Source organism: Scomber japonicus, chromosome 18, assembly GCF_027409825.1.
Source record: "Scomber japonicus isolate fScoJap1 chromosome 18, fScoJap1.pri, whole genome shotgun sequence".
NCBI classification, from domain to species: Eukaryota; Metazoa; Chordata; class Actinopteri; order Scombriformes; family Scombridae; genus Scomber; species Scomber japonicus.
In genome coordinates this window covers 12591518-12694055 of record NC_070595.1, presented here as the reverse complement: position 1 = coordinate 12694055, position 102538 = coordinate 12591518, and the positions used below count along the sequence as shown (strand labels likewise).

The 102538-nt window shown below is 39.4% G+C and overlaps 5 protein-coding genes and 2 non-coding genes across 8 annotated transcripts; 4 read left to right on the top strand and 3 right to left on the bottom strand.

Moving 5' to 3' along the window:
- The first annotated feature begins 30159 nt into the window (after window positions 1-30159).
- On the top strand, window positions 30160-30836 carry rasd4 (rasd family member 4). Its single transcript, XM_053338811.1, has one exon. It carries the CDS (start codon window positions 30210-30212, stop codon window positions 30834-30836), a length of 627 nt encoding a protein of 208 aa, XP_053194786.1. The 5' UTR covers window positions 30160-30209.
- Window positions 30837-36487: 5651 nt separating this feature from the next.
- Window positions 36488-44482, bottom strand: LOC128379168 (phosphoribosyl pyrophosphate synthase-associated protein 1). 2 transcript variants are annotated; one of them, XM_053338808.1, is made up of 11 exons: window positions 44079-44482; window positions 43610-43662; window positions 43160-43226; window positions 42887-43059; window positions 42630-42745; window positions 42477-42532; window positions 42200-42345; window positions 41245-41286; window positions 39169-39239; window positions 38451-38597; window positions 36488-37246 (listed from the first exon to the last, which is right to left on the bottom strand). In XM_053338808.1, exons 1-11 carry the CDS (start codon window positions 44159-44161, stop codon window positions 37088-37090), a joined length of 1113 nt encoding a protein of 370 aa, XP_053194783.1. In that variant the 5' UTR covers window positions 44162-44482; the 3' UTR covers window positions 36488-37087. The 2 variants fall into 2 exon arrangements, with proteins under 2 accessions (XP_053194783.1, XP_053194784.1); XM_053338809.1 differs by lacking the exon at window positions 41245-41286.
- A 2031-nt stretch (window positions 44483-46513) lies between these two features.
- Window positions 46514-50753, top strand: LOC128379172 (cytoglobin-1-like). Its single transcript, XM_053338812.1, has 3 exons — window positions 46514-46771; window positions 49791-50022; window positions 50217-50753. The coding sequence occupies exons 1-3, from the start codon at window positions 46635-46637 to the stop codon at window positions 50379-50381; spliced, it is 534 nt and encodes a 177-aa protein (XP_053194787.1). The 5' UTR covers window positions 46514-46634; the 3' UTR covers window positions 50382-50753.
- Window positions 50754-57147: 6394 nt separating this feature from the next.
- LOC128379222 (fas-binding factor 1 homolog) lies at window positions 57148-66881 on the top strand. The gene is made up of 30 exons (XM_053338866.1): window positions 57148-57285; window positions 57905-57935; window positions 58403-58450; window positions 58543-58588; window positions 58660-58729; window positions 58837-58887; window positions 58994-59135; window positions 59261-59341; window positions 59823-59957; window positions 60064-60190; window positions 60282-60436; window positions 60540-60633; window positions 60732-61193; window positions 61296-61361; window positions 61452-61522; window positions 62193-62245; window positions 62327-62374; window positions 62470-62601; window positions 62741-62841; window positions 63048-63254; window positions 63396-63503; window positions 63665-63804; window positions 63964-64082; window positions 64185-64307; window positions 64408-64584; window positions 64753-64929; window positions 65029-65166; window positions 65258-65366; window positions 65450-65574; window positions 66382-66881. Exons 1-30 carry the CDS (start codon window positions 57148-57150, stop codon window positions 66463-66465), a joined length of 3558 nt encoding a protein of 1185 aa, XP_053194841.1. The 3' UTR covers window positions 66466-66881.
- LOC128379677 (small nucleolar RNA R38) lies at window positions 66751-66821 on the bottom strand. The gene has a single exon (XR_008323447.1). It is a non-coding gene; the product is annotated as a small nucleolar RNA R38 (small nucleolar RNA).
- A 107-nt stretch (window positions 66882-66988) lies between the features above and the next one.
- Window positions 66989-67062, bottom strand: LOC128379678 (small nucleolar RNA SNORD49). Its single transcript, XR_008323448.1, has one exon. It is a non-coding gene; the product is annotated as a small nucleolar RNA SNORD49 (small nucleolar RNA).
- A 2567-nt stretch (window positions 67063-69629) lies between these two features.
- Window positions 69630-83082, top strand: LOC128379165 (sphingosine kinase 1). The gene is made up of 5 exons (XM_053338803.1): window positions 69630-70056; window positions 77527-77676; window positions 79977-80071; window positions 80472-80587; window positions 82173-83082. The coding sequence occupies exons 1-5, from the start codon at window positions 69630-69632 to the stop codon at window positions 83080-83082; spliced, it is 1698 nt and encodes a 565-aa protein (XP_053194778.1).
- Window positions 83083-102538: the final 19456 nt, after the last annotated feature.

The following is a 102538-nucleotide window of genomic DNA, read 5'->3' as shown; positions in this document are numbered from 1 at the left end:
GGATAGGAGACCACCAGAACATAAAAAAAATACACACGTAGATTGTTGTCCTCGTTGTTCTGTACAATTGTGGTTTAAAATGTCCAAACAGTCCGATCTCGAGCAACTTGATAACTGACATGTTCCCTATGAGGTATATGCATATACATTATGTATTGAGCTTTCCCAAGTGTGTTTAATTCTGAGAGTGATTATCTCTTATGTCTGAAATGTTGGTATCCCTGTCCCCTGACATTGCAATCATTGTGATGCCACATGAGAAGTTCTTTTTGTTATTGAGACAGGGTTGATATGCTGTATTTGCTTCCCAACCCTTTCTGCCTGTTGTACCCCCATAGCAATACCTGATACCTGGACATTCAACCATGTGTCCATTACTTTTAGCTAAATATTTTAACCAAGTATCCATTACTTTGGAGTTGAACAAAGTAACTCCACAATCTTTCCACTTACCCCCTGACAGAATCACCAAAGGGGTAACTGTTTGGGGATCACTGGTGTAGTTGTTATCCCATGCATGCCTGTTTATATGGTAATCTCAGCAAAATGAGAGAAATCAATCTAATCACAGTGGGTAGATTTCAGTAAGGTTCGTTTTGTTCAAGTGGTTACTACTGTATTGATTGGATATCTAGGCAGTTAAGATTTGGCATCCTGCTGCCTTTAGCTTTGCCAAGAGCATGTTTCCATTTAGACTAAGAGGAGGATATATATCTGTGTGCACAAAGTTGAATTAATGAAATGCATTTTATATTCACTGTCCATTTTATCACACATTAACACGTTCCACTGTTTTCACATGACAGATAGAGAATTCAGATTAATATATATCATAGGAAATAGCTCAGTTTTTGTTACTGAAAGATATAACATTAACATCATATATGTACAACACATTATGAATACAGTGCCTTATTTGTTTGTTTTCCTTTTTCTTGCTTTTCTAAGTGGTATCAGGTATGGGCTACATCAAACAACTACATTAATTGACAAGATGATTAAATTACATTTCAGAAGTTGTTCCATTGAACAGAGATCACCTTTTTAAATGTTTAGCACACATCCAAAGTATTTAGTGCACAACCAAAGACTAACTGAAAACACTTGAACAAAGTCTATCTCTTATCTACACATAGGAGCCCATGCAGCTCTGCTTTGACTGCGGCTTTCATTCCTCACAGCAGCCATCAAACCACAGTGATTCAAAAAGAGAGACCAACCTGTGCCAGTCTTTTATAAACTGCAATTAACTGGAAGCACCACACTGATTTTTGACTCTAACTGACTTCAATTAAGCACTTTAAAAACAAGATGTTATTTGAATTCAAATGCTTTTCTCCAGCCTACCATGCTCACCAGCTACATTTCATGAGTAATTTCTCAGAGAGGAGTTTTCTGAATCATCATATGTTCGTAATGCACTTTAATGTAAGTGAAAGTAATGACACAGCCTTAGTACTGCTGTAATATTGGTGCTGAAACTGCAATAATAGCCTTAATGTTCATTTATAGATTTCCATCAAGATTCAGATGATCCATTTAAGTCTAAAAGACTGTGCATATCATAGAAACTAAAAGATGTCTGTAACTGACAGTCTGCACACCGCAGGGTCCAGCAGACAGGAGCTATAAAGATGACAAGCTGACTTCTCTCTGCAGAGGTTCAGTGGTGAACCACATGTATTCATGGCAGCTACATTTCACAGAAATACATAATGATTTAATGAAATGTGCACTGGTAGGCTGATCTTGATTAATATTTATAATGTATTCTGCAACACAGTTATACAGAAAGGGTACATCGTGCACTGTGTGTACATCCTGTTCAAGTGACTGCATCTTCAGAGTAGCACCTTATTTTTATTATTTTCAGAGTCTCACACCTCACAGTCACACTGCATGAAAAGTCTGACACAATGTGCAGCTTGTAACTACAGGCATAAGCTCACTGTTCTTCGTGAATGTAAACAGATCAAGTTTTTGTGAAAGGCTATCTTTCCAGAAAAGCTAGCATTATTTGCTTTTTCAGAAGACTGCAGAAAGTCCCAGTTCAGGTTTCATTCCTGTGGGGATCCCTGTGTTACTGATCCCCACTTGCACATTGTAGAGTATTTGTGAAACATTAAAGTTTAAGATCAATTTAATGGAGAAAGAAGCCTTTTAAACACTTTATAGGATAAGTTGAGAAATTCTGAGTTGAGGATTTTTCAAGCACTACAGTGCATCCCTGCACTGTTTGTAGGTAATTGTCACCAGAAGCAATGTGGCAAATGATGACAAGCTGAAGTTTTACTGTATATCCAATTAAAATGGAAGGTTTGCCCTCAAGGTATGCAGCAGCTTTCCTGAAGTGTGTATGAGAAAGGCGCCCTGAGAAAGAGTCAAACTCAGTGCACACCACAGGCCTGAACTCTTTAAACTGTGTTTACCTGCTGTTATTTATTATTTCTAAGATAAGATGAGGAAATGTTAAAACAACATTACATACCTTTGTCCTACAAATAGATCTAGACAATATACTGTATCGGTTGTGTGGGTGTAAAACTGTAGGAAACCCTATGAATGTTAACTACTATTCTCAGGTTTCATTTTTGTGAGGTAAAAACTATCCAAAGAACCCCCAAAAAATTGAAAAGGAGAGAGATAAAAGGTTTGCAAGATGGCACCTGTGTTTATTAATCAGAATCAGAATCATGTATTCTCCAAATGTATCATAAAAGACACAGGAATTTGTCTCAACAGATCAGCAATACTTAATCCAACACCACAACAGATGTAAGAGTTAAACAGAAACATACATACACACATACAAGGCCAAATACTGGGTTGTGTATGCAATTGGCCAAAAAGTCATTTCTGCTACAAAGTGCACAAAGTACATCTTCTGCACCATGCATTATTAGGTTAAAGGTCTAAAAGTCCACAGCAGTACTGACAGTCCAAGCAATAGATAAAACCAGGTGCAACAATCAGAACAATAGTGGCTGATCAGAGTCAAGAATGAAACATTAAAAACAAAGCCATAATGAAAAGTGTCTGATTTGAGATAGAATAAAAATAAGTGCCAAGTGGGGTAAGGGTAGGGATGGAGTGTCTGTCCCACTGATGTTATGATGCTTTTTAAGGACTTATTGAGGAGGGAAATTGCCCTTGAGCAAAAAACTAAACAAAACAGAAAAACCTGACACAACAGAACCGCCTTCCTGAGGGGAGTGTTTTGAACAGGGGATTTTCTGAGTGAAGGGGTCTCTTCCGTGCTCGCTTCCTGACCCTTATTTCAAACAACTCTTGAATTGACACAGCTGATGTTGACTCATCAGTGTCTCTGCTGTGCGCACAGCAGGCTGCCCTACCAGGTGGAGACAGAGCCAAACTACACAGTGATGAATGCAATGTCTGCAAGAAACTTGGACGAGGTGGGAGACATTGAGTTTCTGTGTGAGCTCTTTCAGTGACAGAGAAGGTTTCGCCCCCCAGTTGAGGTCGTTGGTGGTCCCTAAGAATTTGAATGCCTTACAGCCATATTATTGATAGTAAGATAAGTGTGGGGGAGAGGATTTCCGGCAGTCTAAAGACCCTCACAACTGTCCTCCTCTTCAATGTTGAGGGTGGACTGCAAACTTTTCTCAGCCAGTTCCAGCATGAGGGGGAAGGAGGGGGTGTGTTGATAGGGGCTGCATGATGAGGAGGCAGTGTGCTGATAGCAGGGGGCTGCAGTGTGTTAGTAGACGCCAGGGGAGGGGACAGTCATTGAGATAAGAAGTCGGGAGCTTTGCAAAACGGGTTTAGAAGTTGTTAAGGTCATTAGCCAGTTTTATAGATGGAAGGACCAGCTGTGCTTTCCCTTTATAGTGAGTCAAATTCTTAAGAGATAGCCAAGTCACTGATGAGTTGTGGGCCTCAAACTGTTTTTCAATTTTATTTCTATAATCAGCTTTTGCCACCCTGATGGCTTTATTGAGCTTTTGTCTGGCAAGCCTGTACTCATCCATGTTCCCTTCCCTATGAGTGTACTTTAGCCTTCCTGAGCAGCCTGAACATTTTAGTAAACAAAAGTTTACTGTTGTTATATTTCACCATTTTCAGGATATGAGTCACATGGGATATGCATGGCTTCACAGTAAGTGGTGTTTAGATTATCCTGCCCCTGTCGTCCATCTTTTGGTTAAATTGTTATGCTGTACTGTGCAGTGTAAATAAAAAAAGTTTAAATTTTTTTCTGAATGGTGCTATTTTTGGTACACATAAACCTATTTTTTCACTCTTGTTCCTCTGATACAGATTGCTGTCCTTAAAACAGTGTCCCTTATGTTAGATCACATAAGGGACCATCTTGAACTGTGTTGTGTCTTGAGGACAAAAAAAACTTCATACCTCCTCCCATCATGGCTCTGACTGTTTTGTCCTCACTTGTTGTGCCATTCAGATTTTCTTGCCACTGTGCCTTCTCTTACCCATCCACCAGGCACCCTTCGTGTTCTCACCTGCCTTGCACACCTGAAACTCCTGACTAATCCTCCCTGACCTGCTGCCTAGTTTCTCAGCTGCCTCTCTGTCTGTGTGAATGGACTTGGGAGTACTTAATGAGTGTAGTTTGCCTAATATTTGACAGTATGTGTCAATCTGTGATGCCTGCTTCAACCTGTTACCTGTTAACCTGCCCATTCTTGCTAATTCTTCTTTGTCTGTGCATGGTATGGTTTCTACTTTTGGAAGTAAAAAAGCAGACTGTGTGCTTGCCTGAAACTACACATTCCTAGTTGTGAATCTGTAAACTGTACATTGTTAAATTACAGAGGTTCTTAAGTCACCTCTATAGTAATTTTTAGTCATGCTTGTAGCCTGGTTCGAGGTATGGACGTGTCAATCAGTCCACCACCTTGGTCCAGACTGACATATTACAGCTATTGAAATGATTGCAATTAACTGACAAGTGGTATTCATGTGTCCATTCAACTGTAGCACCATCATCAGGTCATTTGTCCAATTACTTTGGTGTATCGCCAATTACCTGCAAAACTGTATGCATGTTGCCTGCATGCAGGAAAGAGTAATTCATTATTTCATCTATCTTGACACTCAGTGGTATTTGGAGATATCAGAATCAGATTTTATTATAAGTTTACACATAAAATTAGTTTTTCTTGTTGTCATGGTGTATGACAAAAAGTAGAATTTAAAAGAAAAAAACATGTATCTATACAAAGTAAGAAAAATACAACTGCTACAAAACACAGATGGTATACAGTATCTGGACAGATATATTTTCTGTGTCACCGGTTTCTAGCAGATCCATTTTAATTTGTTCATTATGAGTGTTCGCCTTTCAAAACATGATATGACTCTTTTTTACTGTTTATGGTGAAACTGGAGAATGTGGGTGGAAAGTATTGTGAAATCCAATATAACCAATATATCCTTTGTGCAAATGTTGCTGTGATTTACAAAGAGAGAGAGAAAAAACTATTTGCTGTCTGCAGGACCTGAGGGATCGCTAATGTGCCAGGCACACAGAAAAACGTGTACCCCCTGTAGCAACATGATGCTGGAAATCAGCCTAGTATTCAGGTCTGATATAAATTTAATTACAACCTACGCTGTTTGTTCTTTTGGTGGAGATACATTCTAGATCAAGCTGTGACAGCTCAACAAATTTCAGCCACATTAAAAGAAAATCTTTTAGGTAAAACAGATGTATTTTTCTTATCCTTGAAGAAAAACCCAGCAAAAGTCCTCCAAGCAATAACTTGAGATAATGAAAAGTATTCATCTAAAAAACTCAAATGTCACAATAGTTCATCCCAACACTACCCTGAAGTGAGGTCACACCTTTTTGGCATGTCATTGCAGAGAGTAGTTGTTAGAGTGAGTCAGAGTGAGAGGGCAGATTATGCAACAGAATACCCTCCAAACCATAAACAGTTTAAAACATCTTAATTGACTTAAGTAAACTTATAAAGAATCAAAATAATCTTACATAGGAAAAAATGTGGATAAGTTGATGATTATCACGTAATCACGTAAAAACCCAATTACGTTCTGAAGAAAATACAACACTCTAATTTCCACCAGCCTGTAAACAGCAAATAGAACTTCTAGTTTCTGCGGCTGATTGTTAGTGGCAATGGTCAATAGAAAATGTAGAAAGAAACAGCAACATTGACTGAGAAAACTTTAGAAATATATTTATGTAGCCTTAGGATTTTATACATACAGGGACAGAAATGTTGAATGTTTGTAATCTTACATAATTAATAAATATTGAAGGGGTTTGAAATTAGAAAATATGCTCAAACACAATTTGAGCTAAAATGTGTACTTTCATAAATACAGCAGGAAAAGATAAGACTGTTTCCCTTTGTGCTACTGAGTGTATTGAAATAATAGTCCTCAGGTTATTTTCTTGTTATGGGGGTGAAGGAGCCAGGAAACTTTCGCTTTTGCTTGTGTGTCATAACAGTCAGTTCATTCCAGAGCTTGTCTAGTCATGCCAAACTGGAAACTTGACACCCTGCCTGAAGTTTCTCTTAAAATCTTGAGTCACTGAATGTTCTTTCATACATCACTTTGAGCACCAGCACATTCAATGACAGTGGACCTACATTTTATCACCACAGGAAATCCTACTCCGGATGATATTATTTGCAGTGTGATCGGAAGAATACAATGGTGAGTATAGACAAACCTGTCTTACTTCATGCAGCTCTGAGTTTGATCCATCTAATGTGTTAAAATATTGGTTTTAATACAGATGAAAGCAAGCAGTATCTCCCCTGGTGCAAGGACACAGCATGTGTTTGGCTTGGTTGCCATCATCTGGTTCAATTCAGCAGTCAGTGCCGGTGAGGCTTTATTTTTTTACATGAAAAGACATGTATATCAGAACATTTTTGTTAACATATTTAAAAAGGTTATGAGAGAAAATACGAACAGCAGATAGCACTGTACTTATAAAGTTGAAGATTTTTCTGTCTTTTTCACTGGTAAATCTCCCATCATGAACCCCATTTTTGGACTTGATGAAATACAAGTTTGCATATTTTCTCTCTTGACAACAGTCGGATAAAAAGATTGATGCTGCTCTCTGCTGAGAGTAATAACAGATTCCTCTGCTTTACTTGGCAAAACACGCCCTGCTCTGCCTGTTACTGGTCAGGGTTAGGGTAAGAATATCAGAGTAAGCTAATCACAGGCAGAGTAGAGTATTCAGTAGGGCAGAACAATTATTTTAAAGTTTTGACTGATATTGCAATTGCAGTATTATTTGCAATATCAGAGGGAATGATTTTTGTGGGAATCTGTACCAAACAAAAATATGATGTGTAGGCCGGGACATCTCTGCAGCACAAGCACAATTTTTAATTACCATGATATTTTGACACACATTTCTTCCTAAACAAATATTGTGCCTTGTTGTAGTTAAAATTTGTAGTGAGTCTTGATTAATTGTTCACCCCTGGTATTCAGAAGCAGAGAAGGGTGTGTTTTGCCAAGAAAAGCGATGGGATTCCTAGGTAGATGGGATCTACCAAAGCAAAGAACACATAGCTCAAATAAGAATGCACACATAGGAAGTATGACTTCATTCACTGCTCAGGTCACCATTACTCTTACATTTGCCTTACATGGCAAATAGTTGTTTGTTGACAGCCAGTTAGGCTGAGTGTCATTTATTGCACCTTTAAGATAAATCTAAACCAGTTTCACATGAACATGAATCGAAATCAGCTGTAAGCTAGATACTGAATATCTACAGACTATATTGTATTATCAACTCAAACTCTGAATTCTCTTTAATCAGTTCCAAATTGGGTTCTGACATTGAAATATTAGTGGTTTATTTCATTTGCAGGAATTAAAAATCAGATGTTATTAAATTGTTTAATCTAATCTTCCCTCTCTTTGATAATGAAGCTTTGGACCTACAGACCATCCCTGAGGTGGTGGCACAGTGTGGAAACAATGTGACACTGACATGTGACGCCAGCTCATCACTCCTGTCAGATATCAGATCATTTTACTGGGTGGGAAGAAATAAAAGTTTGTGCAAACATAACGGTGAACATGACCCTGAAGTTCTGTGTGAAAGCACAGAAGAGACGACCCACCAAAAGCTCACTCTGACTCTCATTAATGTGATGCCAGTCCACCAAGGAAATTACCTCTGCAAACTGAGGTCCAAAATAGGAGTAGACCATAACTCAAGTTTTGTTAAAGTACAAGGTGAGTTAGTTTGTTCATTTACTTTTTTGTTTTTATCTGTGTTGTTTCATCTTTCTAAAAGTGCTTGATCTTTGCAGACTGCTTTGGACGTTCTGAATCCTTCAGAAATGAGTCTCATGCAGTGTGCCGGTTTAATGGAGTTTACCCCAGTGGCACAGTCCACTGGTTCCAAGGAAATGCAAACTCAACAGAATCTGCCAGCACGCAAGAAGATGTGGACCAATATGGACAGTTCAATATCATAAGTACACTAAATGTAAAAAAAAGACCTGCCTTATAACTGCTCATTGTGGATACCTAGTGCCAGTAAGTACCTTGTCAGTATACAGCCATCTGTGGTGAAGGTGGTCGAAAACAAGGTATCATCAGGGAGCACACAGATCATACTGCAGTGGATCTGTATAATGATGGAAATAATGATGATGAAATTTATTATGTAAAGGAGATGCTACAAACAGGCAAGTTTCAGATGTTTCTCAAGAAGCTGAAATGTGGGGGGAAAAATTGAGAGAAATGAAAACGAACCAATGAATGATGCAAGATTTTGTGTAATAGACTTTTCTGTATTAATTAGCTAACCTAATACATGCTGTTTGTAACTGCTGTACAATGCTGCTATTGAGTGGGTATGTTGTGTTTTTGACACGCTGTACAATTCCTTGCATTTGACAGTTAACTCTCCAGAACTGTTTATTCTGTAGAGGTGGTTTATAGATGCAATAGATGAAATGAATCAAATTTCATAATCAGTCTCGTTTTTACTGGGAGTTTTAAGCTCAGTGTCAATTCTTTGTGTAGTTAATTTTCATTTCCTTCTAATGGCCAGAAGGGGGCACTCTTCACATGCAAGAATATCACAGTTTGTTATTGCTGTAAAGAAATACTCACTCTTTTGATGCAAATGCATTAACAATGAAGGATATTAAATTTGCTCACTAGTACTATGACATCATTTAGTGGTTAAATTGAATACACCAGAGACACGAGTCAAAACATGCTATAAACATGTTTAGATGCTTTTTATTAAAATTAAACCTGAAACGGTCATTGATGATGCTAATCTTGTCTAGACAAAATGCAGGAGATACTGAATATTGACTACTATTTTTAAATCACTTTTGTAACATGCTTCATACACAAAGTGTAAAATCTAATAAATGCAATCTATGTAAACTTCCTGCTGTTTTCTGGCTCGTTCAAACCTTCCATCCTCTTCGTACAGGATTTGTACATTGTACTTTTCTATGATGCATTCATCTGTGGAAAGGTTGTTTGTTTTTACACTCCTCACTGCACTTCACTGCAAACATGGTTGCTTTAGAGATGTTCAGGTATGTATTCTTTCAAGGGAAAGTGTTGCCTCAGCATGTGGCACCAGGTTTGACAAATACAGGAATGCTACATTTTGTGCAAATATTCAGGTTCTTTTCAGAGTTTCCAAGAATGAGAATTAGGTTCTATTTTGGTTTGGTGATGTTTGTTGACCTTATAAAGGTTTTAAGGTGAAACATGGGCTTAAATACCTGTTGGTTGTGGTTCTGTTCCCTGGTTTCACCTTCAGTGTTTGCCAATCCTTTCTGTGCTTGATGAGGCGAGTTTCAAATTACACCCAGGGCTTTCTCAGGTGAATGGGAGGAGCAAAGGGTAAGGACAAGTCTGTTGTGTTTTCTGGATATTTCAGCCAGTTTATTTTTATGAATACATTTTTATGCATTTCTGGTTTTGTGAAACTGATATTAAAATCCATATTCAGAAAGCACCTGGTGCAAGTAAACCTGATGAAGTGTCTTGCATGAATGTCAAAACATTCTCAATTCAGCAGCAGCCGAGTGGATAGTTTCAACTTCATCTGCAAGACAGACAGGTGTTAACAGCCAAGCCAGCAAGCAAGAACATGTACAGGTCTTATGTTACAGTTATGTTCTGGAGTGGTTTTCAATCGTATCGGAGATGGCTAGACAAACAGCAGCAAAAGCCATGAAGAGAATCATCTTACTGAAATCATGACTCCAAGTGAGGGGAATAAAAATTGATCATGATCATGTTTGTATGAGGATATACTCTGCTTATCCAACCTGACAAACGATGTCAGTCCTCAGGACCTTGGCACTGGCACAAAAACCTGCTGGAGCAGGACAGGCAGTTAAGAGGCATGATAACATGACCTGAGGAAACCCTGCTGAGAGCAGATACACATTACAGATTAGTTACTTAGGACAGAGCACATGGGGTAGAGCTTATTTGCTCCAGAGGAGCAGCAACAAATTTAGACACATTGGAGATCAATGAGAGAGGCAAGAAGGCAGAAATTTGTTTCAATTAATGTGACTGTGTCTGTTTACTAGATAGAAGGCATGTTTGTGGTTAAATGCAGCATATTTGAGTCAGTTTCCTCACACTTAGGGATCTATAACTTTTACTTAATATATCAATGAGACACTCTGTACATATGGCATAAAGGAAGTGGTCCAGCCTGATGAGCTTGGCCCAAGATTTAAGAGTGCTCCACCTTTAGCCCCGCCTTTTGGTCCACCAGGAAGAGGCATCTCACAACCATGGTAACTGAAAACAAAGAAAGACATTATTAATACAACAGAAAATTATACAGAACCCTACATTGCCTAAATGTATGCATTCTGTCAATGCAAGGTTCAAAGTAAATGAACACCTTCTAAATCAAACAAACTGTGTGGTATGAAACTATGTAATGTTAATTATTCGGTGTGGCTGGCTGCTAATTCAATTAACCTGTGTAGAAAATCAAACTAAAGTGGAGAGTGACTGGCTTAGATTGTGGCTGTGGCCATCACAGTAGTTTAGAAAAATGCTTCCATAACATGTGGTCCAAATACCATTTAATAACAACAAAATAATTGTTGAAACATGAATAGCAATCCCTGCTTATTATTTCAATATCACGATTTACATTAGTAATGTCACTTAACTTATACATGTCTATTAATGCATTCTGCCATGTTCCTCTTGATGTGCACTCCCCAAGATGTTGCTGTTTCTCAACATTTGAGCCTGCAAAAGCAACATGAGTGAGTTCATGTGCTCCCACTTGATAAAACACTGTTGCCATGGTGAACTGAAGCTGCCGAGGCCTCATGTAAAGACAGTATATTGAATTTTCTCTAATTTCTTGGGTTTTCTTTTTCTTTTGGTGCAGACCATTGAATGATCTGACTATCTCAGAAAGCAGCAATTATGTTTGGCTTTGAAAGGCAATCATATGATTCTTCATCAATCTGAGGTTGGACACTGTATTGTTGAGAATCAGTAGCATTTGCTTTTATTTGCAGGTGCATGTAGTTCAAATGGTCAGGCTGCTCAGAAATACTTGGAATTATGGTTTCATACAGAGCACTTCATAAAACTGCATTACTCAGAAAGGCAATTATATAAACACTTTAAAGTGCCTCTATGAAAATGTATTGTTATTTCCTGACATTTCATCTAAAGAGTAGACAAAATACCTACCGACTATTAACCCTCACAGCAGAGCAAAATAGAGGCGCAATTCAAACTTTGTACAAAAACACCAGTTTCAATGTGAAAAACTGATTAGAAGCAAACACAATGACATAAAACCTGGATGTTATTATTTATTATTTTAAATCATGTGGCACGCCATCTCCTGAACAAGTGAAGAGAAAAATAAGGAAAAGATAGCTTTAGAATTGTACTCACACATTATGTTGATTTCAGTTATTCCACAATGCAAATGTTCAGAGAACCCATGATGACAAACCTCTTGAATCCCTCACCTCCTTTTGGTGCTAGACCACAAGTGATTCACAATCAGCTAGTATTATTTCCCACATCACCTGTTATCCAGATCCTCTTATAACTTAATATATTTAAATGCACAGTACATGCAACTCAGGGCTGCACGTGTCCCCTAAATGGCAAGACTTGATAGCATATGGACACAGGGCTAGATGAACCCACATTTGAGTTCACAGCTCCTCCTTACCCTTTTTCTCACGTGAGTGGAAAGTGGATTCTCAGAATAACACACTTCTCTCCACCATTTGATGAGCCTTTGGCATATATATACTGCATGGTATAGATACAAGTTCTTGGAAACTTATTCTTAAGTGAACTGTCACCGGCACACAAACGTCACTGTTTTTTTTTCCTTTCTTGACAACTTGACGACCTTTAAGAGACCAATTACAATATGAAACCAAGAGAACAGGGTAGACATCATCTTTACACAGTATACATAGAAGATGAATAGTGACAGCTATTGTTAGAGGTCTGCATCTATCCTGCAGCTTTCTTCAAACCTCCTCAGAACATTCAGAGCAAAAGCGTATGATTGTGACATTTTTCTAATGAATAGTTCTGACTGCCTTGGCCCTGACAAATAAAGTGTGATTTATAAAATGCCAACCAACATCTTAATTATGTCTTTTGAGAAAGATTTGATTGATCCTCTGTCTTCAGCAGGTAAAAGTGACAAAAAGGAGTTTTTATGTAATGATTTCAGCTGTCCAGTCCTGTATGCAGAAAGCTTTTTTCATACATTTTGCACAGCTGTAAAGCTGAAATCCACCAAGCTGCTTCAGTTTCACGGTCCTGATATATATATATATGTCACACTGTCATGACTTATTGGAACATTTTACTTGAACAAAGCCTTCTTTTTTTACCAGTAACAGTGACAATTTTGACATGTAAGTGGGAAGATAACGTCGATATGTAACCTTTAATCAGTAATTGTTTTAATTGATAGTAAAAAGTCGAGCTCTGCCACAGGAGAGCCATAAAAAGAAGTCCAACATCAAACATCGAACAGTTATATAATCTTCCAATTATTTTATGTAACTGTGGTTGTTCTGGCTCCTCCTCCTCTCTCTGAACCCCCAGCATTCTTCCATTCTTCACCACTTACTGCATATACAACTACCCTGTATGCAGTGAGGTGGTGATATGCACATAGGTAAATGTTATCAAGTACTTACAGCTATATTTAAAAAAGCAGAACATACTTCTTTTCATCATTCATGCAGTGACTATGATGAATAAAACGATGTCACCATTCTTTGCCGAACAACATACATAATGATGATTATTTCATGATACATGTGTTATATTAAATGTTATTAAATGTAAATTAAATGTATTGTGTTTCTAATTGTGTTAACTGTAAATATTCAGTAATTATAAATGACTGTATATTTTTAGTTTGGATCCGAGGAGGATTGGGTGTTGCCGAGGTAACACCTGATGAGAATATTAAAAAAAACTACCAGTACAATGGATGTCTACTGTATGTAAACTACAAATAAAAAAATGTAAAAAAAAAACATGTCAGGGATCAAATCATTGTGATTTTATTTGAGCTTTTTATTCAAGCACCCTTTAATGAAACAGCTTCATGGGCAGGTAATACGTGCAGTGGATTAATGCTTTTAAGAAGACAGATTTCATGGGGTATTTAGTCATTTAAGTATTCAGAGCTACTACCTTATCGTGGTGGAGGGGTTTGCGTGTCCCAGTGACCCCAGGAGCTCAGTTGTCGGGGGCTTTTATGCCCCTGGTAGGGTCCCATGGCAAACAGGTCCAGGGGGAGGGGCCAGACAAAGGGTAGCTCATAAGACCCTTATGATGAATAAAATAAATGGTGTACAGTTTCCCTCGCCCAGACGTGGGTCACCGGGACCCCCCCTGGAGCCAAGCCTGGGCATGGGGCTCGGTGGCGAGCGCCTGGTGGCCGGGCCTTCGCCCATGGGGCCCAGCCAGGCACAGCCCGAAGAGGGGACATGGGACCCTCCTCCCACAGACTCACCACCAGTGGGAGGGACCAAAGGGGTCGGGTGCACTGTGAGCTGGGCGGCAGCCAAAGGCGGGGACCTTGGTGGTCCGACCCTCGGCTGCAGAAGCTAGTTCTAGGGACGTGGAACGTCACCTCTCTGGTGGGGAAGGAGCGAGGTTGAGAAGTTCCGGCTAGATATAGTCGGCCTCACCTCGACGCACAGCAAATAAAATAATAAAATATAATAAATAAATATGTAACTGAAGCCTGGAAAAAGCGTCTGGACAATCTATATGTTTAGTTGCTATAATGCCTGTTATCTCGTTATCTGGTTTTCATTTGTTATTATTTGTGCTTTTCTTCTTTTGTTTCAGTGTCTTGTAAGCACATTTGGGCTGGGCACTTCTGGTGCAAGACACGTAAATAAAAAAAATCAATCAATCAATCACAGCAAGGGCTCTGGAACCAGTCTGGTCGATAGGGGTTGGACTGTCTTCCACTCTGGAGTGAGAGGCGCCGAACAGGGGTGGCAATACTTATTGCCCAGTTAGCCCTGCACATCATCTTTGAAGAATTTTAACCCTTTCCTCCTTAGAGAACAGATGTTGAGCATCTTGGCAGGAACTCCCGGCCTCATGTCCTTCCATAGTATTTCTGTACACTTAAGGTCAAGACTTTGACTCAGCTATTACAAAACATTAACTTTCTTTTGCTCTAACCATCCTTTGGTAGAACTTGTATGATTGTTGTAGTTGTCTTTTGTCATGACGCACTCTCTGTTGAGCTTCAGGGCATGGATGGATATCTTGACATTTTCCTGTAGAATTTGCTGGTACAACTCAGAACTCATAGCTCCATCAATGTTTGCAGGCTTTCCTGGTCCAGATGCAGCAAAGGAGGCCCGAACCATGATACTACCACCACCATGTTTCACAGATGGGATGAGGTTCTTATGTTGCGTCTCATTCAAGCCGAAAAGTTTGATTTTGGTCTCATCCGTCCACAGAACATTTTTCCAGTCACCTTCTGGCTTATCCACATTGGTCTTGATCAAACTGCAGACGGCAGTAATGTTCCTTTTTGGAAAGTTGTGACTTTCTCCTTGCAACCCTATTACACATACCTTTGACATTCAATGTTCTCCTGATGGTGGTCTCATGAACATTGACTGTAGCCACTCCAATAAAGGCCTTTAGTTTCCTAGATGTTAGCCTGGGGGTCCCTGGTGACATTTCAGACCATTACATGCATTGCTCTTTGTGTGATTTTTGTTGTCCAACCACTCCTTGGAAGGGTAACACTGGTGTTGGATGTCTTCAATTTCCACACAATCTGCCTGATAGTCCACTGGTGGAGTCCAAACTCTTTTGAAGTGGTTTTGTATCAGCAACTCTTCTACTAAGGTCTTCAGAAATCTCCTTTGATCAAGCCATGACACACTTCCACCAATCTGTGTAATGAAGCTCAGACTTTGACAGTGAAGAACCAGATTTCTCTTCTTTAAATAAATTGAGACCTTCCAGACTCACACTTGAATGTCATCCCATTGATTTACCGACTGTAATTTCTGATATTTCGAGGGGTTCACATAATTTTGTCTCACACAAATATGTACCATTGGATAATTTTCCTCATTAAATAAACAAACAAGTGTAATATTTTTGACTAATTTGTTTAACTGATGTCTGTGATTATCTAGTATGAGGACTTGGATGGAAATTTGATCACATTTAAGGTCATATTTATGCAGAAATAGAGCACATTCTAAAGGGTTCTATGTTTTCTATGCCTCTGGTGCACATGCATCTCAATAGAAAGGTTGCTTGGAAGCTCATCTATTTCAAAAATTAATCCAGTTTTCTGTCTGCTGCTTGGAGTCAGTTGAATGGCTGTGGTCATAGTTTGTGGGCCCCAGCTCAGGCATTTTCAGATGGTCACAACCAAGTCTTCTCTTGAAAATTTCAATGGCCTGCAATGAAGGTCATTTAATGGATTTACCTCTCACTCTGAGCCACAGTCAGTCACAGAGTTTCAGCAGTGATAAGAACACTGAGGTAACGTGATAGTAACACAGAATGATAAATTACCTATTTTAAAGAATGACCCTAAAACAAAGCACTAAATGAAAACATCAGAAACGAAGACTACTGCTTCACCCTGAGTGACACTATCAGATCAAAAAAAAAAAAAAACATGGTTGGCAGTCAATCAATAGACATCACTGGTCACATTACTATCCATTATCTCGCTGCATTAAACAGTCAAACAAACCTTCAGGTCATGTGCCGCGGAACCCAAACACAAAACCCACCACTATGCCCCCTCGATGATGCTCATGACACTCAAGAGTTTTCACACTTCTGCCTCGGAGACAGAGTGCATGTGTGTGCAGTTAGATGTGCATTGTGTGTGCTTTCCTGTGCAACCCACTAACATTAAGACCCACACTGGGAATCAGGTGAGAGTTCACCACAGCTGAACTCACTGACTGGTGAAGAGGAACGCATCATCGCTGATTTGACACAATCAGGGCTGTAGTGGAGACCGCTGCTTGATCATTTGACAGTGAAAGTTGGTGTGACGTCACTGAGTTGTGCTTGTGATGGTGGGTAAACTGGTATGAGTCAATGGCACTTGTTGTCAGTTATATGACACTGAAAAGCCTTATTGTTGAAATATTACATTTAATATTTGAGTTATTTGTTTACCATCTGTAATTTGGTTTGATTGCAATTACATGCTTGTGTATTATAGATTTTCTTATTCAAAATAAAATCAGTAAAAATGACAAGATTGATTAAAACAAATGTCAGTATTGTCAGAAGGAAGAAAGCTATCCCCCATTTCAGTCACGCTGATGCAAATTTCACAGAGGTTATAAAATGCCTCAAGTAAATTACAGCATGAAGGATCAGTTCACCTTGAAGAAGATTAATGCAAACCCAGGGCCTTGAAAACAATAGATGAGAGGATACTTTTATTTTGCACAGGGCAAAATGTGCTTACAGATAGAAAACAGACTTTCAGACATCTATGTAGTGATTCTTGAAAGGGTCCTTTGGGATTTATTACTGAACATTTCACAGTTTGTTGCATAAGTTGTCGATGCATGAGCGTGAACCATTGACCTCACTTAAAATTTGCAATCCCTATGAGCAGTTAAACACCCGTAAGCCAGATTTTATAGCATATTTAGGAGGGGAGAGTGAGAGTAAATGTCTGACTAAATAAGTTGCATCACATAAGTGCTATCATTAGTCTCCATGGTAATGATCAACACCATGATATAACAGTTTTTTTGCAGATAGGGGTCACCATTTTTCATTGCATGCAATCCTAACTGTTCACAAAAAGTATATACAACTATCTCCTTGGACTATCTGGATGTCAATGTCACTACTCCCTGCGTGGCCACAAAAGATTTGTACAAAAAAATGGTGGTTTGAATAAAATTAATTAGCCTGCATTGAACTGGTGCTTCCTCTGTTGCAACATGATGTATGAAAGAAAATAGGACATACACAGATTCTGCTTCACAAGCACACCTGACAGGTTTAAACTACAGTAAACAGATCTGCAGAAGAAAAAACATTCAGGTCATGCAATACTGACATCTTTCGCTCATCATAAAAGGAAGATTATGTGTTAAGCCTTTAAAGGATGCAGAGTAGTGCAAATGGAAAATGTACAGGAAATACAGCAACTTGTGTGTGACCTTGAAGTAGCTAGTCTTGGCCACATGATGCATTACGTAAAGAACTTTAAATATCTTCAAGTACAACACCCTCAGATCTTATCATGTTCATACTGTTGATGGCTGAATCTTAGAAAGTGTCTGTTGGATGCATGGCTCGCAGCACACATATTACTTACACCTGTGTGAAAGGTAAAAAATGAATAGATAAGACTGAGTTTTGATGTCACCTTAAAAAGAATTTCTAGCTAGAAGTCAGGGAGCAGGTGTACAGCACTCAAGTAGCCTAAATCACCATGGATCTCGACTGGAACAATACAATTACCATATGAGTAAAAAAACTTGAAACCTTTTATCTGTCAAACATTTCTGGAAGACTGACTTCCGTCGACATGACAGCTAAGCACAACCTGCACCGCCAACAATAGCCTGGCTCTGTTCATCTCTCTATTTTTCTTGTTCATTGTTTTGTAGCTGTCAGATGAAGGAGCTCAAGGATAAGGACAGGTACAGTGTTGCCATTCGAAGTACTGCTTTCAGTAAGATGTAGAAAAGAAAAGCCCAAGAAGGGACTGTGTCTTCATAGTGATGAGCCACTAGTTCACTATCTTTATAATGCCTGTACAAATAACACAAAAACCATACAAGACGTTGTTTGACAGTAACAGCAAATCCCTCCCTTGAAATGACAAATGATCTAAATGGCTTTAATAAATGTCTTCACAGTCAGAACTATGACAATCACAAAAAATAGCCTAAACACACTCACACAGACACACTAATAGATCAGCAACATTAGAGAGCACTATGAAAAACAAGAATTGAATAAGTTGTGTGGAAATGTTGGTGTGGAAAAAGTTTGAAATGTAAAATTGGGTCAAGTAAAAAAAGCAACAAAAAAAGTAGCAACAACTCTGACTTCATGCTCCAAGGAATTTATCCAGAGAAAAAAAAGTTATGCCAATGAATTTTGCACATTTTTCACCCTGGATTTACTCAGATATATTCTGAGAAAAATAACACAGTTTTGAGAAATTCAGTTATATTTGCTGCCCCTGGTTTGCTTCCCACACTTGAGGTGTGAGCAAGCAGCTGGGAACAATGGGCAGCCTTTGTCTCATATCATAAATTTAATACAGCAACTCCTCGTTACATAACACCTGTCTGTATAAGGTGTTATGTGTATCAGCCAAAGGCTTTCATGCATTAAACTGAAAACAAAACAGTGAATCATTGAGCCTCAAGAAAGAAACCAGCCAAACCACAGCCCAAATTAAAACAATGCTTGCTGCAGACTGCTCCCTGATGCTTTGGACAACATCTGAGAGCAGGCACGGTAACCCTTAATACTGCAGTAATGAGTGGAGGAGCATTTAATGTCTGAAATGGTCTTTGACGATGTGGCTCTAATCTCATTTTTATATAGGGTTACTACAGGTTTACTCATATTATTGGAGAGATACTGAGGTCAGTTGCTGGTGGGTGATGGCTGGTCAGTTTGCATTGTTCAGATAGAAGAACCAATTATGTCATACAAAAAAAAAACACTTAAAGGGGCAGATTTGGTGTTCATAATGACATCTGATAATGGCTTTAAGTACTTTACTGGAGAACATATTACACATATTAATTTATAGGGACACAGGGACATAAAAACCAAGCCAAGATGGTTATAAAAGAGCTGGATACATTCTAACTAATGGCTTTAAAATGGTTCATGAATCATTTCCTCGTGTGTTACAGATCAATCATATGCCATTAGTCAGAAGCTTTTGGGCTGATTGTGAGAAATCCCTTAGGCTGACGTTAGCAAGTCAAATACAATTAAAACGAGCAATACGTCATTAATACAGTATTGTGGAATAACCCATCAGGTCTGCTGATTTAAATGCTAACTTGGGGGAAACTTCCTGATGAATAAAGAGCTTAAAAAACAAATCAAGTGTCATAATATTTTTCACAAACTTACAGCCCAAATGTCTTTGGGTTTGAGGATGAGGCCAATGAAGATATACCTTAAAATACAATACTAATGATGAACACTAGATGCTGGCTCCAAAAATATCCTGGCTCCAACTGACTCTCATCCAAAAGGAGCAGGCTTCATCCTAAAAATACAAAGTCAACATTTTGTTTTTCCAATAAGTTATTATGGTTTCTATCACTAAATTCAGGCCCTCTAATAAGTGTGCTGGTGGTCACAGTGGGCTTTTTCCACAGTGTAAAAGGCAACGCCCTGCACTCCTTATTTAGAAAGTCCCAGCTCCAAACAGAAAAGAGGGCACAAACCATAAGCAGCCATTGCGAACCAGAGTGATGTCACACCTCGCTACATCCTTCCCATTCTCTTTATATACAATCTTACAGCAGACTAATAGCTAACACAATAAAAATAAGACATTCAGCTCCAGGTGAAGCTCCGTTCAGTAAAACTAGCATAGAAAAATACATGAATATCAAGTAACAGTGATTTGAAATTAACAAATTCATTCAGTGCCACAGGTTGCATAACCTTGTCCTCATACTCCCAAAATGTTTTCAGTTCTAAATGTGTTGAGAACAAGCTAACATACATATTACACAACTTCCACATTTATGTTTGTCTGTGTGTCTCCAACCTCGCTAGGCTTCTCTAATGACCCAGTCAGCTCTGCAGGCTTCTGAAGCATACAAAGCCTCCTCTTCAATCATTGCTAACCTTGACACAGAAAAGAAGCCATGCACCAGTGTTTCCTGTAACATATTTGTTGACCCTGAAAAAGAAACATAAAAGCAGCAGCAAGGGACTATTGACTATTCAAATCTCCATTTAAAATAAACTGGACACATGCACTCACACAGGCTGATCCTTTTAGCTCATATTAACAAATGCTTACACAAACAGACAGAACGCCTTTTTACTGCCGTGAAGTGTAATGAGACAAGTCACCAGTGCCTAGCTGCTGTTGTTCCTGCCACCACCACAGCCACACCTCTCATTATCCAGGACATGATGTTCCAGCACCAAAGGACAATGTCAGAGGACCTGTGGCCAAACTTAGGAGGGAGGAGGTTTTGAAAACACATTCATGAGAACAACCTGCATGTGCATTCGCATTCAGTCTAAAGTCACAAAGCCACTGGATGAAAGGATGGATTAACAGAAAGAATAAGAAATCAGTGGACTGGTGTTAGTGGGCTTCTGTGAGCTTTCTGCACTGGCCTTCTTGTTGACGGATAAGTGCAATTTACAGGTAAAGGTGTGATTGATTAAGAATATGCAAGATCAGAAATAAGACAAATTACACATTAAGTAAAGTTCTGGGTTTGTTCTCACCAAAAAAACATTTTTCATGAGCCTACATAAGCCCACATCTACCTTTTTTGCATTCACCTCTTAATGGACAGATACTGACAAAAGCAGATAAAGCAATATCAAGCTGCCTTCTTTTTCACATGTGTGCTTTGGGGCTATGGCTTAAGGCTAAAATCCTGTAATAATACAAACCCAATTTGTATCTAAGCTTTACTAAAAAACCCACCAAAGGGAATCGCCTAGTAGCCTTAAGCAATGGCTGGAAGTTCTGGTCTTTCATTTTTAAATCATTCCTACGACTCAAAGTCTCCACGGGGAAGAATCCATCCAAAAATGTGCTGTCAGATCGCTCCATCGCCCAGCCCATTATGTATGTGTCACGCTGTTTCTGGTGCGAGAGAGATGATGGAGCAGTCTGCAGAAATAGATCTAAGTGTTATATGTATGTCAGGCGATGTAAGGCAACTTTAACTGTGACTGTTCATTCCCCGAAATAATGAGATAGTCGAATTTTACCCTGAAACCTTTCTTTAGTTTTTAGAAGAAGCAGATCTTGCTTCTAAAGTGTAGAGTCGAGCTTTATGAAGACATGCGGTGTTGTTCTACTGCTTCTTGTGTAAATAAAGATGATAAGTTCTGAACAAAATGTACAATCGTCTCACGGTACAGTTTCATGGGATTAAGAGTTGTGTGACAGGTTACCCCCGCCTTTATTGTACGTGCAAACAACGCGTGCAGATCCTGTGTCTGTACAGACTTCATCATACCATCCAATGCAGTGCAGACTCCTTACATTGCCCATAGCTCAGCCTTAAAGATCAAATGAGGTCACAATAGAAACCTAGACCTAGAAACTGTGTAGTTTCTAGGTCAGCCAGAGATTACAGTACATCTGTGTTTATATATGTCAAACAAGAAAGGAGAGAAGTTTACATTCACATGGGACTCACAGTATACTCTAGAACAGGCAATTATTAGAAACTGTTTGTTTAGCACTTAGTATTCCTTCTTGCAATACAAACTTCACTTTCCATTTGTAGACATTTGGCCTTTTCACCTCAGTTCACGTTGGCGACACTCAACCAACCAAGTGTGACAGTGACAAATTTTCTCCTCCACACCCCGTCACACATTATGAACTATGACTAGAATGATCGGCCGGGCTGCTGCTCATATCAACACACCCTGCTAAGTAAACACACAGTAACAAACTATACGTATATGACCTTATTATCCAGCTACTGCGTTTTATTATGAGCACCACAGATACTATTAATACTAATATAGGCCTATCAGACATTTTTCCTGAGAACTGCATCCTTCCTTTTTCCTGGGAAGAGATATACTGAACAAATCAGCATGGGTGGAGAGTTAACATCCCTCTCCTCTTTCATAACTCTTCCTTCCTAAGACACTGGTGAGCTGTGCACAAAAGTCAAAATTGATCAACAGAGCACCAGGTCCTGAGAGTGTTTCCCTCCTCTGTGAGCAAATAAAGGACTGTGTGCTCTCAGAACAGCTTGTTCCTCCAGTACCAGAGCCAATCATCAGCACAGGCTAACACATCGGAGCTCAATACTGTTACACAGGCCAGACACAGTAAAGCCTGCTGTTGTACTGGTCTGCTGTTTGTTCTCACACCTCTAAACTACAAAGAACCTAAAACAGAAATTCAAAACAGCTTAATATGACTGAAAATCTCTCTTATATTGTTAGCATATGTCAGGAGCAACAAGAATTAAGCATACCGTGTCATGAGGGAAATTTGAAAGTGTATAAAAACTCTAAACAAATCATTACGTAAATTACCACAGATTATCATCACCACACTACAGTTTTCCTGAGGTGTCTTTTTTGCTCTTTTTTGGGGGGGGGCTCACAGCCTGCACCTTCACTGTTTTGCTTTGGTATCATTGCTCTCAGCAACCTTGTTTTTCTTGTTTTTAGCAAGAAAATCTCAGAGTGAATATTTGACTTAAATTCTCAACTTCAGGTAGCCTGAACTCCATGGTAACTCCAACTCCATGCTCCATGTGTTAACAGGCAACTGTTTCAACATGTTCATCTAAATAAAATATATCCCCTGGAGGCCCACAGTGTGAAATTGCAACACCTACTATTGCAATTTATAGACAAACATTACATGTCGCAGCACACCAGGCTCTGGACTGTATCATAGCAACATGTTCGGTAGGAAAATATGAATACTTTTAGACGTTTAGAAGTTATTACAAGTTCAAACAATATGTGTGTCTCCCACTGACCCCCCAGTTCTCTCTTCTGGATCAATTTCAAAAATTCCCCAAGTATACTTGTAGTATGTTAGAAAATGTTTAATAATTTAAAAAAGTGTAATCCATATTAATTGGAGGGATTTGTTCCATTGTTGCAAAAACACAACACTGGGCTTATTCACACAAAGTCACATCAGTGAATAATGAAATCCAACAATTGTGTCACCTATGGCAATAAAGAATGTATATGCAGTTTCTCCACTATTGCTGGTCCCGACCCAGCTGAGAAGGTATTCTGTGTCAACCACATACACCCCTCACATAGGACAGTTTATTTCCTTCAAATATTTGATTGTATCCGCCAGTTAAACCCCCACTGTCAATGCTCCAAGTGACGAAAATCCCTCACGATTAAACCAAGTTCCTCAAACTAAGCAAACACACAATAAAGCTCCAAACTAACTTTCAGGGGGGAAACTGACAACAAATACGGAAAAACACAGCAAATGTTCATCTGGGAGCAGGTTAAACAACAGATAGGACCCACTTTGGAGTAATATCACAGAAAGCAAGGAGGCTACACTGTGCAAGCTGACCCACAGTGGTGTCTCTTCATGTCTGTGACATATTCTACACATACAGACATTGAAATGTGTAATATAGTGGGTATTTTTTCAATGTGACTATCAACAACTCATTTTCACCATCATTCTATTTTTATTGAAACACACACGCATCATGCAAAAAATAGGCGAGACCCCAAATCTCTAGTTGACCCACATTAAGTTCCATAATAAGTCCACATGCTTGTATTTGTACATTTTTTGGTACACCATCATGTTTGGAGTGATCAACGTTTGGCTGTAATTCAAGCATGACTGTAGAAACCTGCAGATTCCTGAAAAGGAAGTCATGAGCCGAAGGCACGTTCAGGCACAGCTGATAAATAATGCATTATTTGTGCACTACTGGATCGATTACAATAACAATTTTAACTTGTCGAATGTATTTGCTTCTTATTGTGCAGTTTCTTGTCAATATATTTTTTTTAAATAAAATGAAGACCCATTTTGATATTACTTAATCATGGATGCTTGATAAACTGTGAATTTGATTAAAACGGAACTGGTGATATTTGTAAGCTGTTGCAATTTTGCATTGTTTTCACAAAATCCTCCAAAAACCAAAACATTTAAATAACTAAATTTTCTTGATCAGAGGCTTGCTAAAATCACTTTTTAAAAGGAGAAAAAAATTCTACATCAATAAAATGAATGCTTGGCCTACATCAGTGTTATGTTTGATTTTTCCACTAAGGATATTATTTTTTACAAGCTGTTTTCACATTATTCATGAAATTTTAGCAACAAGATTGAAGGGTTGAGAGAAAAATGAACGATATACAGCAGGTTCACGTGCTGGTACCGTCTTGCTTGTGTTTAATGAAGTGGAGAACCTGAGAGATGGAGCTGAATTGCTCGGGGGCCTTGAGCTTTAGTTTCACAGCAGTTTCCTCCCTGGAGAGGAGAGGATTCAGGCTGCATCGACACAGAGGTCAGAAAGTCCAGAGTTTTAAGAAAACAAGTTCATATTCATTGAGAAACAACAATGCTAATGTGTTAACTTAGGAAGCGTTCAGAAATCAATATTTGGTGGAATAACCCTGATTTTTAATCACAGCTTTCATGTGTCTTAGCATGCTCTCCACCAGTCTTTCACACTGGTTTTGGGTAACCTTACGCCACTCCTGGCGCAAAAATTCAAGCAGTTCAGCTTTGTTTGATTGCTTGTGACCATCCATCTTCCTCTTGATTACATTAAAGAGGTTTTCAATGGGTTTCAGGTCTGGAGATTGGGCTGGCCATGACAGGGTCTTGGTCTGGTGGTCCTCCATCCACATCTTGACTGACCGAGCTATGTGGCATGGAGCATTGTCCTGCTGGAAAAACCAGTCCTCAGCGTTGGGGAACAGAAGGAAACAAGTTTTCTTCCAGGATAACCTTGTAGGTGGCTTGAGTCATGCGTCCTTCGCAAAGACAAATCTGCCCGATTCCAGCCTTGCTGAAGCATCCCCAGATCATCACCGATCCGCCACCAAATTTCACAGTGGGTGCAAGACACTGTGGCTTGTACGCCTCTCCAGGTCTCCGTCTAACCATTAGACGACCAGATATTGGGCAAAGCTGAAAATTGGACTCATCAGAGAAGATTACCTTACTCCAGTCCTCTATGGTCCAATCCTTATGGTCTTTTGCAAACTTCAGCCTGGCTCTTCTTTGATTCTCATTGATGAAGGGTTTTTTTCTAGCTTTACATGATTTGAGCCCGGTTGCTGACTGACATTCGAATAAAACAGTAACATCTGGAGATAGAGTTATAAGTGATGCAGCAGCCATTCATTACCAAAGAGAAACAGTCTCTGCTGCATTACAAGGTTTTCTCAGCAGAGAATAAGGTTTACACAGATCTATAAGAGAAGCTCAAACATGACACACAGGTATGTAGAGAAAAGATAAGATAGAACATATACTGCAAAGCGTCCGAGAAGCTTCAACAAAAATCAACATATTCAGTAGTTCATCCTTCAAATGATGCACCCGAGCATGAAACAACTTTTGAGATAGCTACCATAAAGTGTAGCCATCATTCTAAATCACATACACAGGTCGTTAGGATAATGAAGTATGGTGGCATGAAACGTGCGTTTAATTTGCCTAATTAGCCAATACATCCCATTAGTGGTCGTTGTCATTCTCAAACACTTAAAGTCAGTAATGAATGATGGCACTAAGAAGCTGCACGTTACTACTCATATCCCTTTCAGTTCTGTTAATGGATTCACTGGTATCATAGCAACAAGTGACAAAGACACAAGCAAAGATATTATATTATATTCTGTATGATTTACTTTTGTCTGAATTTAATACAGATCATGCAGCTTCCTACACAGCTGACATTTGCATCAAAGCACTGCTGTGAAAACATATTATACTGAACACACTTTTTTTTAAGAGACAACACAAAAGGAAGGTATGTTTAAATATGTGTGTGTTATATTATAATGAAAACAACTGCGTCATTGAGTTGAGAAAAACTGCGACATGCTTGTGAAGAGGGCAGGGACAGAACATCTCTGCCAGCATCCTCAGTCTCTGACATGTGAGCAGAGTTTCAGGATGACAATCCCTGTGAATTACATATAGTCTCCTCTTTGTGAACATGTGTCACAAGTGCAAATTAAATCAGCGCTTGAGAAATGTTCATTGAGACTAAAGCTACTTCAAAACAAGAACAAAAATCAGCCGGCAATAAACAACAATGTATCAAATAAGAAGGACTGTCACATGTAGCTAATAAATAAGATGAATAAATAAATACGATATGATTCATTTAATTTTCAACAACAGCAGACTTATTATAATTTTCCCTGTTTTAGCAGCGCACTGTGGGGTGCTTATGTGGTTAAGGTGTGCTTAGGTTTCGGCATGAAAACCACCTTATAAGGGACAGGGAACATTTTCTTACATATCTGTAGCAATATTTTAGTGACGTTTTGTATTGATCTCACAGAAATTGATGAATGAAAAATGTATTACATTAGATTATTTAAATATACTTATTTTTAAAATAAAGTGTATTTAGTGCATATTTTCCTTAGTGCTTCTTTTATTCCTTTAGTGTTTCTTTTTCACTTGTTTCACTTGTTTCTCTTGTTTGTCTATTGCTTCACGACCTGTGTAAGCTAAGTGAGTGTGTCATGGTTATTTCTTATCTGGGAATCCAGAAATCCATTGAGTTGAATTCACTGAGCAAAAGCTGATGCAGCTGGCAACACGGCTTCACAAGTCCCTCAGAAAGTTCTCACTGGGTCTGGATCGCCATCAGGTTTAGAAGAATGAACACACAGCTTAGATCAAGGATCATTAAACAAAAAATCTACACATGCTGAAGAGAGCAATCAATTTTAAGTGCTCTCTGTATAAAAAAGATCTCATCATTCTTCATTAATTATTTTTTTAACCTTAATATAAATAGAAACAATTTGCATTTTTTAAGTGTACTATTAAAAGATGAATCCATTTTACACTAATTTTAGTTTCATTAAGATATGAATTCTTTACAATGAAATAAAGGGATTAGGGTCAGGGTTAACCCATACAGATTTAAATCAGTGCTATTACTGTAACATATAATGAATTAACAAATAAAACACATTTGAATATTTCAACACAGTATTCTTAAACACACATTAGTTTTTCAAAATACTCAGACTATTTTTAGCTAATTTTCCAAACTATATCTGATGTGAGTCTGTTGGATTGTTAAATCAAGCTAGCCAATAGCTAACACTACGTTATTAGCCTAGTTAGCATCGTTAATTAACTCACCGAGTTTCCACAGAAGGTAACCCTTTGGTGTCGATATAATATACTTTTATGTGGTTTACAACAGGAACTGTATGAAAATCCATCAAACTTAGCTGAATGGTCCATTTTCATTCAAAATGATGCAGACTAAATAATGGCAAGAATGGTTAATTATACTTATTTATTATCAATATTACCTGTATTTTACCTCAAAAGACCATTGGGGAGGAATCCTCACTCGAGAAACAACAACAGCAACACAACAACACACAAAACAATATGTATATATATATATATATATATATACACATATATATAAATAAATAAAAGAAAATAAATGAAAGAAATAAAAGAAACATGCATTTTTGTTGTCTCTGTGTGACTGCCAAAATAATTTGAATTGGTAGCATTAAATGTCGCTGAATCCTAATATAAGATGGTGGTAATCAGGGCCTATTACCCCCCATCTGCTCATCAAAGTGCCTCACATAAATTGGTAAACCTTATATCTGAGTATGAGGCATCTGAAGTTTTGCTCATAGGTGACCTTAAACTTGACAGTTTATCTTTTTTCTATGAGGTGCTAAAAAAATCACTCTATTGAATTAAATTGAACTCCACTCATTTCTTCATCAACTCAGTCAGACACCAGAAGTTCAGAAAAGTCGACCCTGATAGATATAATCCTAATGAACACACCACATAAATTCCCTGCCAGCAGTGTGTTTGCCTTAGACTTTTGTGAGCTGTTCTTTCTGATTTATTTCTCAGTGATATCACAAGGTTATGCGCTATTCCTGGCCCTGAATTAGCCCTGAGTCATTTCAGAAATGTTTTTAACTCTTTAGCAAATAAACATACTCAAATACAGAGTAAAAATAGATTGAGTCCTCATACAAATCACATATTCATTGTGTCTTATGTTCACTTTGGAATCAATGCTTTACATCAATCTTGAAACTGCTTTACACGCAGTATCGCAAGAATCGTGCCCCTCAACTTCAGATTCTTGACTATTGTGATGCTGACTAGCAAACAGACCTTTTTACACCTTTCACCTTTACACAGCAGAATTTAGACTGCAGATTTGTTCTTGCATGTAATTTTCTAAATCACTGCACAATGTATAATGCCGTAAAATGGCCATTCCTAACAATACGGCAGCACATTCACTGGCTTCAAATTATATTTGAATGCAATCATTTCAATTATCCTCCTTATTTACAGCATTATCTTGTACCTTTTACTTCAAATTGTCAAGCGAAGCACTCTGCTCAGCTCAACTTCTCTGTCCCTAGTGCTAGAAAAACGATTGAGCTTGGTATATTAAGCATACCTTGTCTTGAGATGGACTGTTCATTGTATCAATGAAGCTGTCAAGGTTTATATATTCTTTGCCTATACATGATTGTATTTGGTGATCCACTCACACTCTACTATACATCAATTATTGACCACTTTGGCTACCTTGTGGTTTTAATGTTTTCAATGTTTTATTTAATTAATGTGTGGGTTTTATTTATTTTTTTATTTTTTTATGTAGTGACCCTGATACAGTACATGTTTGGACCCCCTCGAAAATTAGATGGTACTCTCAAGGGGTTTACCCAAATACACACACAGGAACTGATATGCACTTATATTTTACATTTTACATATTTTTATGTATTTTAGGTTAGGTTATGGAGTTTATGGATGGCTTATGTATTTCTGTCTACTGTATGTCTGTTATTAGTGAGCCAAAGACAATTTTCCAGCACGGTGGACAGTAAAGTTTCATTTTATTCTATTCTATTCTATTCTAAATAAAGCTTGAACATATTAGCCTTTGGAGCCATGTCTAAACAGACTACTGTAACTGTAGTCTTTGCGGTGAAGGAACATTTAACCTAGTGCAACGGTGTGGCTCACTGATTCACTGATGTGGTTTTAATAGGTTTTGCACAACAATGGAGGATTACGACAGAGCAGAGGAATGCAACATATCAGATCTTGGTTACAGAAACGACACTTGTTCCCTCTGCACATTGGATTTGTTGACAATAACAAAAATATAGAACATTTCCAGCCTTATCCTTTTTTAAGTATGAAATTCTTTGTCTTCTGTAAACAAAAATACATTTGCAGTTATAGCAATAGCTGAAATAAAGTCTAAAAAAAGCATGATGTTTGTTGCTTTTTTTTGGTTTTGACTGATTAATTGTTCATGTCACAGTCCACATTAAACAGACTCACCTAAAACACATACTGTAACATCTTAAGACAGTCGCCAAACCACCACAACCCTCTCTCTTGAAATGTGTTCTGCATGGTATTATTTTTCCTCTTAGTCCATTTGATTTGCATGAGTCTCTGATTGGCTGCTACAAGTTCAGGGAGAGTGAGAGACTGCCCTCTCCTGATTGGCTGGAAGCAGGAGGGGGCAGGGAATGTATGTGAACATAAATACAGAGGACAGCTCTCACATTCATCTGCTGTCATCATCTCTGTGCTTCATTTCTCCACGTACACTTCCAGCTCCATCACTACCATCAAATCAATTGCTATAGAAGAGGATCCACAGGTGAAGGAGAGAACAAAGACAATAGAAGAGACATCCTTTCAAGCAGTGGTGTAACAGAAACCCAACATGTCTTTTGAAGTTAAGGAGAAGACAGAGGTGCGTCTGGTGTTTCTTGGAGCAGCTGGAGTGGGGAAGACAGCCCTGATCCAACGCTTCCTGAAAGATACCTTTGAGCCCAAACATCGCCGCACTGTGGAGGAGCTCCACAGGAAGGAGTATGAGGTTGGGGGCGTCAAAGTCACCATCAACATCATGGACACCAGTGGCAGCTACTCCTTCCCAGCCATGCGTAAGCTCTCCATCCAGAATAGCGATGCCTTTGCCCTGGTCTACGCAGTGAATGACCCTGAATCCCTGGAGGCAGTCAAGAGTTTGCGAGATGAGATCCTGGAGGTCAAAGAGGACAAGTACACCCCTATTGTTGTGATAGGCAACAAGATTGACCGTCACAATGACCGTCAGGTGTCCAGCGAGGATGTGCTGTCCACGGTGGAGCTGGACTGGAACAACAGCTTCATGGAGTCCTCGGCCAAAGACAATGTCAATGTGCTGGAAGCTTTCCGGGAGCTACTCCAGCAAGCCAACTTACCCAGTCGGTTCAGTCCAGCACTGTGCCGCAGACGGGAAACCTTCCCCAAGGAGAGCAACAAACGACCTCCTATGAACAAGACTAACAGTTGCCTCATCTCATAATTATGTGGAGCTGCTCAGAGGGCAACAATGCAAAAATTGCCCAAATGAGACTGAAAGTGCATTTGATGGGGCTCTAAGTGGACAGAAACAGACCCAGAGACAACGTTACATGTGTTAAGACTGAATCTGACTGCAACAGAAAGACTGAGACGGAAAAAAAAGAAGTTTCCTCATCAATCTTGTTAGAATTGCATCTTACTAAGAGCCTGGAGGCACAGAGATGCTGGAATGAGGAAAAAACATGTAATGATGAAAAAAGACACCACCTTAAAGACACGAAAGAATGTGGTTGAACAACTGAGTTAAACAGTGAAACATTTAAGTAATGCCTCTATAGTACTTACTGTGAATATCCAAAAAAATGCTGTAATAAATTACAACAGTATAGAAGCAGCATTGTGTGTCATGAGCTCAATTCTGATGTATATGTAATGTAACTTTGGGTTTGTGTTGCTGGTGTTTTAAAAAAGTGCAATATTTGTGAAATCATGGCTGGACTGTTTATGCAAAAGTTTCTACATGGTTAAGGTTTTGCAAATCACTTGAACAACTGAAAGAAATCAACTAAGAACCTGTTTCTCTTTGTAATAGCAACACATCAGACATTATGTTGTAAATTTGTGTGCAGCCTGTCCTGCAACTCTGAAAGGAAATGCTGCTTTGCAAAATCTTGTAATGCACTCTTGGTTTAAAATGTAAATACTTATTCCAAACTGTATGCACACATCCTCTCTCCTTGTTTGCTTAATAAAATCTTTTTTTTATTGCATTATGGGATTTTGTCTTATTAATTGAAGATTTGTTTTGGTCAGGAAGAAAAGCCTGACCTACTTTTTCAAATCTCTGCACCAGTTTTGAGTATTTAACTTGGATTTATTGGTTTAATGTACGTATTCAATGCTCATTCCAAGATAAATAAACCACCTTTCCTATACCTCACCCCCTCTGGATATAATCATTTGCTGATTAGCTTGGCATTTTCACTAATGGGATTTTTTTTAAAGAGAAAGAACAGAAAATAGGTGTGAGAGAAGTCTCTCTGCATGTGTGGACTCTCAAAGGCTACTTTTGGGGACAATTTTCAGACTTGCGGCCAGTTAATTGGGGACAGCTTGTCCAACTGGGGACATACACTGTGTGCGCAATTGAGAAAAAGCTGATTTCTTAAGTCAAATATTAAGGTTACAATAGAAAAGTGGTGCTTATGGTTATGGTTAGGCTATGTCTCCAGGAAATTAATGTAAGTCTATGTAATATCCCAAAAATGACTTTGATGCATGTGCATGTGAGAGAGATGTGAAAATGTATTACATTATAATGGAACTGATCACAGCCAAAATAAATACACTAAAATTGAAATAAAACATACACAGGGTGACAGAAAATCCCACATTTTAAAGTATTGTGTGTGAAAAAAGCTCATGTGACACGGTTTTACTATTAACACAAAACTATTTGGATATAAGGACTTTAAAATTGTAGTGCAGATATGATATGTGTCAGAATGAAATACATGATGAGTAATGTGCATTTTTTCTCTTCTAAACAAAATGTGACTGTATTTTGAATGTAATATTCACTGCATTCAGCAAATTAGGTATTATGTCTTTTAATTGTAACAGTAATGCTGTTTTAGTATATGGAGCCATTTGTAATTTCAATGGACTGTCAAATGAATGTAGTTCCATCCCAAGAAGTTTAATGTTGATAAACTGATGGCTTCTTTCCTCAAGAACAGAGCTGGTTTAACTAGCAATGTAGGACATTTTAAATAGGACATAAAAAAAACTGCTGCATCACTTAGTAACTGTTAATTTTAATTTAGGTTACCTGGCATCCCTAGAAAGCAGAATTAATACTGTGGGGACTATACAAGTGAAGATAACTGATGGACTGATATCACAGACACACACATTAACAGCATGGTCTCTCTGTTCCAGCTTGTAACTGTATTGCCCTCTAGTGGTCATTTTTTAAACTGCAGCAGAAGATGATTATGATGTTCGAAGAATACTCACAAGTCAAGGAGGAAGCAGGTATTTTCAAACAACCTGTCAGGGTTTCAACAAAAATGAGATTATGAGAGACCCAATAAGATTCTCTGATGTTACAGGAAGTCAAGTCAAAAAAATAAAACCTGCTGTGCCTGTTTGGTGCAGACTTCAAGCAATGAAGTGTCATGCTGGAAGAGAGTCTGCAGATTTTGATTACAGCAAAAACAGGTGGAGCAAGCTTTCAGTCAGAATGAGACACTGCTGAAAGGTAATGTGAAAATAAACAAAATAATGATTTGAATTTGGAGTTTCAATCCTTCTTATTTATTCTCAGCTTGGGGCTTCTTATGAAACACACAAGACAAAACAAAGCAAAATGTGTGACCTTTGAAGCCTGTAGGATATTTTTATGATTAATTTGGAGACTTTGGGGGCACAATAAATCTGTGATGTAATATTCATGACAATACATAATAAAGATAGCATTTAACGCCCACGTTTCATGAAAAAACATACTTCCTGCCTGCTACGAAACATGACGGCTAGATAAATGGATCAGGTAATCTTCTGACATGTTTGACGTATTCTGAGAGCAATGTATGTGTTTTCATGTCAGTTTCTGTTAAGAGGCCACACAGACCCAGATTGGCAGAGAAAAAGATATGCTTCCTCTTTCCAAAAACGTTCAGACAAGGTGCATTGTTTTCCCAGAATCAGACAAGGAAGTGACCTGTGATTATCAGATCTCTGGTTCCTCTTTGCTTACATTTTAAACTCACAGTTGTCTTCAGCTGCACACACAAACTTCTCGTTTCGGCACATGGATGAAGACAGAGAGGCTGATCCTTTTTTAAGATTCAGGTGTGAACTAAACTTTTCATTGAGGCTGTACTGAGCACAGATTTAATGCATGCTGCTTGGGGATCTTCTTGTTTTTGGGTAGGTATTAGACATTTTTAACAGTTATTTCTATATGTTATCATTATGAATCTACTTGTCTCTGCTCCTAGACTTGGTCAAAGCTCCTCAGTGCTGGATACATCCCTGAGAAGTTTTGAACAAGTACAGGATCTGTGACTGTCACTTCATCACGTGTGTTGTGCAACTGACCGGCATCACAGGCACCAACAATCACAGAAAGAGAGGTGAATGATTTAATTTCACACAGAACAAATTTTAAACAAAATCAACTACAATACCAAGGCTTGAGGTAGGCTTTCTCATACATGCATCTGTACATGTATTTTGATTTTTGTTGTTTTTATGGACCTAATTTCAGGCATTTATTACCAACTTTTCAGCTGTATTCATTTAATATCTGCATAGCATTTGTATATTAATTAACTTAGAGTTCATATATTAATTGATTGTATATTCATGGAGGTTTTTTGTGTGTTTGTTTGTTTGAGCTGATGTACTATATATTTTATGTCAGATACCCCACCTGTTTAGGATACACTTGGTAGAAATCCTATTTGAACCTGATTTTCCAGTAATAAAGTGAATAACTGTGCATACAAAGTGGACTAAGTCTTGTCAGTTCAGCCAACAAGGCACAGTAATATGATTCCTTTATTTTCATACACATTGACACTGTAGAGTCAGACAAAGGGGTGTCACATTCTAAATTGCAAGTCCCCAGCATCTGAGAGATGAGTGAGGGGAAGAGTGAAGACAGAGAGGACATCATGACATACGCTGATGACAGATATGAATCCAAGCTGGCATAGCAACAGCATTTCATACAGACAACCTGCAACTTTCTCACCAGCATGAGCTATAGCTGTCACATATTAGCAGATTACTGGAAACATCCAGTGTCTATAACTAAACTAAAGAAATGGTCAAAAGCAAAGTATTGCTGTATGGAAGACATTCTTGACAAACGTTTTTCAACCTGTGAAACAGTAACACGCCATCAACAATACAAGAACACATATTTGTGAATTGGCTTGTAGTTAAGTATATTTCCCTGAGCAAAAGACTCAATGAGCATAGAAATACACTAATGTCATCTAGAGCATCACTCTGAAATCTACTCCAACAGCTCAAAAAGGTGCACATATTCAATGTTATAGCATATCATCATAGCAAATTACAGAACATCAAGACCATAGTGGTGTTTTTGCCAATTTACTATAAATCACACATATTCTGTTAATGCTAGCTATTGTTAGTTTTTGTGTGCACATCTTATATTCTTGGCAGCCTGGTTTCCATAAACGTTAGTGCAGTATTAAAATGTTAATAGTCTACAGACATGATAACAGCTCTGTAAGGCTGTACTTAAGCTAAGGGCTTTGAGCTAAAACTAACATGTATGTTGATCTTTCATCACCAGTATGTACCTTCGTATTTAAGCATGTTAGCATGCTAACATTTGTTTAAGCAATTACCAATAAACTCAAAGTACAGTTGAGGCTAGTTTACATGTATTGAATATTTGAATGTCATTAATTTTCCAGGTATTTGGTCATCAACTTGGACTTGAACATGGTAATCAAAGTATTGGATAAATAGATGAACCACAACTGGGAATTACGAATGTATCAACAAAATGTCAATAGCTATTCATCAAATAGTTCATTATGTACAGAAAGAGAAACCATACCTAGAGCCACACTACTAGCATGGCTTAAGAACTATTTAAGTTATCATCACAGGAAAATGCTCCTGAAAGCACAGATCAGTTCACAGTCTAACTATCTGGTACATTCATGTGCTGGTGGAAAACTGACTTCAAAGCTGGTTGTTAACATTTACTGATTCATGACCCATGCTGTTTAACCTTCAAATTTAGAGGACAAACAATGACTGCTGCTTGCATATAAAACCTAAGGACTAATGTTAGAATAATTTGGGTAACTTCCAAGTAAGAACTGTTCCAACATGGACAATATCCAGGAGATAATGTAATAATAATCTTTATTGGTATAGTCCTCCAGACTAGCAAACCAGCAGACTTTATGTCACATCATCACATAGCAACACTGTAACTCAAACAAAACCAAAAACTTCCTGTTGCTTGATGATGGTCTGCTTTGAGAAACAGTCAGCAGTAATGCTGAATATTTGTCATATGAAGTAAATTGACCAAAACATGTCAAAACCCTGATGATCCTACTTTTAGCTGTATACTTTGTTATTCATCTTAAGTGTTATTTCACTGCCACACAACAGTTACCATCAGCCTGTTCAATAAGCACAGCACTGCTCTAGTTAGTTGTAAAAGAGTGCTCAAATATTAAAGGGTCAGTTCATACAAATAAAAAAACAGAAAAGTTATGCTTCTGCAATGTAATGGAGATGACTGAACATTTATTTGTGATGTTTAAACCATTTAGACATTTGGTTTGAAAAACTGAACAGTGATGTTTCTTCCCATAAACACTGTCCCAGTTACTCAGGATAACTCACAGGTCTCAAAGTGAGCAGTTGCATTAGGAATTAGGATTCCTAATTAGGATACAGTACTATTCAGGATAAGTTAACAATATGTTTTGTCATATTTAATTGAATTGATCCTCTAGTATATTCAATTTAAAATGACAACCCATTTATTTTTGCAGATGCTGTAAAACGTGTCATGCCACACCGTAAATCCTACCAAACATCCAAACATTCCCATTAATGGTGCAAAAAAGATGCATAACCGATAAGCAGGAGTTTGCCTGCCTTGTTTATGTGGTTGGAAACAACACACCCCATTAAATGCATGAAAGTCACAGTGCTAAGCAGCCCTGATCACAAGGGCCAGCAAGAGTGTCAGGAAACTAACAAGTAAAGCCCAAAATTGTTACTGGAGACATTTTCCTCTTCTTTGCAACTGAAGCTCAGTCATTATATATGAGGTACCACAGTGTATGACAAAATAGCTTTTTTAAATAAAAAGCATCTTTTGCTCTAGTTGGAAACTCAATGAGAGCAGCAAGACAAAGGAAGAACTGAGGCTTCAAAATATTAATGAATGCATCAAAGCTCAGTCACTTGTTTGCCATGTTATAATTCTTTTTCAACAAGAACAAGATGCTTTTCTAACTTTAAAATAAATAGTTTTATAGCTTTTGGTAAGATGTTAAATAACTTTGGGTGACTCTTAGAATTTCAGTTTCTTCAAATGAATTAAGATACATGTAATCCTGACATGCACAACACATGGAAAATGACACATGTTTTTACACAACAATGGGCAGGAAGGAGCAGAAGCGCACCTGCCCTCAGTCACTTTAAGCCCTCACTCATTTATACTTCACTTCTCTAGTCGTCCACGGTGATGTTGCGGAACAAGTAGGCCATGGACTCGCCATTGTGGATGCGGCGGATGGCTTCAGCCAGTATCATGCTGACATCCACAGTCTTGATTTTTGGACACTGTAGCTTCTGCACTTCATGGGGGACAGTGTTGGTCACCACCACCTGAGGGTCAAATAAACAAAGAGTTGAGGGATATCTGCACAGTAATTATATAGCTGGTGCCAGCAACATGTTAGCTTAGCATAACAGAGACAAACAGCTAACTTGACTCTTCCCAAAAATAATCAAATCCACCTACCAACCAACCTCTAAAGCTTACGTGTCATTCGTTGGTACAATGAAAGAAAAAACATGATTATAACTACTATAAAAATCAGCCAGGGTCACATCTAAACAAACATTTTTATAAGGACACTTGAATTGTTTTCAGATGTGTACTGAGTGGGACATTTTACTGTTATAAAAAATAAACACTGCTTGATGAGGACACTAAGAATGCATATCATTGGTATTTTTGTGTTGCTATTTCTTGCTACTTCATTTGCCAACATATATGTTGTCTATAACTGCAATGAGCTAATTAAAGTTAATATATTATCTGAACCTATTTATCAGTCAATCGAAATATGATACTATTTTGTTTAATCCACATTGAGCAAGTTCTGACATAAACTATTCACCTTAAAACGTTTATAATGACCCAGGAGAGCTAAATCAGGCTAATCAGGTGAGGCTAAAATGTGGATTTAAGTAATCGGTTGATACATATTTTTGAAAATATTGAATAAGTAACATTGATAAATGCTGCTGATGCTTCAGCTCTGGCTAACATAAACTAAACAGTATGACAATAACAATATCACCATACAAACTTCATTATATTTCACTACATTTAATAAAATAAATGACATTACAACACTTTTACACTTAACTATACTGTAACTGTAACTATTGTTTTCTGAACACTGAGTACTGTGGAGGAACTGAAAAGGGAACCGATTAAGTTTACAGAAATGCAACTGTGGATCACAGCATAGTTACAATGTATTTGATGTCATAGCAATTCAACTGAAAAATGCTCAACGAGGAGGAAGTATCTATTTTACATTGTGTTTTAAAATAATATACAAGTGTAAATAAACAGCCCTATAATTTTGTTTGTATAAGTTCTTCAGTTTGACTTGTTTCTTCCCTTTTTTTCTTCCCTGTAGCTTCTTTGTAGTTTATTAGAGCAGAAGGAGAAAGACCCACTGTCAGGTATGACACAGCAGAGTTTCATTTAGATTTTATTGATTAGCATAGCTTCGACACCATAAAGGGATGCATATTAGTGATATCAACTAGTTTAGGCTGTTTAAGTCCTCACCTCATCAATGGCAGACTCCTCTATGAGGCGCGGGGCATCAGCAGACAGCAAGCCGTGTGTGGCCATGATGTAAATTTTATAAGCTCCTCTCTCTTTCAGGATCTCAGCAGCTGCAACAAAGTCTCCAACATCATCTATAATGTCATCCTGTAAAAATACAGAGTACTTATAGTTAAAACATAACAATTACACTTCCTCTGCTGTGGTGTGTCTGGTCAACAACATCATTTAGTAGTTTTAGATAATGGAAGGAAATATGACATGATGTAGGGGGGATTATGAAAACTTCTGAAACATTGTATAGGAGAAACACAAGTTGGACTCAATAATGTCCGTTACACAGCAATATGTATTTAAAGTGTTCTATCCTTGCTAAAAATAAGCTAACGGTCATAACAGACCATTAAGTAAAACACCTGTGCTTATTGAAGTGAATGCAGATTTATTACTTATTTATATATTATTTGTTTTGTTTTTTTAATTGAACTGTCTTGCTTTATTGAGTGAAAATGTTCAGACACTGTATGCCTTCTGAGGCATTTACACTGGTAAAGTAGCAGATGAATGAATTCATCACTCATAATGAAAACCACTTGAAAAGCTTTGAAACACTGTAAATGACTTCCAGAAAAGAGTAGCAATTAAAATGCGGCAGATCAGCTGAAAATGACAGCATAACAATGTAAGCAATAAAGAAGAGTGTGTGAGTACTTCTTACCACAATGATGGCAATTCTCCCTCCCACGTCTCCCACTACAGTAATAGGAGGTTTCTCCTTGGCCATCATTACTGAAAGGAAAAGCAGAGCCTGTTACTTGTGAGAGCCATTCCAAGGTATTATGTGTACTGCATTTGATCTAATCAAAAATAAAACTCAGTAGATTGGGTAAAATGGGTTGAGAAAATGTTTTGCGTTTCAGGCAAATTTCAGGCATTCCAAATTACTGGGTCATGATTGGACAGTAGAAGTGATTTGTAGAAATTCTGTAAAAAAATCATATAATCTGTGTAAATGTGGCGGTGCAATTGCTTAGAATTTTCCCCCCATTCTACCCCACCTACCCCTGTGAGGTTAAACTGAAATGTCAAACTTAGTACAGCGCATGCCATGCACAATCAAATGACAGGGTTTTCTTCCCAGGATACCCAATCAGAAGGCAACGTATAACTGCCTGGACACACACGACCTCAGCCTCAGGCTGTGGCAGGCACAATGGCAGCAGTCTGCATATGAACCAATATGCACCAGACAATCTTATTTCACACAGGAACAACAATGTCTTACAAGCACTGATGAGGGTTTCTTCATACACACACTTGCCAATGTTCAGGGTCTGTCCTCAGTCGAACATCACTGCTGCCAGCGACTACTTTTACATGCACACAATAATCATGTTACATCTCATGAGCCAATCACAGGAGATGCACCAGCTGTATTAACTATCATCACACTATAGGCACTATCTATTAATTCGATCTGTTGAGCAGCTGCAGTTTGTGTCATTTCCGTTGCTAAAATACCAACTTTTCAACCAGCTATCAAATGTTGTGACATGAGAGGTGTAAATTCTGAATATATAATAGAAACGTCTTGATGCATTAAAGACAACTAGACAAAATTATTTAAAACATCTTGTTAAATAAAGCGATAAAATGAGACTTGGATTTGAGTCAAAGTAGCATTAAATGGCTACTCACTTTTGTTTTATATATCCCTATCGCCCCGTTTTTTTTTGTTTTTTTAAACAGCTGCATTTTTGTATTGCTGTGCATGTAAATGTAGCCATTCAAAGTGTACAAGGAAACAATCAACTGGTAAACAATCAGCCAGCCAAGCCGATTGTGAAGGAAAAGGTATAAAGAAGCAGAGAAAGGAGGAGCATGCCTTGCAGAACGCTTTGCTGAATACCGTGAGTCCCACGGTATCAGAAAACCTGGCAGTGTCACATATAGACTTTGAATCATGAAAGTATTAATAGAATCAGCAAAAGTCATGTTGTTAGCAGTATGCACACTTCACAAAAATACATTGTCTTTACAACTTGCTGAGATACTGCAACAAGCTACCTGAGACATATTTGGTCATATATCTTGAAATTGATTTTAGAAATACTTCTTGAAAGTATAATACTAAATATGATTGCAAATAATATAAGTTCTGTTTTTCAGCATAGTATTACCCTTAAAACTTTGAATGCTTCGAGAACGTTTAAATGCTTAAATGTACCAATCAATTCATTCTTCACGTTTCCTCTTCCCATCATTTGTCGTTAAGTTTCAAAAGCATGCTTTACAGTTCTCATTACATGCAGTTACGGTGACCAAAATGTTAATCAGGTTTTTAAGAGCAGGTTTAATATGGGTGCAACATGTGTTGATTGGCAAGATGAGTCCAGATATTTTAGCAATAAAGAAAAGGGAAAAAAAATGTCTGGCATGGTTCTGGTTTGATATGGATTTCAAAAGAAAATCAGAACACAACAGAACAAAGAGGGTTTTGGCCATCTTGTAGAAGTAGCTGTCTGGACTCTTTTGAAAGATGCAGTGAAAGTGAGAGCTGCTTATTTCAAGGCAAAACAATTAGCATATAGTACCAGGGACACTAGCCCAGAAAAGATACCTTTTTTAATCACCGGTTTTGATGAGAAAAATTGTCTCCCCACCAACTATAATCCAGACACTACTTTCACAAGATGCAACACAAACCCATTGTCTACACATGCAACTGAATTGAGGAACCATTTGAAGAGGAATCATTTCATAGTCAGATGTAGGTTTAGGTTTATGCTCGTACTTGGAAGCTCTATGCCGGGGAACGGAGCTTGTTGTTTGCCTGCTATTACCAACAAATAAACACCACGTTAACACAAATGCACAAATATTTGACAAGACAAACACATGATGCCAAGACTTAGAAAATCCTCTCGCTAAGCTAACCAATCACACATCTACAAATAGGACTCATTGTGTTAAAATGTATAACACAGTCTTGTTATGGTTGGAGTGATTTCTGAGCTACTTGTACCAGAAGGAGGATTTTTAAAGTCAAGGGTAAGAATAGAAACACAAGTAAGAATAGAAATATTTTTTTTACCAAATAATATGGATAAAGTGAATACTGGATGCGGAGTCATTTGCCAATGACACAATAATTTGATATTTTTCCAGACTCAACCGGTAAAAATAGCCTTACCAGGAATTAACACTGCAAATATGTTGAAAAACTGTGTGCCAGAGTCACATTAGTATTTCTCACCAAAGATAGACATTTTAAAACCAAAGTATTTGCCAAGCAACAGGCAGCAACTATGAGGCTATTATTTAGTATTTCATTCTTTTGACGTTAGGAGCTTGCCGATAATGCAGCATGAGCAGAAGTAGAAGTGTATCTGTGGAATCAAAACATGCAGTAACACAAAACCAATTTCTTGATGTATGGTTGATGGTATGAGTGAGAAACATCAGAATTAGCAGCATTGAAAAGGTTAGCATAAATAAAAGCTATATTAGGTTGTAGGCAGGATTCATATTATGAATGCAATTAAATGTTGAGTTATTTAATTTTGAAGCTGTTAAATTAGCAGAAAAAAATAAAAAAAAAGGTTTCTTGCTGGGTTTGATCATGGTATGACAAGTAAAAGGGAATCTAACTGAAACAATAAAGCATTATTGTGTTCAGTGAACTGACAAATCTGTACAGATAACCTGAAAAAACACCTAAAACAATGTGCAAAGATGGGGGATCTTACAGGGTAACTCCAGTCCTGTGTGTCCTGTGGTGTTGCGTACACACGGTGGGGAGTGCCTTCCATCGGCCATGTCAGACTCTGAACACTGAGCCTCCCCATGAATCACAGCCAGACCCAAACGCAGACGTTCTGCATAGGACTGAGCTCTAAAAAAGAGAAAGAAAAAAGTCAGAATGCAGTGATGAAATACAGCAGACAATTTGCAACAAATGCTTTGTATGAAGATGTATGAGTAGCTCTGGCACAGAGACAGAACGGTGGTGAAATCATTAGTTACCTCTTGGCTGCTGACGGGGACTTTGACACAATGATTGCATTTCTGTAATCAGGAATCTGACGGGATGAAAGAAAACAGACACCTTGATTATAGCAGAATGACTGATAGTACACCTATACTATACTTAAACACAACCAGCAGACATCAAATCACCTCTTCTTGGATGTACTGAATCAAGAAAGGAGAGGCACGCAAGTTGTCCACCGGAAAACTAAAGAAGCCCTGAATCTCTTTCTGATGTAAGTCCATGGTGATGATGTGTGTTAGCCCTGTAGAGTTAAAGACAGATGAGTGCCATGGTCTTTCATCACAATCACCACAGACATTTAACTGTCATTCATGAGATTCATTCATTTGTGTGCACATGAAATTAAATCCATGTACACACAACACCACTGTGTAATTTTTACCTGCTTTAGCCAACATTGAAGCTAACAACTTGCATACTATTGAACCCCTCTTTCTCATCTTGCACTGCTTGCTGTAGGGGAAATAAGGAATAACTCCAATGATGTTCTTTGCACAAGAGGTCTTGAGGGCGTAGGCCATAACCAGCAGCTCCATGATGGCTGTGTTGACATCTCTGGTTGAGCATTAACCAAATAAAAAAAGAACATCATTATTTTAGTTTTTGATCATCTATGAACTGTATCAGTACAAACGGCATGTCCCTCTCCACTCACCTTGGTATAGTCTGGATGATGAAGATAGTTTGACCGCGAACAGATTCTTTTACATCTACTCTTGTCTCTATACAGAGGAAAAAAACAGTTGATTTGGCAAAGTTGAAAAATGATTAATTAGTGTTAATAATTCCTCATGCTGTCATGAAATAATAAATTTAAACTAAAATAGATACATGTTGCATGATCAGATTTATGGCTTAAATGAAGAATATGCAAATCTATGCAACAAGGCCTGAAAACCCCCTTAATAAATGAAGGAGGCGCAGATTCTTAACATGTCACACTCATCTCATCTCCACATATTAATACTATACTCATATGTTCAACAACTTCAAAATACATCAATGTATTTACTTAAACACATCAATGTATTTACTTATGTTAAGCATCCTTATTTTTTTCTTTTCAAGGTTAGCCAAGCCCCGGGGGCTGTAATGTTCTCCTCACCTCTGTTAGATTCTTGAAAGACCACAGACTTCCCCAGTTCAACTCCCAGCCGCCTATAAAACAAGCACACACACAATGTGACCAGTTGTGAGCTGTAATCACGAGATTTTGCCAACTGTAATGTCTCACACACAATCATACACGAGGCATTTAGCACATCACTCTCTCACATATTCATTCATGACCAGACTGACTCGCACTGGTGGTGTGAAAAACAGCTACAAGCTCGGTACTCAGTGTCAGTGATGTTAGCAATCACATAAAACGTGAATGCAAGTTTTACAATGATCATCACTCATTCACGCCACAGTTGTAAATGCACAATTAAAACGTTGCTGGTCACATGGTTTTCCACGAAACTTTTCCTGGACTAGAAAAAACATAGTATGCACATACAGTATGACAATAAGTATTAAACTAGCAGTCAGTGAGTGAAGTTATAGTTGAGGAATTACAATATTATGCTTACTCTGTTATCTTCTTGGCCAATTCTGTGCAAGCTACGGAGGAATTTGCAGAAAAGACGCGATAACCACTTTTAGCGACATTCATTCTGGTATTTCTGGTGGTTTTTAATCCGCAGACACGTACAGCTGACAGCTGCTGCACCTTTTTTCTCCACTGACCGCTGCGTTTGTTGCTGAATTTCTTCTGACGTTGTCGTTAGCTCCCTTGCTAGCTAACCGAACACTAACCTGCTGGGAGACCTAATGACACGAAATGGGTTTGACAGAAAGCGACACAAACGTTGTTACAGCATTACTATGAAACAAAAATTAATTATTTTCTCTTTATTTGGCTGAACGGTCATAGGGTTAGCGGACAAACCACCGATACCTGTCTGCCAGGCAGCATTAGCCTAACAACTGCTAACACTTAGCCCTACGGAGTCCCGTTGGTGTCAATGTTAGCAATTGCGCTTTACGAAAGTCTAATCATTCCTTGGCTTTGTACCATAGACTGTATACATGTACGCTATAGTACACAAGTTGTATCCTATCTCTAACAAGTAACTTGCTTGACATACATTAATACATTTTAATCTTAATTGCAGTTATGCCAGTGCGAATGAGAGTTTCATGGATTACTGGCATTTTAAATCAGTTATTTGATGAGAAAATTGGGCAGCTAATTAAAGTGTGAGGTAGGCTAATACCAAAAGCTTATTGTATACGTGACTTTAGTTTTAACATAAGGGCCCCTTATTTTTTCATAGATAATTCATAATGAACCTTTTCTATAAATAATTTACGCAACTTCATCTCAAAAGTGCATTTCCAACAGCACCTGAAGTATTACTCCAATTACTCCACTAGATGTCGCTACTCATTAGCCCTGATTTCTACACATGGTTATGCCTTTGCATGTGTAACATAATCGTTGTTTTCCTAGGGACAGTTGGTAAAAGGTGTGACGTTATTCATATGAAGTGGACTATTTGCTACTGTGGGTGTGGGCAAAATATATCTTGGTTCCTCTGCAGAAACGTAATAGTAGAGCATGTTGATCTGCAATCATTTACCAAGACTCTTTGATCGACTGATCCACAACCACCTAATGTGAGCCTAAATAACTGAATTTAGACCAGATGGTTATTCATAAACCACACACAATGAGCTTCATACATGAATTCTGATAATTAATGATTATAAAAAATATATAATGTATTTATTGGGAGGTAGTGTGATGGATACCAATAATATACACTCCAAAGTTACAATGTGCAGTAGGCTTACCAGTCAAAAGTGAAAGGTATTGTACACACTTTGATTATCTTGCATGGTAAATGGATATAAGTTTGCCTGTACTGTTAAGGAAGGTGATATCACTGCTTGCAAAAGATTGTTTTGCTCAGATATCTGAGATGCAGTAATCCCAGATAACATGAGGTGTGACAACCTTAAGCACTTTTTTTCACCCACTTGATTGTTTTGAAATACTTTAAATGACTCTGTCAATGTTTAACATGAGCCTGTATGCTGCTGACACCTACTGTACATTGAACCTTCCCAGTAAGGGCAGTAAATATTTCCTCAATCATAGGTTTGGTTACAATGTCTGATAGCTTTTCACTACTCGCATGTTTACGATGTTTGCTCTCCTTTGACAGATTCCTGACTAATTGGCCCTCGCTGTCCAGCCCACATTGAAACTTGAACAAGAACGTTCTCAAGTTTTCAGCTGTGACAACACAAATGAGATATGACTCCCCTCTGATAACCCCTGCCACAACAAAGATCGAAAATGTACGCATTTGTAAAAAGTGCACTGAGAGCTGTGTGAGTCTTTTTAGGGTTTGCGCTTATAATGAATAGGATGGTGAAAAATGAACTGAAAGCCCGCTGATATAATCTGTATCTTAACAGCAGCACAGAACAAATCAAAATGAATAGAAGCATGGCCTATTTCTGATGGACGTCATGCTGTTTAATTTGCAGTCAGCAAAGTGTTTTTACATTTACGTCCGTGGGGCTTTATGAGAAATTCAATATGATTACAGGTTAATCTCCTGGATACTCTGGAATAGTGACTCTGGAGGAGAAGGTAAAATTGTGCTCCTTTATCTTATTTTAGTGTCATAATCTCACATTGCATCAATGTTCACACATTGCATGTATTACATATTTGACCCTTATTAAGGATTTAGGGTATTTCCAAATACCTATCTCATCATGTTTTTACCAAATGCCACCTACTAAGGTGAGGTGGGCAGAGGGAGAAAGAAAAAGAGAGAGGGAGGGAAAGGAGAGTGTAAAAGAGAGAGTACAGAGGCTCCTCCTCGTGTGTGTTTCTTGTGTTTTTTTCTCAGCCTGTTCTTCACTCACACTCTCGCTCAGCAGAGACTCCGAGGTGGAGAGCAAAGATTCTCACTGAGAAGGCAGAGACAGGGAAACAGATTTTCTATCTCTCTCTCACCAAGAAAGAGAAGTAAAAAGGTAGAAGTATAGTTTTTATTTTGAGGGAGGGGGACTCATATTAGCCCTGCCTTCTGCACGTGCTCAGCTCTGCACAACTGTGTTCCTTGATGGAGAGGATGCAGGGAGAGGGGGACCTCCTGGAGCAACCAAGCCCGCTGACTGACAAGGAGAGGGTGATGATCCAGGACTCCTGGGCAAAAGTCTACCAGAAGTGTGATGATACTGGGGTGGCCATACTAGTCAGGTATTTCTTTCACTAGTTTTACTCCCCTGATGTTTTCAATGTAAATGCTGCTTGAGCATAGAATTAGGAAGATGAGCTATTTTCATATTTATCTCCATGTATAATGGTTGTTTATTCATTTATACACACCTTGTTCTTGCTTTTTGCACCAACGAGGACCTGGTTGTCATACAAAACTGTATGCATAGTATCTAAATCCTACATTGGGGGACTTTCATTAATGTTCTCATCTCTGCAACTTTAATTGGTTCACTACTGATAAGGTCAAATTAGCATTTTGTTTCTTTCCCCCTCAGTGATATCATTACACCTGCTGGAGCCACAAGGCCTACTGATGCTTCTCTGTCGCACAAAAACTGTATACATCTGTCTGTGGGATTATCCCATGTCAAAATCATATGTAGTTGATGTTAAACATAAATGACCTAACTGGATTTATAAGTTTACAGTGTGTCTAAGAGAACACAGTCCACCATATTTTCGCAAGTGGTGTTCCCACCTCTCCCCTTCTCTTAATCCTATTTATCAGATAGTAGAGGCAAAGGATAAACATCATAATCCATCGTTGGCTCTCACAAGGCTCCCTTCCTTGGAGCAGGTCATGTTTTGAATGCCTATATAGAGGGCCAAGCAACCTACACCAGCATGACTCTGTCATTGGCAGTCAGACCTTTAAAATGTCCCTGATTTTTTATTTATTTAAGCCAAAATATTACAGGATCTCCTGTCACAACGTGTATAACCATTTCATTATATCACTGATTGTTATTCAGGAGTCATTTAAACATCCACTGTGTCTAATAATGGGGGGCATGCGTTGTTATACTGACAGCAATGAGAGAAAAAAATGACTGTCTTTCATGTTTGGCAAGATTTGCTGCATGACACAGCGTGCCTTGATAATCCTTGATGATTGCAGGAGGTGAAAGTTGAGAGGGAGGTTAGCTGCAAAACACTTAGATGGTCACCTTTTAGTGGATTTTTTTTTTCATGAAAGAATTTTTACTTATTTTATGTCTCTACATTCCTACACAAAGACTCTGCAACCTTCAGGAATTTGAAGAATGATGGTTGATCGATAAGCGCAAACATGGCAAACTCTCTATTTGGTTCTAAAAGGGAGAGAGTCTCTTAGCTGAGCCTCAGCTTTCACTTAAAACCTTCAAACTAACTGTCTGCCGGGCAACAGATAACATCCAAAGTAGCAAATTACAGCGCTGTCTCTGAAATTAGAAACTTTGTCTGGATTCAGCTCTTCAGTTCATCTTGAAGAATAGATAAGGAAGGATTAAAACTCCAATGACCATATAAAATACTAATGAGGCTATTTATATGCAACCACAGGTCATGCTATTACAAGAGAGAAAGATTAAACACTACAGTTCCTCATTAGTTTGCAGTGAAACTAGGAATACTTCACTCCAGCACTTGCAGAGGCACTCCACCAAGAAGTGAGAGATTAAGACAGCACCTCCTTTCCCTCTCCCTTTCCAGACATTTAGATTCACAAGTTAAACTCTTAATAGCATGTTTGTAAGTGTTTTTAACAGAAAAAAATATTGCTTCCTTTTTGCGTTGCAGAGAGAGTACGAGATGGGACATTGGGAATAAATAACCAACAACCAGATGCATTGGCCCTCTTCCCAGACTGTGGGAGGGGGTGAGTTTTTAGGTTCCTCTTTGCTAATTCTCTAAGATACCTCTGAGGGTCAAGCAGAGAGAAAATCAAAGAAAATGTCTTTGAACTCGCTATTTGTTGACAGAAAGAGCACAGCGTGAGTCAGGATGTGCAAGGAAATATCAAAATCCTGACTAGGAACTTGTCAAAAACGTGAAGAATATAACATCGATGCCTACAGAAACATATTGTAAAAAACCTCATCACATAAAGCAAAAGGAAGGTATCAGGTGTGTTCATGGTAGTCTGAAAAGGCAATGATATACTTTTTTTTTCTTTTCAATTTTCCCCCTCTAATTAGCACATTGTTAGACATTGTGAAGTTGTGCATGATTATGACAGACCCAGTCAGACACCTGAGCCAACAGGTTCACAAGAAGGGAACCACATTTAGAAAAAAGGAAGAATATGTGAACCGAGAGGCCAGATTTCTGGTAAATGTTATCATTTTTGATCTTGATGGATGGATGACAATTCTTCAAAATCCTAATTAATGGGTCAGCTATCACACTGGGTCCACGGGGATGAATCAATTATACAAACCCTGCACTCATTTACAGAGTGCTGAGTAAGGATATTATTTTTCTATAACTGCCTAATTTGCTCACAGGTTTATGATAAGATGTTCAGCAATCTAGCACAGTAAAGTTATTACAGTGGGAAGCTCAGAAAAAACCCCCACTGAGATCAGTTTAAACCAATACATGCATTTATCAAAGCCAAAGCTGAAACAGTTATGAAAGAGAATTCCTCCTTCAGCCTTCAAGAGAAACATCTGTTACAAACGTTTTATCTGATCCTGCAAGATTTATTCCTATGAAATGTTAAATGATTTTGAAAATTAAGTAATGGGACAAAAATGTGATTTTAGCCTAACCCTTATCATATAATCCCTTCTATTAAAAAAATAAAGAATAAATCTTATGTTAATGTTCAACTAAGATATCAACATTTGGCAGTAGAAGAGAGAGGTTTAAGGATTAATTTACTAGCCAGCTACAAAGTATGCAGAAGTCAATTGAGATACAAGAAGACGTGCTAGTAAAGTCATCACAGTTAACAAATATGCAAACTAAGGGGTATCTTTTGGTATTAAGCTGCAGATTCTCTGCAGCTGGATGTTGTGTTACCACTTAAAATGTATCTTGAAAATGGTTTAAAGCAAACATTTAAAGTGAAAATATGCAGCACTTTCATGTCAGTACTTTATGTTTACTTATGGTATCTTGCCAGCTCAAAAAAAATGAACGGGGGTTTGCAGGCTGAAGGGCAATGAGATTAGTTGAGCCTCCCTGCAGCTGCTCATACCCATATCTCTCATTGAACTATCCTCCTTTACAGGCTGTTTGTGAACTTCCCCTCATCCAAGCAGTACTTCAGCCAGTTCAAGCACATTGAACAGCCAGAGGAGCTGGAGCGGAGTGCCCAGCTTAGGAAGCATGCACGCAGAATCATGAATGCCATCAACACGCTGGTTGAAAGCCTTGACAACTCAGAGAAGGTGGCTTCAGTGCTGAAGCTGGTCGGCAAGGCCCACGCACTCAAACATAAGGTGGAGCCTGTGTACTTCAAGGTAAAGTGAGTGTGAATAAAAAAGAACTGACACACACACACACAACCCAACACAACCCAACACATAACCCAATGTCTTGATGAAAAAGTAGTTGAGTTCCAGAAGTTGAGGAAGTCTATCACCTTGTCCCTATCAAACGTAACGTAACGTAGTGAAACATGAGAGTCTCCTGCATTTGTGTGTGTCTTCATCAGATCCTGAGTGGTGTAATATTGGAAGTCCTGGGAGAAGAGTTTCCAGAGGTCGTGACACCAGAAGTGGCTGCAGCATGGACCAAACTCTTGGCTACCATATACTGTAGTATCACAGCCATCTATGAGGAGGTGGGCTGGGCTAAGCTCTCAACCTCAACTGGATGAAGCTTTTAGTCTGTGTTTACTGGACTATGCATACCCAGTGACTTCTAATTGTTGGTCCACAGCCTCATCAGAAAGAGATCAATTGGCCTTTGAACGGAAGCTAGAACGGATCTTTACAGAAATCACACAATCACAGAAATAATATGGGGAAAACATTTTAATGTAATCTACTGTAAGATAATTGTTGGGCTATGGGGCATACACTATAAGAACAGGTAGGCTACTCTGCTCTTTCCATGGCTAGCTGTGTGTGTAAGTGTGCATGGGTTGGAGGACAAAAAGAAAGTAAAAAACTGTAAGCTTTCCACTATGTTGTTGTACTATTGTAAAAGACCAAATCATTTCAAGGGGAGAGCAAAGAAAATGCAACATGAACCCTGCAGTAGATGAGAGGTCACATTTGACTTGGATGTGCCTTCTAACGAATGTGTATATCTAGAAACTGCCATGTAAATACTATTCTTTCTAAATATCATGTGATTCTCCAATGATTCCTTTTATCAGTCTTTATCCCCTTGTGTACACCTTATGGGATATTAAGACATTTTTACATTTTTAACAGTTAACTGTAATGATTGTACATTCTGTCACCTTTCTATCTGTAATTAACAGCATTTTGAAATAAAAAACGAACAAAGAAAACCCTGTGACACAATGTCTTATCCTTTTAAATTTACAACTGCTTTAAACTAATTCTTCTGCTGTTCTACTCAGTACCGTGTGGACAAAATTAGACCTTTTCATTTCTCTCGCTTGGCCTACTGCTCTCTTATTCTCTGCTTGAGTCAGCAGTGCAAAGTATAAGTGGCTCAGCTGCTGAAAGTCCCTATTTATCCCTCTATTCTCTGTCTTTTTCATAATATACTGTAGGAACACTGCACTTGGCCTGCAGGGATGTCATTTAAGGGCCTGGTATATTACACAGCTGCCCCATGATGTCTATAACATTTGTCAAACTAAATTTGAGTACAATAACAATAAATTAGTACTGTCTAGATTTCCAGTAATTTGAATTGACTGGTATGTGTTAATCTTTCCTGGAAACCTTTGCTGTCATGCTGTCAAGTGCACTCAAGACCATTTTTTACACAATTCTGCTTTTTCTTAACAAAAATGACAAAAATATCAAGATTGGTTTGATCTGCTGTGTTGACGACAGGGTGGCATAGTGCTTGTTTTCAGAATAGAAACAAACAGCATGCTCTGTTTGCCTCTTAGTCCTGCCAGCGAGATCTACCCCCCTCCTTGATCCTGACTAATCCTCTGAGCTAATCTCCCCAATCATGAGTGAGGGCCAAGAGGTAAGACAGGAATAGTCTAATTGTTACAACACAAACTTTGCCTTTTCCATTCAAGCCTTTCCAATGGGAGCAGAAGTTTCAGTGCTCTAACCACGAGCAGTCCCAAAGGTAGGATACCCTGGGAATAGGACCATGTGTACCACCTTGGCGGTCCTCACTGCCATCGCTCTCATCCTGCGGCAAAGATTCTCCAACAAAATCAAACCGTGAGTACTAATCATTGGATTTTGATTTTTGATTAATTGCAACCACTCATGAGCAGAAAATCTATCTCTGTTACACACCGAAACTGAAATCAAAAGCTGTTTCTACTTTTGTTGAGACTCAGTATTTGTTTAAACTTGTGCAGTCGTGGGAAATTACATTTTCCAATGCTTGACAAATTCAATTTACTTCACTTCACTTACTTACTTCCACCCATGCTTCGAATGAAGCCCGTCCTTACACTATAGGTCATAAATTGAGTTGGCAAGAACAACCTTCAGTTACGATTGAGTGACAGATGCCATCTAGTGACCGTAGTAATTATAACCTAATGAATTGACGTAGTTGAGATGACGTCAACATGAAGTCATAAAGGGTCATTTCTGTATTAGGAGGTGGCGAGTTGCATTGATGGTTGGCTGGATGGCTAGGTAGGTCAATGGCAAAAAAGACTTAGCTGCAGGAGTTCGCTATTTGCATCCTGCTCCCAACTGCGTGTAATGTTTTCAACTTCACATTAGGACAGTCTTTAAATAAAGGCAACAATGAATGTGAAGTTTACTGTTGCCATGATGACAAAGGTTGCCTAATTTTAAGGAAGTAGTAACTTTAACCCACACCAAACTTAAAGTGATCTTTTTAAACCCAACAATGATCTTTCCCGAACCCTAACCAAGTAGTTTTTGTGCCTACACCTTACCAGACCTTAAACATAGTTTTGTCACACCAGAAAACATCATTACTCTTCAACAGTGATTTTAAGTGTTTTGGAAAGCACTCATAGAAGCAGCATTTTAGAAAACGCTCTGATGGGCTATTCTGAAGTTCATGGTACAATCAACCTATGTGGTCATTTAATTATGAGGATGTGTTGTTCAAATATGAACACAAACATGGGAAGAGCATGCTTGCTTCATGTATGGGAGAGAGAGAAACTAACAGAAGCAGAGACTCATCTGCATCATTGATTTGAAATCACCACAGTGATTATTTTAGGGTTCGCCTTGAGCAACAGTGTGTGGATCAAGTGGCTTGATACATAACAACAGTGTATTCCCGTTCTTTTAATGGAGAGATGAATAGAGGAGAAAGCATCAGAGCTTTTGAGCTCATGGCCGCTAATTGACTCAAAGTGCAATCTTCTCAGCCCCCGCGGTCCTGCTTAGCCACTCACACAGCAATGGCAAACAACACCACGTGGCTACAGCACCACGGAGCATGGCAACAGCTAGCTCACACAATTATTTTAATTAACAAACAGCAGCAAGAGTTCACATCCGTTACTAAACTGTTTCCAGATATCTGCGTGTTTAATTGACTGTTCCAAGAAGGGAGGGTGTGGATAAATGTGTTGTGTAAAAATATTGAGTAATATGTTCTTTATCACCCATCACAGGCAGAAAGAGCCTACTGAGAGAGAGGTGCCATATATGAAAAGTGATGGAGCAGGAGAAACCCAAAAATGACAACAGTGAGCATTACTGGGTAAGGAAAAACAAACAATGAACCAATTGAGCAATGCATTACAGAGCCACAGAGCCCTTAAAAGTGATTTAGTATTGTACTTCCAAACAGCCGAGGTCAAGATATTTTGATATTCTGAAGTCTTTTCTTTTTTTAAATGTGTAGTCTCCAGGTCTGCAATTATGTATTTATTCATTTTTATATCCAATGCCAACATTTTTTAAATTCTTGTTTTCTACAGTATTTGCACAGGTCAACAGTGGTTCAAGAAAGATTGTAGTTATGGAAAAAAATTACAGTTAATGTAGGGTTGGATTTAGGCAACTAAAACACTTTAGTGTTAAAAATTGTTTTAAAGGGAAAGTGGTTTATAAAAAAACAAACATTAATTGCAGCACACAATTTGTAGTCTACATTAGGATATGACACACTACACACCCATCCATATCTAAAACATACTATACATAAAGAGCACCTTTCTTTTTGCACTGGCACTAAGCATTTGCACAGGACATCAGTCATGAGATGTGGAATTGTCCAACATTGATACTGAGCTGAGGTAAGAAGATCCTAGAGGGACGAAGCCCCTAAAAACCCACGGGAGACATTACACATTTGTTTTCACAAGCTGAGTATTACAGTATTTGTCAGGAAGAGCAAGGTGGTATTCATGTGTAAAATTGGTGGAGTGCCCCTTTGAGAATATTAAAAACTTTAACCCTTTATCCCTACACTTCATCTTGAACAAAACATATTCCATGCTAGCACTGTGGCAGTATTTCATCAACAATTTAGGCCAAATGCTCAATTTAATCAAAGTAGTTGCTTAACAAATCCAACACTAGAAATGCACATATTAAGGATAGCAATAGTGTACAAAAACAGATTGTAAAATCTGAAATAAGTTATAAAAAATACTGCCTATAAACTGTACCAAAGACTTAAAGCCAAAACCAACACTCCAAAGCTGAGAATTGCAGTGGGAGAAAAAGAGACAGGATCCATATGGACAAAGACAAATTGACAGTTGTGTGGAAGTTGTGTGTGTGTGTCTTGTGCTAGCGGGGAGGGGCGGGGGGGTTGCGGAAGGGGCTCCAGACAAGGGGAGAAAGTGGAGCAGTGGAGCATGTTACAGAGGCACAGATGCATAAAGAGCTAAGATGCCTGCCCCACATTTAGCTTTTAAGCACTGACTGCCACACCGTTAACACTAAATGATTCAGAGGCAGAACAACAATCCATCATCTCTTTGGAGGGTTATTATAAATACATTACCTCCTCACAACTGCACCATTTAACGCAGCTGTTAGGAACCTTAACATGAAGTAATAAACTCACTGATCATTTCACCTGCAGTAACCACTACACAGAGGTTTCTTGCAGGTCATTGGCCATTCTTTCACTTGTTATCTGTTTTATGGTGGTAAGAGGATTCACTTGAGTAAGGGTTAGATGATCTATTTGTTTTTACATTATTTTTTTCCTGAATCACTCATGACTTTGCACCTCAGCTTTCACTTCCTTTGTGCTCCCCTGCAGATGTGAACTAAGACCAGAGTGAGCCAACATCTCAAATCTGGTGAGCATGAGGTGAACTCTGTCATCTGTCATATTGTACCTAGAATACACCGGAAATGTCCTTGATAATGTATATATGTTTTGTGATCTTGTTTTAGTGGCCTCTGCTAGCAAGACTTTCTTCCCCCGGATTCTACAGGAGAGATTTCCTGTCACCTTTTGTTGATCTCTCTCATTGATCTGCTTCTGATTGATCTTTGCTTGACAACTGTCTCCAAGACTCAAATGTATGAAAAAAAAGTGGGCCACAGAATCAATTAAGCCTGTTTTGATCTGTCCTGCAGATGCTCGCGTTACTGAAACAGGCAACAACATCTATGTAACTCGACTTGTAAATTCCAGTTTACAAGATGAACCTGACAAATGTTTTCATCTTGACAGCTGAAATTACAACACATTGTTGTCTGATTAAGACACAAAGCGTTACTTTGAAGTACAATACACGGTCAAGGATTAAGTAATAAAACATGTTCTGTGCCTCTATATATAGATGTATAAAAAACAGACAGTTATTTCTTTTATTTCCTTGTTTTGCTCGCTTTTAGCTAAATGTGATCATTTGTGTTTAATGTATGTATAAGGACAGAGTGAGCTTTGACTGAATGTTTCTGAAATAGTAGCTGCTCGTATCACCTCATAAGTGACCTGAATTCTTCTGAAATAGGAGCTAAAGGCAAGTATTGTACTGTACAATATATCGCAGGTAGGGCCAAACCTATGAATTCCTTAAAGGTTTAATTTCTCCTCACAGGGGAAGCCCACTGTCTAAATAAAGCAATGATTTGCACCTCTGTTCTGATGAGTACTCCTTTAAATTATAATAGATTCTGCCTCAACTTGTTAATGAGGTTGATGTGCCGATTTCTGAGTCCTGAGACACTGTTTCCATCTGCACCTTTGCTTTAAAAAACAATTCTGATATCTAAAAACACGAGTAAACAAATTCAGCAGTTCCCTGCCTTGATGAGTGTCCTGTTTGTAGATCTTCAGTGCGCACACACACACACACACACACACACACACACACACACAAACATACACTTACACTATTAACAGGATGTCCTAAGGAAGTCCTAAATATTGATAAAGGGCATGAAACAGCTACTCCTCAGTCATCACAGTTATCTACAAGATTCCAGGGAAAAGTTGCTCCCATAGCTTACATTATAAAATAATTTACTATGAATCATCACTTGCATGTGTGTTTATTAAACTGCGCTGATAGTTCAAGAGTTTTTGTGCTGTTGTTTTTAATCTGTGGCTTGACAGTGGAGGATTTTTTTGCTCAAACATGAAATACAGTGTGTTTTGCTTTGATGTAAAGACCCCACTTTCTTGCAACTCCCCACTACTATGAATTAAAATATTCAATGACAGATGCTTGTTCGCTATACAACAAACATGATGGATGGAAAAAATAAAATCAACCAATGCTGGCACATTTGTCTAATCCCAACATTGAAATTCCTTAAAAGCCTGAAAGCAGGAGCCTGATGAAGAATGCTGTCACTAAGTCAAACTTTGAGCAATGTGCTCACTGAAGGGTGATTTGCCTAGTTATCATTGTGCTGATTAAGAGTACAACATCAGGCCCAGACCTCACTGAATTAAATATAGGCTACAGATGATAAATTATTCAGCTCTTCAGTTTTGTTGTGACTGATTTGCTTTGACTTACTTTGTGAGCTCTGATGCCACCTGGTGGTAAGTAGTTTAGTAGCTTTCACAGTAAGCAAGCAGGTGAAGTTATCAAAACAGTCCAAAGGAGGTAACTTCACTATTTAAACACCCCCACCCCACCCCCAAACAAACATCCCTTTGTAGATATTTTTAGCCATGCTGGGCATGGAGGGATGGTAATGTTGATCTGTCGGTTGATCCACAACTTTGTCCAGACTGAAATATCTAAACAACAATTAGATGGATTGCCATGAAATGTTGTAAGGGTGGTCATGGTCCCCAGATGATCCCATGATATTCCTTCTGTTGCAACCAGCAAGGTTTCTGCTTATCTAATGAAATATCTCAAAATCTACACAATGGATTGGCACAACAATTTGTACAGATTACCAGTACTCAATTATCAAATCAAAATCTCAGTTCATTTAGCCTAATAATTTGGTTTATTACAAAAGTAATAACATGAGCCTCTGGTCCACCTGTGTGCTAATGATTAGGCCTACATGTTAACATGGCAACAAGTAACACTAATGATGAACATGGTAATCGTCATACCATACCCAGATTACCATGTGGTCATCCATGCGTGTTCTCTGAAGGTTGCTGAAAACTACACTACCCATAATGCTTTGAGACGTATAAACAGGAAACCAACGTGTCGCGCCGGTTCGGGGTTGGTACGGTTATGAATTTGCTGAGCTAAATCAAACATTGAAGCTTGCGCTTAATGTAAAGCTTAAAACAAAATTAAAAAAGACTCTATATTGCTAATCGTTAAGTTTGTGCTACAGTAATGAATTAGCTTATGTGCTCAATACGGCTAATAAACACCCGTGTGTGTGTGTATAAGATGTGTAGCGGTGCTGATTCATTTTAACGTAACTTCAACTCAGCTGGCTAATTTTAAAACGATAAGCGTCGTTATTAAATACATTTGTATTTAAAAGCGTGAAACAGTGCGACTTTTATACATATTGACTTACTAACCACAGCATTGAGTCCTCAACATGAAAACTCGCCGGTGTAACAGAGTGGTTACCAATGGAGACGGAGACGCCTAATCAGATTTAACGAACCGGCGGCTACCAGCAGAGATTCAACATGGTGAGTCAGTCAGACTGCTGCCATCGTTAATATTTAAGATCTATCATAGTAAACATCATACTTTAACAAGTTAAATGCATGTGTTCAGCCTCGTTGTGTATCTATACAGTGATATTTCCTTCAGACCCAGAAATTACAGACCAGGTTAATCTATCCCAGCTGAAAAATAACCGTTTTCATCCATATTTACAGGCTTCAAAGTCGAAGGGAAAAACATCCAAAAGTAAGTTAATCCAATGTTATATGAATGCTACACTGCTGCATCATTTTATCTCTGCACGAGTTTATTTTTTAGCCCCCACCAAAAAAAAACACACCTTTGTCTTAAAGAACTTTACCATCTGTACAGCATATGACACTATGTATCCTTATCAAGCTATCTGGGTTTATTAGGAGGATCCTTCTTCCAGCTCAGAGAGGCATGCAGTTGAATGTGCAGAGCAGTAAGGAGATTGAAGAAGTAGCATTTTGATATAGAAAAACAAAAACACATAGTAGAATCAAAGACTACATAATAGCAATGGTATAAGTATTGTTAGTATACAGTATACAACCCAGCCATGTCAGAGCCGGTAACTAATATAACCAAAATTCAGCATACACACAAAAGACAAGGTATGCTTAAATGTAATAAGTTCCAAGCTTGTGTAAAAGTGTATCCCCTTCCCCCCCCCCATTGTTTTCCCCAAGGTCTCTTCGAAGATGACGATTTGCTTGACAGCTTATTTGATGATGAAAGTAAGTGAGTTCAGTTCTGCAGTTTTATATGATATTATAACTGTGAAAGATTCATGTGTTTTGATATTTTCTGGTTACAATTTACTTACCAGAACACCCGGTGAGGGGGAAATCAGCTCGTGGCGGATCAGCAAATCAGTAAGTTGGATGAATGAAAGAGTTTCACACTGTTAGTTATCATTTTTCACTCCTGTTCCTCTCTTCTCCAGCTCATCCGTCTCTGATAACATCTTCAGTATGCTAGCGGAGGAGGTGAAGAAGGATGGTGAGGATGCTGAGGTATGTAGACGGAGATGTGAAACATACATGCATGTATACATTTACGGTACCTTTTCTTTTTAATGATTTTATCCTCTCTTTGTTATTATTTTGTATTCTTGTCAAAGGACTCTGATGTCTCGGCAGCAGATCCTGATGACATACTGAAGAACATGAAGGTTGGTTATTATAAAAATGTTGAAAAGCAGACACAAAGCTGCTTTGTTGTCATTTCATGGCCACAGGTTCACTGCCAGTGCCTCTTGTTTTTCTATCCTCATACAGGACATGGATGATATGGATGCTGACCTTTTTCCATCAAAGAAAAAAACAAGTTCAGCTCCTGCACAAACAAAGCCGTCTGGTAATGAAAGGCCAAAGAAAGACTCTGCCGCATTAGAAAGTAATGTAAAACCAGAGGGAGCAGGTAATTCAGTACAAAGTGTTCTTGCATAAATTATTTCTCATTATTAGTCTCACATTATAATTATCTTTGAAGTTTACTTTGTGAGCAGCAATCAGAGAGAGTTGTGTCTCCCTAACTTCACTCAGATGAACCCGGCAAAGGAGAGAAGAAGCCAAACTCTGCTCCTTCATCCACAGCACGCAACTACAAGAAGTTCACTTTCTCTGGTGAGGGAACCCCTTGTTTACACACACCTCTGAGATGACGCTTCATGTGACTCAACAGGAGAGAAAAATTGTGTTTACTGATAACTCTGCTGTGTTTTTCTCATATTGCTGCATGAGTTCAGACATTGATTTTGATGATGAAGATCTTGGTCCGAGTCCTGACGCTAAAGGTGCATCAGTGTTTTGATAGATTGATATCCCACCCAAATAAATGCCACATAATACATCACTGCCACTAATCAGAGCCTCAAAACTGAACCACGAAGAGCTTTACACAATAAAATGGTGGAGTGGTGTAAATTGTGCAGTTGTGCCTAATAAACTGGTAGCATAATACTGTTAGATGTATTTGAACCTGTGTGTTTTTTGTATGTGAATAATCCTTAGTATTTACAATAAGTAATATAAATCTACCCATATTTTTACAGCTTGGTGTCCAAACACAGTATTAAAACAGTAAATATTCTTATTTCCTCTGCAGATCTAGACGACCCCCTGGATGACCTGCTTGATGACTTGCTTCCAGATGAAACCAAAACACAATCTAAATCTGGTGTGCAGCTGGCCAAACCTGAAAAATCGGTGCCATCTCCTGCAGCGTCTCCTGTCCGAAGGAGTGAAACAAGTGAGCCGTAAAGTTTTCCACAGTCTTTATTTTTCATTTTTTCACGTTGTCACCATACACTGAAGTACATCGTGTGTGTGTATGCGTTTTTCATTAGCTAAGGCAACAAAAAAGCAAGTTGATCTTACATTTGAGGACGATAAGGATGACCTGATGGATGCACTCGGATTCGACGGTGATAAAAACAAGACGAAAGAGAATGCGCTTTGGACCAACAGGGAAAGGTACCAGATTTAATTTTACTCTCACTGTCTCACTCAATTTTTGCATCTTGACATGACATATTGTGTGTTATGTCGTTGTGTTTAATGCCAGAAGTGAGCAGCCTCAGAGAGCTCGTACTCGGTTAGATGAGATTCTGGAGAGTTTGACTTCACCCCGTCTTCTTGAGCGACCACCCACGGGTGAGAGGAAGGACCAGCCTCAGTCTCAAGACAAGCACCAGCAGGAGAAGACATCTAGTGTGAAAGGTAACAAAGCAGCACTGTCTCCTGCTTAGCATAGCGATGAGCCATCACTGATTTAAAGGAAAGACATTAAACCAGTTTTTCTCTTTTTTTAACCATTTGTCAGAGCCACTTTTAGAGGATGACCTCACATTTGGATCTTATCAGCCCACATTGGTATCCACCCCTGAAGGGCGCCAGTCCCGTAGGCAGTCTGTCAGGTGTGTGTGAAGTCTATTCTGTGTGTATTACAGTACTTTTTGCCTGCCTTGATAAACTACACAAAATAGGTACATGACACTTTTTTGTGTATCATCAGATTTTCTACAGAGGATGTCAGTGCCTCCACCCCAGAGAAGAAACCAAAACCCACTACCCCCACCTCCACTCGATCCCGCAACTCAGCTGATTGGCTAGGACTCAAGACAAACGATGACTACGTAGAAGATGACGCCAAAGAGAAAAAGACGTTCATAGAGTCTCCAAAGGCTCCATCTTCTCCTCTATTAGAGAGAAAGCCGTTGCTGACAGGTGGTCATGCCACATCTGCTGTAAAATTGCCAGCAGCCACCTCGGCTCAATCTGAAAACATCGCCAAAAAAACTAAGCCAGAGGTCTCAAGAAGCCAGAAGAAAGAGGAGGAGGAGGAGGACGACGACTGGTTATCAGGAGCGCTGAGCAGAAAGAAGACCCTGGCAGTTTCAAACTCTGAAGCAAAAATCTCCAAACAGGAAGACTCTCTAGGCCTGGGAGAAGAAGTGGATCTGGAGTCATTTGTAAGGTACTGTGGAGAGCATGCATAACAGCAAAGGCAATACTTCATCCAGTGACAGAAGGTACTCTTGTTCCAATTTACTAAATGAGTACCTGCTCTTGTTTTCAGTAAGCCGGCCACTTCAAAAGCTACCAGGAGCAGAGATGACACTCTTGCGTCCGTCAAGGAAACTAGGTAGGATGTCCATGTAAATTCAATGCAAGTGACAATATGCAGGTTTTGGATGCTTTCCTGTTTTTTTCATTCTTGCTTTATGTTGTGCAGCAACACTTTTCTGGGACAGCCAAGTCCTGCTGCTCACTCCACCCCTGTCAGAGATGAGAAGACCAAACAAGGTATTCACTCAGTTGCTCAGTGATTCATCCAAATAACTACTCCTCATTAAATTTTATGATAGCATGAATACAAAATGTATAACAGCCATATTTTTCAAAGACATGTTCCTCCCCACACCTACAAGCCTTCCTCTCTTACCAACCACACTAATACTTCATTCATCTTGTATCATGTCATACTCATAATCTCAGCGAATCATCAACTCACATTGTACTGAATTATAATTTCAATTTCCCCCATAAATCCACCACATTCCCCATCTGTAGTTACTGAGTATACACCCACCGCTGAGCATCACATCCCTCCCAGCATAATACCCTCCGCACCGACAGCTATAGACTTTGGACAAACTCTGTCTCATCCTTCAGATTACCCTCCTCAATCCACCACTACCTTGCCAGTCGCTGCAGCTAGTATTAGCCTCCCTCAGCCCCACCACTTCCCATCCAATAAGGAATCCAGGGTGCGAGGAGGGCCCAGGCACGTTATGGACGAAACCCAGCAACCGCTGACATTTTCCAACACTATTTCTACTGTACTACCTGGCTCAATGGGGTGTAGGTAATTTTAGGGAAATATGAAGTTTTAGACGCAACAGTATTTTGTCACTAATGCTTTAGTACCCAATGTGAGCAGTATGATTGTTACTCATGTTTGCTTTCTTTCCAGCAGTTCCACAGCAAAACCAAATGCAAAACATGCCAACAGCTGTCCAACAACAGGTATTATTGTTTTCCTGCAGTCATTATTTGGGAAAAGCTTTAATAAGCCTTTTATTAATCCCTTCATTATCTTTTGAACAGATGACATTTTCAGCAGACAGTCTGCAGCAGCTGTTACTGCAACAGCAGGTAACCAACTTACCTCTACTTGCAAGTGTATTGAAAAATATAAGACCACATGTATCACTTGGTTTGTTCTCAACCTGGCTGCTCTCCTCCTAAAGTTGATGCAGTCTCAGTTGCTGGGTCTCGGGGGTGTCGTGGATGCAGGAGCCCTGCAGAGACTTAAAGAGAAAGAGCAGCAACCTGGAGATCATCAGGCTTTACAGGCTCGCATCATTCAGCTGGAAGGACAGGTACATGAATGCTCTTGCTGTGAGAAGAGGAGTACATAAGTATACTGATGTAGTGTGTCCCTGCTGTATTTATAGGATGGGATAATAACCTTCACAACTGCCTTTTCCTAGCCTGAAACTGCTATTTGTTATTGTTCAGGTGAAGACCCTGCAGCTGGAGCGAGACCAAGGCCAGATGTTGCTAGAGAGTGTTCAGAAGCGGCATGAAAAGGATATGGAACTCATGGACAACGCACACAAGTAGTTTATTCCCAGAGCTTGCCAGACCTCATTCTGAAAAATCATTTTATACTGTCTGTGTATCTGCACGCACATGCACATATGTGTAGTACAGATGTGCAGCACCCATGTACACGTTTAACATGCATTATGCATACTTCCTGGTATTTCAAGCAGCTTATGTGTGTCTGTATGCTTAACACGCAAGTATTTCTGTGCGTAATCAGAGCTCGTGTGAAGCTGCTCGAGGAATCGGCAGCCCAGAGGGAGACACGATCGCGGCAGGAGTGTGAAGACCTAATGGAACGCCTGGCCACAGCAACAAGATCTGCTGAGCAGGAGCGTACGGAGCTGCAGGCTCAGTACCAGCGGAAACTGGCCCAGGCCCAGCAGGACAGAGACCGTGAGGTGGAGAGGATCAGAGATCTTCAGAGGTAAACCTGGCTCATTCTTGGTGTGATTTAGTGACATATTTAATGAGTACAGCCCATGAAGGTGTTACATGAGTCATGAGAAAATCAATATTTCAATAGATAAAGAATATATTTTTATATTTCTCCTACTTTGCCATCAAGGAAATCCATCTTGGAAATGAAGAAAGACCATGAGGACCAGGTCCAGAGACTGAAGAAGTTAAAAGATGAAGAGATTGATGCGGTTACAAGTGCGACATCTCAGACCAGGTGGGTTAATATCACGGGACAATCCCACTCCCATTTTAAATGAAAAAACAACACCGTAATATTTTTTTTTAGTGTAGCTTGAAAGTGAGCATGGAATTTCTCTTTTTACATTGCTTATATTTCTCATCAACACTGATTTTCAACAATCACTCTTTGTCCAGGTCTCTTACACTGATGATCGAGCAGATGGAGCAGTTCTCCTCTCGGCTGGGAGAGCTCTCTTCTCGAGTGGAGAGCACACATGAACACACAGCCCAAGGCTTGGAACAGGGGGCGCGGCACAGAGATGAGCAGCTTCGAAGTACTTCATACACCCCACACACACACACACACACACACACAAACACACACTTACACTATTAACAGGATGTACAAATAGGTCAAGATACAAGCAGTCTGAGGGCATAGTTGAATCACATTGCAATTGGGTTAAGGTCATTCTTTAAATGTTATGTTTCAGTAATGCAGGGCCGTCTGGCCCAACAGCAGAAAGCCATGGTGGAGGAGAGAGCTTACCTCAAGGAAATAATTTCCAGGATGGACACTCAGCTCAATGAGCAGCAGAGACAGCTTGAGAAGGTCAGATATCAATGGCACAGACTATTTTTAGGCTACCTACAGTTGCTTATATATGGCAACATTGCACAAATATATACATGAATACGTTTTTGTATGCTTCAGGAGCGCTGGAAGGTGACAGCAGAGCAGGCAAAGGCAGAGTCAACCCAAAGAGGCCTGGAAGACGAGCGGCGTTCCTTTAGTATGCAGATTAACATGGAGAGAGAGGAGCTGGAAAGAGCCAAGGTGAGGCTGACAAATATTAGTTTAGATATTGAACAAAAGCTGAATCTTGATCATGAGTCTCCTCCTCACCTCTCCTGCCTGTCTCTCTCTATTCTATCAGAATGCATTACTGGAGGAGCAGAAGTCAGTGATGCACCTTTGTGCAGAGGAGAGAAGGAAGCTGGCAGCAGAGTGGGCCCACTTCCACGCCCAGGAGAAGCAGAGGCATGAGAGGACTGAACGTGAGGTCAGCAGTCTCTTAGACAAGAGAGAGGGCTCAATCATCAGTCTGGCACAGGTGAGCTTTGCTGCAACTGGTTTTTGACAATCTTGATAGGATGATGTTTATTTGACTAAATATAGCAGAATATATTTCAGTAAATTTAGCTTTTCCACCATGACTTACAGGATCCTTAATATCCTAAGCATTCAAGAATAACTGGCTTTTTCTCGGTTTCTGTTGTAGGACCAAGCCGACCTGAAGCTTCGCACAGCAGAGCTGAAACAGAAGGAGATGGCCATGGCTCAGGAGAGAGAGACTCTGGAAAGACTAAGAGAGGAAGTGGACAAGGACAAAGAGAGAATAAGCAGCACTGCTGTGAGGCTCAAAACACGTGCCCAGGAAGTGGAGGCTTTCAGCAAGGTAAATTAGCCCCACACTGACCTCTATGTATTGGAGTAGGACTCTTATGCACCTGTGGAGTATGTAGCATTCAATATACTTGGCACATGGTTTTTGCAGCTTGCTGCAGAGAAGTACGAGGAGGGAGAGCGAGCCTTGCAGGAGGCTCAACGTGTGGAGTCTGAGCACGAGGCGAGGCTCAGAAATATCCATTCCCAAACAGAGCGGCTGAGGCAGCAAGAGCAACGCATCCTTCAGGTGTGTTAGTGAGTTACTCTTCAGATTGAGATTGTGCTTCTACACTACAAAACTATAAATATGAACGGCACCTAAACACTCTTCGTTATAGGATCAAATGCAGTTAAATCATCTGCAGAAGGAGACTGAGAAGCTGAGACTGGACCCTCCCATCACCTCTTTACCACAAATGATCCCACCCATTTTACCAGGTGACGTAGACTCAAGACTAGTTTCTTGTATTGGATAAAAATAAAATCAAAATGCAAAGTGTAACTGTAATTATGTTCATCTGCAGACTCATGTTCAGTAATGCCTAACCCTGAGCTGGCATCAACCCTCAATGTTCCCACTCCAGCCTTGTTATCCAACTCTCAGTCTATGGCACTTCAGGCAAGTCTGGCTCTGTGGAAATACACTGCAGACAAGGTAAGCACTGTTGAAGATGTTACAAACCCTGAAAGTCAAAGTAATTATGACAGCAATTTCAACACATAAGAACTACTTGTTTCAAAATGTAGCTCATATGTTCAAAACTGTTGCCAAGTATTAATTTTGAATTGGATCATATACTTCTAAAAGTTGCTTGCTTTAAGAGAGAAAGTAAGTACCACAGAAATAGCCCTTTTACACATTGTAGATACATTAAGCTATCCTAGATGTTGCAGCTATTACGTTGTATGCAAATAGTGCATAAACATGACCACCACCAACCAAGAACTGCATTTCCCAACCATTAGCTATATTCTGTTTCAAATGTCTGTTTGAATATTCAGCTCATGTGCCATTGAGAAAAAAAAATAAAATAAAAACTAAGTCACTGCAACTCATTATACTGAGAACATATTTGACGGTACAAGACATGGTGTTTAAAATGACAATGACCTAGTAGTCTACTGGTTAATATACAATCCACATAATTCTACTTTCAGGTTTGGTAGTAAGTCTGTCACTGTACTGAACACCACAAATGCCATGCCCCCATCCAAGAAACAAATAACACATGTAGGTTGTTAGAGAAAAGGTTTTATTGTAAATGTGAAGTTGAATTCCTGGAGCATTACAATTTAAGTAATGTGTTGTGGCTCCTCCACAATATCAGCTTTTCAACACATGTACACTTACAGGGTTCTGTCAGTAGAGGCTTCATTTACTTTCACATTTGTCATGAAATATCCTTAAACATTTTTAAAATGTTAACATTTGTCCTGAGTAACTAGTTTTTCCTGCTCACAGGACCGTGAATACCTCCAAGAAGAACAGATCTTCCTTGACAATTTGAAGAAGAAGTCTTATAAGTTGTCTTTCAACAAAAACTGACCAAGATGTGCTGGACCCTCACAGTTGGATTCATGTTACTTTTAAATGTGCCAAATTACTTGAATTTTATACAGTGCTTTTTCTCCAGTTTATTAAATGTATTTTTTCCCCATCAAACTGTTCAACATTTGTGTGGCATCAGAGATCTGGTTCTAAATCAATGCTGTCTTGCGTTGGATCCACATCGACTCCATCTGAAAGATGAACATAAGAAAAAGGAAGCATTACAGTTCTGATCATTTGACCTCTAAAATACAACAAATACTATTCATGCTACATCTCTAGTCAAGCCTCAGGTTACCATAAGTCCACACCATATGTTCAGACAGGGATAACTTGTATCATCACCGACTTGACTCAACTTCTGTCAATCCTCCAGCATTTACCTGTTCATGTCATCTCAGTGCCCACGTGTCTTCTTAGAGTGTTGCTTCGCAGTTCACTAGACCTGCATGGAGACAACATCTGGATTATCAAGTGTTCAAGATTAAGCACAAGTCAAGCAGACATGTTTGAAGACATTTCTCAGAACAGCTTTTGCCCTCGTCAGTTATCGCATCAGACGGCACTTCCTATGCAGCAGTTATCATCAGTGAATCAGTGGTAGCTAATATCACAAGACATTGAGTTTGGTACAAACCATTTTTATGCGGTCTCCACTTCTTACTGCCAATGCCAGGACGGAAAGACCAGCGAACCTGTAACGACACACTGTTTTAGTGATGGTTCAGCAGCAGCAGCATGTCTCCACACATCAGTCTGCAGCAGGTCAGATACCATTGCTTTCCGCTCATGTTTGTCAGACAGGGATAACAAAAATCATCATATGCATATCAATTATAAGGAATATAAGTGAGAAAACACACACAAAAAAAGTACCTGTCTTTCACGATGAAAAAAGGTATCCCTTTGAGGCGAGGAAGGTGAACATTATTCCATGTCAGCCAAAGTTACCTGTAAAAATAAAATAAAGCAAATTAGGTCATACATCTGTAATCACACACCTCTGGACATTAGCTAGCGACCAGATGAAGGCCACAGTCTGTCCGTCCCTCTGAAACTTAACATGTAAAATCATAAATAAAAGTGACTGGGTGTCGGTGACTATAACGTTACTACTGTAAAGTATGTTAGACTGCTTTCCTGAATCACATTATTGAAGAACACCTTTATAACTTCTGCCCGGCACGCGCTCTTCCTGCACGTGCTTGATAGTTAACAGCCTAGCCTGCTAGCATTGTTCATGTGAAACCGCCTTCAAATCTCTACACACTGAAGTCTCATTAATTACTCATCACATAGTTACCTGATCATGTAGGGTCATCTGCAGTGCACTCCATTTTTAGACAGAATAGCCGCCACACGTATGAGGCCTGCATGTTTCTTTACTGCGTGAAGTTCTCACCACACGTTGCCGACGAAAGAGACTGAGACAGAAATGGTTGCGTGATGACGTTTTTATATGCGGTAAACGTCACATACCACGTGATTTCTGAGTGGGTGTGGAAAAAGTTCAACTTGGTTTTTTTCTGTCCAAACCTTACAGAAAGTTTTAAACTAAATTGGAATTGCACTTCAGTTTAATGATAAGTATATATATATGTTATAATTATAATTATGAAAGAAAACATGAGATAATAGTGTTGATGGTAATAAATTAATGCACTACAAGAATACAAGGCATATGTGAAACTCTTGGCTGCTTTGTAATTATAAGTTGACTTAATTAGGGCACACATAAGATGCACAAACCCATACAAATTTCATGCAGTTGCCTGGTTTTGTGTTATTATGTGTGATAAAACAGCAAGTCAAATACCAGAGCTACAATCTTTTATTAAGTTCCTCATGAAAAAAAACATAGTTTTACAAAACAATCCTAACTAACACAAACCAGCTTTAAGCTTTCAATAGCATCAGTCTTCCGACTCCAGTTGTGGGTGAATGAGCAAACATCATCGGCTGATGAAGACCCTGAGATGTGATTGAAAGCCCTAGAAATAAATCTGATAAGTGGACCTTGAGTTAAGATGGCTGGGTGACATAGACAACATCAAATATTCCGATATTTTTTATCAGATACCTCGATGTCGATATTGCTACTACAATATTATAGTAATGACTATTGGTGTTTTCAAAAAATATTTATACAATGAGATTTTTGATAATCAGTCATTTGTATGTAACATATGACTAGGTGGGTAAAGGCAAATAATAGAAGAGCTAGAACAGTTTGGTAAGTTCAGAAATATCATCACTTTGTAAAACCAGGAAAATACCTAGCAAGATATGATGACACTACCTCATCTCATATGACTATGTCGAAACCTATTAGTCCAGCCCAGGGGCGATTCTAGGTTTCAAGCTTCTGTAAAGCACTTTGAATTACCCTGTATATGAATTGTGCTATACAAATAAACTTGCCTTGCCAACTTGCCTTACAGTGATCTACTGTAATGTATAGCCTAATAATAATGGTTCAGAATAAACAATCACAGATTTCTACAGAGAGTACTCTGAGATAGTTAATGAAGCCGGAGGGAAATACAATAATGATGACAAAATAAAAACCAACCATCAGACGGGCTTGCAAAACAATAATAATAAAAAAACAATATTTATTTATTTTTAGGGGTGCTGAGATCAAATTTAGGGGTGCATGAGAACCCCTAAAAAGGGTCTAAAATCGCCACTGGTCCAGCCTTATTTCTAAGGTCAAGAATGAACCATCATATGTATTTCAAAAATTTGACATTAGGTGATAACATGGCTATTTTCAAGTAAATCGTTATTGTTCCAAGTCTTAAGCAGGAGTCTTATGATTGATTTGAGGAAGGAAGGGTTTGGGAGTTGGTTGAAATGATGCTGGATTTTAAGATGATGTAAATGTCTCTGCACCTGGAGCAGATGAGCAGTGAACATATAAATGTGCTGCTTTCAGGTTTCACACAGTTTAAATTCAGGGAGCAGTTGCGGACAGGACAGTGCGCTCTCCGATTCCTGCTCCATCACTGCCATTCCTCTTTCAGTCACTAGGGAGAGACTCTGAACTAGAAAAAAAGCTGCTGTTGTGAAGCTCAAAGGGTCCCACAGCAAGCTGGAAGTGCTCAGAGTCTGCACAGCACCGCCATCCGCACACTGGCCTGCGGGACTCTCCGTCCGGGATGGAGAAAGACGCCTCTGAACCGGACCCATCCCGCCAACGGAACGGGGTCGTGGGCGTGCTGTACGGGGAGTTCACCGACATGCTCAACGACAGGGTCCGGTACTCAGTGAGCCTGACGGAGAGCGCCCTGACCATCCAGAGGATCTGTTCGTCACCCGGCCGGACTAAGGTGGTTTTTAACTTGACAGATTGTGTCGGTTGCCGGGCGTACAGAGGGCCGGACAGCTCGGATGTCGGAGCTTACTTTACAGCCTATTTCTACCCGTTCAAGAGGCGGTGGATGAGCGCTGGAGTGGCCCGCCAGCGAGTGGAGCAGTGCTTTCGGGTCGCGCTGGTCCAGGACCCGCTCGCCAACCTCCGGGAGGCTGAGAGGTGGGCTCATGCCATCAGAGATGCTTCAGTGCTGCAGGCGCCCCGGAGAGATGGTGAGCTCTGTGTGTGTGTATGGGGGGTTTGGGGGGGCATGGGTCACATTTTCAAGCCCCAAAAATGAATTGAAATATGGAAATATGTAACAAACAAATTTGCAACAACAAAAATATGTGGGTTTAAACATCTTGAGTGGGTTATCAAATATTATTTTGCTGTAGGCTGTAGCACCAGTGGTATTTGAATATGTTGATGCCCAAGTGATTTCACTTTTCTTCATATGTCTTGTAAAATGAGCCTTTGAGGGAACATTGCCCCTGTGGGTTCAACCTGAGCAACCTGACTTCCCTCTCCAAAAGCCCCACATAATACTTCAACCTTTGTACATGTTCCGTTTTTGCCCAATAAAACAGGTTTGGCAGAGAGGATGCACACATTCCTTCTGCTCTCTCTAACCTGCTCTACCTGCCATGAAAGGTGATCCACCTGCCTGCAGCAACTACAGCTGCCTCATTTGTACACACAGCCCATGAGAGTGATCATTCTGTATCTGGAGCTTACTGCAAATGCACGCACAGGCACACACACTACACACACATACACACATACACACACACACACACACACACACACACGCACACACACAGAGACTCGCAAAACTGATCACTTAAGTAGTTAGATTTTCAACTGATCCTCTATCAGCAGAGAATGCAGCGACTGCTCAGGCTTCATTACATCTGCTCGGTAAATTCCCTCTGAGAATTTATTGTTGATGGGTGGAAAATCACATCAAAACAAAGCCCATTTTTCATCCTACTTCACAGCAGCTATGTCTAATTAGGTCTCGTCATGTCTTCCTCTGTTTAAAATGCAGACTGTCCTCAGGTTTCTTTGTCTTCTGATCTCATTAGCTTCCTCTGTGCTTCATCTTGGTATACAGTAAGACAGTAATTAACATGAATGCTGTATGAGAAGTGTTTACGCAGCTAATTACCCCCCATCACTCATTAGGGAGAATGTGGTGATTCTTGGTGATGATGAAGCAAAGCTGTCACATGGGGGTACAAATTCAGAATCCAGCCTGTCAGGTCAGGTAATATGTACAGAAATATTTAACTGTTTAGAATATAAAGCAGGCATGCACTCGTGGGCAGTGAGTGCAATTGAAAAAACGGATATTTGACGTGGCAGTGACTAATTTGGAATGTTGCTTGCCAAAGATGGAGGAAAGTGTTAGCAGAGAGATAAGGAATGAAGTCCCCTTCCTGGAAGCAGCCTCCAGGTGTACACTGCAAACACTGAGAGAGAGACTGGGCTCTGTTTGATTCCTCTGGTCTGCAGCCAGCAGGAGTTTGGGTTGCAGCCCTGTATGGTAAGCAGGGAGGCAGATGGTAACCTGAGAGGTAACTGTCACTGCCCTCTCACTGGACTCATCAAAGAGCTCCAGCTTGGGAGGCTTTCAGATCACACATACTAATGAACCAGTTCAGCCATCTAACAGTTTGTAGCGTTGCCCTTTTTTTGCCTTTTCACTCTTTTTTTCCCCCTTTTCACTTCAGTGATGATGTGATCACATCATTAATTTATAAGCTTGTTTTAGCATCCCAGATCCAGGCCATCCAATAATACTGTATTTAACGGAATATATTATGTGTTTTAAATGAGTAATGCTGCGTTAATAGATGCAGGAGAACATGTGGCTTTACTGCCTCGTTATAGAGTGTGTATGAAAGTCAGTGTGATTCACTAATCCCTCATAGTGCATTTACCCCTGAGTTAATTGCGTGTCATCTCATCTGGCGTTGCAGATAGAAAGGTTGGATTAAAAGTGCAACTGCAAGCTAAAGATTTGTGTTTAGTCAGAGAGCCGTAGTGAAAAGTGTAAAGACGAAATGAAATGTGTGAAGGTGTAGTTTGCTCGTTTTCTAATTGCAGCAGTGAAGTTGTAACTTTACTAATTCAGTTTGCATGTTGAAGTCAGTCACATGCTGACTGTTGAAGATAGTCTCAATGGGTTTTTACTCCCACTGCAGGTTCATTGAAATGAATGAGCCGTAAATAATGAAGTGCATACATATGATACAGTCCTGCGCACGCTAATGGTCTTCTAGGAGGCTCCACAGTCAGATTGCATGCAAAGCAGCAACAGAATGAGATGATGGCTACTGTCGTCATTATTATGGGCTGGGTCCTTTTCTGCTTTTCAAACAGCTGGTGGGAGACCAGTTACAGATTTTACATTTATACAATGTATAATTATTTTGATTCCATTTGTGCAATAGTGTTGCAATAGCTTTTGTTCATTGGCTTGATTTGTTCCAAACTTCTGCTCCAATACACCCTCACAATGTCCAAATTCCTTCAAGCTACAGTGCAAGTGTGAGCATGATCCTTGAACCGTGTGTGTGTGTGTGTGTGTGTGTGTGTGTGTGTGTGTGTGTGTGTGTGTGTGTGTGTGTGTGTGTGTGTGTGTGTGTGTGCGTGTAACAAGTTGGAGTGTGCTAAAGAGAAGGAAGGGAGGAAAGGGGAAGCAGTATATTCATATCCCACAAACATCCTCACATGTTTTTCTGCAGCAGTCACTGGTTCAGGTGTGTGTCTGTCAGTGTGTGTGATCTCGTCCCCCTGGGGCTCAGCTGAGACCGTTGTGGCTTCTTGGGTGAAGGAGACAAGAGCTGACTGCATCACCAGACGACCTCTCACCCTGACCAGCATCTCAGTCCCCCTGGAGCCTTTGTCTCCCGCTCGGTGACACACGGCTCTGATGGCCTGTCAAAGCCCCCCCCCCTCCACACCCTCCACCCCCTCTTAGTCTGGTGATGCCTCAGTGGGCTGTGGTGTTTATACTCTTTCGACCTCCTCCCCTCCTCTCCAGCAAACACTCAGCCAACCTTGGAATGCGGTTTGTTTGCAGTCTGAATATAGTGTTACTCCTCAAAAAGACTACTTTCATTGGAATAGCCTATATATTTGTCTCTAATCTCAGATCTTCCTTGAAATTCATTCATATTTTTGACAAATCCCACCTGTGCTGCAGCAAAGTATATCTCGTCTTTATTTAGTATGTTTTTTTTTTTTAAAGAATCTGCACAGTGATACACTTGTGGCAACAAGATGATGAAGAATCTCCTCTCTGTCAGCTCAGCACTTGTTAGCACCGACACATTGACACATTGAGTCTATCTGTCGCCTGTCTGCCTGAGTGTATGTTTACACACTTGTAACTGTGAAAAACACACTGCAGTTAAAGTTTGCTTGCCAGTGAGATGGGCAGGATGTGCCCACAGGAATCTGACTTATTACTAATACACCCTATTTCTCTCACACATATGCTGCATCTATTTTTCTGCCTCTCTCTTTAACTCACACACATATAAGAAGGAATGCCTAGTGAAGAATTCAATAATAATGGAAACTGAACATTAGGTGAATCAATATATCATAGAGCTGCCTTGATGTCTTGATTCTTTTGGTTGTAAAGTTGAATAAATATTAAATATTATAAATCGTTTAAAGTATAGCTGATGTGAACTTCATAGTTTCATAGAGCATATTCAAGCAGAAACAGTTACTCTCTGATTTTATATGCAGTTTATAACTTGCATATAAAATTAAAATATTAAAGTAAATCAAGCATGCCACTGATGTTGACAGCTGATGAGAATAAATAACTGTCCTGTGCAGAGTGAATGATCATTAACAATTTCCAGGTTTGGCTCCATCTACCCTTTACACAGTGAGAGTAACTGCTGAGGTGCTATACTGAATGTAATATTCACTAGAGTTGCAATGATTAGTAGATTAATTAATAGTTGAGTAACAGAAATACAATTCCAAATACTCTGATTCCAACTTCTCAGATGTTGTTTATTTAGTCTTCTGTGATATTAAACACAATATCTTTGGATTGTTGGTCAGGACAACAGAAGACGTTTGAGGACATCTTAGGCACTTGGGAAACAAACATTTAACTAATCGAAAAAGACTGAACAGGTTAATCTATAGTGAAAATAATTGTTAGTTGCAGCCCTAATATTTACTCTCAGTCAACGTACTGACCTTCATTCAGGGTTATAATATTCGATTTTTGTTAAAATTGCTTTAGAGAGGTTTTGATTCAACTTTTTGGTCATTTTGGAGGCGTGAGAGGTGATAGTACTGTTTTCCAGCTTTTTATATATATATTTGTGTGTGTGTGTGTGTGTGTGTGTGTGTGTGTGTGCACAAGTGTGCATTAGACAGACTTCTCTATCACACCATGAAGACAGAATCTACTGCTTTACTGTTTTATCAAACCAAACTGCACCTGTTAAACTGCCAACTTGCAGCAATTCAGATATGATAGACACGTGTTTGCATAAATGCAAAATAAAACATTTTCACCTGTTACATCAGGTCACGTTACGTTATCTAAATATAAACGGTGTGTAAGTTCTTTAAAAGTGGGGTAGGAAACTAGACTTCTGCACCTCCTCTTGGCTCTGTATTCAGGCTTTAGAAAATCTAGCCCATGACAGTTAACTTCAGGCTAATCATGGGTCATTGGTCACATCCCTTCAGATGCTGAAAGCCTGATCCAAAGGCAGAACATCCTGGGGGAAAAGTTACTATTCCAGCAACCCTAACCCAACTGCCTACACTTCTCTGTCTGTGGAGCTTCTCCTCTAGGGCCAACAGTTCTGCCTGTTGCTGCTGCAAGTTTTCCCTGACAGCCTTGAGCTTCATACCATTGCTGCCGGGCGGGTGGGACTGTGATGTGAGAGGATGCGGAGGGAGCCTGGAAGGGAAGGCTGCAGTGATACGAGGCAGCAGAGAGATAGCTGTTAGGTTTTACATTGTCAACTTGCCTACTGCAGCTTTAATACAGTGGAGTTAATAAGTAAATTCTGTTGTATGACAAGTGCAAGATGAGTGTGAAGCTGCAACATGATAATCAGGCTGAACTGATATTTCATTATTCATTATTCTATTTGAGAAATCAGAGATGTTGACAGAGATTTAGAGATCTGGAATCAGGAAGCTGAAGATGCAGGACAAGAGAAAACAACATTAGTGTTTTAGATGTGATGAATTCCAGTGAAAGACGCCAGAGAAAGATGCTGTATTTATTTTGAGAAACAAAGATTTCAGCTTCTGACGGGGCTGGGCAAAATGGACAAAATCAAATAGTCCAATATTTTTGATCAAATACCTCAATATCGATATTGCAACAATATTGTAGGGACAGCTATTGTTGCTTTCACAAAATATTTACTCAATGAGATTTTTGATAAATAATTACCAGTACTGTCAATATAATGATTAAGTGGGTAAAGGCAAATACTAGAACAGAGAGAACAGTCTGGTAAGTTCAGAAAATTACAACATTTCATTGTATTAGGCTTTAAAACCAAGAAAAAGACCCTTATGCCATATCACAATATTGCAATATCCAAAATCTAAGATGATGTCCAGTTTCATATCACAATATTGATATAATATCGATATATAACCCAGCTCTATAGCTTTAGGTTTGACCTTTTGAGGGGCATCTGTATGGGTACACTAAGCCATTCAGCTCGACACACTTGAGTGCAAAACCTGATTCTAAAGCTCTTTCACTGTCAAAAGCCAGTTTCCACTATTGTAGCTGATATTCTGGAAGTGTAGAGAGGGCCTTTTGTTTCTGAAAGCCACATTGTATTCTGATACAAAACAACGGTGATCCTGTGTGGGTGAATGGAAGCAGAGTTTGGCATGTGCCTGTGTGTTTTCGCACTCTCTCCTCACTCTTCTTGCTAGGTTCACACCTCTTTGTCTTTCGCAACTCCGCCGCATCCCATCGGCATGGGCGAGTTGAGGTGGAGTGGAGGCAGCAGCAGTAGCAGTAGCAGTAGCAGTACATGGCAGGTCTCAGTGGTGGAAAGTGAGGCTCCACACAGTCCAGAAGAAAAACACTCAGAGTAGACAGATGTTAGTGAGTCAATACAAGGCATCTGTTTTTGTGTGTAGTTGCCCTATCAGCACTAAACTGGCGGAAATGACTGCATCTCTCTTTATTCATTGACTTTACAGGAAAGAGGGTGATGGAATTTAACCTCCTATGCACTTTCTTCTTCTGATACTCATAATTTTGTCCACCAGATGCCAAAAGTCCGCAACACCTGCAGCTAAATCATTATGGTGGAAATACTATACTGATACTAAAGTTTCTGTCCTCCTCACCCCGAAATGGATGCATTTTTTTTTAGTCCTCGCTGATTCATTTGATATGATGTCTGGTGAGTCTATGTCTGCTCTAAAGGTCAAGGGCATCTGCTGCAGGAAAGTTTCTCCCCAAATTCACTTTTAAAAGGTCATTCTTGCTACAGATCCTTGTGGTGACAGCCAGTGACTAATCCTGCACATGAATATGGATTGAAAAACAATAGGAACTATTTGTGTTGAAACAAGGAACTCATTACAGCAAATGCAATAGCCCTATTAATGCAGTTAATGCAATAATAGTTTTTATTTATATATTTTAACTTCACAGTGTTTAATTAAATGATTTACTCCCTTTAACTCTGAACACAAGCAGCATTCCCCTCTCATTTTTCGCTCTTCTTTTTTTCTCTAATCCCATCAATAACTTTTTTTTAGCCTCGCTAGCAGCATAGCTTTAAGAATGGCAATGTCAGTCTGTCATTCCATTTGGTCCAGTCTGAAATATCTCAATGATTCAATGACTGTCTGATGGAATACTTTGGAGATCACTTCACATTTGTGGTTTTGAGACAATTAATAATTCCTAAGTAATAACATTTCCATCAGCCTCAACTGTATACATTGCGCTTAGTGGTAAGTTGCACGCTAGCATATCAAACATTATAATTACTAAATGAAATACTGCTAAATATGCTGATGTTAACATTTAGTTCCAATACCACCTCATGGAGCCTCAACCATGGTTTTAGATTCTTGGTCTTGTTTTAATAGCACACTTTTCCTTCCTCTTTAAATTGTTAATCCATCTACCCTCAATCCATTATCATATCATATATTATCAATTACATACTGTAATAAACTGCATGTTACTGCATTGAAATATCCATCTTGAACAAGTGCCCTTGAGATAGATGCTAAATGCCTACCAACCCCTGGGTAATGAAGTACAGTCACTCCATTACTGTGTTTTCCCTTGAGAGATGCAAGCAACAGGAGGATTTCCTCATAGGGATGAATAAAATGCACACAAAAACTTCTATTAATAATTGGTGCGATCCCAATTTATCCCAAGAATCATCTGCAAGACCTCTCTCTTTAAAAAAAGAAGCACGTCACATTTACATTAAGTGTCATCTATCTGAATGCTGTCACAGCCTATGACTTTACTGTTCCGTGCTCTGTTTTTTCATAGTGCATTTCTGTGCCACAGATAGCCCGAGGGACGAGGCTGTCCTTATACATTTTTTGAAATATTTGATCATGCATAAGACTTCCTCTTCATCTCTATCCTTCACTCACAACCATCTCTCTCTCTCTCTCTCTCTCTGTGTATCTGTCAGGTGTGGCGTACATGGAGGTGCGTCGGCCTTGCAGAGTCATGATACTGGTGAACCCTCACAGCGGGCGCGGCCAGGCTCTGCAGCACTTTACCGGCCACGTGCAGGGCATGCTCACCGAGGCTGCTGTCCCCTACACACTCGTTATCACAGGTCAGTGACAGTTATACACAGACACCCATACAATATTTCCTCATGCATCGAGATGACACTCTTCTCAAGGTCATCTTGACATGAAATGGGGTTGAGGGGATTAAACTTTCAATCTCAGGATGGGACAATTACAGCGAGAAGTAGGCCACGCTCGCTGCCTCTAACACACGCTCACGCACACTTAAGTTGGCATGAGCAAACTTTAATCTCTGCAGTGATTATGCATTACTTGTGTGATCAAAAATGTACAGGCCACATGCTCAGCAAGCATGAGCATGCACACACACACACACACACACACACACACACACCACACATCTGCATGCACTTGAGCACGCTGATTCAATTCAAAAAGTCATTTCAGTCACCCCAGCTGCTTCGCATTTTGCATGAGTTGCTGGTGGCTTTTTCTGACCTTTAACTGTGTCGTATGTTGGTTATTGTCATCTGTGACTGTGAACTACAAGTGACCTCTCTCTGAATACCAAGGATCAGCAAGGGAAAAGGGGAACGCTTGAATGCCAAAATATCTGGAGAAAAACAAACACGCAAAGTGCATCATTAACCCTTAATCTCCACTCCAACCTCAGGGCTGTTTGAAAGGATCAACTATTTGACAGGTAGGAATAAACTGTCTCTTCCAGCATCAGCTTGACTGTGCCTCAGCTGGATATCTGCTATAGCCCACACCAAAGTGGAATATGACAGTGAATCTAAAAGAAAAGGAGGGAGTATCTATGTTGGTTTATTTGAGAAATAATACTGATGCACATTCGGCCTCTATGTGTTGACTCCTGGGACGTAAAGGAAGGCCAGCAGCTGGATAGTGATGAAAAAAGACAGTGTAATTACAGACATCGACCCAGGCCAAAAGAACAAAGCACAACAGAAGAGACGGGGGAGAATATGGGTCGCTGAGTGGTTGGGTACAGTGGTCAGTCAGATGTGACTATGAGCGGATTAACTGGCACAACCCATTTACGCCACACATAGATTCTTGATGAATGTATCACACAGCGTTTGCCCGAGGAAGGACAAGTACCAATGGAGGAGCCTCTTGTGTCAGCATGTACCTTTTACATAGTGTATGAAGCATCCAGTGCACCAAGCTTCTTCTATCTTTACCCTGGCTAACCTCAGAAGAAGGCAGAAGAGTATGAGATGAGGAGTTAACTGCTGCATTTAAAGTGAAACAACTTCAATTTATCCCCAGACGAGAAAACCTAAAGTGTGTATTCATGCATTGCCTCAGTAGTGTGTAAATATCAGCCACCATCTGTGAAGCTCAAAGAAGAATCAATAAACCAGCAGTGAACATGATGAACGCACTGTATGAGAAACCACCGCTGCTTTCTTCAGGTTGAGATTGGCGTGTTTGCATATGGCAGTGACCCTTGAATAAGGAAGTAGCTAGAAAGTAAAGCATCAGCCTGAACCCAGCAGGCTCCAAGTGCTGAGTCAGCTGTGCAGTGCAGTTTACCCCCTCTGCCTCTGTCTGTCAACACAGCACTGCATCACTGCCTCCAACCTCCCCCGGCACATACAGTAGCAAACAAACAGCACTGGTGGGAAAGTGACAGGTAGAGGTTGACCAAAGGAGAGGGAAGGGAAGTAGAGAAGTTTTCATATTTCAGTTCTGTCCTTGATCAATAGTTGATCAATACTCAAGCAAGAAGATGTTGCCTTCAATGATGGCAGTGCATCAATACTTGCTTCCTTTTACTCTCTCTCTCTCTCTCTCTCTCTCTCTCTCTCTCTCTCTCTCTCTCTCTCTCTCTCTCTCTCTCTCTCTCTCTCTCTCTCTCTCAATCACTAAAGCTGTCTCTTTTCCTTTTCCATTTACACACACAAACACGCACCACTACACCAGGGAGTCTCAGCTGTAGACTTTAATGTTGACGGGACGAGCCTGCAGAGACCCCCTGCAGAGAGACCAACACAAGGACCCTGCCAAAAAATCTAGGCTGAAAAAATAACTCTAAGTCTTCCTCCGGCGCATTAACCAACACTCGCATGCATCCAGTGAGTGTGCACAGACACACATGCTGATATTTGTCAGTCACAGATGTTTGCAGGGCGGCTTAGCTGCCTCGGAGCTGTTGAGTAGCCACTGGATGGACTAATGTGATATGTCTGGCCTGATAAGGGGAAATTGAATCTCTTTTCTGCCTAATCTCTCTGATGCTACCCTAGGGGCTAGCGATGAAGGGAGCGTTTCTCTGCCCTTGCCCTTGTTTTTCTTGTTGTTATTTATTGTGTTTGCCTCTTTTATTTTTCTCTCTTCCACTTGTGTCCTTCAGAGCACCAGAACCACGCACGAGAGCTGGTGAGGAAGACAGACCTATCACAATGGGATGCCCTGGTTATCATGTCGGGAGATGGGCTTCTGTTTGAGGTGCTTTGATTATAATCAGCCTACCGCTCTTTCATCGCAACACAATAGTCAATCAATCACCAGTGGAAACGATATAAACCCTCATACCCCTGTTGCTATTCTTAGCGCTTTTGAGAACAGGCCTGTAAAAATTTAATTTGCATTCAGACGTGACAAAAGAGCTCAGTGCCAGTGATTCTAGCACTAAAATCTCTGCAGTTATTTAATGATGTTAGTAAAGTCATCTTGTTCTCTAGATGCTTCACTTTTAAAATTCATATATGTACACATCTTCCCAAGTCCCAAGTTGTACCTATTAAAGAAAATAATGGTTTTTGTATGGTTTTATCATCTACAGACAATACTATCTATTTAGGACCATGGTGTTTCTGTTTTTGTATTCTTGTTCTTGTTCACTCAGGTGATAAATGGTCTGATGGAGCGAGAGGACTGGCAAGAGGCCATCCAGACCCCTCTGGGGATTCTACCAGGTGGCTCAGGCAACGCCCTGGCTGCCTCCGTCCACCACTACTCTCAGTGAGTCAGTCCATTAATGAGTAATTTAAATGCATGGACTAACGGTGCAAAAGAAAAGCAAAGAAAAACCCAAAAAAGGATGATTTATCTCCTTTTCTGTGTAATTATGCCAAAGGCTGAGTGGGCACATCATCCCTCAGGAGGGAGGAGAGACAGAGGAGCAGACTGGAACTGCTTTGCTGTGCAGCAGGAGGTCATTTCAGGCTGCTGATAACTCTCAAAGGAATGATGTAATGGGTTTAGAAACTCGGCACATTATGAGTGATTATAGTCCAAAGTGCAGCTGTGGAACCAGTCGACTTAGCGTATATCCAGTGTGTCATCTCCCTCTACTGGTTGTTTGTTAGCGCAGCAGCAAGAAAAACCAGAATTTGTTCTAAGGCATCGCCAATGCATTTAGATAAAAGGTTTGAAGAGATGTCCAAATTTGGGTGTAAGGTTGGTGTGACTTAAGACTTGGAAGGTACTAAAACTGGAAATCTGCAGTCTCTGCACACGCAGCTCATTCCACCTGGACATACACACGTTCCTATATTTATAGTATAAGGTTGGTTATTGTTATATTTTTCAACAACAATATTTCACAATATTTCTTTGGTTGACAAAGACTAATATAGCTAATTACTCTGTGCAATAGAGTTCCATTCTTGTCCAAAAAACATTAATGACACATAAATGAGTCATATCATTGCACACTGTTCTGTAAATGCTCGTTCATTAATCCACATCTGAAAACAGTCTAATAGTCAATGATTTATTTTCTCAGGTTTGAATAACTATTGCCAAAAACTACAGTGTGTAGTTTTAGGAAGTTACTGATCCTTTTTTAGAATATCAAACTAGCATATATTTGCAAGAGTTTAAAAAAAATAACACAGACAGTCATTAGACAGGAATGGGAGTGCCATGAAAAGAGGTTAGAGAAGTCGAAAACTACTGAGTGATGGTTTAATCTATTGATTTTGCAGGATTTGTTGGCAGTAATAAACAACTTGCACAACTAGTATAATTTGTTTGGCTCAAAAATGTATTATGAAGGATCTATTATACTTTTTCTTCTTTTCAATCATATATATGTCACAGTGTCAAATTGTCATGTTAAAAATGGCCAACATGTCAAATAATGAGGTAAACGTAAGTAGAAATGATCCTGTCAGCAAAAAGTACTGGCTTCAGACTGCTCTGAATACTTGGTTTCCAACATTTTTTTCTACTTTTAGTCTGAGCTAACAGCAATTCATGATGGATTTCCTTATGTAGACATGTGCTCCGTGCACAGCGCCCAAGTTGTATACCAAGCCGTGACTCCATTACACAGCACTGCAAAGTAAAATTAATAGTTTACTTGTTAGATGTGTCCTGGTCATCTGTAGCTCTTCATCAAACATCTGCTGTGGCTGTTTGCTGTGAATCATGCAAAGCTACTCTAGCATAGTTCAAAAATAAAAAAATTAGAGCATCATGAGTCCACTTTAAAGTAAAAATATATATAGTAAATTCATATATAGAGAGTATTGTATTTATTACACAGATATTTTAAACTGTAGTCTTGTGATGTTCCATTGCTATTGCCTCTTTTCCTCAGGTCACCCCCAGCATGGAATGAGGAACTACTATTGAGCTGTGGTTTCATGCTGTGCAAGGGTCTGGTTGGCTCCCTGGACCTGGTGTCGATCCACCTTGCATCTAAGCAGCGCCTCTTCTCCTTTCTTTCCCTGGCCTGGGGCTTTGTGGCTGACGTCGACATTGAGAGCGAGAAGTACCGCCATGTCGGAGCGATCCGTTTCCTTATGGGAACTCTGGTTCGCCTTGCTTCCCTCAGAGTTTATCAGGGTAGGTTAGCGTACCTGCCTTTTAAAGAAGCGCCAAAACTTCCAAAAGGGAACATCAAGGCTAGCCAGTCACCTTCCACACCTCAGCACCCCTCGCTCTGCTCCTCCCTCCCCTGTCGGCTCATTCCCAACATCTCTCCAAACCAGAACTCGCATCGCAATTGCAACAGCACAAATTCCAACTACAACACCATCACCAACTCCTCCAACAATGCTATCACCACCAAAAGACCTGAAACTCAGAGTACCGGCAAGAGCAGAGCACCATTGGACTCTCTGTTACCAGGTCTGGATCAGCCTGTCCCTGAGAACTGGACTGTTGTCAAGGAGGAGGACTTTGTCTTGGTGCTGGCTATTTACCAGTCTCACCTGGCTGAGGACCTATGGACAGCCCCTGGCGCAATGGCAGATGATGGAATGATTCACCTGTTCTACGTGACAGCGGGAATCTCCCGGCCTGCCCTCCTGCGCCTCTTCCTCGCCATGGAGAAAGGAGCCCATTTGGCATGCGGCTGCCCGCACCTAGTGTACGAGAAGGTAAAGGCCCTGCGGCTGGAGCCCATCTCACCACAAGGCGTGATCACTGTGGATGGAGAGATGGTGGAATATGGGCCTGTTCAGGCTCAAATCCACCCAGGACTGGCCAGACTCATATATGGATGAACTCAGATTATCTTAATCTCTTTCTGGCTGTAAAGCTTTCTAGTTTGGCCTTTTACACTCGTGTCAGTTTCTTTATGTATGCTGTGTTTTCAGAAGTGCCAAAGACATTTTGTCAGCCTCTGGAAATTCCTCTATTTTTCTACAGAAACAACTCGTCCTATTTTTATGGACCCCCCCCACCCCTACCGCACCCGTCCTCTGTTTCCCTTAGTGTTCGATTCAGGGTCAAAGCCATGGATTGTTGTTCTTGCTGCTGGCTGGTACCAGCTTAGAGAAATGGGGAGGGATTTTGTGCATAAAAGAGAGAGAGAGAGAGAGAGAGAGAGTGATCTTTATGTATGTTTGTGTGCACGTGTGAGATTGTGCATGAGGAGCATTGGCACATAGCAGCGTGGCGTAGTGATGGAGGAGTGCATTGTGCACTCTGATGTCGGAACTCATTAGCATGACACATGTATAGAGAAGCACATTTTCCCATCCTGGGAGGCTCCAGCGGAAAAACCAAGCCCACTTGTACCACTGTACACCAGGTCGGCAATCGTCTTCCTGGGCAACAGCATCGCCTCCCTCTTGGTCTGATAAAAGGAGCTTTCAGACTGAAGAGATATAAATCCTTTGGGGATTTGATGTTGACAAATCTTTAATCTTTTGCATAGTTTATATCAAAATCTCCAACAATACCAGATCTAGTCACACGAAGCATTAGTAACCCCCTCCCACCTCCTCCTTTCTGTGTGAGAAAACTTTCTCCAGCTGATAATGCATGAAGCGTTGGCCAGGCAGAAGAAACTTGGCTAGCTGAGGTTACACCTCCACCACTTATCCACTTCCTGCCCTGTCCTTTCTCTTAACCCACTTCATCTGACTGCAACCATCATCAGACTGTAGGAACCACACACTCAGATACACTCTCTCACTTTCTTTTCCCCATCCCCCCTCCTCTTACGCGCAGCTCCTCACATATGCTCACATACACACAAGTTCCCTTGCATCTCTGCAGCACTTAGTGAGGGGGAGGGGCATGGTCTGCTAGTGTGCATATGATACCCTTTCTTGCCATCTTAAGATTGTACTGTCTCTCCCTCCCTTGGTTAATGAGCCATCAGCACCTAATGTGTCCTTAATATTAAGCTTTACATCTGCAAAAGCTTGCTACATGGAGTTGTTGATTTTTCTTTTTGTTTTTTGTTGTTGTTGTTTTTTTCAATCAAATGATAGCTTTTACTGTAAGTGAGTGTCAGAGCTTATGCATTTTGACACATATTAGACTGATTGAGGCACACAAAAAGCAGAGAGAGTGGGGTCTCACACTGGGTCAGTCAGCATTGCATATTGAGAATTGTGCAATGTGAGATCTGCTTTGCTCCACTGCGTGGCCTTTTTCACCGGTTGTTGGTGGTGTGGTGATGAGCATTAGTGCACTGGAGCAGAGGAGAGTGCAAATGTTAGTATTATCATCAGCAGCCCCTACCCCCAACACCTTCCACTCTCACATACACACATACACACATACACACATACACACATACACACTCTCTTTCTAACACACATCAGTTTATTTCAGGTCATGATGACCACAACCGAACTGCTACACAGGTATGCAGCAGATGAATATCATCACGTAGAGAGTGAGCTATCTTTACTGACATTAAGGTCAAGGACAAATTCTGCTTTTTAATTTATTTTTAAAAAAGCAGAACGTCAACAGGGTAAAAAAGATCAACAAAATCACCTCTTATGCTGAAACTAAAAAGTAGAATGTGAAAAGGCTGATACGGTACAAAGGAATGATGATTATCAGCTTTTCAAAGTTTTTGATGAGCATATAACTGTCATCATCCTGAGTGCAGTGCAGTCAATGCAATGAGCTGATAGCGCACATTATTATATTTCTGATGCTTTTTATGGGGAAGTATAAAACGCGTCATTTCAGAAAACAACAACAAAACTGAAAACACAACAGAATTTCAGAAAAACCCATTTACAAAACCAAAGAACACGTTACCAAATCAGATAACACAATGGCATTTAAGAAAACACAAACTTTCAGAAAATACATTTTCAAAACCAAAAAAAAAAAACAACACATCGACAAATCAGAAAACGTATTTACACAATCAAAGAACACATATTTGCACCATGAGCGTTTTCCGGATCTTGTGAAAGAAACCAAGAGTGATTGGCTTCCATTGGGAGGAATATTATATTCTATAAAAACTGTAATGTACTTGAAGTAGACCTGACTTAACATCTGTACTTTTTGGGTTTCCATCTTCACTGCAGTGCCGATTTTTGCCTATAACTTGATTTTACATCCTTACATTTACTGTATAATACTCATAGCTACAACTCATGTTATTCTTCTACCAATACTGTATATCCTCAGTGATGTTTTCCAGGTGCTTTGATTGCATTCTCATGTTCTTCAGGCTGTTCTTTTTGCAGCTGTCCACATACAGTACACTGTTCATTACTAAATGTATAAAAATGCATTTCATAAGGGTAGAGATAAGCTATGCAAATGCCTTGTCATGGCTGCAGATATCTGGTGTGAGGGGTCCCTCTGCTGGACTGTTCATATCGCTGACGGACATGGAGTGAAGATTTTATCCTGAAATATATCCCATACAACGCAATCTCCTCAAACTGCCACCTCTTTCCTGCTTTTTTTAATATTTAATAATGATCGTGAGTAGAGTAGTTTTACAATGTAGATTAAGCTCAGCTGCAGGAGACAAAGCATTCTTCATATAAATCTTCATGACTGAAAGCCAACATCCAGCTCATTGTAATTGAACATCAGAAAAGAAATTTACTTGATACTTGCATAAATACAGCTGCAAATAATGATCAATGTCAACATCTGGGCATAGGATGTTGTTACACTACTGTTAACTTATGGTATACTACTGTTAAATTGTTGTACTCCACTGGCTGCTATAATATAACAGCAGTTTTTTTTAGTTTTTTTTTAAAGACACACAAAGGAATACTTTTGTCATCACTGTCATGACATTTTATATATGATTTTTAAAAAGTGTCAGATTATGAACTAAAATGACAAAGCTCTCTGCTAACTTAAAATCTCTTTGAACATGTGTGTCTTGCTATTGTATGTACACATAGCCTGAAATGATGCAATGATTTACAGATAAGTAAGGGATGTTTTTATTTGTGGTTTTATTGTTTAATGTGCTGGTGCAGTAGTGCAGGACATCCATGTAGTATGGTTGAATGTGTTATACCGTCTGAAGAAAAAAAAAATCTGTTTTTGGAAATGGTGTGCAACGTGTTTCCAGCTTTTCACTTTGAAGTTAGTGAAAATAGATCATCTCTAAAGAAGTGCCTTAGTCGTTATCCAAGACAGAAGATACAGTATGTGGTGCACAGAAAAACACTGGGAACACTGACTGTCTTTTTAGAAGGAAATTATTTTCCATTAACTTATGTCATGATATTATATCACTTGAAATTCTCACATTTTAGCATTATGAAAGACAGTCTATTGGTATGCATCAGCATTACAATGAGGCTGCTCCAGGCTCTAATCTGTACACAAAAGCTGATTCTTTATTCTTTATGATATGTGAAGCTCTGTGGTAGATGAGGAGTTTGAATGGGTTTTAAAGGCTGTTATTACAATCATTGAACTGGCTGTCAACAACCAGGTTCCTCATTTCCTTTTATTTTCCTGTAATTTCTAGACTCCTTTTTTAAAGATCAATAAACATATTCATAGACAAAACGGGGGTCTTGTGCTTGTCTAACCATTTCATTCAATAAGTATGTGACTCGTGAGATTATTACAGTAATAATATGTTGCAAATATATTTGAAGTTTCTCAAACTTAAAAAGGAAGAGAGGTTAAGAACTAATTACAACAAACAGACTGGTTGGGGTCAAAATAAAGAGAGACACGATAGACTGACAAAACATTAGAGTGAAATATAAAAGATGTGCTAGAAAATAAAATATTCAACATAGATACAAGTACAGTCATTCTACACTTATATCTAGTACATCCTAGATAGAAGTGAACTATCCTCTGAGTTGTGTGTAACTGAACACTGCTTGTTTGTCTCATAATGTTATGTTATTGAAAAACTAATAGAGGCAGATGAGGGAAGGGTATGTTGTTCTATTCCTTCAAAATGTTTGTGTAATTTTCTATCTTTTTTTCCTAATAGAGCTTTAATACGGTGGCCGAGACCCGCCATAGCTGCAAATAAAAGTAACGCTGCAAACAAAAACAAACGCTGCTGCAAATAAAAAGATACGCTGCTGCATATAAAAGAAACGCTGCAAATAAAAAGACACACCGCAGCAAACAAAAAAAACGCTGCAAATAAAAACAAACGCCGCTGCAAATAAAAGAAACACCGCAGCAAACAAAAAAACCCACCGCAGCATATAATAAAAAAAAAACGATGCAAATAAAAAAAGCCACGACGGAAGTGGATTACCGGGGACTGTTTTTGCCGAAACACCGGAAGAAGAAACAACAACAACAGGACTACGAATTGGAAAACGAACTAGAAAGTAAGTGAAAATGGTAGTGTTTAATGTCGCTACATGTACTTTTTAATGTGTTATTTGGTCAGGCGATGTAGCCCCAGGTTTGAAGTTGAACTGTCGTTGTTGTTGTTGCTTGTACGTGTAGGTCAGGAAAAGACGTAAAAGGGACCGTATATGGTTTGTTATTTGTGTTATTACGTTACGTGTTGGACTAAATACATGGACATATTGAGGAAAGTATTTTGATGTTATGGAAACGGATTTCATATTTCACAAGAATGGATACTTGGCGAGCTGTACAGAAAGTCCTGAGTCATAAGATGATCGTTGTGGATAAAGGGAAGACTTTGAAGGTATGTAGAGATTATAGCTGTTTTTACTTTAGCTGAGTGGCTAGCCGAGCCAATCGCTAATACTATTACGTATGTGAGCAACCAATATAATTCGTTAGTGGTCTTGAATGAATCAGGGCAACCTATGCTTTCTAACAATGTACGGCATGAATAAATATGTTTAAGGGTTGGTGTTTAAAACATTCAGAAGGACTTGTGGCTACCTCCCAACTTCCGGTCCGTCCCGAAAGCGGAACAGCGTGTTTTAAGTGTCTGCAGTTCCGATCCTCATCCCCATGTTGGCTGAAACAGACAAGTCACCCTCAAACATGCTGAAAACCATATTGATGTTTGGTTTGCAGTTAGTCATCCCTCATGTTCATGTGGCTTTGAGGATGTTCCTCACGTTGCCGGTGACAAACTGTGAGGGGGAGCGCTCATTTTCTCATTTGGGGAGAATCAAAAAGGAGCTGAGAACAACCATGAATCAATTTTCCAATTCGTAGTCCTGTTGTTGTTGTTGTTGTTTCTTCTTCCGGTGTTTCGGCAAAAACAGTCCCCGGTAATCCACTTCCGTTGTGGCTTTTTTTATTTGCATCGTTTTTTTTTATTATATGCTGCGGTGTTTTTTTTGTTGTTTGCTGCGGTGTTTCTTTTATTTGCAGCGGCGTTTGTTTTTATTTGCAGCGTTTTTTTGTTTGCTGCGGTGTGTTTTTTTTATTTGCAGTGTTTCTTTTTATTTGCAGCAGTGTTTCTTTTTATTTGCAGCAGCGTTTGTTTTTGTTTGCAGCGTTACTTTTATTTGCAGCTATGGCGGGTCTCGGTCACCGTAGCTTTATCATCAAATTTGATAGTCTGAAAATAAAAATCAGTGTTCAATAGCACTCAATCAATCAATCTTTATTTATATAGTGCCAAATCACAAAAAAACTAATCTCAAGGCACTTTACACATAGAGTAGGTCTAGATCATACTCTTTAATGTAATTTAAAGAAGACCCAACATTCTCCACATTCTAAACATTGGAACAACATTTAGATTATAGGTTATAGAAACAGAAATTCTGATGGTGTAGCTACATTAAAAGTATCATTTCAATGAAAAGTCACTCTAGTATATGGTTGTGTAGGCTATAGTTATAAAGGGTTCTGTATCCAGTATCTCAACACACTTGTCTCCCAGGTACAGTGGTTGACAACTAGAGTCATAAAGACAAACCTGTTTAGAGACATGGCGCTTTGACACATCAAATATTCATATGCTATTCCACCAAGACTATATCCACAGCAGCACCACCAATTAACATGTTGATATGTATGTAAATTAGATCTTAGTTTACATTACACAGTTAGAAGCATGTCATTTAATCTGGTGATAGAAACTGTAAGTGGCTGTCTAATACAGCAAACATCTCCTAACAGATATTCTCATTTCATTTCAAATAAAATATATGGGTACCTGAATACTGGAGCTGGGGAATGACACTCACTTTCTCCATTGTAGGAGGGCTGTAGGTTGGGGGAGAGTGTATTCTGGATAAATACATTTTCCTTAAAAACAGCCAGTTGTGATCACTGTACTGCACCTCAACTAATTCTCCTCTAGGTGGCGACACAAGCTTTATTTGAAATGACTGCCTCATTACAACCATGTGCATTATAGTTATTTCATGCCATTTTATTTATGTGTCCAAATTCAAAGTTTAAAAATATAAATTCAATTCATATTAAATAGTTCACTTAGAAATTCACAATCTCCTCACAAGCCTCCATATTGATCATAAAATTTATGAACACTTCTGTAAAACAGTTTCATCCAAAATTGAATATTAAAACCTTCTTGAAGGTGCGATTTATTGCAGGGCTGCTTCATTAAACTGCATTAGTTTTACTCAGGTGTAAACTAGCAGCTAATTAATGGCTTTACACTCTATGAAACTTGATGGCCTGCAGATGGCAATACAGTTCCAGTAGAGTAGACTCTGAAGTGAGGTTAGTGTCTGTGTGCGTATGTGTATGAATTTCGTGTAGTGTCCCTCGGTGCAGAGGCATTGTTCCACAGGAAGCCGCAGATTGTTGTGTGTCCTGTCTTTGTGTCTCTGTGCTCGCTGTCACAGCCTTATGACACGCAGACAACAGTCACTTTTGGTCACCTCTGCACTTGCTGTCTCATACATGTGAATATGTAAACATGACACGAGTACTGGTTGCATCAACTTTTAACATGTATTACACAGAAATGGTACTTGGCCTTGATTTCCTCTGTTCGCTAGAAAAGACAGAAAGTCTCACATCCTGATGAGGTCATCACTGACCTTATCAACCCCTGCAGATACACTGTTGTTGTCATCTTGAGGTAGAGAGCAGTAAAACAGAGCTCTTATAATAATAACCGTTATTTAAACAGGGAGGATCATTGACGGCAAGCTTTATTTTACAAGGAGGTCCTGATTTCAGTACATATAAAAGATATGAAAACAATAGAAGCACATGAATGGCAGTCTCCACAGATTATACAACAAACAAACAAACAGGCCAAACACATTAACATAAGAGACAACATCAGCTCAAGAACATTTGCATGCACACTGCTCTATGTCAGTCAAAAAGGATTTAAATTGATTAAAAGGGATTAGCTTGTCTAATTTTACAAGCTTCTGCAGATTGTTCCACTTGTGGAGCACAGTATTTAAAAGCCAGTTTCCCAATCTCATCACTTACATGATGATTTTCAAGGACCAAATAGTCTTGGGACCTAAGTGCAGTGTGTCGTTGATATACAGTTCAAAAGACGTGAGATACTCCGGAAGTTTTCCAAGAAGTGCTTTATATATAAATAGGATGCAGCAGGATCGGTTCCCTTCTCACTGCCACCCATTTTTCTCATAAAGAATACAACAATATGTTCTAAAGCCATCTCCAGTTATGAACCTAAGGGCACAATGATAGACTGCATCAAGAGGTTTAAGAGTACATGCAGGAGAGTGCATATAAGTTACATCATCATAGTCCAAAACAGATGAGAAGGCCAAGGTCTGGATATTAGAGAATAGCTTGTTATCTAGCCAGAAACCATGGTGTGTATCCATGGACACTTTTTCAATTGTTGTCCCATTAGTAATAGAAATAAAAGATTTCAATTCAGTGGAACAGGTCACTCTTTTTTTAGGAAACACATTTCATTTTATCAGTAATTCAAGATCAATCTTGCTTTTTCCTCGGAAAAGCCTGTTACACATGTTCACACCTGTACAACAGGTCCTCTCCTGCACCTAACTATAAGAGTTGAATACCTTGCTCAAGGGCTTGATAAGAGTTGCTAAATGATGCAGTTCACGTTTAACTTTCACCACCTGCATTTGGATGTGAGGCAGCATCTTCATAAATCCAGAGATCCAGAGCAGGAGTACTGCAAACTACTGTAGCATATGTACGATTTATCAGAAAGCTCATTATATCACCATCACTAACCTTCACCTTTAGCATGCAAACACAATTTATATCTATCCAAATAGGTGTTCAAGTACACTGAATTAAGTGGCTACAGAGTGGTGAAGCTAAACTAATTTGCTTTAGAGAACTTCATTGTTTTTCAGCGCCTTACAAAGTCTCTCCCTCTGTCTCTTTAATTGTGTTCCCTCCCATTTCTCTTCTTTTTCTTAACCTTTTCTGACAGGATTAATTAACTGCCACTCCAACAGTCAGCTGCATGCCAGAGCAGGGAGTGGGCCAGTGAATGGTGTGTATGTGTGTATGTGTGTATAACCTTAAGTATTTTCTTTTCTGGGACTCTTCCTGCTTTTCTGCCTCAACAGATCTAAAACCATCCCTGTCTGTAGGGCTGGGCGATATATCGAGTATACTCGATGTATCGCGGCTTGTTCTCTGTGGGATGTAGAAAATGACTATATCGTGAATACTCGAGTATACATTCAATTTACACGCAGTTTGTTTTTAGTCGCGGCCCGTTGAACTACGGGTTTCTCTCACTCTCTCATCTCTCCACACAGAGAGATAAAACAAGCGCACCTAGTTACGTACATCACATTCTGTTGTGCGTGCAACGTCATATGCCCGGTAGCATGTAGCAGCAGTAGCAGCGATCTCAGGTCGCGGGAGCAGCAGGTGATATGGACAAGTGGAGGAGGGAGATTTAATTCCCAAAAAACAATTGAGGATCCATCATCTGGCGGTGGTTTGGGTACAAGAGGGAGGACGTTGAACAACAAACCGTAATATGTAAAGTATGTCATAAAAGCGTCACCACAAAAGCTGGTAGTACAACAAAGTTATATCACCATGTGTGCTTGAAACTCCACAAGAGCACATCTCCGGCCAGTGACATATTGAAGAAAGCACTGACGCAACTGAGTCTAGCGTCTGAGTCTAGCGTCTTCTTTTTCCAGAACAGCAATACGACTAAAACAGTCAAAAACAGAAGGAGATAACGTCCGCAGTAACCCACCACACAGAGATAGACATGGCCCCAGTGAGTGTGGTTAAAAGCCCGGTTTCAGAAAGATCATCGACACACTTGATATAATCTACGTAGCAGAGTCAGCTCTACCTTTATATCCTAGTGGCATTATGCACAAAATGTGCACTTTAATTTAGTGTTATTTTGATATGTCATATTAGTTACATCATGCATAAAAGACACTTTATTTGTTTTGAAATGACATGTTTGTGCCACTGCTTAATAACTCTTTAATAAATACAGTTTTGATGAATTTGTTTAGTTGTGATTCACCCTTTTGGCATGAATGTTTAAAATCAGCATATATTAATGCAGTATGAACAATGTTTTAATGTAGAATCATCATACTGGCATAATTGTATGCATCAAAGTGTTAATTCAAGGCTAAGGCAAAATATCGAGATATATATCGTGTATCGTGACATGGCTTAAAAATATCGGGATATTAGTAAAAGGCCATATCGCCCAGCCCTACCTGTCTGCCTCATTGTCTGGCTGGTTGGTTGCAGGGAAGCCAGTGTGTGCCAGCTGTTGTGAGACTGGGATCAACCGAAATATAATCTAACAACATCGCTGGCATTAAAACTACAATAAAGACAGTCTCATGTGCCTTCCAAAATGTGCCAGTTTGCCCTAAGCCTGCCTATGGATGTCAGAGAAGCTCTTCTTCCTCTAAAACCAGGTTGGACCCACTCTACAAAGTGCACGTATGACACCAACATCATCTTGCTGGGGGCTGACATAACCATAACTTTTAGGAACAAATCATAACAATAAATCATGTTTCAGTAATAGTTTACTGCGCCAAACTTTACAACTTGAATTTTTTTTAAGTACTGCCCTAATTTAAACCTAATTATGGTTTTCCAAATTGAGATTTGTTCAGAAGAAAGATTCAAACAAACAGTTAACAGGTTACATTTTGAGAATGGAAGCTTTTATGAGGTGGTTGGAGGAAAGTAAGAGGTCTGCTGTTATTCCCATCAAAATTATTTGTCATAAACTGGATATTTTTTCTTCACTCTGCAACCACAGATTTAATTTTTCTAGAGTAATTGGAAAGTCAATTAGAGAGATAATAATATTATGTTTGATTTAGTGGATTAAATTAAGTATCTAATGTAAAAGCTCCCTAGTCCTATATTATGTGTACATATGATCTTATTTGAGCTAATTGAGATTTGCATTAACATGTTTAAAATATGCAGCTGCAGAACTTTTTTTTCTCCAGATACATTAAACTGAATGATACCAGGCTGCCCATTCCCAATACTTTGTTGAGAGTAAAACGTAAATGGAACTCCAATAAATGTAAAATGAATAAACACAAATGTAAGCTTTAAAAAAATGGTGCTAGATTGGTTGTTACAATTATTTAATGATAAAGCTTTAAATAGTCTACTGCTATAACAAGAGTGTAATACAATTTTCCTGCTCCAATAAATTAACAGTAAAACTTATAATTTATGTATTTCTCCACAGGGACAATGTACATCATGATACATTTTCAGAGAACTAAAAACGTAATGTACCCAATTGTAGCCAAGGGCTGATTTCCATTGGTAGTCCCCCCTGACAGATGTTACCAGCACAATTCCTAAAATAAAAAAACTACATTACACATAATATATACGAGGCAGGCAATTACAATAAATATTCACAACAGTCATAGCGTCACAGTATAAGCCGTCCAGAGACACGTTAAAATAGTATTGTACACTTTATGTTGCTTCCAGTACGTTGTGCTTGTTAAAGCTTTATACCGTGTTTCTAAGTGCAGCTGAGTAGTGATCAGATGGGAAAAGGGACTGCTTGGAATGTGTAGATGGATTGTGAGATTGCAGCAATGCAGAATCCGGTACATAGGTGTTACTGTGGTTTTGATTGATCATAATGAATGACAGTGGTAGATATATGGACATTTAAGGGGTTAAAGTGCTATAGTGCTGATTTCCAAGTGCTGTCAGTTACATAGTCAAGTACACAATGAAAAAGATATAGCAATAGAAATGCATAAATAAGTAAATGGGAGAAAAAACAAAAAACAAACATGCATCAGATCTGACAATTGAAGACAAACAGCCTGGCTCCAAACTACAATGTTCAGAGAGCTTCAAACAGGATCATGTACCTGAGTGACCTGTGAAATATGTAAGCTGTTCCTCACACCCTCCCTCCCAGTGGATCCTGATACGTTATTCACCTGGGTGACATGCAGCTAAGTCCCACTGCTTTAAAATCTATTTTCTTTATTACAGGAAGGAAAGCTTTTTCTTTTTTTTAAAAAATCCTGCACCTCAGACATTACGCATTCTCTAAGTTTAGTGGACATTCTGTCAGCTGAAATTATAAGATGTACGGCCTCCAGAGCACATGAGGCTGTGAGAGAGTCATCTGTGCAGTCAGCATCTGATTTCACGGTGCTTTGTGCACTTTGCTCTCCAACAAGAGCAGACAAACTGCAGCTACCAGGTGATGGAAGTACTATCCAGCTGTACAGTTGTGTAACAGGGCGAGCCCCACAGCTTCGGCAAGCTGCCACCACAAATTTGAGTGTCTCAGTTTTCCACAGTGTTAATGCTTCAGTGGCCTCACTATGGTCCCATTTGTCTTACCAGCAGACTGCAACAACCAAGGACCAGCAGGGAGTGTACATACACCTTGAAAGTAGCAGTTCTAATTCACATTCAAAGTTGTTTTACTGCCCTCTATATACATTTTATCATTTTTATTTCAATGTGTGTATGTGGTGGATAATTTCTGTACTTACTTAAAGTCTCCTTTCACTCAAATGTGTTGTTTTTTTCTTACAGTGTTACAATTTCAATTATCAGACACTTTTTTCCAAAGGGACCTATATCTATGAGTTGATATGACACAAACAGGGATCCAGTCATTATCATTTAAGTAAGTACCATAAAGCTGCACAGAAGCAGATTTCTTATTCATTTCATCAAGTGCACAGAAATGTTGGGTCTTCAGTCTTTTCTTAAAGATTTAGAGGGACTCTGCAAATCAAACACAGTTTAGTAACAAGGTCCACCACCAGGGGACTTACCTACTCACCTACTTTACCTACAGAAGAATACCGAGTGACTTAGGGCCCTGTTGTGCTGGTAATACCAGACACCTTTCATTGGTAGTGAGCAGGGAGGAGAGTACACCTGAATGAGGGAGTTTGTTTAGGTGGGAACTTGATGCAGGCATCAACTGGGAGCCAATGGAGCCCAGATAGCATGTTGCCGTGGCCCAGATCCAACCCACAGTGACACTTTCGGCACTTTCATCCAGCACTTGGGCGGATCACATCTGTTTACCAGATCTGAGCCACAAGAAAGCCATAGCAATGCTGTATGTCAACCAAGAAAAAACAGATGAACCAGAACTGGCCCACATCCTGAGTACACATACCACAACAGCACTGTATCTTTACCAAAAAAAGGCCCATATTTGATTTTGGATATTTGGGCTGTATTTGCTATTTTATATGTTGGCTATTTCAGGTTCACATCCATTTTGTCCAAGCCAGAAGAAGACCAGCAGTGCCACATCATTGCCTGAAGTAGCCCGCTTCTGTATGCTATCTGGGAAGGATGTGACCAGTGGTGTGATGTGTTGATCTGAGCTGCATGAAGACCAGATGTGGCGCCACATTCTGGATCATCCGCAGAGGTTTGAACATGTATGCAGAGAGACCTGCTGGTAAGGAGTTGATAAGAGTGTTATTACAAGAACCTGTACCTGGAATTGTGCTGCATGCTCCAACAGGTAGAGTCTGATCTTCCTGTTGTACAGGGAAAATTGACATAGCTGAGTAATCGAGGCAACGTAAAACCTAAAGGTTAGTTGGTCATGAATCATAACACCCAGGTTTCGTGCAGATTTTACGAGAATGGGTTGAGTTGATTCAAGCTGTTTTTGTATAAAGGTACAGACTGGGATGACAAGGAGCTCAGTCTTAGGGAGGTAAAGGTTCTTGTTCCTACAGTTGGATTTTTTAACTTCACTGTGCAGAATAATTTATATGCCTGACACTGCAAGACTGTTTTCATATTCATCCTGAAGGGGGGGAAAGTTCCTCTGTGCTCATCACAAATTAGTGTTTAAGGGGTATGTCTTTGAGCAGGATTTATGTTCTCACAACTAGTTTGGAAGTCCTATAGCAAATTTAAATGAGTGTGATGGGGAAACCCAAAGCCTACAGTGTATGAGACACCTTATTTCTGAAATTAAATATATTTGCATATTCATAGATTTTTCTAATTAGGGGGAAACGATAGATGTCATTTTATAATTATGGTATAATTTTGGTAATTACAATTTTTAAAAATGTAAAAAACTGAAGAAGTGAAGATAATGTGCTATTTTCACACATATTTCTAGTGATACATTTTGCAGTTTTATTTCGCTTTGTGGTCCTTTGTCTTTGTTGTGCATTTAAACAAGAATAACTGGTAGGGGTGGAAGATAACGCTGCAGTCGCACATGTTTGCCGACTGCAGCGTTACTGCCCAGGTTAGCAATAAGATTAGTTGTGACATGGTGGCTCAAAAAAGAAAAGAAAAAACAACTAGCTGTATATGAACTACTTCTCCAGTAAACAAAGACAAAACACACCAAATACTGTAAGAAGACATAAATGTGACACGTTAATTTTCTAACTTTGCACTAAAACCTGCATCTGCACTGTTAAGTCAGATAACATCACTAAATGGACAGCCACCCCAGCAAATCAGTGCTGATTGTAATAAACAGAAATAACAGTAATTATTTATTCTCATAAAATTACCTGTTCTCCAGCTGTCTCAAGGACGTCAGGTTTATATTTCTGCTCGGTCACACTGATGATGCTTCTATAGACGCAAAAGTAAAGACCACAGGAAGGACTGAATGTAAAACTTTACAGCTTCATCTTCTATCATCGCCCAATGTCACATAAAAGAATTTGAAGTGCTCCAAACAGCTTAACTGGAGACTTAATTACCCATGGGACAGAGTAAGCATGAAAACATGCTAATTAAAGAATAACTCACATGATGTGCCGGAAACTGTTTACAACAGAGGATGGCTTGACTAAAGCCCCAGTCCACCTTCACCTTCCTACACACACACACATACTCATACACACACAAAGCGGTGACTCAGCCCTCCTTTGGGTCTTTTTTGCTTCGAAGACAGCCCTTTGGGTCCTTCAACTGCCAAGCTGATCTCTCTCGCTCTCTCTCTCTCTCTCAAACACATACGCACACACACGCACACACACGCACACACACACACACACCTGTCTGTTTTGTTAATCTCCCTCTTGTATCTGTGCATCTGAAAGGCAATCAATGTCTATATTTGTGTGTGTGTGTGTGTGTGTGTGTGTGTGTGTGTGTGTGTGTGTGTGTGTGTGTGTGTGTGTGTGTGTGTGTGTGTGTGTGTGTGTGTGTGTGTGTGTGTGTGTGTGTGTGTGTGTGTGTGTGTGTGTGTGTGTGTCCGCCTGGCAACCAGCTCTCTCATCTCCATATAAATGGCCTAAGGGAGAGAGGATGGTTTCTATTTAAATTTGAGTGTGTCTTAATGTGTATAGTGGCTATTCTGGGAACAGGCCACTACTATCACATAGTCCAATCATGCACAAAAACAAAATCATCATCACAAGACGTCCATGAGGGTGTGTATGTGCATGCTGGTCAATGTTAAAGAGATTTTGCATGATGTTTGGAATGAGTGGAGAGCTAATGTATTCTTGCATCGTGTTACTGCTGAGTATCAGTTAACACTACAAGGCTCGCTGACTGTAACATTTTACAGAACAGGTTACATGTGGCTTACACACATTCACACTACAGATAACTTTTTTTTTGTCTGTCCTACCTAAATACCATCCAGGCTCCATCCTATCACCAAGATAAGAATTTGCTGGTTGCAGACAAGATAACAGCAAGCACTGCTCACTAACTCCAGACAACAAAGCATACATTCTTGTCGTGTCTCAGCACATGGATTCAGAAAATTTTATCTGTAGGTGAATTTTTTTTTTTCTTTGTTGCCACAGCTGTTGTTATTGAAATCTTCTCATAAGATTAAGTTGGTCAATTTTAAATAACTTTTGCGGAAGACATGAGCATTTTCATCCTAGTATCTCAGCTTCCTTAAACTATAGAGCCTCTTCAGTCCCATTAATGTGGCTATAATCAATATTTTTATGAATGTAAAATATGAATCCAAGTATCAACTGACAATGTGTGAGAGGCATTGCTCATTGTGATTTACATACAATTGTGACAATTATGGAGCTTTAAAATGAGTTTCGGCTCATTATTTTTTCAGTTTGACTACAACTCTGTTCACTCTCACTGCTTTCATAATGTTCTTTTCAGCCACAGCACTTACACACCCTCTCTAGACATGTCTTAAGATGCACATATAATACTCTAGGTCTACTTTGAATAATAATGTGTGTCTGATAGAGTTTTTCCACCCAAATAAATTCAAATTACCCTGTTAAAATCTTTACATCTCTTCCTTCTTCCTCATTAAAAATGTCAGAATCTATGAATATTAGTATGTTTATTGCACGGGTGTCCCTTCCTCTTTTTAATATGTGGCTACTTCGCCAATGCACTTGTCACAAGGACTACTCAGTTGTGCAAGAGAGAGAGTGTTTTTGATGATAATTTATGAATATGCAACTATTTTATGTTTCAAACGTTTAACTGTGAGGTAAAAGATGTCCCCTACTTCATTGTAAAGTCAGTTCTCAGTGTGTGTGTGCACTGGAGGCTTCAGGTTTTCACGTCACACTTGTTTAAGTTAAATATCCTATTCTTCCTCTCTCTCCTCTCTACCCCAACCAGTCGAGGCAGATGGCCGCCCACTCTGAGTCTGGTTCTGCCTGAGGTTCCTTCCTGTTAAAAGGGAGTTGTGGGAATGTTGGGAATGTTGGGTCTCTTTAAAATTAAAACCTGAAGAGTTCGGTTTAGACCTGCTCTATGTGTAAAGTGCCTTGAGATGACTTTGTTGTGATTTGGCGCTATACAAGATTGATTGATTGATTGTAATATTGGATCCAGATTGGCTTCCAAACAATGTGTGATGTCACAAATCATTCTCATAGCCCCACCCCCTTAAAATGTGATTTTCAGTGAGCAAAGACAAACTTCACATCTTCAGCAGGTGAATGTGACAACAGCCTTCTACTATCAAACTATGCACATACATCATTCGACACAGTGAAGCTCAAACCTTCAACTGAAGGAACAAGAAGAAAAACATATTTTTGAGTGGAGGGGGACTTTAATCATGAGCCTACAGCCCAAGCTAGCACCTTTTTTAAGGCTAATCTTAGTCACAGCTGGGTTTGACACTGACAATGCTAACAACAATGCCGATGTTTAGCAGGTAACAATGTTGTAGTGTGTAGGCTTGTTCTTAATGTAACATGTTAAACTGCTAATTAGTTGAAAGTCATTAACCAAAGCAGTCAGTGGGATTCATCCTGTGGGGACCATGACGTGTCTGTATGAGTTCAAGCCATTAAATAGAGAAACCTGCATTGCCATCCACACAGCCATGCCCCAAAAATGGAGACATATTTTAAGACATTAAAACAGAAGAGTTCAAATGTAAATCATGAAGAAGTCTGTCTGCACTATGGATGCTGAAGTCAACAATCTATTTAGCAGATTTCATATTCCTGTGTCTCCTGCTGTATATCTCTGTCTCTCCATCTCTCTGCCTCTCCCTTTATTTGCGCTTTCTTTCTGTTCCCCGCCGCTGCCGTTTGCCTCTTAGTCATTTCAGATAAAAGGAGGGATTTTCTGTTTCTCTCTCTTTCTCTATCTCTCAGCTCGTTGCATCTCAATCACCGCTCTCCTCTGCCCCTGAGTAGTAAAATCATTTTAAATTAATATTAGTCCTCAAATGTGTGGAGAAAGCCAATGAGCCACATCTACATGTCCTCATGAGGCTGACATCAGAAATAATGAGCAGTGTGTGAAGGTCACTGTGTGTGTGTGTGTGTGTGTGTGTGTGTGTGTGTGTGTGTGTGTGTGTGTGTGTGTCTATTTCTCTCTGTGACTCACTCTAAATCTGGATGTGTGACCCAGAAAACTATTCATAAAGCATATTTTATCTTGTGTCTATATGACTATATGAATTTCTGTTCATAATTTAGCTGTACCATTTGTCACTGTCATGGGTGGATGACAAAATCATGTTAACACTTCACATCTCATATCTATAGTTTGCATACAATATATTATAATTGTTTATATGATAGAAAATATAATGTTTGGTCTGTTTGGGGTTCTATTTCTTGTTGAGATCTATGACAGGTTGAAATTAATGTTAGTCCTGAAAGCCGGTGAGTCACATTCACGTGTTCTCAAGGTGGTTACGTCAGAAATAATACGCTATGTGTGAAGGTCACTGTGTGCATGTACAGTATGCCTCTGTGTGTGTGTGTGTGTGTGTGTGTGCACTATCTCTCTTACCCTTTTGTTAACATGCAAATCCAGGTGAGTCAATCAGCCGTCATAGGGTAGTATCACTTGTCACAGCTTGTATGCCGTCACAGTACAGTACAACTTTAAAGAAAACCTGCCTGGTATTTCACACATTAAACCAGTTCTCTGACTGTGAAAATAAATTTTATATCACCCCACCTCAGCCACATGATTTCCATGAAACTCACTCAACCCTTTTCCAAGACATCCTTGTCTGTTGAATTTCTGAATATTAGGTAACGTGATAAAAATATCCTTTGGGACCATCTTGAATGTACTATTTACTGATGGAAATGTGGTGACAACTCACAGCCGTGTCTGACATGGATCACAGCTGATATTTGCAGAACGGCAACGTGCAGTGAAAAAACAACCGGAGCTTCCAAAAAACCAAAGAGGCATCATGGGGACTGTACAGTGCCTCTGCTCACTTATTTCTGAGTTTCTTGACAGCACTGAAACTTGACAAAATACACAGTGATAAATCTATTAGATGTTAAGCGCATCCTCTCTTCTACTGCTCTGAGGCTTGCATGATGCGATGTTGTACATATCTCTGTCAGCAAACACAGCAGCCTTTCAGAGATGCAAATGCCAGTCATCCATAATCTAGAGTTTATTAAAAAAAAAATTAAACTCATCATACTTTTCACTGACATAATCATTTTTCCTCTGCTACCTCCCAGATTGGGAAATCTATCCTGAAACAAAATGCACCAAACCCTCACAGAAGATAAATAAAACTGCAATGAAAGACACGCACACTGTCATTTGATATGCAAATTCATGTCTTAGGTTTACTGCAATGAATTAGCAGCCATTTCAAAGATGTCATAAATGTGTTTATTTCTCCTACAAAAAGCAAATCTTCTACTTTCCTTCAGAGAAATACAAGGGTGCCATCTTGTACACTGCTGGTGTAATCTGCGGGGACATCTGTATCAGTCTTCAGAGTAACAAGTCTGTCAAGTGTTCTGTTTATTGCGCTCGCCTGAAGATAACTTATGCTTTGTTTGGGCACAGCCACCGTGACTTTGTTTTCCAGACAGAAGCATTTTGAATGTAAATGGGATTTTGTGTAAACAACGAATAAATCAATAACCTGACTCCGTTAGTCTTCCAATGTACAGCATAACAGTGTGAGAGTAAAGCCTAGCCTAAATGAAGGTCTGAGACATCCAAAACCAATCAATTGTACAACAGTTTTGCTTTCACATTTCATATTGTACGTACACTTTTCGAATATACAGATGTACAGAGGAAGAAAATCATGGTTTATAACCCAAGTGTGAAATGAAAACTGCCATTCCCCTCATATAAACACAATATAAATGGTTATCTTTTTACTTGTCATGAGGCTAGACAGTTGAACATACATTTGTCCACTCTATGAATGTAAAGTGATGGCAGTAAAGATTAGATAGCTGTAACTTTCCAGCATTGATCAGTTACCATCATGAAAAATGCATCTAATGGTGCCTATTTCAGTCAAATGTGCATTTTGATGAATCACAGTCAGAACTGATCAATTGTGCTGAATTGACATTCACATTGCATCACCTTGACATACAACACTGTGAGAAAAGAAGAACTCCCGCATGTATTTTTTTTTCTGAATAAAATGACAAATGAAGTTAA

What these genes read in the sequence shown, in the direction of transcription:
- LOC128379168 (XM_053338808.1), bottom strand. Translation starts at nt 44,161, where the DNA reads ATGAATGTCGCTAAAAGTGGTTATCGCGTCTTTTCTGCAAATTCCTCC. An exon ending in CTTTCAAGAATCTAACAGAG is followed by an intron (nt 43,227 to 43,609) that starts GTGAGGAGAACA and finishes TCCTCTGTATAG; the next exon opens with AGACAAGAGTAGATGTAAAA. An exon ending in CCCCGGCATAGAGCTTCCAA is followed by an intron (nt 39,240 to 41,244) that starts GTACGAGCATAA and finishes TTTTCCTTTCAG; the next exon opens with TAATGATGGCCAAGGAGAAA.
- LOC128379222 (XM_053338866.1), top strand. Translation starts at nt 57,148, where the DNA reads ATGGTAATCGTCATACCATACCCAGATTACCATGTGGTCATCCATGCG. An exon ending in CAGCTTATTTGATGATGAAA is followed by an intron (nt 58,451 to 58,542) that starts GTAAGTGAGTTC and finishes TTTACTTACCAG; the next exon opens with AACACCCGGTGAGGGGGAAA. An exon ending in CAAGAAGTTCACTTTCTCTG is followed by an intron (nt 59,342 to 59,822) that starts GTGAGGGAACCC and finishes TTTCCTCTGCAG; the next exon opens with ATCTAGACGACCCCCTGGAT.
- LOC128379172 (XM_053338812.1), top strand. Translation starts at nt 46,635, where the DNA reads ATGGAGAGGATGCAGGGAGAGGGGGACCTCCTGGAGCAACCAAGCCCG. An exon ending in GGGGTGGCCATACTAGTCAG is followed by an intron (nt 46,772 to 49,790) that starts GTATTTCTTTCA and finishes CCTCCTTTACAG; the next exon opens with GCTGTTTGTGAACTTCCCCT. An exon ending in TGGAGCCTGTGTACTTCAAG is followed by an intron (nt 50,023 to 50,216) that starts GTAAAGTGAGTG and finishes TGTCTTCATCAG; the next exon opens with ATCCTGAGTGGTGTAATATT.
- LOC128379165 (XM_053338803.1), top strand. Translation starts at nt 69,630, where the DNA reads ATGGAGAAAGACGCCTCTGAACCGGACCCATCCCGCCAACGGAACGGG. An exon ending in GCAGGCGCCCCGGAGAGATG is followed by an intron (nt 70,057 to 77,526) that starts GTGAGCTCTGTG and finishes TGTATCTGTCAG; the next exon opens with GTGTGGCGTACATGGAGGTG. An exon ending in GAGATGGGCTTCTGTTTGAG is followed by an intron (nt 80,072 to 80,471) that starts GTGCTTTGATTA and finishes TTGTTCACTCAG; the next exon opens with GTGATAAATGGTCTGATGGA.
- rasd4 (XM_053338811.1), top strand. Translation starts at nt 30,210, where the DNA reads ATGTCTTTTGAAGTTAAGGAGAAGACAGAGGTGCGTCTGGTGTTTCTT.